The sequence below is a fragment of the Lagenorhynchus albirostris genome, chromosome 1, assembly GCF_949774975.1.
Source record: "Lagenorhynchus albirostris chromosome 1, mLagAlb1.1, whole genome shotgun sequence".
In the NCBI taxonomy this organism is placed as follows: Eukaryota; Metazoa; Chordata; class Mammalia; order Artiodactyla; family Delphinidae; genus Lagenorhynchus; species Lagenorhynchus albirostris.
Genome location: NC_083095.1, coordinates 37,059,322 through 37,168,309, shown reverse-complemented (window position 1 = coordinate 37,168,309; position 108,988 = coordinate 37,059,322). Strand labels below are relative to the sequence as shown.

The following is a 108,988-nucleotide window of genomic DNA, read 5'->3' as shown; positions in this document are numbered from 1 at the left end:
TACAGATTGCAATGAAAAGTAATATCTAGGAAATTGCTAAAATGGTTTGTGGAGATTAGACTGCCTGGGAGAAGCAAGATGTATTTATTGAGCACTTGCCGTATGCCATAAGCTCTTTAATGTCCTCTGATGTCACAAAGCCTGGTTTCCTTTTAAAAGTTCAACACTGTGTATAGGTTAACATCGCATTCTGTTTTCAACAACTTTTTTTTTACAGTGCACTTTTATGTTGTATAAAATGGTGATAAGGTGAGCTATTTTTGTGAATGTGTGACTTATAGCTGTTATACTCCTAGGTAGTAGTCTTACCTCAAAAAAATACTGCAGGGCTTCCCTGGTAGCACAGTGGTTGAGGGTCCGCCTGCCGATGCAGGGGACGCGGGTTCGTGCCCCGGTCCGGGAGGGTCCCACGTGCCGCGGAGCACTGGGCCTTTGAGCCATGGCCGCTGAGCCTGCGCGTCCGGAGCCTGTGCTCCGCAACGGAAGAGGCCACAACAGTGAGAGGCCCGCATACCGCAAAAAAAAAAAAAAAAAAAAAAAAACCTGCAAACCAAAAAAATAATAGTTTGATTAAACATGAGTGGTTTTCTAGTCTTGCTCAAGTTCCTTACAAAAGCCATTCACAAATTACTTCAAACAGGCAAATAATTACCAAGTGCAAAGGTGTGGAAACAGGGAGTGCATTTTCCATCTCCATCTTTCTTCTGCCACAAGCAGACCTGTATAAAAATCCACTTGCGCACGCGGGCTTCCCTGGTGGCGCAGTGGTTGAGAGTCCGCCTGCCGATGCAGGGGACACGGGTTCATGCCCCGGTCTGGGAAGATCCCACATGCTGCGGAGTGGCTGGGCCCGTGAGCCATGGCCGCTGAGCCTGCGCGTCCGGAGCCTGTGCTCCGCAACGGGAGAGGCCACAACAGTGAGAGGCCCGCGTACTGCCAAAAAAAAAAAAAAAAAAAAATCCACTTGCGCATGGGATCATCTGCTGAAAAGCTAAAAACAAAAAACAGGGTTTCCCTGGTGGCGCAGTGGTTAAGAATCCGCCTGCCAATGCAGGGGACACGGGTTTGAACTCTGGTCCAGGGAAGATCCCACATGCCGCAGAGCAACTAAGCCAGTGCACAACTGCTGAGCCTGTGCTCTAGAGCTCGTGAGCCACAACTACTGAGCCTGCGTGCCACAACTACTGAAGCCTATGCAGCTAGAGCCTGTGTTCCGCAACAAGAGAAGCCACCTCAATGAGAAGCCCGTGCACCGCAACAAAGAGTAGCACTCGCTCACTGCAACTAGAGAAAGCCCACACGCAGCAACAAAGACCCAACTCAGCCAAAAAATAAATAATTTTTTTAAATTAAAACAACAAAAAGTGGATTATTTTCCATCCAGGAGAAGACAAACTTCCCAAGTAACAAATTACCACATATAACACACGATTCGTCTTGCAAGATTAAATCTCTGGAGACTGTCTTCATCAGTCTCTCCTCAAAGAGGGGAGAGTGGACTCAAAGCAAACCTGGCAGTAAAAGTCATAGGAAATCATAATAATTTAGTGAAAATATTCATGCTTGGCTAAGAATGAGCCAAATACATCTTTCATTGTGCCTATGTGTTGAGAGACACCAGTAAAAATTTTACACGGATATTGAAAATAAACTTTTTCATCAGTAATTTTAGTCCAACTAGTCCCTTACAAAAAAAAAAATGAACTTAATATAACAATGAGAAGGGCTTGTTTGCATTTTATTCAGTTATTTAAATCATCGATCTCAATGATTGTCATATTTTTTGAAAAAATAAGTAATTGTTTCAACCTTTCCTTGTGTGAAATGACCCTAATACTGCAACCCACTTCCGTACCTCACAGGTCAGGGTTCCTATTGTACAGTCCTCCACTGTCTAAACTGAGTGACAGTGTCACTCTGAAAGTAGATGAAGTAATGAAGAGCTTTTGCTTGAGTTGTAAGGTATTTGTACATTCTTGGAGAAAAGAATGTACATTAGATGATTTCAAATGATCTGGTGACTTCCTGCATTATTTATGGATTGCATACAGAAAGTATGTGCTAATTTGTCCCATAGAATCTTTGTTTCTTCCTGTAAGTACATATTGAGACCTCTGGCAGAAGAACCTAATCTGACTTTGGAACTGAACCAGATAATGGATATTATTAGCAAGATTCTTTGCTGAAGTGTAAATGTATTCCCCGTATTCCCCCAGATTTTCCTACCTTCATGCTTATAACCTTGGGGGGTGGGGTGGGAGGAAGAGGGAAGCTACCAAAATCCTTCAGTTTCACAAGATGAAAAGTGGATCTTTCAAAACATGACCCAAGAAATCAATTTCATTTAATTGTATAATTTTTAAACATTTTTAAAAAAAAGACTGCTAAGTCATCCTCCCTAAAAACTTTTTAATTCACTATATGTGGTGCTAATGGACTTGGACAGCTACCAGCAACTACATATTTAAAAGTGAGCAATTTAAAAAGACTGATTAAAGTTGGTGCATTTAACAGTGTTTCGAAGAATCCTGCCTTCATTTACTGCAAGGATGGCTCAAGCCATATACTTTCATTGTAAATTTTTAGTAATTTCTCATGAATAAGCAAAAAGTATAGCATTTACCAGTTATTGAAAATATTTTGAAATGTGCAGGTATATTTATTTGGGAGTTTTAAAAACGTGAGGTAAATATGTGTAATGAAATTCTTCTAAGAAAGTAACATTTTATCTAAGTAGTCCTAGGTTTCTATTTTTTTTCCACTGTGGTGTGGTACATATTTGGTTAGAATGTATTATAATTGATAGTTTTTGTGATGAAATGTGTACTCTATTTGCATTCATTCTTAAGTGGTTTCTCCTCAGTCTTTTCTATTGAGAATATCTGGTGAATTAAATAAGTAGGATCCAGTTTGAAAAAGGATTCCAGAAATTAATTGGTCTCAATCTGATTATATCTGCTACATGGCCAAATCCCACTACTATGAATTGTAAGGTGATCTAAATTGTTTTGTTGTTATAGAAATAATTAGGAATCAGATGACTTAGAAGTTTCTCATAAAATATTTTTTTTATTTTAATGGTATTTATTTTAAGCAATTTGACCTTATATGCAAGACATTAAATGAATATAAATAGGTTCTTATTCAATTCACATCCATTTGACAATATTAAAATATCACTTAAAAGGCAATTTAATAACACCACATTAATTTTCCTTTAAATTTGCTGTGGTATAAATGCTGCTTTTAGTGAACATTTATTAAGTAGCTGGGATTCAGTTTCTCTTTGAACGCGATTTTACAAGGCTGGTTGGTTGATCAGGTAACTTCTTCAGCACATTATCTTCCCCCTTTTAAGATTGAAGTATTATTCAGTTTGCTTTACAACAAGCGAATACAAAAATCCTCCTCTATTTTGTGTAGCACTATTCACTTAACATTTTCTCAAAGTACTTTATAGGATATAAAAATAGTCCCTGGTCACATTTAAGTAAAGGTAGCAGAAAACAGAAGAACATTCAAAGAGGAATCATGTTCCCTGCCACCTCCTCCACCTCAAGGAACAATAAGCATTTGGTACAAATGGAGTTCTTCAGAAAAGCTGTCAGCATAATTTTCTTTGAAGATAATCCATTTGACAGCACGAAGTTTGTGATCTTAATTGGTCTACTATTTAATGAAGTCTTAAAAACTCTGATTTATTTCTGAGCGATTACGTTATTTCACCAATATGTGTGAATAGCCTTCCAGCTAAAGGCTTTTAGAAATAATGGATCATGAGAGGGCACCAGTCGAATCTGGCTTCTGCAAAAAATCCAGAGTTAACTTCATCCATAAGTTTCTAACTTCAAGTTGCCTTATTTTTTATAGTTAATAATTAATTTGGGGGGATTTACAGCAGAATTAACATAATTATTAAGCTTTAGAATCCATTGTTTGAAAATACCCCTTTAATGTCAACTTTATTCAAATGTGTGAAGTCTGCTTTCTAATTTCACCTGATACTCAATACATTAGGGGTGGACTTTTCTGCCTGCCCTTTCTGCATTTTTAAACATCCTCATTTAAGGTTTAGCGTTTCTTAGTTTCAAATTCCTATGATGTTTTATTGCTTCACAAACATGAAGTTTCTCATTATACAGAATTCAAAATTTCAATATGTAGTACATTTTATGGCACATTTTTGAAGTTTTTTTGTAATCCTTACTTAGTTACAAAAATTTAACAGAAAGAAACTACTTAAATTTAGATTAAATTCAATTTATTCAACATGTGTTGGGTATGACACATGCCAAACACTGATAAAGGGGACAGTCTCCCTGCCCTCGAAGAGCTCAACCTAGGGAGCCGCAGCAGCTGAAACTTGGACAGGGGTTAAGGCAAAGAACCACAGTAATGCAGCATCGTGAGTGCATGGAGACTAAAGAGAAAGAGATTCATTTTGTCTGGTATGAGGAGATGGTCATATAAATACAGGGGCAGTTTGATAGCATTCGGTTGCTAAATAGCTTAAAAGTATATTCCTTCTGATTTGTGAACAGGTGCAGAAAAAAGCCTGCATAATGTTACATATTTATAGTAGTTCTTTGTAAAAATGTTAAGTGGATGAGCTATTATGAAAGCAGAAGTTCCAATTTGTATTTCTCATTAAAATTAGTACTATATTATTGTGGATCAGATGCGAATATTAAAGAAATCATACTCTGTAGAAAAAAGGTTTCAAACCTGAATTAATATATGTACTGTTAATACAAAATAAATGTTATATTGGCTCATGTTTATTTATCCAAATCTTTTAAGAGAAACGTGGTATAGTACATTAATTTCCTAAAACCATAAAGATCACACTGAAACTACTGAGTTCGTACCACCAAAAGTTCTATTCTCCTGAGTGTTGGCCAAACTTTACAAGACATGCCTAAAAGAGCCCACCTCCAGCAAAGAGAAACACAAACACCTCGAACTTGAATTCAATTTCACTGAAATAATTCCATCTAAAGGGCAATTCTGACTTTGATGCCATCTATGAAGTTGACAGAAGTGTACTTGTTTTCATTGTCTCTTGCTATTGTCACTAGTTGTCTTTTCTGTATTAACCTATAAATTGGTAATAATCTGTATGGTTTTCCAAATTACTAAGCGATCTTTATGTGGAAATGCTTATTCAGATGGTGCCTGCTAAAGCTGGGTGTTTCAAAAGTTCTGTGTTTATTAAGACACTGATTTTCTTCCCTTAACATCAGCAACCCTGTTTTTTTCTTAAGCACAGCCCATTGACAGTAAATAGGCACTATGAAAGAATGTGCTTTCCAAATCTTGGGACCAATTTAAACTTGATAGCGTCTTAAAAGTCCTAAAACTAAACTTTGTTCCAAAATAAAATGTCTTGTTAAGGTACACTGTACATAGGGTATTTAATATTTCACACTTTGCAGAATTTAAAAAATTTTATTAAATCACATCTTTCTAATTTAAGAGAAAAGTACATAACCTTTTGCAACACTTGTCCTCTCAGGCAATTCTGCCCTTAACGCTGAATTCTGGAGTTCCCAATCCCTTGGAGAAGTACATACCTTTCTTTTTTTCCCTGAAGCTTGAGATCACTGGAGGCTAAGTTCCTGAACTTAGGGAAAAAAGCAAGTATATGTATATATGTACATGAGCACACTATACATTCACAGAAAATCCTCAGCAAAGCTGGGCACAGACACTACGAACAATTAAGGAAAACCTACGTGAGGGGAGGATGGTGGCTCCTAGGTTGGGAAACTCCCAAACTTAAAACTGTCTCTGTAAAAAAAAAAAAAAAAAACTGTCTCTGTAAATTCCAAACTATCATAATAGCAATGGTAGTGGTGTCCAGCAGTTTCTGCATGTTAGCAAGACGAGACGCACTTTCCTCACAATTTGTTTCGTGGCTAGACTCAAATAGGACTTTTGGCCTTATCTTGATATTTATGACAGTGCAATTATAGAGCAGAGATTAAGCCTTTCCTACACTTTTCACAGCTATACTTGTTGCCATAAAAAACAGGCCTTCCAATTCCATATTCCTGGGAGATAGGGAGCACAGGGTGACACAAAAGCAGATGCAGTCATTTGAACACTTGTACTCAAACCTTTTATTCCCAAATCCCTACTTTGACATCTGTACCTTCAGAACACAGGAAGGTCCAGTCAGTATAGCTACAAGTGGGTCTCTGGACCATATCTGTGATCAGTCACAGGTAAGAGTAATGCAGCTACAGGCATGCATGCTCAAACCAATCAAATATCCTCATATATAAATTACAATGCAGAGGTTCCGTGTGGAATAGCCATTTGTGGTATAAAAACTTAACTAGAGGACTTCCCTGGTGGCGCAGTGGTTAAGAATCTGCTTGCCAATGCAGGGGACACAGGTTCAATCCCTGGTCCGGGAAGATCCCACATGCCACAGAGTAACTAAGCCCGTGTGCCACAACTGCTAAGCCTGCGCTCTAGAACCCGCGAGCCACAACTACTGAGCCCTCGTGCCACAACTACTGAAGCCCGCACACCTAGCCGGTGCTCCACAACAAGAGAAGCCACCGCAATGAGAAGCACGCGCACTGCAACGAGTAGCCCTCGCTCGCTGCAACTAGAGAAAGCCCCCATGCAGCAACGAAGACCCAACACTGCCAAAAATAAATAAAATTAATTTATTTTAAAAAACCCAAAACTTAACTAGAGTATTTCTATCCCCCTGATCAAAATAACTGGTTAGAACTCTTCTTGTACTCTGTGAAGGCTAACATGCACGGAATGCCAAAATAATTGGTCGCTCACTATTCAATTCAGGTGAAAAAAAGTCAACCTTTCAGATGTGCCACAAACAGCCTTATCAGTAATTTGGCTTATTTCAGAGTGAATTTCAGAATTACCTTTTTAGTTTCATGGGTTTTCTTCTCTATACTCAATATCTGGCTGGTGTTTTTTTCTGACCTATGGAAGGATTAAAAGTGAATGATAATCATCATGGCTCATTAAGCTCCAAGACTTTCTATATTTATCTGGGTGGTCTTAACCTTTTTTCATTACGGTACAATTTACATACAGTAAAATACGCCCTTTTTAGTGCACAGTTCTACACATTTTGACAAACACATAGTTGTGTCACCTAGGGAGTATTCATTTTTTCTTATTCTGATTTCATTGTTCTTTATACCACCTGTGTATTTTAGTTTAATATAATTTCCTGGCTGCGTCAGTGAAAACTGCTACTTGCTGCAGAAATTCAAAATAAGGGCTTCTTAAACTCAACATTTAACCCAGGATAAGGAAAGGCACGGCTGCCTTGCACAGCTGTTCAAACTATACAGCCCAACTCCAGAAGCACGCATTTGGTGAGTGACGCCCCCTAGAGTTTATTGTGCATAATTTGCATGGCTCTATGTGGTGGGTCTGAACATAACCACCAGTTTGAGAGATCTGCAAAACTGGTGATGTTAACAGTGAAACAGGAAATGTTTTAAATTTTAAAAAGGAGCCTTCCATTTATATGCCTTTCCTCCCACACTTTAAAATGTTGTGATAGAAAGAGAGGACAGGTACCACCGAGCTCACAGCAAACTATGCACATATGTGAAAGAAGGGCAATGTTGGGAAATGAGAACTGGTCCAGTAAAAAAATCTTTTGAGACTCACTCCACTGGAATCTTTGGTCTGCATTTTAAAACCTTTTCCCTTATCTTTGCAAATGTATCCTTTTCCTATAGAACCACCATAGGTTCTTTAGATTTTCCTCCCTACAAGGCACTTAGTACAAATGCCAGAAACCAAAAAAAAAATTTTTTTTTCAATTAGGTACTTTCCTACATATGGTTTGGACTAAGTACCATATGGCTTCCACTACAGAAAAATGCGGCAGAGCTAAATTCACAAGATCTCATTCCTCAAAGGCCTGTTTGGTCCACAAAAATCTAACATGAACCTTCCTGAAATTCAGTAATAGCATAGATCAGACAATGGATAACAACTGCAGCTGATGAAGGCCTCCTTCCCAGGCCTCCTTCCTGCACAAGCCTCTCCCCCAGCTCCCAAGAGAGCAAGGACCAGTTCAGTTGTGCAGAGAAGCTCTCCCAGAGCACTGCTATTCCTTCAGATTTCTGACATAAAAGGACACCAAGGTTTTCTAACAGCTTAAGGGAAGATCCTTTATTTCCATTATTTTGATACAATATCACCAAGTTGTTTCAATGAAAAAAGTTTCAACATTATATAAATACTGGAAGAGAATTTATCTGGGAGGAAGCAGGTTCATTCTCCCAAGTTGCCCAAGCCCAAGTTGGCTAATCAGTTGTAAAATAAATTTAAGAGAAGCATTTGGTGATGAGGTACAAAGTCCTAGGATAATATTAATAGTAAATTGTAAGCAGAAATTATGGGGAGGAAAGGGTAGCCTGTATTCACTCAGTATTGGAAGGTACAAGAACTCTATTAGAGAATGTCTCAGCCGTCTCGGAGAATGAAACTGGTGGAAGGAAGTGAGGGAAGAAAAGGATAAAGAACAGCAGCTTAGAAAGCCAGTTGTTGAATCACAGTTGAAAGAGAAAGTAAATTTCAGAAAATAATATACAGGCCAAACTCCGAGGTTGTGGCTATGAAGAAAAGAAGCAAGAGGTAAGAAACTAGGGAGTATTTACTCAAATGTCCCTGGATTTATCTCTTGACCAGGTAGAACACCAAAAACTGAGTCTGATGTCTGATTAGAAGAACAAATGTGATTGAGACTAAAATTCTGAAGACTTAATGTTAAAGACTTACAAGAATCCTCAGAAATGCTTGATATAACAAGCACACTAAATGTGATATTTTAAAAAGTTATCTGCTGCTGTACAGGTAAATTGGAAGCATCTTGATCAAAGAGGGATGTCAGTATATTTCAGTACCTAATATATTACGGGATTCAAGGAAGATTCTCATTAGTCATGACTCTATAAAGTGAAGCAAGATTCAGGAATAGCTAAGTATTAAATATATGTGAATTAAGCAAACAGTGATGCCAAATTTGAGCATAATGTAAAATAGACTTTTAAAAGGTACACTGGTGCCACCTTTTGGCCAGATTAAATATTTACACAAATTACAAACTACGATCACATTTTAATTTCAGAGAGACCTTATTATAGACACAATTGTTTAGTTCAAAGGTTATATGAACAGACTTAAAACTGTCTCGTTGCTTAATACATCTATGATTTTTAATAATCACATTTTGTACCTTTGAAAAGATGGCATAAAAGTGAATACAGATAGAAATTTAATTCTGAACAAACACATCTCATACTCCATAAGAACTGTATTAACTTCAAAGATGACTGGGACAAAAATCGCTAAATTTAAGTTTTGTATCCTTTAGCTCTTAACAATCCTCATAAAACTTACTTTGCCCTTCTAGACCAGGAGTAGCCTATCTCGGCACTACTGACATTTTGGGCTGGAAAACTCTTCGTTGTGGGGCCTATACTCTACACTGTGAGATGTTTAGAGCACCCTCGGTCTCTCTACCCACTAGATGCCAACAGCAACCTTCCCCTACCCCCACCCAGCTGTGACAACCCAAAACACCTCCACATTGCCAAATTTCACCATGGTGCAAGGGGACCACCCCGTGTGATAGTTAAATTTATGTGTCTAACTTGACTGGGCCATGGGATACCCAGATAGTTGGTCGAACATTATTCTGGATGTGTCTGTGTTTCTGGATGAGATTAACATTTGAATCAGTAGACTGAGTAAAGTAGACTGCCCTCTCTAATGTGAGTGGCCCTTGTCCAACCAGTTGAAGTCCTGAATAGAAAAAGCTGACCCTCCTAAGAGTAAGGGTAACTTCTGCCTATTAAGTTGGGACATTGGTCTTTTCCTGCCTTTGTGATTCTCAAACTGCAAAGTTTGGACTGGAACTACACCATTGGCTTCCCTGGGTTTCCAGCTTACCAACTGTAGATCTTGGGACTTGGCCTCAATATCTGCATGAGCCAATTCTTTATAATCAATCAATCACTCAATCTTTCTCTCTCTCTCTCACACACACAGACACATACACACACACAGACACACACACACACACACACACACACACACAGACACACACACACACACACACACACACACACACAGTGTGGTTCTGTTTCTCTGGAGAACCTGACTAATACGTCCTGGCTAAGAACCACTGTTGCAGATTACGCTACTGGAGGAGATAGAGAGAAAATAGGGAAGAAAGGAAGGAGCAAAGCAAGAAACTTCTGGGAAATGACTACATAGTACCTTTCTTTCCAGAGATGGCAGTTGGAAAGCACTTGATTAGGACATCACTTTTCTATTAACACAGATTATGGCTGGTAAGAATTGGACTCACTGATGCATTTTTGCATCACACATCCAAAGTGTTACCTGGTACAGAGACCACTTACCTCAACACTAGGAAGACAACATTTGGCAGACACTGCTGTAAAATAAGAACACATTCTATAAGCTGAGTTAATAAAAGGTTTTGTTTATGATCAAGTCACATTAATTTATTTGTCATGATAAAATACATGAAATTCACAGTTTTCATTCCAAATGGAGAATACGAAACTTTCTGAAATAATGTTTCTGAAGCAAACTCACAATACATTAGGTGGAAGAGTTTAACCATACAATATATTATTGATTTCAGTCTCCTGTATTATGTGTTCCTATTACTAGTACTTTGAAGATTTCTTCAGGGGCCCTTTTTCATTGTACAAGTTTTTGCTTTTTTTCTTTTTCTTTTTTTGGCCGTGCTGTGCAGCTTGTGGGATCTTAATTCCCCGACCAGGGATCAAACCCAGGCCTTCGGCAGTGAAAGTGCAGACTCCTAACCACTGTACCACCAGGGAATTCCCTTTTGCCTTTTTTTTTTGGTACAGGTTTTTGAAATCCAAGTTTCTTTGAAAGTATTTTAAGTTGATATTTTATTTAATCTGATTAAATGACTTTATTTGGCACAAAATAGAAGAGTTGATGACAGTTAACATCAATTGCATTGGATCAATATCTACTAATTAATCAAGTGTGGCACAGATATACACTGAAGCACAAAGGATTCTTCCAGGTCTTGAAGACAAAAATCACAGTTTGTAATTCCTTATATTTAAGACAGCCAGGCATAGGATTGTATAATCTTACTTACTTTTCAAAAAAGTCCAACCATACAAACACAGAAGTACAGCAAAGAATAAAAATGTACAGATTTCATTCTTAGGAATTCAAAAATTAATTATAATAAAATACCATAGAGCTACATTTAGTTTAAAACATACAAAGATACAAGTTACATTATGAAAATTCTTCACATCGCCTATTTTTACCTCAATTACTACAAAAAAATGGATACTTCTCAAGGATCTGAGTTACAACATCAAGAATTTGCCTGTGCAAATAAACATCAGTGGAATTATACATTTTCCAGACTATCTTCTTCCATGATTAATATGTATTTCCTTCTGTTTTAAGTGAAGCCTTACTATTTTGACAAAACATAATGAATTACTCGGTTATTTGCCCTGCTCCATTTCTGGTCTCCATCTACTTTTTAGATGACCTACATCAGAGAAATGAAAATAGTATTTTCTCCATTGCTTTTGTTCCGTTTCCTATATGTAAATAATACGTTTGGGGGAACTTTAAATAAAGTTGCACTTGGCAAGGTTTCATTCCCAATAACACCAAAGAATTAATATCCTCCTTGTTAAAGGCTGAAGAGAAATACTGATGGTTAAACTATGGTAGGTAGAATAGGAATTCTAGCAACACTGCTGTTTCTAGAGTATTTGTAAAAAAAAAAAAATAATAAGAATTCTGCCAAAAAAATAAGAATTCTGCCAATTAATTATTGAGTATTAAGTAGTACATGACTGCTTTTAAGACATTCTAGAATTTATGAGTTGGAATACTAAAGTTAATAGGTTTAGCTGCAGAAAACATGTAGAATGTAGTTTTCTTTATATGGTTGGTTTTTACCAGTAATACTGATAGAACTTAACACAGTTTTAATACAAATCCTCACAACACCCCTGTGAGGTAGGGATTGCTTACAGACACTTTACAGATGGGAAGTCAGAAAATCAGAGAAAGAGATAATAATCTCAGGAGATAAATCAAGAAATTTTGGTTTTCTTATAAGGCAGACTGCACTTATCAGATACTGAGTTCTGACAATAGGCTAATAAGGACAAATACTGAAACAGTCTGTTTTCCTCCAGAGAACAACTATATGTGGGATCTAGAAAGAAGGGAAAATTCTAAGCTGATCCAAAGGGAAAATGTCTGTCTAGTACTTGCCCAATACATTAAGGTGTACACAGCATTTCCAGTTTTAAGAGTTTGATAATCATCATGCAAACCATACTATATGGCTAAGATAATAGCTCCATTTTACAAATGATGTAGTCAAAACTAAAGGGTTTTGCTGGGAGGACTTTTTTATACAAAGTAGATTTTTCTTAGTGAGGAATCATGTCTTAAAAAAATACACTCAGGGCACAGTGTTAGTCATAAAATAGCTATTTTTAAAATATTCCTGTTGAATGAATGAAAAAGATAAAACTGGGGTCATTTCCCACAGTGAATAGTGATTCACTGGCTCTCTGGAACCCAGGTTTTGGGATATTTTCCTATAAAATGGAGTAATCATTTTCCCACTTCCTAATATAGACAGAATACTGTGAAGATGAAGGAAAAGAACATTTGTTTTGAATTCCTAATAATAAAGGTAACTTTATGAATAAGAATAAAAATACAGTTAAGCACTCTTTTCTTAACACCCAACAAAAGTAGATATATCTCTGCTTTAAGTTAATGTTGTCTGTCATGAACAGTCAGCCAAAAGCAAACTTTTGCCACATCCAGACTCTGCCCTGAACTGCTGCCCTACACCACAATTCATATGCACACTTACTCCCACCCTTTAGCTATACACACTTTTCTGTGTCAACGACTAATGACTGAGCAAGTAGGAAAGAAAACAGAAGAGAAAAATCAGGAAAATTTTTATCTAAATGAGAAAAATAAAACTTTACTTGAAGAAGGCTAGGGAATATATCTAGAATAGCCTAAGATACATGAAATCAATGTTAATATTTGTGTTCATCCTATGAGATGAAGTCTTTGAGGACAGTATGAGTTTGAATAATTACTTAAATGATTTACATATAAGATTAGATGCAGTTCTGACACTAAAGAGCAATACATTTGTTTTAACTACTCCCAATACAACTGACTCTGTATCAATAGCTACTTAGATTTTGCTCTTAACATATGTCAACCTGGGCCCCACAAGGCTTCCCATCCATGTCTACGACAGAAACTCAACCACCTTAGACAATGCCCATTGGTTTTCTTCATTCACTCCTTAAGAAAAACTTATCAGTTCATAATTCACCTAAACTCACTGATAACCCAGAGAAAACCTTTGTGCCCTCAGAATGAGCTGGATTTCTCTTTGAGCTACATCCTGACTGAACTCGGATACTGTTGAGGAACTCTGATGTCAGGAAATAACCGCAGAAGTGAGCAGTCAGGAAGGAGATCAAACAGTTTCTGTATGTAGTTTAATTCTAATCTTCACAAACCAAATTTATTAAATTTACTAAGATACCTGTGAGGTTTAGAATTTAGCAGGGCAGCATACAAAAAAAGATAAGGCTGTTCTGAAGCCTCTCTCTTTTGTTATCCTTGACTCTCTAGTATTTTAAATTTAAACATCTCAGAAACAATTTACATCTATACTCTGTGGTGAAGTTTAACCAGCTATTTCCCAGCTACACACAGCAGGAGAATCTATCATTCAGTCCACCAATTTTAATTTTTCTGGAATTTTAGCTTTGTAAGTTTCACCAATATAAAAGGGAGTTAAGTTGATTCATAGAGGGAAGGCTGTCATGGATTTTAAACATAGTTCTAGGACACTGACTATATCTACTCTACTGGTTTTATGGACCAGAAAAAAGTTTAAATTGTGCCACTGAAAAATTACCTTTTCAGGTGATTATTAGAAAATTAATGTCAACCCAGGTAGCCTATAAAATCTTCTGATACTGTGGGCAGAAAGATAATTTGTATTTTATCATTTACCTCATAAGCTCATGTAAACCTCTGGTCATAAAAATCTCAAACTCCCTTACGGTCTTTTTTTTTTTGCAGTACGCGGGCCTCTCACTGTTGTGGCCTCTCCCGTAGCAGAGCACAGGCTCCGCGACCATGGCTCACGGGCCCAGCCGCTCCGCGGCATGTGGGATCTTCCCGGACTGGGGCACGAACCCGTGTCCCCTGCATCGGCAGGAGGACCCTCAACCACTGCGCCACCAGGGAAGCCCCTCCCTTAAGGTCTTTAAGAAAACACTCTAGATTAAGATAACATTAGGGTGTCAGTCAACACAGATCTATCTGAATTTCTGTCTCTAACACCAGGGGCTTCTATGCTTATCTATGTGTATGTATCTTACTGTTTAAGTTTTTGTGTGTGTTTCTGACTCTTCTCCCTTTCTCTCTCTTAAATATTTTTTATTGAAAATGAGGTATGCTCAGTGTTAAAAAAAAATAAAGCCACATAAGATGTTGCAGAGCTAGTAAGTAAAAAGTAAGTTAAAACTACTCATGATTTGGTATAGCTATGCCTTAAAACAAATGATTTATACATTATAACATATAGTTATGCACTAAAAACTATTAATTCCCTGTATGGCAGAAAATATTTTAAAATAATCCTCATAAGGGCTTAATTCATGTGGAACATTAACCAAAAGTGATAGTCTAGAATATTCTTTAAAAAAGATTTCACTTATTTCATATTCAATTTGATTTTACAGATTCTACAACCTGGAAAAACTTCCATACTTCTATATTGATTTCTGATTTCTAAATTGTGATTTAATTTATGAAAACTTCACAGCCCTAATTGAAGGTTACATTTTAGTAGCTATGTATCAATATATCTTACAATAAGAAGATCTAATACATACAACCTTAAAACTATGGATAAATGGTAAAGAAAAAGTCAATAGAACTTGAGGAGAAAAATAATTTATGAATTAAAAGAAGTATGTGAGTTTTCTTTTTCAGAACTGATACAAAAATCCTGAAGGAGAAACTGCTACTCAACCAGGATAGTATCCACATTTTCTTGTGTGAGTTCTGACTCTAAGGCACAAGATGAGTCTAACTGTTCTTGCGACAAGCGAGAACTTTTCAGGGGGATGTCAGACCAGCTGTCACAATATGGCTGAAATCTCTGGGCTAATGTATTACCAAACCTTTGGCATCGGTTATATCTGTAAGATTTACCTTTGTGTGTATACATGTGCTCCAGTAATTGGCTCTTTCGGAGAAATTTATGACCACAGATAGTACAGCTGATTTTTCTTTTCCTTGAAAAAGAAAAATTACAGTTTAATTCTACTGGCTCAGTGTCTTTGGAGATCAAAGACACTTGACTGATCTGCAAAGGCTCTGTGGCACCCCGGTGTGAGTGGTCAGGCTGCTGCTCATTATCCTTGACAATGAAGGAGCTAAGCCTGCGGCATTCGAGAGCCTCGCTACTTTCATTAAGTGGATGCACTTCACCAAGGTCGTTACTTTCCAGAATGGAAGCAGGGACACCAAATGGGAGGGATCCAGACACGTGGGTATGGAGATGCTGTCTTAGATTACTACGGGAATCAAAACGTTCCCCACAGTAATGGCATAGGTGTGTTTTGATACCGCTTTCAGTGCAAGAAGGGCCTGTCACCTCTGAAGAGGGTGAGGGATGGCTCTGGGAAATCACAGATTCTGGGTCACATCTCTCCTGCTTGATGGACACGGGGGGCTTCTGGTGCTCCTCCAAGGCCTGGGCAGCAGGATGGGCCCTCTGCTGGTCTGCAGTGCCATCATCCAGCCCAATAGCAAGAGAGAGCTGCAACTGGGGGTGGTCACCCTGGACAGCAGCTCTATTTCCATTGTTATTGGAAGGAGCTTCCTTGACCTCCAGCCCTTGTTTGACAGCTGTTTTCTGGGTCGTTGAGATCTGAATGCCATATAAATTTGAGGACTGCACAGTCTCTGGTGAGAACACTTGATTCATTTCAGTCGCAATGTGAGAAAGGTAGTCGGCGTGAAGAAATCGAATCCCTTCCTCCAAACGACTATGATCCACAATCTGTTTTGGCCCTTTCCCCGTGTACATAATGTGCAACAAATAGCTGAATATGTCAGGTTGGATGTCAGTTGGTTGTATTTTTATGCATTCACTGTTAAAAACAAAAAAACAGACCCACACAGAATGAAACAACCCGGTTGGCCTTTTAGTTAACAGTACACAGTCTTAGGCTAAAGCAGTTTCTTCCTAAGAAGTTCTAACTTAGCAATCTGCCTTGATGAAACTCAGCAACAAAAGCTTAAGTTTTCATTGTATACCAGTTTTATGGCGCAGCAACAAGTCTTCATGTATTCAATCTACTGCCTAAAGTTAAGAAACACAGATATTCTGATTAGTTCAACATTTAATTAGTGACTCCTAAGTGATATGCACTTAAACTGCATGCCAGGGGGTAGAAAAGTGATGAATAAAATAGGTACCCTGCTCTTAAGGAACTTAATAGTCTATTGGGTATATAACCAAAAGAACTGAAATCGGGAACTCAAATAGATACCTATAGACCAATGTTCATTACAGCATGATTCACATTAGCCAAAAGCTAGAAACAACCCAAGTGTCCATCAGCAGATGAATGGATAAACAAAATGCAGCATATACATACAATGGAATGTTATCCAGCCATAAAAAGGAATGAAGTTCTGATATACGTTACAAAATGGATGAACCCTGAAAACATGCTAAGTGAAATAAGCCAGATACAACGGGACAAATTTTATATGATGCCACTTATAAGAAACATCTAGATTAGGAAAATTCATAGAGACAGAAAATAGATTAGAGGTTACCAGGAGCTTGGGGGTAGAGAGAATGGGGAGTTATTATTTAATGGTTACAGTTTCTTTCTGGGGTGATAAAAAGTTTTAGAAATAGATACTGGTGATGGTTGCACAACACTGTGAATGTGATTAATGCCCCTGAATTGTACAAATAGAAATGGTTAAAATGGCAAATTTTATGTTTACATATATCGTACCATAATAAAAAATAATTAAAAATTTTAAAAGGGTCTATTGGAATTGGTACTATTTAGAATTTTAAATCACACTAATCTTATTTTGGCTTCCAAACTGTATTAATATATCTACTCTTTAAATTGCAAACAAATACAAGTGTAACTTTGAAAAGGTTTAAATTAATCTCAAGCCCAATTTTCACATATGAATCTAGAATTCAGAAAATAGATGGAAATAACTGTGTAACAAGAAAATCAGGAAACACCCTGCAAAATTAGGATAAAAACAACCTGAGGGAAATGCTGGATGACAAGGAACAGTGGAATCAGTTGATGCACTCACCTTCCCTGAAGCAAAAGTTTGTGTCGATACATCAGAAAGCAAGTGTCAGTACACCGGCAATCCATTTCTTTAGTCCTGACATTTTAGGATTCCCTCTTGGGTTTCACTCTTACCTGTGACTCTTACCTCACTGCCATGGTCTGTGGCAGGGTTTTTTTTATATCAGCACAGAGCTCTTTTAACTGAGGATTTTTAGTTGCTCAACAGAGATACCACAAAGTAGGCCTGCTACCTTTGTATCGCCTGGATTTAGTTTAGCATGGTGCCTGGTACACAACAGGGGCTTTAAGAGCTGAACCAACTCACTGCTCTCAGATGAGGCTTATGTGAAGGTAGTGTTTCTAATCTAGTTTCTACACTGACCCTTAAGTCGGAGAGGAAACTCTTTTGCGTAGCAGAAAAGACTACCCATGACCTGTCCCCGACTCTAACCTCCTCTCCCCTTTGTGTCATATATTCCAATCATTCTGATCTACTCCATTTTCTGAATGTGCTAGCCTGGTTCATATCTGCATATGTTTTCATGCATTTTCCCCCTTTGCCTGCAACTGTAACTTTTTGCGTTCCTCTACAACATCTGAAAAACTCCTCCTGATCCTGCAACATTCAGAGCCTCTGTAAAACCTGTGCCAACCTTCTCAAAATAAGGCTGCTGACACTCCACTCTACCTTGTGCAGCACTTCTATTATAGACATCACAGTAACTATTAATAGCAGCAGCTAACAGTGCAAAGCTCTGTTCTAAGCATTTTAATATTATTAATCCATTTAATCTTCTCAATACCATGGGGTGGGTATATTATTCTAGTGTTTTACAGAGAAGGAAACTGAGGCACAAAGAGACCAATTACACTGCAATTATTTTCTTTACACGCATTACCTCTCTCTTAGACTATAAACTTTTTTTTTTGGCTGCACCACCTGGCATGTGATCTTAGTTTCCGACCAGGGATTGAACCCACGGCCCCTGCACTGGAAGCAAAGAGTCTTTTTTTTTTTTTTTTTTTTTTAAGCAAAGAGTCTTGACCACTGGACCGCCAGAGAAGTCCCACCATGTAAGGTCTTTTAAAAAAAATCATACAGGGCTTCCCTGGTGGCGCAGTGGTTGAGAGTCCGCCTGCCGTTGCAGGGGACACGGGTTCGTGCCCTGGTCCGGGAGGATCCCGCATGCCGTGGAGCAGCTGGGCCTGTGGTCCATGGCCGCGGGGCCTGCGCGTCCGGAGCCTGTGCTCCGCAACGGGAGAGGCCACAACAGTGAGAGGCCCGCGTACCATATACAAAAAAAAAAAAAAAAAAAAAAATCATACAGTGTTGCATCACTTTTAACCTAGGAGGTATTAAAGCTATTTTTTTCCAAGAGCTCAGAATCTGGATACCACTTTATAGCCCCCTCCTTAATACCCCACGCTGGGGCAATCTAGATTTTAAAAAATTTTTTTGAAAAAACATTTGAAACAAACGACATTTGAACTGTAATACGGAATATAAAGTGGGCAGAGTTATGACATTGAAACCTTGCTATGAAAGTGTTATGGAATAGAAATCAATGACTTAGTGATTAAGAGCACTGATTTGCATTTGAGTTTAATATATTAGCTGTATAATCCTAGATGGACAAGTTACTTAACAACTCAGTTACAGTTTCTTTTTCTCTAAAAAAGTATGGATAACAGAATTTACATTAGATAAATGCTTAGTGCTTGTTTATGGTATAAGCCTTCAATAGATTTTAGCCATTATTGTTTTCATTCTATCTTCTACCATGAACCCTACACAGAGTTTAATGACAGATGTGTAAAAAAATTATAAATTTTTATTATTTCCTAAGGTGATCCCGTAACAAAGAATCCCCAAAATGAGATTATAATAAGGCTTAGCTATATCACAGTATCAAAAATACTTCTGATTTACAAAAGCACATCCTTACCTTGTTTGGTGAATAAATATCATCTTGAAATAGTTAGAAAAAGCAGCAAGGACTGCTCTGTGGGCTTTGAAGTAGACATCTCCAATAGCAACTGTGCAATCACACAGAAAACCAAATTCTCGCTGCATGTTCAGCTGCTGCAGAAGGACAAGGCTATGGCTAGCTGTGTCCATTGTGGCTCTGAGAAAAAGGATAATATAGATTTTTTTTTTTTACAAGGTTGGCTATAGATCACTCAAACCTACAGAATACAAGGAGACCTAAATTTAAATGAAATTATTCAACAGTTTTCAATACTGTTAATTTTACCCCAAACTTAGCTAACATTAAATACCCCATTATGACAACTGATTTCAACCCTGCTGAAATGATAAAATGTGGCCTTTTTAAAATCTGGTAAGAAGGTGGCTTGGTGTGGTGACAAAGACGTGAAAGGAAGTCTGTCCTTTTTTATCCATGCAACCACAGTTTCTAGTCCTCAGTTTCCTCACTGGCAAAAATGGGAATGAGGTACTGATCCTTGCCTCAGGGCCAAATGAGATAAGTTATGTGAAAAGCACCTTGTAATGGAAACTACTATTCAAATGTTGACCATAAATGTTAATAACATTACAGTGTGTCCAGCCTGGGCTAGAGCTGTCACTGCTCCTTAGGGATCCTCTGTTATGCTCAGGGGACACTGGCCTCCTATCATATAATGTTTGGGTAACTTATCAGTCACAGGAGCCCTTAAAATAGATGTCAAGCCACATCCCCAGATTCACATGGGGCCTGGAGCCCAATGGAAAAGAACCTAAGCGCTGACCTTAACTGGACTCAGACACATACAAGCATGGAGGTTCCCGATGAAGTAGAATAAAGGATGGGACCACTGGTGTCAGGGGAAAAAAATCACGCATGCGTTAGAACGTGCAAAATAATTCTGGCGGAGAAGTCTGATGTGAGTAGAGCAGCAAGAACATTCGTGAGGGCCCTGGGAGGTGGGAGGCTGTGCCACCTTCTCCTTCCTCTACCTTCTCCACCTCAACTGTGCAGAGAGAAGGCAGCTGGGGTATAAAGGGCATCCCTGGGGTGCTGGGAGAACCTCCTCTAAAAAAGCAGGTCCTAAAAAAAGAAATGAAGTTTTCCTACTAACCAGAGAGACCAAAGTCTTAAGGAGGTCAGTGATGAGAGTGTGGGTTTAGCTGTCTGAAGACTCGCAATAGCTTGGGCAGTAAAATGCTGAGTGGTGGATAATATAATAAAAACAGTCAACGGTTTATACTGTTTCCTGTATGTCAGGCATTTTTCACTCATTTAATTTTCAGTTCAACTCTATGAGAAAGGAAATACTCAATGCACCTTACAGATGAAGAAACAATCAGCACAGAGAGTTAACTGACCCAAGATCACATTGCTTGTAAGGGGATTCAAACCCAGGCACTGGACTCCAGAGCGCCAATGTCCTCCCTCTCCACCTCCCAGAAAAAAACACGACTCATCAACTGAAGGAGCCTAGGGAACAGTCTACACATCAAGCACCCTGGGAAGCCTGCAAAGAAGAATCAGGGAGAAACCCAGATTTCCTACTGCTTAAGCAAATGTGACACAGCAAAACAAACATTTATACTTATTAGTGGATAAAGTCTAGATTATAACTGGTAAAGATATAGGCAATTATTATTGATAAAAGGTTAAATCTATTTTTTATTAAAACTACATATATAATGTACTAATATGGAATAATCTCCAAGACATAGTAAGTAAAAAAAGCAAAATGTAAAACTGTGTAGAGAAGACTACTATTTATGTAAAAGTGGTAGTGGTTATTCTATTTTTAAAGGTGGGGGAATTTACACATAAATATATTCTTGTTTATATACACGTCTGGAAAGGTTCGAAGAAACCAATTTTGCTTCTGGGAGGGAAACTAGGGAGCAGAGAGTTAAGGGTGGGGGGAACTATACTGTTTGAAAATGTTGAAATATTTCAGACAGACAGTAGGTAAAGAGAACAAGGTAACAAGCACCCACCCCTGGGCACAAAAAGTAAACATTACAAACAGGGTAAAGACACCCTGGCATCTCTCCCACACTCTACCCCCCCACCCACCTTGCCTCCAAAGGTAACCACCATCTTGATTTTGGTGTTTATGACTCTCCTGTACATTATCACATTCTTACTGCATGTGTTCAGATTCCTTAAGAATGTTTGGTATTGTTTTGCATGTTTTAAAATTTTATACAAATAATATTATACTTTAGGAATCCTGCAACTTGCTTCTTTTAACTCTACATTCATACATTACGATACTGAGCAGGGCCCTGTGGGGCTCCTGGGCACAAAGCCTTTTCTGTGTCCCCCATTTCTTTGATTACAAGACATAGCTTTCATTCAGCCTCCATGACCTTCCCTGAATTCCAACAGGCAGATTAAAGCAGTTGTTAATTCGGGAAACGAGGGGATGCTAGACCAGAGAGAAATAAACACTCATAGAAACAATAGTGCAGCCTTTGTGCAAGGTCTTGGTTCCCCATCAAGGGATACACACAACAATATCTTTGAGCTGTTTGGGAGATACTGAAACCCCCTCCAGGTGGGAGAAGTTAAGATTAACAAATGGTATGCTGCCCACAAGCATGCAGACCCCAGACCAGCTGGAACCTGAAGGTTGATGTTGCTGACTCCTACTTACCTCACCAACCAACCCATCAGAAGAATGTCCATGAGCTGATCATGCCCTCTTGGAACCATTATTATAAAACTTCTCAGTATCCTCCAAGTTGGAACACATAGTTTTTAGAGGCAGGAGCCCACTGTGTCCCCCTTTGCCTGGCAAGGTAATAAAGCTATCCTTTTCTACTTCACCCAAAACTCTTGTCTCCAAGATTCGATTCTGCACCAGTGTACAGAGAAACTGAGCTTTCGGCACCATTACTTTCAAAAATCCTACTAATTCAAACATAGTAGTTTCCCTTACTCCTCCCCACGAGTAAAAATACAAAACAAAACAAAACTCTCCCATACCATCTCATTTTAAAAGCTTTTAAGCAGCAATGAAATAAAAAATAAGATAACAGAACCTACAAAGACCTGAGTCTATCTTCTAAGAATAGAAACGAAAACCCAGGTTGTGGGTATTGTTCCAAAAGGCCATTTAACTAAAAGTCAATATTTATTGTATTTACCACATTTTCCTGATTCTAAAATACCACCAATTTATAAGGAGATTAAAAAACCAAAATAAAACTCTATATTGGAGATTTCAATGTGAAAACATGTCTTAGATTCAATAAAATGGTTCAAATTGAAGTACCTTAAACCAGTCTTACAAACTGTCCCAAAAAACCCCCCTCAGATCATAAATGTTTTCAACAGTTCTATATATATATATATATATATATTTATACATATAGTACATTACTATAGTGAACTGTTGAACCATGTGGAAATGAAAATAGCACACTAAAAAGCCACATATACAAAAATCTGTGGTTAATGTTCTATGAGTAACAGTTAAATTCACTTATCAAACAAATATTTTGTGAAGAGAAATTTAATAAAGAGAAAATATTTGAAAGCATGCCTTGTACAAGGCACGGGGACAGAAAAAAATTACAATGATGCTGCAATCAAGATTATAGGCTAATAGGGGAGATAAAATATAAAACACAGTAACTATGACATGAAGTAAAAGTGGTAAGTGCCAATAACAGCAGTTGGAGAACACACTAGGAGCGGGAGATAAATGACAGGAAACCCAATGAAAAATAATCCATTTGAACTGGATTTCAATGAACAGGCAGAAGGTGAACATAGCATTCTAGGCAGAAAAAAACAGAATGAGTAGGGCTTCCGTGGTGGCGCAGTGGTTGAGAGTCCGCCTGCCGATGCAGGGGACACGGGTTCGTGCCCCGGTGCGGGAAGATCCCACATGCCGTGGAGCGGCTAGGCCCGTGAGCCATGGCCGATGAGCCTGCGCGTCCGGAGCCTGTGCTCCGCAATGGGAGAGGCCACAACAGTGAGAGGCCCGCGTACAGCAAAAAATATATATATATATATAGAATGAGTAAAATTACCATCATTAGGCTTGGGAATCAAAACTGCTCTAGTAGCAACACACATAAAAGATTAGCAAGGGAAAGGCATAGAGAAATAAAGACCAGCAAGTAGCCTTCTGCAATATCCAAACAACAGCAGTGGGAATGAAGAAAGGAATACAAGAAGATATACCAGATGGAGGCTGACATGACTTGGCAGAGGACTGGATGTGGTCAGCCACAAAGAAGATCAAGTCAAAAGTGAGTCTCAGAATTCCAGCTTGAGTAACTGGAAGAATTCATTCATTGCTTCCGGTCCTATTTGCAGAGTAACTGCCATGTGCTAGGTTGATACAAAGGTAGCATAGCAGAACGCCAGAGGAGAAGCACAGAAACTGGCTTCGTAAGAGAGAAGTTTCATTTTGGACACAGTGAGTTCTATGTGTCCACTCTAGGACATCTGAGTAGAAATGTTTAGTTACCTGTGGAGACAACAGGCAGCACTGGAAAGGAGATTCTCTGCAATAACAAGGCTTAAGTCACCAGGATTAGATGGGACTACTGAGTGAAATAAGAGGGGAAAAAAGCTAAGAATGAATCCTTTAAAGACAAGAATAGTACAACTAGACAGAAGAGAAATAAGAAAATATATTGTCATTGAGAGAGATACAGAAAAGGCAAGAACCTTGGTGTGAGGAGGTGGCAATGGTATAAAATGCTGCAGAGAAACACAGGATGAGGCCTATTACAAATACCCCCAAGTGTGCTGACCAAGAGGTTTCTGGTGACCTCTGACAACAGTCTGGGAAAGCAGCAAGAGCAAAATATCTGACTGCAGGGGAATGTCAGAAAGCAGAGGTCATAAAGGGTAGGTACAGACAGAACAGGACATTGAGGGAACTGCAGATCAAAGACTTTCAGGCTGAAGAGGGGTGTAATCTCTAGAAGCCGGAAAGAATGCAATCAAAAGTGTAAGTGTAGGGACTTCCCTGGTGGTGCAGTGGTTAAGAATCCGCCTGCCGATGCAGGGGATACAGGTTTGAGTCCTGGTCCAGGAAGATCCCACATGCCACAAAGCAACTAAGCCCGTGCGCCACAACTACTGAGCCTGAGCTCTAGAGCCCGCATGCCACAACTACTGAAGCCTGCATGCCTAGAGCCTGTGCTCCGCAACAAGAGAAGACACCACAATGAAAAGCCCACGCTCTGCAACAAAGAGTAGCCCCCACTCGCCACAACTAGAGAAAGCCCACACACAGCAACAAAGACCCAACACAGACAAAAATAAATTAATTAATTAATTTAAAAAGTACAGGTGTAGCAGGTAGCCATGGAGAAAAAAGAAATCTCTTTTTCTGATGGTGGAAAGCAGATGGTTGAGGTAAGGAGAGAGAATTTGAGTGTACTCTTAGATGGCATTGATTTTACAAACTATGAAGTCAGTCCATATGCAGAGGAAAGAGGTGAGTTTAGGCCTTGAAAGAAACCTATTAATCCCTGATGCTAATATAGAATGTTGAAGTTTATAGAGAACTTTCACACACAATAATTTATTTCTCTTTCTGCTTCAGATGAGATCATTTCTATTTACTTATCTTCAAGTTCACCGTCATTCCTAATCTAACCCATTCTTTATTTCAGATATGTTTCCAGGACTAAAATTTTCATCTCATTCTTTCTTAGTATCTACTTCTCTGCTGAGATTTCCAGTCTGTTCACACATTACAACCTTATTTTGCTTTACATCCTTGAGCATAGCTATAGTAGCTGCTTTAAATCTTCTCAGCTAAATCCAACCTCTGGGTCATCTTGGGGTCAATCTCCACTAATTAGGGTTACAGTTTCCTGTTTCTTCATATGTCTAGTCATTGTGGAAAATATCTTAGACACTGTGATAACTAAAGACTCTAGGTACTGTAATATTCTTCTAAAGCGTACTGATGTTTTTGTTTTTTGCAAATTAACTAGGCTGAACTTAAACTCCAAGTTCTGCCTCCCCATGGTTTAGTTTGTTTGTTTTTTGTTTTTAACATCTTTATTGGAGTATAATTGCTTTACAATGGTGTGTTACTTTCTGCTTTATAACAAAGTAAATGTTATACATATGTTCCCATCTCTTCCCTCTTGCATCTCCCTCCCTCCCACCCTCCCTATCCCACCCCTCCAGGTGGTCACAAACCACCGAGCTGATCTCCCTGTGCTATGCGGCTGCTTCCCACTAGCTATCTATTTTACGTTTGGTAGTGTATATATGTCCATGCCACTCCCTCACTTTGTCACAGCTTACCCTTCCCCCTCCCCATATCCTCAAATCCATTCTCTAGTAGATCTGTGTCTTTATTCCCGTCTTACCCCTAGGTTCTTCATGACTTTTTCTTTTTTTTTTCCTTAGATTCATTATATATGTGTTAGCATACGGTATTTGTTTTTCTCTTTCTGACTTACTTCACTCTGTATGACAGACTCTAGATCCATCCACCTCACTACAAATAACTCAATTTCATTTTTTTTTATGGCTGAGTAACATTCCATTGTATATATGTGCCACATCTTCTTTATCCATTCATCTGATGATGGACACTTAGGTTGCTTCCATCTCCTGGCTATTGTAAATAGAGCTGCAATGAACATTTTGGTACCTGACTCTTTTTGAATTATGGTTTTCTCAGGGTATATGCCCAGTAGTGGGATTGCTGGGTCGTATAGTAGTTCTATTTGTAGTTTTCTAAGGAATCTCCATACTGTTCTCCATAGTGGCTGTATCAATTTACATTCCCACCAGCAGTGCAAGAGTGTTCCCTTTTCTCCACACCCTCTCCAGCATTTATTGTTTCTAGATATTTTGATGATGGCCATTCTGCCCGGTGTGAGATGATATCTCATTGTAGTTTTGATTTGCATTTCTCTAATGATTAATGACATTGAGCATTCTTTCATGTGTTTGTTGGCAATCTGTATATCTTCTTTGGAAAAATGTCTATTTAGGTCTTCTGCCCATTTTTGGATTGGGTTGTTTGTTTTTTTGTTATTGAGCTGCATGAGCTGCTTGTAAATTTTGGAGATTAATCCTTTGTCAGTTGCTTCATTTGCAAATATTTTCTCCCATTCTGAGGGTTGTCTTTTGGTCTTGTTTATGGTTTCCTTTGCTGTGCAAAAGCTTTTTAAGTTTCATTAGGTCCCATTTGTTTTTGTTTTTATTTCCATTTCTCTAGGAGGTGTTTTTTTTTAGTGCTAGGTGTGCTGTTTGGAGGCTGCTCAACACTAGTATACGTTTAGGGGCTGGCAAGAGATCCAAGCTGAGTTTAGATACAGGATTTGGGGTCTCCCCCCCAACATCCTTTCTAGGATTTTCCTCCTTACTTTCTACCTGTGTGGTCACTCTGAACTCTGTCCTCTTTTCTTCAAGCAAGTAAGACTACGGGTTATTATCACAGTTTTAGCCATCCCCTCATGTCCCCAACTGGGGCCTTCTCTCAGGCTAAAAGCCATAAAAATGGAAAATTATTCACAGCTGTTCCATTCTTCCAATCATAGACCTCATTCCAGTTTCTGCTTGCTTTTTGTCACTCTCGAATGCCATCTGGTCGTTTTTAAAACTTTTTTTCAAGTTTATAATTTTTATTTGCAGAATTGTCCTGATAGGAACTCAGCCATCACCCTTTATCAGCAGTTCTAAAAAGTTTTGGTCTCAAGATCCATTTACACTCTTAAGAAAAGTATTAAGGGCTGTTAAGAACTGCTGTTTATGTGGATTATATTTATCAATATTTACCATATGCAGAAGTAAGTGAAATTTTTCCAATTTTAATATATTTGAAATAACAATAAACCCATTACATATTAATATAAATAACACATTTATTCTAAAAAAAATTTTTTTTAAGTGAGAAGGGTGGCATTGCTTTACATTTTGCAATCCTCTTTAATACCTGGCTTTAAAAAATACAGCTGGGTTCTTTTCTCTGCTTCTACAATCACTCTGTTGCCACATGTTGTTTTGGTTCAAATGTATTAAGACAATTTGGCCTTGGCAAAAGGGAGATACTTGTAAACCTACTGAAAGGGTTTCAGGAACCTTCAAGGGGTCCTTGGACCACACTTTGAGAACCTCTGCCCTACTCTATCTTTTTTTGATCCTATGAGGTAGTGAAGCAGGTACTGTATTACTTCCATTTTCTGCTTAAGAAACCACAGGCTCAGAGAAGGCAGGAAAGGTACCCAAAGTCAGACAACTAGCTGTTAAATGGTGCTGGTAGAACTTCAGTTCAAGTCTGACTTTAAACTCAGTGCCCTTTCTTCAAAATTCCCATCTAGAACTTTCAACATATATACTGATGGCAGATGTTGCAAATATATTGAATCAAATAAGGGGGTAAATGTTCCAAGTTTATAACATGAAACAAACTCAAATCTGTTAAAAAAAAGAAGTCATATATATATACACACACACACACACACACACACATATATAAATTCATCCAAATTTGTTTGCATAATAGACCTTTCATGTGTTAAGGCAGCACACCAGATTTTACCTAATGTTAACAGAGCCAATACATCACAAAGTTATTCAGAACATTTTTCTAATGTAACTTACTTTGCAGATTATTAGCTAGGCTTTTTATACAGCCTTTGCTCATCATTTTTTGACCACTCATTTTATTTTCTTTAGGATGTGGAATAGCCAAAGTTTCCTATGTATACAGAAACATCTTAGAAGTCATATGTGAGAATTTTTGGTGGAAATTCAAAATGTGAGAGAGGTTGCAAAAAAATAACCTATCATCATATTTACAAATACTATAGCCAAATGTAACGGTTCTACATCTTAAAATGCTTTATCTGTTATCAAAGTGGTATTTATAATAATAGCACTGATATTTAAGAGACTACAAAAACCTTGTTTACTTACTAGATTGCAATAACTCTGGGTTAGCTCAAACTAAGTAAGCCAGAACAGCTTAATACTAGTATCTATGTTAGCTGAATTCAAAGTTACCTTGATACCCAACATCTTTGATTTTATTTTTAAAAATCTATTAAAATAGTTAGACTGGACTCTCAGATCTATGGTAGCCAGAATGATGTCCTACAATACACAGCTTTTCATTCTTGCAAGCTGTAAGAATCTTTAATAAAAGAAGAAACAAAAGGAGTAAGACTTCTGTTTCTTTGGAAAACAAAGTCTTAGATATTTTCTTTGTGGTTCTCACCACTATGACTTTATTAATTATTGTTAAGACATGGAGACAGGAAAGTTGGCCCAGGAATGTGCACAGCCTTTTTGAGATACTTACTCATGGCTATAAATACAAAGGTAAAAGGAGAAATATCCAAAGTGCTACATAATAAGACTTTATACAAGGATTTTAACTTTTTAATGTACTTTCACATGATTGTGGTGGTGTAACGTTTTATAACCAAGAGAATGTTTGCAGAAATCATTTTACCCCAGAATAGAGGCTCTAACTGCTGACTGCATTGTAAAACCTTCCATGTAGAGTTGTACTGATGCCTGAGTCTTACTCCAGATGAACCCAAACAGAACTGCTGAGGGTAAGGCACAGATCCTTTTTTAAGCTCCTTAGGTGATTCTAATATAATGCCTCAATGAAGAACCACTGCATTAAAAGAACAAGGGATAAAGGAAACCCTAGAGACTATTTCACAAACTAAAGTTACAGAGAAAAAGACACAATTTCACAAGAAGTGCTCAAAATGTGGGAATTATACCAGTTACATTAAATGAACAAAAATCAACTACTGTAATTCTAATTTTAACTTTAAACTAAAATATTAGCCAGATTAAGAAACAAAAATATTCCCAAACTAGTAGGATGGGTATTGGGGGCGGACGAGGAACACAACATTTTCAAACTTTTTAAAAAGTACTTAGGAAAAAGAGGTGTATTTAACTCTCTCATACACTATTACACCTACTTTCATAATATCTGAAAATGACATGGAAATTCCAAATCTGAAAATTATTGTGTGAGGTAAAACCTGCAGTAATTCTAGGCATTTGCTTATGAAAATCACTGAGAGTATAAGAGAAGAGGGTAAGAAGCAGACATGGTAAATGACACAGGAAGAGCAGTCATGCTCTAGAAACCTTTAACGGAACGGGGAAACGTTAGTTTGGGGCCTCCTGCCTGTTGGCAGACACAGCCAGCCTACTACATCTCAACCCCCATCTAACCAACATGTGGGATGCCTGATAAAGCCGCAACACCAGGCAAACAAGAATGCTAACACCAGTGAGGGCAAATTTCTACTGGACTTTAAAAATATCAGAACCCCGTAAAGGAAAGGAAAAGATTCTTCTTAGTCTGCTAAAAAAATAAAGTCTGCATTTCTGAAAGAAGAATAAGCTACTCACAGGACAGGAGAAAGCTGGAAAACAACAATGCTAGTACACACCTAGAATACGGTATAAACAAGAATGATTATAACTTCTGAATATAGGTGAACCACTACTTCCTTTGCCATGGAATGTTCCACAAACACGTTATCCACATGGGGTAATGAAACCCTTTGCTTAAAGTGCCTAGGGTTTTTCAGGGGGAACAAAAAGTCACTGTGTGACTGATTTGTAACCAGGGAAGAAATGAATTAGAAAATTTTCAAAAATAACTAACTTAACACTATAAACACTTTTTCTCCAGGTAAGGTTAAAAAAAAAAGAAAGAAAGAAAGAAAAAAAATTCCTACTAGCAAAGGGAAAATAGAAGTGTTAATAAATTCAACCAATAATCCTGAAACTGATGTTTGTTACTTTCTTTCCTCTTCCTCCACTTTCCCTAAGCAAGTTCAAGTAGCAATATCTCTTCTATCCTAGAGGAAATACTGTTTAGTTACTATCAATAGCTATTATTATACAGAATAAATAGTATGTGCAAGGCCTTGTGCTAAATGCTCTATGCACATTATCTCTTTTAACCCTCACCATGACTATATGTATTATTTTTATTTCCATTTTACAGATGAGGAAAAAACCTAGGCTTAGGACACACAACTAGCAAATAGCATAAAGTGGGGATCAAAAGCTACGTCTGACTCCATAGCCTGTGCTGGTAACTATAAACTGGAACAGTATTTTTCTTAGCATTCTTCTCTCAAAAGACTGAAGTTCACATGCAATTTGGAATAAATAAGCAGAAAGGGGGCACAGGAAGTGGTACAGAAATACTTTATAATTTATCAAGATAAGAGCACCTGTGCTGCTTTTTAAGACAAGGGGGAAAAAACCCTCAACGCTTTTCTGGCCCTGTTATTACTAAAATGGAGAAGTTTTTCTTTAACAAGATGGTCAAGCACCATCTATGGACCATAGTAAATAAATCACTTCGGTTCAGTGGTGGGGAGGGCATTATGCAACACTTCCCAGCACAGCCCTGGCCAGGGTAATTTATGGCCAAGGCACTCGGGCCCCTCCTCCCCAGCTAGACAGCCTGGCTCCTTCGCATTCCCCTCAGGAGATAGGGTGGAAGCACACAGCTCCACTTTCTAAGGCATAGAGGGCAGCTGAAAGTCCTGCTCAGCCTCTCTGGGCAACCACAGGCGCCAATAAATCAGCCACAGGCGATTCTCTCATCCCCTTCCTGGCTAGAAGTGGTAGCAAGATCTAATGCAAAAGAGCACTGACCAGACTTGGGAGATAAAGTGATTTAGGCTTGAACTCTACTGCAAATGACTGCATCATCGAAGCCAGGTAAATCTCTGAGACTCCTTCCTCACTTGTAAGATGGAGACAATACTACCTCCTTTTTGCTAAGTATTCAAAATTCATCTATGAAAGCAGCTAGCCACTGCAGGTACTCAATAAACACTGACCACACCTGAGCAGAATCCCTCTACTACCTCCAAGACATTCAGAGCAGGGCTGGGCAAAAAGGTGTAGCAAGTCATGTAAGGTCCCCTCCTCTTTTCTTGCTGACCATCCCTGTGATGCTCCACTGCTTCCTGATAACCTCCCAGCCATCAGAACTCATCTATTCTGCTTCCTATACCATCGGTGTTTTGTTCCTTATTAAGGAGCTGATGTCTGATAATGGATTAATAATTTACACTTAATTAAAGCACATGCAGATTGCTAAAGAGGTCTTTGATGCCTTTACCCAAGGAAGCAACCAATGCTGTAAATCTTGGTTATTCTTGCAGAGAATAGGGCTGAATTTGGGGGCGGGGGGGGACGATGACGACAAGCTTTGAGCCCAAAGTACATTAATAGGCAGCTTATTCCACCTAGAAATAGTCAACCGCATTCCTTAGGATACCAGAGCCATCACACTAGCCAAGTCCGATTTCTCAATAACCGGAATCAAGTCAAGCATAATCACCTCTGGCAGATAGTCTCTACGGTGCGTGGGTTAAACTGGCACCGCACTCCGGCTGTGGCGAGGAGCGTAACGACCAAGGCATCTAGAGCCTTGGAGTCCAGTTAGTGAAGAGGTATGGGACTTCGATCAAGCTACACCGTCTTGGGACTTCGATCAAGCTACACCGTCTTTCGGCCTAGTGTCCTCATCTGTAAAATGAGAGGGATGAACTGCATTTTCTATAAGGCCCCTTTCAGCTTTAAAATTTGTGATTACAGGGCTTCCCTGGTGGCGCAGTGGTTGAGAGTCCGCCTGCCGATGCAGGGGACACGGGTTCATGCCCCGGACCGGCAGGATCCCACATGCCGCGGAGCGGCTGGGCCCGTGAGCCATGGCCGCTGTGCCTGCACGTCCAGAGCCTGTGCTCCGCACGAGAAGGGCCACAACCGTGAGAGGCCCGCGTACCACAAAAAAAAAAAAAAAAAAATTTGTGATTACAAAGTGTACTTTACACACTTCACAACATCCTTTGAGAATCAACAGCTCTGCCAAAAAGACTTTAGTCTCAAGAGAATACATGCCATTGGGGCGTTAATTTATGAAACATGTTAGCTGCTGTCAATTTCCAGGTACAGCTTAGAGCAGCTTGACAACAGCTTGCTTGCTTTCTCCAAATAATGAGTGCTAGAGAAGGCAGTGATAGATGGAGCAAGCTTTAAAAAGAAAAACTGACTTTGCTTAGAATGAGATTAATATAATCTGAAAAAAGAAAACTTAATTATGGGGATGGTGGGGACTTCCTGCCCTAGAGACGGGGTAATCACAAACGGGGGTGGGGAAGGGAGGACAGTGGCTGCAGCGTCCCGCAGGTGGCACCTGGAGACCCGCCCATTGGCGAGAGGGGTCGGGGGTGCGGCTGCATGGGGAATGCCTCAGGCCCGTCGGGGCTTCCCGCGCCGGTCGCACCCGGACTGGTAGCCGGAAGGACTCCGTGCCTTTAATGCGCCCCCGCGCCCTCTCCGGGCCTGCGTCAGGCCCCGGCAGCCGCCTGGTGCGGGCAGCGAAGGGCAGCTCTGGACCTCCTCAGCCCAGTTCTCACTCGCGGTTGCCATTTTCCTCCACTGCCCTGACTGACATCTCATACAGACCAAAAGCACCCCCCTCCCCAGCTACTTGCATCTGTCCCGCGACCGACGCAGCTGCAGGCCGCCGCCCCATGCGGCTCGCGACGGGAGGGACTGAGCCCGGGGCAGCCCACAGGGGCCGGGCCTCATCACTTACCCAGAGGCCGCCGCGGCGGGCGGCCGCCTGACTCCTCCGTGCGGGAGGGGCGGCTCACGCGCCGCGTACGTCACGCGGCGGCGGCGGCGGCGGCGGCGCCGGCTCACGCACCCCGCGGCCCGCTCTCGCGCGGCTTCCCGCGCCAGCCGTCCAGGGATGGGCCCACGTGACCGCGCGCCTCGTAGCTGGCGCACCAGAGGGGCGGGGAGGGGGCCGGTGTGCGTGCGTGCGTGCGTAGGTGCGTAGGTGCGCGCTCGCGCGCCCGCCCGCCCGCTCAAGTGGCCGGGCGGGGGGTCGGTCCGCGCTCCGGGTGGCTTCGCCACGGTCGCTAGTCGCGACTCTGTAGGCGGAAGCGTGGAGACGAGCCTGAGCGTCAGGCTCCCCACACACAACCGCGTGACCCGGGGACTTTCCCCAGGGTGTGCAAAAGCACAAGCACCCCCTCAGTTAGGAGATGGGGGCGGGGAAGGATGCTCCCGCGTGTTCGCGGAAAGAGGGGTGAGGGCGCGGGGCCAGGGAAGCTGAGCCACGGGAGCCTGGGAGGGGAGGCCGGCTGGGCGGGGTGGGGCATGGCGGGGGAAGTGACTCAAGGCCAGAGGCGGACAGGCCCACGGAAGGCAAGGGTGGGGGAGGCGCGGGGAATGGGCGATCCTGAATCGACTGGCCGCGCACGGCTCAGGGCAAGGGTGCCGGCGCCCCCAGAACGCCAGGGACGTACTGTGAGGGAAGGCCTAGCTGCTGAGCCCTTTGGGACCGGGGTCTGACATCTGGACGGAGTGGGAAAGCAGCATCCTGCCCTTGGGGAGTCGGGAGGAGCCCAGTCCCATCCAGCTGTGCAAACAGGAGGAGGAGGAGGAGGTCCCAAGCCTACCCTTGGGAAAGGGGCGAGAGGGGTGGTCAGGCCGCCGCCGCGCCGGCCCCCGCGGTGCGGGTTGCGCCAGCCTCCTCGGAGCCCGACGCAGAAACTTGTTGCAACAAACAGGCGACCGCGGGTGCCCCTAGCAGCCAGCGGCGGAGTGGGTGGGCGGTCGAGAGGGAGGGGAAGGCTGGCGGACGCCGCAGCGAACTGGTGGGCAGACCCGGAGTCGCCGCGTAAGCGGGGCCGGCTCAGTGCGGTGCGGCAGGCGCGGCTGTGCGGCAGCGGAAGTCCTTTGTTGCAGCACAGTCCCTGGCAGAGCCAGAGCCTCTCCGCGCAACCCAGCCCGAGCGCCGCGCGCCGCCGCCACTGCAGCTCTTGGCCCTTCTGCCTCCGCCCGCCTTTCCCGTGGCCGATTTGCCTTAAACTCCCTAAAATCTCCGCAGCCCCGGTTCCTGCTGCGGCCGGTGAGTATTTGCCAGTTGTGGGGCTATTTGCGCAACTTTGGCCCGGGCCGGAAGGCGGCGGGCAGCGGGCTTGGCGGCGTGCGGGGCCGGAGCGGCGCCGACCAGTGCGGGGAGCCGGAGCGCGGCGGGCGCGCGGCGAGGACCCGGCCACGGGTGGCTGCTGGGCCGCCTGCTTGATCCCGCCGCCCGCCGGCACGCCTGGTCGGGGACGTGTGGCCTCCCTGGGTCGGAGGCGAAGCCCCCACGGAGACTAGTTCCAAAATTAGTTACCTTCTTTTTCCTTTCTTTCTCTGCCTTTATTTTTTTGAGGGGGGAGGGGAGGTGTAGACGGGAGGCGGGAGGACCCGGTTGATTGACGTGCCCAGAGCCCGCTTCTCTCAACTTACAGCCGCAGCTCCTTGGCGGGTGGGAGGGGAAGTGTCCCGGAGCCCGAGGCCGCAGACTTGGGCGCGCTCCGAGGGAGGAGGCGTAAGAGCCGTGCAAATTCTTGCCACGGTTTTTCCCACTCCCTCCCGGCACACAAGCTTTTTGTTCAGTAAAAAGTGGTAGGTCTCGGGTTTGGGGATTTTCGGTGGAAAGATCTGTTTCTTGGGAAGAGAGTGCTTTCGCTTCCAGTGGTGGGCGCTTGCTAGAAGTTCTGTTAGTGTTCGGTAAATGTGTTGGATGTAGATCAGGAGTTGTTACCAATAAAATATGTAGGTTTGGGTCTGAGCTCAGCCACCCTCCCAGTCTCCCTTCCTACCTAAGCAGCGCGTCTGCGTGATCTGAAAGGTTGACATGACATTTTCCAAATTGGGAGCGTCAGGGAGATGTTGATGAAAGTCCTTGATGTTTTCTGGGGACAGTATGGAATTTGTGTGTAATAATATTCCTAAATCAAGCTTCAACGTGGTAGGTACACGCAGTTTATTTATTGGCCTAAGTATATTTCCATGCAGTATGTATCACGGCAGGAAAACTATGCCAGGAACAATTTTCCCTTTGACACTCAATCCCAAGAAGTGGTCCCAGGCTTTCTGAGACTTAGAATCAGTCTCTTGAGCTGAAGTTCAAGGCACTCTGGAGCAGATTTGGTGAAGGATGCAGTTCTCATGATAACTCCAAAGCAATCACCACCCGCTCCTTTGAAATTATGAAATTTTGTCATTGCAAATGGATATGATGAGGACACTTGGAATACAAAACGATGAAGCTTGAATGATGGCTGGCCATCAGAACCTCAAAACGCCTTTTGAATCACTTGCTGGATATCTAATAAAGTCTCAATAATAACTGAACGTATTTGGAAGCTAGATGGGGCTTCCTCATCTTAAACAGAGAAAATTGAAGCATAGTGGAGGTGCAGTGCTTTCCCAAAGATTGATAAAATAATGACAGTCTGCAAGTAGAGCTTTCAATCAGCATCTTACATTCATTTTAAAAGCAGATTTCTCCATTACGACCAAATTTTCATGGTATAGAGAAATAACTCACGTTGAGCAATCTTACCTGAAGCCTTTCTATTCTTCCTACCCCAACACGGCCTAAATTGGAGGCAGTGGGGAGCCCTGGTTGCATCATTGTCGGAGAAAAGAGAAACCGTATTTAACCAGGACCTTAGCAGGGCAGAGCACAGTCTCAGCCACTTGCTGTTGACCTTGTGTTTGATTTCGCTTTAACACAGCTAAATTTTTGTACTGTTTCCGCATTCTCCTCTTTTGCCAGGCTCCGGGAAAGGTATAGTCCATGGAGCTTTTTAAGGGTATTTCTGTGTTCCTTGCAGGACAGCCATTCTAATGTGCAAGAGAAAAGAAGTGCCTGCTTTCAGGCCTCTCTTCCATCCAGGAAAAGTGCTAAGCCTTTGCTATTAAGCTTCTGGCCCTAAAGGGGAGGAAACAATTTGGGATAAAAATGCAGAAAATTTTCCGTAGATTTTTACTTTTAAGCCACAATCTGTTGTCTTCCAAAAAAGAATTGAGATATATTTGAAAAAAATTGAGATATATTTGCTTGAGAGGTCATTTTGGTGTCTATAGGATTTTTTTTCTCCTGATTTTTTCTTCTTGTGCTGGTATCTCTTACCATAAAATATTGACATTATTCTTATACTCTTATGGGAACCAAATTAAAAGGGGTGAGTGTCTCTTTTTTTCTCAGAATGGAAATGCTTTTATATAAAATTCAAGCTCTTTGTAAAAATTCAACCTATACCGAAGTAGATAAAAAACAAAAATGAAAGTCATTTCTGACTCCCACTCCCCAGAGGTAATCTCTGTTAACAGTCAATTTCTTGTTTAAAATGAGAGAAAGCAACATTTGGTCATACTGTGCTGCTGTGTGTGCCTCACCCTGGCTAGGGATGGCCGTGATGATTCATGGGCTCATGTTCTCTATTCACTGCTCAGGTTGGTGAGAATTGTCCAGGTAGAGGAAAGGGAATGTTTTGCATTGGACTTATTTAAAATTCTATGATTAAGTAGCAGACGTGAGAGCTTAAATACAACAGGGCTGCTATTGTAGGTTTGTCCTTACGAAGTACTTACTGTAGCTTGGTGGGCTAGTTCTCACACTTATAATGTTAATGTTGGTGTCAAGCATTTGATGGGTTGATTTATACTTGCCAAACTCATTACAAAACCCTCACATTTGTAAAGAGTTTCATAATCTATAGTTGGGAAGGAGTGGGTATACTTGCCATTAAGGCCACTGCCAAGATAATCCCTGTGCTGTTACGGGATGAGAGGTCCCTCTTGATCTATATCCAGAGGTAGCATACCAAACATCAAGGAAAGGAAATTAGAGGAAAGAAGGGGATTAATGACTGGTTTTCAGATGTGGCCTAGAAGGAGACGGTACATATTTAAGATAGATTTCTAAGTATACTTATATTGTGCCATGTATAGTTATCTGTATAAGAAGTCTTAGAGTACAGAATCACTTATTCCTTAGCCTGGTATATTCAAGAAGAGTAAGCTGTGAAGTAATTGATGTTCTGAAAACAAATCCCCAAAATAGTACATAGAAGTTAAATCACAGCATTTGTTATTTGAGAGTGTTGGGAACAAATCATTTGCAAAATAAAATTGGCAAATTAAAGAAAGAATTAAATTGCCAACCAGATTTTCTGTTTGTTGTCTGTGTGAGATGCATGCGATCCTTTTTAGAGATAACTGAAGAGCTCCATCCTCACTTTAAATCTTTTGTATTAGGGGAGGGCTTCCTCTGATGGGCCGTGGGAGTCAGAAGATGGAAGCGGAGATGGGGAGCGCAGGGCATTCTGCCTGCAATATGGGGCTTTATGAGAATGGGGTGACTCTGGGAGGCTTAGAATGTCCAAGGGGACATGTTAGTTAATAGTCATTGCCAGAAAGAGTGTTTTCTGGTTTACAAAAACAGAAACTTAGGGCTCTGAATGAAAAGGGTCAGAGTTTGAGTCCCATCTTACAAGATGAGCGCTTGAGTACCAACCACTGAACCTGTTTCCTCATTCACAAAATGAGGATAATAAGGATACCTACCCCGGGGTTGTTATAAGGATCAGTTGTGTAATGTATGGGAAATCACTTTGTAGATTTTTGACTACTATATAAACTTTGCCATAATTGAAATAATGCAAAAAATTGATAAGCAATATAAAACTTGCTTTCTTCAACACTTATTCATTCAAAAACTGATCAAATATCAACTAAATGTCAGGCAACTGTTAGAGGCCCAGGGGATACAGCAATGACTAAGACAGTGCCATGATCTCAAGCAGCTTACAGCAAAGCAGGGGAACCATATCATTATAATCCCTGCTGTAAGTGTGATGATAGACATAGCATCCCAGTGTGGATGATACATTATTTTTCACCCTATAGTTGTAGGTATAGACTGTTTGGGAAGCACAGAAGAGGCATCTACCTTACCCTGGAATCAGAAAGAATGTCCTGAAGAGAGTGAGCTGGACGTTGAAAAGGCTCTAAGCAAAGGGAATAGCATGTATGAAAGCATGAAGGCTTTTGCTGTGTTAGTTGCTTTGGGATGAGGGGAAATCTTAAATGTTAAATAGATTTAAGACTTAAAAATGGAGTTAAACTTCTTGGCATGAACATACTTTTTATGATACTCTTTTTATTGGTTTCATTGACTTAATTACATAAGGGTGAAATTTTCAGGATTTTGGTTAGAGTTAAAAATGTAGCACTTGGAGCTACACAATTGGAAACAGTACAGTTAAAAAATATTATGTGTGGACTTGCTGAAAGAAGGAAACTGGGTAGTCCCTCCCATCATCTTAGAGCTGCCTCACCAGTTTTCTTTTTTTTTTTTTTTTTTTTTGCGTTACGAGGGCCTCTCACTGTCGTGGCCTCTCCCATTGCGGAGCACAGGCTCCGGACGCACAGGCTCAGCGGCCATGGCTCACGGGCCCAGCCGCTCCGCGGCATGTGGGATCTTCCAGGACCGGGGCACGAACCCGTGCCCCCTGCGTCAGCAGGCGGACTCTCAACCACTGCGCCACCAGGGAAGCCCCAGTTTTCTTTTTTATATATATATCTTTATTGGAGTATAATTGCTTTATAATGTTGTGTTAGTTTCTGCTATACAACAAAGTGAATCAGCTCTATGTATACATATATCCCCATATCCCCGTGCCTCACCAGTTTTCATGCAGCAACATTTACTGAGTACACATACTGTGTTGCAGAGAATCGAACAAGCCAAAATATTGGCCTTCAAGTTGCTCATAGTCTAGTAGGGAGACCAACATACACATAATTGTGGTAGCTGATTCTTATTTAGCGCTTGCTCCGTGACACACTGTCTTACAGTAACTAAACCCTAGGAAGGATTACAATCCCCATTCTCAGATGAGAGAACTGAGGCACAGATTGGATGCAACCTGCTCAAGTTCACACACCTAATAAGTGACAGAGCCAGAATTTGAACCCAGACAGTCTGGTTAGTCTGTGCTTTAACATCTACTTTATGTTGCTGTTCTGATGATTTAAAAAATAGCATAATAAGTGCAAAATAAGGAGATAATACACAGAGTAATATCAAAACCTAAAACAGTGGGAGAGAGAGGTCTTGCAGAAGGCTTTCTGGAGGAGGTGATAAACTGATTCTTAAAAGATATGTGGCCGGTTCAGACAGAAGAACCAATCAGCATGAGTAAAAATGGAGGTAGGAAATACATGAAGTATATGGGCTCGGAGGATGGGGTGGTGGCCAGCAGTTTTATGCCGCTTGAACAGAAGTTTGAAGCAGGAAGTAGCCACATAGGAGACTAGATGGGGGGGCACGGAGGGCTTTTGTATCCCTTGGGAAGGAGTTTGCTCTTCAGTCTGAGGGTATGTGAAAGGACCCACAGAAGCAGAATAACAGGGTCTGATTTTTGTTCTTTATGAATCATCTGAGGGTGAAGGATGGATTTGAGGGACCAGTTAAGGAGCCTATTGTAATAATTCAGGAGTAATGATAGAGGCCTCAGAGGACAGGGAAGGTAAAGATGGAATCGAGGGGCAAATTTGAGAAATAGTGAGAAAACTGGCAAGACTTAATAGTTAATTATGAGGAAGAAGTCCCAGGTGACTCCCAAGAATCCCGGGTGATTGGTGCATGCTGGAGAAGGGGGAGGAGCAGTTTTAGGTGGGTCCCAGACAGAGTCACAGCGTGAGTATGCTGGAATAGATAGGAGTTCCACAAGATGAACCCTAAGAATACGAATGCCACGTGCAAAAAGGGACTTCCTGGTGAAGCTGCTTTTTGCTGAGAGAAGCCTGCTCTTCACCCCAGTGCCCTCTGGTGGTCAGAAGATGCCATGTTGTCTCTTTAGGATAAACAGATCAACATTTAGACTGCCTGAATTAAATGCTTTTCCTCTTCCACTCCTGGAGGAAGAGAGGAAAATTTCAGGAGCCCCTATGTTCCCTTTGCTTTCTGTGTGGATGAATTCATTTCCCAGACCTAGCAGCTTAACTACAGTAACACCTCAGTTATTCAGAGTTATTTGGTTGACAACGCCAGCTATCCAGTGGCCTGACCTGAAGCGAAAGAGTAAGGCAATTTGTTGCCTGTCAACAATTAAGATAGATTAAACAAAGTGCATGAATTAAAACCTTATCTTATGCATAGAACACTGCCCTAGGTCCTCACAGAAAATTAAATTATTTATGTAGATTCAGTTTCAATGAGTTTTTGTCTAATTTCATAACTCATAACATTGAAATGGTGGGCAGCAGGAGATCAGCACACCTTTTACAAGTGACAGCTGTTGGCCTGACAAGTAGGGAGACAGAAAAATACCATCCAACAAACTACAGTCTCCAAGAGCATAACAGCCTCGGGCCATTTTGTGCAGGTGCAAACAACCCTTGCAAATTTGAACAGCTCCTATTTTTCAGGAAGACATAATTGATGCAGAGAAGCAAGCAGACAGCTAGGTGTTGCTATATATGGGGGCAGCTGTTAGAATAGAAGGAAGAGCCCTAGACCAGGATTGAGGAGACCAAGGTCCCATCCTGTCAGCCACGAAAACAAGACATGACTTTGAGTACGTGACTTAACCTCTCAGGGCCTCCATTTGTTTTCTTATCTATGACGTAGCGGGTTGAACTTGATCATCACTTGGTAAAATTCTGTGAACTTTGTTCACAATGATGACATTAATGTTTAAGAAAAATCCTATTCCTCTTGGATTGAAAAGACAAACATTTGTCATCTCTAGTTTATACAAGAGTTCTGTTTAGAAGTATGATTATCTCTATTTAATACATGAGGAAAGCAGGCTTAGAGAGGTGAAGAAAATTCATAGCTGAATAAGTAGGAGAGCTGGTATTCAAATCTATCGGTGTCTGCTCCCTGGGCTCTTTTTTAACACTTTCATTTAACAAGCATGCATTAAGTGCCAACTACATGGGCAGTGTGCTAGGCACGGGGAACACAAAGGCCATTTAGCCTCGTCCCCATCCTGGAGAGTTGAGTGTAGTAGGCATTGCTGTACAGTCCCTCTGTTAGTCCTAAAGATGCAAGTACTACTACAGCACCGTTAGGACGAATGAACACACAGCTCCATTTGGGTTTTTAAAGATCCAAATGGGTGTGAGCACAGAATGGAGCCACCATTTATAGCTTTGTTTCTATGGGAATATGTGTTTCAAGTTCCAAATAACTAACTTAAAAATAAAGTTTTGGAACATAACCCAGTTACAATTTCAGAACTTCCTGTACTAAGGACTGAATTTGCAGTCTAATAATCAGCCAGGATGCTTGTTCTAAAAAGTGAATAAGATTTTCTAAACTTGATCATGTCTGTCCAATTTCAATGCCTGGAATTAAAACCTTTTATCTTTGGGAGCCTGTACAGCCAGTTCTTACTGGAAATCTCAAGGAGAAAACCTAAAGAATTAAGTTTAAATTTAGAGATTGGAACACTGTATACCCTAGAAAATGGAATTCTAGGAAAGAATTTTGCCAAGGTGACCTTATTTTTATAGGTGGCAAAGTCGTTAAGGCTATGATCTCAGGCTCAAGAGTCATATTGCTTGTGTTCTAATCTCACCCAGTCCTCTGTGGCCTTAGGAAGGTTATATAACATTGTGTTCTGTTTTCTTATCTGGAAATGGGTCTTAAAACAGTACGTACTTTGTAGAGTTTGTTATGAGGATTAAATGATAACATGATACACATATTTACATGCATACATACACGTTTTATATATAATACACTATATATATACATATATATGTCTATATATATGTATATATATCTTACTATTGATGCGCCAGGCTCTAATCTAAGCAGATATCACACACACACACACACACACACACACACACACACACACACACACACACACACACACACACACACACCTGCTTAGACTAGGTCCTGGCACATTGGTACTAAGGCCAGTAAAACAAATTTACCTTCCCTCCCATTACATTTCCAAGCTTTTGTTTATGCTGCTGTGTACCCTCCCCAATTTTTTACGTACACACCAATACAGATACCTGAAATGCCTTCCCCACACCACTTTCTCTTTTTCTTTCTTCTACTCATTCATCAAGACTTCACTCAAATCCTTCCTAAAGCCCACTACTGTTCTAGTACAATTCATGCCTTTTCTAAATGCATACTGAACTTTATTCAATATAATTCAGTACTTAATTTTTCTCAAATCGTTTCTTGGTATAAAATGTAATCCCTCATATGTAATTAGCTCTACTGTATACCATCCTTCTCCACCTCAATGCTTTATGCCATGTTGGGAACATTGTAGGTGTTCAATACATTCTGATACTCTGATTTATAAACAGGGGAGAATCCTTTCACTACCTTTCAAGCTTCTTAAGAAGCTAGTCTATAGCCCACAGGTTAAATCCATATATATATATACATTCAGTCATATAAGACATAGAAATAGGTACGAGGAAATGAATGTAGGTACTTAAATGTCCCTTGAGACCTGGAGGTAATTGTTAGTAGTTCAGAGATTGGGACGCTGAACTGTAGACTCACTGAGGCTATGCAAATAGTTCTCGGGAATGTCCTTGATAATGCAAGTCTGGGACGCAGAGGGTGGTTGTTTACCTTATGGAAGGAGTCACTCAAAAATTCCTTTAAGTTGCTTCTTCATTCACTTTATATGCTTATTTATAGACCCTTAAATTATCATTTCACTAAGGCTAAGGCAAAAGAAACGTCCAGCAAAACTTTTTTTCCATTTAAGAGACTTAGCAAAGAAGGAAAAGTATTTCTGAAACCTTACTGTGTCAGTGAGAAATTTACTGAAACAGCTTACAGAGTATAATTTAGGGAACATGTCTACTGAGTGAGACTAGATGTGCATATACAGGTATAACCACATTACAGATAGAGTTCAGAGGGCGTAGTTTCTTGTGCAAGGGCCTTAACAAACGCTATGGTAAGGACTCATGCCCAGTCCTTCCTGACTGTTCTTTACATATGGGGGTACACTGCATGATACCAAGGAGCATGTAGTAACCACAGTTCAGTGGTTAGTACCCAGCTGGGTGGGCAGGAATCCTAGTACCTATAATACTTTACCACAGTTAACCCTTGATACATTGTTTAACAGCACAACATCTTTGTCCTTCTATGAAATAAGCATGTTGGACTAGATTAGATCTCTAAGCTCTAAAAGCCTATGAATATCTAAATTACTGAATATTCTTAATGTGTTTGGTAGCTGTTTTTGAATTTGAGATGAGCTGGTTAAACTTTTTCAAACTAAAATTTTTTAAATTCAGTGTAAACTTTTTTGCATCACCTACCTCCTTATTCCTCTGGAGAACTGCATCCACACTGGGTATCCTAGCCTTAGGAGAACCCCTGGCTTTGGATCACGTTTGAAGTTTCTGCTCTCAACCCCAGCCCTTGAAGAACTTCTAGCTGTACAAACTTGTTCTACCAGTGATGTAGCTAGTAACACAAACAAAAGCAATCACACAATGCCATTATAAAAACAAGAATTGAAATATAAGCAATTATTAAAAACAGGTAACAAGCTTTACTATAACAAAGTTCACTAAGTATTTTGGGTAGCATTATTAAGGATATTTTAAAAATTGAAGAGAGCAAACCTCTTTTGGAATTTGAATGAAATTATTATTTAATTAATAAAAGTGAGTGAAATATAAACATTTTAATGCAAAAATTATTCTCAAGACATAACAAGCTAAAAGTCTCACAGGAATTTAGATCCTTCACCCATGATTCCACCTCCCGCCTTTTTGTTTATTTGTTTTTGTTTTGCTGTTATTAAGCCTTCTTAAAACTTTTCTGAATGAGGTGTAACAAGAACAGAGTTGTTGGTACAATGTGTGAATGATTGCTATTAAAAGTTACTCTCCCTAAAATCCACTTTACTCAGAACTTGGGCATTTGCATAATAACATTGGAGAAACTACAGTTTTAGGTCAGCCTAGGAGCTGTAGTGTTAGCATTAATTTTTGACAAAAAGGTACTTGTTCAGCTTCCAGCCATATGAGGCGAAGATAGAAATACAGAGGGATGTGGAGGCAGTGGGATTCATACTCGGGTGTGTCTGACCCGGAGCCCTGTTCTCTCCACCACAGCACAGTGCCTTCACGTACAGAGTAGGCACTCTACTGAGTACACGTTCAATGAAGTCACTCGTCTAGAACAAGTTAAAATTCCCCTCAGTGAGGTATCCTTGAGATTATAGAATACCTATGCTATTGCTGATTCTCAGTACTTTATACAGTGCCTGGTACACTAAAATACTCAACAAATGTTTGTTGAATTAATAAATGTGTGTTAAAATGCTGTTGATGCTCTTATATGCTTTAGTGTCTTGTTTATGTTAATACAGAATGTATGTTCACTAATCTAATTGAATTATGACTATAGCTACAGATGTGTCTATCATATCGGTCTTCTATGTAGCTGCATTAATTTTGGTTGCTGACCATAAAACTGCTTTTCCTTTAGATTAGAAGGGTCCTTGGAACTTTTAAGCTCTTCTTGTCATTATTTCAACCACAGGGCATTTAAAACCTGAAAGTTTTAACAGATAAACTATTGGCTTTCATACTGCTGGACTCTTATATGGAAGGAAACCGTAAGATTATCTTGTCAAACTGACCTCCTACGCTTAAGGAAGCGTCACCACTGTCACAATTGCCAGTGTTACTTCCATTAATTATCGTGCCAGTTTACGCATTGCTCCTGTGAACCTTAATGTCTGATATGCTTTCTGAGGTATTATTATTTAACATCTTTAGTGGAGTATAATTGCTTTACAATGGTGTGTTAGTTTCTGCTGTATAACAAAGTGAATCAGCTATACATATACACATATCCCCATATCCCCTCCCTCTTGTGTCTCCCTCTCACCCTCCCTATCCCACCCCTGTAGGTGGTCACAAAGCACCGAGCTGATCACCGTACAGCTGTGCTATGCGGCTGCTTCCCACTAGCTCTCTTACATTTGGTGGTGTATATATGTCCATGCCACTTTTTTGAGGTATTATTATCCCCACTTTGACAGTTCAGGAAACTTGGAGTCAATGAGGACAAACAAGTTACCTAAGGTGGCAAAGCTAGGTTGGAACTCAGGCCTGTCTGATCCAAAGCCTGTGCGCTTTTCACTGTACCATACTGTCCGCAACAATATTTCATCCCTGCTTCTACACGGGGCACTCATTATCCTCTAGATGAGTTCGTTTCATTTTTGAACAACTCTTATTACTAGGGAAAAAAAATTGAGATAATATCTATCCCTCTACCTCTTTTTTCATTAAAGGTCTCTCTGAATCCTGTAAAATGTCTATAGACCTAGAAATCTCATCCTGCATAAAATGGGCTTGGGGTCAGTATTTTTCTGTGTGTGTGTGTGTGTGTGTGTGTGTGTGTGTGTGTGTGTGTGTGTGTGTGTTTTAACCCTTTGAATAAGGTTTTGTTGTTTGGATTTGTTTTATGTAATTGTAATCGTTACATAATTTCATAGCCTGTGTTTATTTACTTGACTTTCCATCCTGAAAACTTTTCTTATTTTCTTCTACAGCCTTCATTCATAAATATAATTTTCATAAAGGCCACATGATGGTGAATTTTAAGAAGTAGATTTACCTTGGTTTACTTACAACTACCTTATTGTGAGGCATTACAAGTTATAAATAACACATTGATAAAGATCTGCACATACATTGCATTTTGTATATGGGTACATACTGAGCATGACTCTTCAATTCTAGTACAGATATCTGAGTTACACAAGGTTGAAATATTGTACCTTCTTGAAATACTTGATTTGGCTTACAGAAAAGGCCTAGAGGTTGCAAGTTTAGGAAGGCAGCAGGTCTCATTAAAAGCCACCTTCATTTCACCAGGTGCCCATGCCTACTGTGTTACCCTGTCTTCAGGCAGGAAGAAGGAGGCAGAGTGGCCTTAGGTAGTCGGGGAAAGGGGTATGTCATCCACATGTGATCTGGAACAAACAGTTTATAAAAAACAAGTGGAAGTTAGTAAAGTTAGATAATCTTTTAATTTCTACTGTAGGGAATGAAGGGTTTGTGGACTGAAGAGTGAACGTTTTATTTCTCTGAACAGCTTGTTAAATGTTCTTCTTATGCTCAGTCAAATTGTGTAAGAACTTGTTTTTGAGTAGATGATAGATTCTGAAGTATTATGTGTACAGATTAAAAATTAAGGCTAAAATTTGATCTTATTTTCACTTTGTAATGTAATAGGACTTACAGTGCTTTTAATATTCTCCTCTCCTCTCTTTATTCATTGTCAGCTCCATACATTAAAAATATTTATATGTTGATAAGTGAAGAAAACTGGTTGCAGAAAGGTGTATACAGTACAATACCATTTAGGTAAAAAACAAAAACAACAACAAAAGCAAAACTATGTGCCTGGCACGTAGTAGGTACTCAATAGCTGTTGACTCTGTAGGTATAGCATAAACATTTGAAGATATACAATTGGAATTGGAGAGGTTACCTCTGGAAAGAGGTGTGCAACCTAAGGTGTGTTTTTATTCTATGTACTTTTATGTTTCAATTTTTTTCAATGAACGTGTGTTACTTTTGTATTCTTTTTTTAATGATTGAAAAGTGAAGAAAAATTTACAATCTAAGGATAGATATCTCCTTCCCAAATAGATCCACTGTCCTTTATACTGTAAAGTGCAAGCCAAGCAATATAAGACAGATACTCTGACTCTATAGAATTATTGCCTCTCCAGTAATCAAGAAAAGAGAGGAGCATTGATCAAACCTATTTGCTTGGTGCCATTTCCATGTAATCTAATAAGCTTTTGTAAATAGAATTTTTCTAAGGAAATTTTCAACCATGCAAAAATAGAACTATATCTGCCTCCCAGCGTCAATAGTTCTCAACACATGGCCTGTTTTGTATCATCTATAGCCCCCACACCCACCCCACTGGATTATTTGCAAGCATATTTTAGATATTTCATCAATAAATACAGCAGTCTGTGTATCTAAAAGATAAGGATGCTTTTAACACAACCAGAATACCCATATCACCCTTAAGGATGAGCAATCATTCCTTTATATCTATCATCTAAGAAGTTTTTAATACTCTGAGACTGAATTACTAACTTTCAGTTTAAATTGCTATTTTATTTAACTTTCATTGTTTGTATCCTTCAAGTACTTTTAAACTAGTGTCTTTTTTCCTTTCAAATTTCGTATACATTTTTTCCCTAAAGGCGTAATGAAACCAAAACTGTATGGTTTTTGCTTTTGATACCTTTGCTTGTATTTCTTAAAATAAAAACGAGATGCTTGAATAAATGGCTGGGTATCTTCACCTTCAAGTTTTAAAAATGATTCAGGTATATGTTATTGCTCTTTACTACATTAGACTGGAAAGCTAGCCATACCTTGATTGTAATAGTAAATTCACACAAGTCACAGGTCATGATCAAAATTATTCTTTTTTTTAAGTGCTTTTCTGATATCCTGTCTGACTTTAATATTTTTGTTTTACATAGGTCTCTAATTAATAGAAGATGGCAAAGCCCAGCCACAGCAGCTACGTCCTTCAGCAGCTAAACAACCAAAGGGAATGGGGTTTCCTCTGTGACTGTTGTATTGCAATTGATGACATTTACTTTCAAGCACACAAAGCAGTTCTAGCTGCCTGTAGCTCCTATTTTAGAATGTTTTTCATGAATCATCAGCATAGTACTGCACAGCTGAATCTCAGCAACATGAAAATTAGTGCCGAGTGTTTTGATCTTATTTTGCAGTTTATGTATTTAGGAAAAATTATGACAGCTCCTTCCAGTTTTGAGCAGTTTAAAGTGGCAATGAACTACCTACAGCTGTACAATGTTCCTGACTGTTTAGAAGACATACAGGATGCAGATTGTTCTAGTTCAAAATGTTCATCTTCTGCTTCTAGCAACCAGAACAGCAAAATGATATTTGGGGTAAGAATGTATGAAGACACTGTGGCTAGAAATGGCAGTGAAGCCAATAGATGGTGTGCAGAGCCAAGTTCAACAGTAAATACACCACATAATAGAGAGCCTGATGAAGAGTCTTTGCAATTAGGTAATTTTCCTGAACCATTATTTGATGTATGTAAGAAGAGTTCTGTGTCCAAATTATCTACTCCAAAAGAACGTGTCTCACGACGCTTTGGACGGAGTTTTACCTGTGATAGTTGTGGATTTGGCTTTAGCTGTGAGAAGTTACTAGATGAGCATGTGCTAACCTGTACTAACAGACATTCATACCAAAATACAAGATCCTATCACAGAATAGTGGATATTAGAGATGGAAAAGACAGTAATATCAAAGCTGAATTTGTTGAAAAGGATTCTTCTAAAACATTTTCTGCACAGACGGACAAATACAGAGGAGACACAAGCCAGGCTGCTGATGACTCAACTTCAACCACTGGAAGCAGAAAAAGTAGCACAGTGGAGTCTGAACTAGCCAGTGAAGAAAAAAGCAGAGCTGCTGAGAGGAAAAGAATCATTATCAAGATGGAACCAGAGGATATCCCTACAGATGAACTGAAAGACTTTAACATTATTAAAGTGACTGATAAAGACTGTAATGAGTCCACTGACAATGATGAATTAGAAGATGAACCTGAAGAGCCATTTTATAGATACTATGTTGAAGAAGATGTCAGTATTAAAAAAAGTGGGAGGAAAGCTCTGAAACCTCGGATGTCAATAAACACTGATGAAAGAGGTGGTTTAGAAAATATGAGGCCCCCTAACAACAGCAGTCCAGTACAAGAGGATACTGAAAACGCATCCTGTGAGTTGTGTGGGCTCACAATAACTGAGGAGGACCTGTCATCTCATTACTTAGCCAAACACATCGAAAATATCTGTGCATGTGGCAAATGTGGACAAATACTTGTGAAGGGTAGACAGCTTCAGGAACATGCCCAGAGATGTGGAGAGCCCCAAGACCTGACAATGAACGGGTTAGGAAGTACTGAGGAGAAGATGGACATGGAAGAGAATCCTGACGAACAGTCTGAAATCAGGGATATGTTTGTTGAAATGTTGGATGATTTTAGGGACAATCATTTCCAGATAAACAATATCCAAAAAAAGCAGTTATTTAAACATTCTGCCTGTCCTTTTCGATGTCCTAATTGTGGCCAGCGTTTTGAAACTGAAAATCTAGTGGTTGAACATATGTCTAGCTGCCTAGACCAAGACATGTTCAAGAGTGCCATCATGGAAGAGAATGAAAGGGATCACAGACGAAAGCATTTTTGTAATCTGTGTGGGAAAGGATTTTATCAGCGGTGTCACTTAAGAGAACACTATACTGTTCACACCAAGGAAAAGCAGTTTGTTTGTCAGACATGTGGAAAGCAGTTTTTAAGGGAACGTCAGTTGCGACTCCACAATGATATGCACAAAGGCATGGCCAGGTATGTCTGTTCCATTTGTGATCAAGGCAACTTCAGAAAACATGACCATGTACGGCATATGATTTCTCATTTATCTGCTGGTGAGACTATATGCCAGGTCTGCTTTCAGATATTCCCAAATAATGAACAGTTGGAACAGCACATGGATGTTCACCTGTATACATGTGGAATATGTGGAGCAAAGTTTAATTTGAGGAAAGATATGAGATCACATTATAATGCCAAGCATTTGAAAAGAACATAAGTGATTTTCTACTGTATAATGTTTAGCTGATAGGAGACAAAACACCAAAGCAAAGGATATGAGCTATTTAGAAAATGAATTTATAAGATGAATTGTTGAAAAAAATTTTAAGGCCCTTTACCTTTAATATTTTTTGTTTAGGATCTTAAGTATCTACATTTTAGGTGTTATTAAATGTTTATCATTTTTGTTATTTTTAATAGAATTCTTTGTTTTTAGTTTGTTTTAGCTATGATTAAAATTACTTTTAAATGTAGACTACAAGTGGTTGTTACCCCTTCAGTGACTATTAAAGTTTAGTTTTTTTATCAATAAGGTGATGACTTCACTATTTTTATGTGTTTTTTTTTTTCTAAAGTTACCCTGTGAAATTTTAAACCCAACATCATTGGCCGTTCCTGTTTAAATTTTTTTAAAAAATTGTTTGTTTTAAATAATTAGTTATTTGAAACTATCCCATTCACTGTAGCTTTTTTTTTTTTTTTTGGAAGTTGAACAGTGATTTAGCCACTGTTTATTCCCTGTCTTATCAATGAAATTCGTATTCTTAAATTGACAACTTAATAGGCAGGTTAGGTGCACTGAATCTAACCTTGAAGGTTGACATGGGCTCAAACTTGGCCTAAAAAGATTGATGAACCTAAGGAAATTCCTATAAATGAATATTTCCTATAATTGATAAAATATTATCATTTAATAATCACATTTAAAACTTATATTAAGTGTAAAACCCAATGACTTTACCCCACTTGAGAAATTAGTGGGGACAAGTCATTTTGTTTTGTGATATTAAATTTAACTATGATAGTTAATTAAAAAGGCATATCTTGTATTCATTTAAAATAATTTAAAATATTCTGATTTCTAAAGTGTGTTAGTTTATGAATTATTTTTGTTTATAAATAGACTTTAATAGCTTTCTAGGAATATGACATCTAAAGGAAAATGATTTTTCACCTTTAAAATGACATACTTTTGGAACTTTGAGATTTGAGAAAGCTGCCATGTATATTGACAAATCTAATAAAATAAAGAAATCAATTACAAATCTGGTTGTTCTATCAAAGTAGAGTGTGCAAAAATCATGTCTTGTGTTTTATACTAAGATTTGGAGAGAATGTGTTATGGCAAATTGCAGTTTATCAACATGCTTTATTTTTTTTTCTGTAAAGGACTAAAATTTGAGAACCGTAAAATAATCACAGAACATATAAGTGGAAATAGTTTATCATTTTTAAGATAAAGTAGTATTACTGTTAGTTGTTGCTGACACAGGGTCTACACGAATTACATGTGAATTAAAATACTGGCAAAACTGGCCCACCAATCAACATATCTGTTGAATAGAATGCCTTTTAATGTGAATTACTTGCATTATAATGCCCTTCTCATAATGAAAGGGATTTTAAATAACTCCTATATTTGCATTATAATGCCCTTCTCATAATGAAAGGGATTTTAAATAACTCCTGTATTTAAAAGTATAATTTTGTGATTATGAACAGTAATTTAACGGTATTGTTCTTTTTGTTTACATCACATTTTTAAGATATGCAAGTCATATTTTTGTATACAATTTGCATAAAAGAACAAGTTGCCAAGAGAATTGAGAGACATATTGACTAGCATAGGTTTAGTTGAAAGAGTGTGAGCTCAGAGATTTGTGGGGAAATGTTGAGGTGTTAAGAATTGAAACAGTACAGGAGCCATGCAGTATTAGAACAAGTAGAGATGGGGGAAATACACAAAAAGATAAATGAGAAATCAGGAATTTTTTAAAAGCCATATTGTAGAAAAAGCAAGAAAATTGATTCATCTTAGTCTTGGATACAATAGTTTATCAAGTAATTAGATCTGAAATACAACTTTAAATGAAATATGGTATATATATTACTGATAGGAACCTAATAAGAGTTCTGTAACTAACCCAGAGACCATCAGAGAGTAAAGAGAGAATATCGACTCAAAACAAATTTCCAAACTATATACCATCTTAGCGGACATCATTTTCTTTGGGACCGCTTTTTTCCATGACCCTCTTCAAAACCTCTATTGCAATGGCTTTCCCACCATTAAAGAACAGGGGTCTTTCTAAATACTACCACTCTGTAAAAAGGATTGTTTAATCCATTAGGAAAGGGGGTTTAGTTTTAGACACATACTAACAGCCAAGAATTAGCAAGCAAATATATAAACATTAAACATAATCTCTAATTTTACATAACTGAGGTGTTTATAGTTTCAGAAAGCCATACCTCACGATGTGTTTTCTCCCAGTTTCATGTTACAGGACACACACACCTTTTGTTTTGTTTTGCAACTAGCTACAGCAGCACAAGCTTCTTTGAGTATAATGTACAATTTTCCTTATTAAGGCAAAGAGTTCATTTAAAGACTACTTGCCTTTTAAAACTAGGGGGAATTAAAACTATCCAACACCTCTCTCCAGCCCTGTTTCCTCTCACTTCTTTCCTCTCTCTCCCGCGGTGGAGCTACAGAGCTGTACCTACTTACTATTGCTTCTTGCCGTCCAGTGCTGTGAAGGCAATGAATCAAGGTTGTGGAAGTTGCCTCCTCCTCCTGCCTTTATAATTTGTGTGATTAGCCTCCAAATCTGAAAATGAAGGGGAAATCTAGATAGATGTATGTGGAATCTTGTTTCTCTTTTTGTCTCACATACAGTCTTGCTTAAAGGGCCTTTTCTACTCCAACAGAAATCCTGGAGGAATGGAGTCAGTGCTTAACAAGCTCGGCACCAATTACAGTGCAGCTCAGATGTTTATAACTTTTTAGTAAACAAAACTAAGAATCTGAGAGATTAATAAAGCACAACTAAAGCAGTAGTGGATTACAACTCAGAAATTTGTCTTAATCTCTCCCATATTTTTAAAGTAAAAATATTCAGAGAAATGACTCACGTGAGTAAAATGGTACATGGCTAATTTTTAATGCATGAAGTTTGAGTATGAACAAAAATTAGAAAAAAGAACATAAGGATTCCAGGGGCTAGATATAAAAATTAAAGAATTAAAATAAGGACAGGGCTTCCCTGGTGGCGCAGTGGTTGAGAGTCCGCCTGCCGTTGCAGGGGACACGGGTTCGTGCCCCGGTCCGGGAAGATCCCACATGCCATGGAGCGGCTGGGCCCGTGAGCCATGGCCGCTGAGCCTGCGCGTCCGGAGCCTGTGCTCCGCAACGGGAGAGGCCACAACAGTGAGAGGCCCGTGTACCGCAAAAAAATAAAATAAGGACAGAGCTTTCTAGAGTAGTCAGCACCAATTAAAAGGAAAAATAATAGACTAAGTAAAAATCGTACTTAAGTACTGTAAGTACTGAGAACAAAAATATCAACAAGGTATAAAAATTGAATAAAAAAATAAACATTTGAAGTTTTCTAGGTGAGGTGAGTAGAATGGAAGTTATTTGATAGGTTCAAACAATTTGACTAAACTAATTCAATTAGAGCTACAGAATGCCTAATGAAACAAATTTTATGAACATGCCAAGGATATGCATAAATATGTGAGATAATATACCAAAGTTTATATTCTAAAACAAGTGGGAAGAGAGGCTCATGGTGGTTGGCAACTTTCTCATTGATTAAACAATACCTGTTCCTCTATATCACTAGTTAAGGAACTTCTGTATTTAATAGATCTCTGGAAAATTCCCCAAAGAACTAGTCTAACAGTTAAGTTAAACATAAAACTTGTCATTGTTGTTAACAAAACACTAAATTAGTACCAACCAGAAGAGAAAACCTGAGTGTGTATGTGCACGCATAGTTGAGAATAAAGCAATTTGGTATATTAATTCTAAATGGGTTTTATGAGTTACACATTTCTTTTTTTTGCCATTAATCTACTTTGATCAGTTCCTCACCACCACCACCTCCTTTGTAACATGCTTCTCAGCGATACAAGCCTGTGCTCTAAAGGCACCCTAGCATTGATAATGCCTAAGATCCCAGGGTACCAAAAGGCACTGTGGGAACATATCCTTGTGGAATGTCTCCCATCTCCTGATACCTGAGGTGCAGTAAATGGGGTGACAGGGTGAATGCCAGGGAACTGAAGCAAGTAGAGTTAGAGTTGGTGTTAAGAACTTGAAGCTGTGGCCCGGATTTGGAAACCTATGAACCATCCATCCCAGGGCTCTCAGTAATCCCATCATCCATTTCATTAGCACTCTTTGTACTCTGCTAAACGCTTTACAGATTAATTTTAATTAATCCTCACAGCCTCATGAGGTAAGTATTCTAATTTTCCAGATGGGAGACTGAGGTTCAGAGACACTGAGTATTTTTCCTAAGATCACACAGAAACTAAATACTAGAGCTGGAATTTGAAACTAGGCCTATTTGATTCTACATTCCTACTTAACCACTAAGCTACATATTCCACCTAACAAAAAGTACAAAGAAAGGCCTTTTCAGCTCAGTAACACATGTGACAAAGCTTCTATGAGACTCTGTGCTCCTTGTTCATCATCTGTCATCTACTGCGCTTAGTAAGATAGCTGGTAATAGTGGGTACCTAATGAACATGTTGAATAATGTGAAAATACACCAGTCAGAAACAAAACATTTGTATTTGAGCGGATCATTCAGAATGATCTTTAGAAATAATTACTAAATACTCTTATGTTTTAATTTTCCTTTATTTAAACTTAAAACATTAAGTGGTATATCAGCCATTTTTCTGGGCCCATGATAGGTGCTCAACTAAAAACTAATTTGAGTTCAACTTCTATATTTCTACCTCTGTGACTTTTTGCCCCTCTGTTTTCCCTATTCCCGATCTTTATGTTTTAATCTCTCCCACCAGTCACCATTTCCTTTTATCAGTTATGAGACTGATAAGTAGACTAACTCAAATCATTTGAAAATCTTCCCGCAAAAAATCAGGACCCCAGAGTAATCAGTTTTCCTCTTTTTGCCTTAACAGATGATGTGGATAAGAAATTTTTCATTTGTTTGGCTAAAAAACAAAACAAAATACTTAATTACCATATTGTAATTGATTAAAGTTTATAGAGCAATCTAAGTTTGTCTAAAAATAAAAGTTGGTTATTCTAGCCATTTATAATTCAATTTACCAAAAATACCTATGTATTTCTAGTGTAAACTTAACAATGTTACTTGTAAAAGAAATGAAATTTCAGGAAACAACAGTTGAATATCCACCCTAACCTAGCAGCAAACCTTTAAGCAATGAATAGCCTAATGGTTTAAGTGAAACAACGCCCCTCCCAATCTAATCTGATTTTAATTTCATGCATCTATTGCCTGATTTCTAAAACATATACAATAGGTTTTACTATTACTATGTTAAGTCTACTACTTTAATGATCTCTCTACCAACTGCCAAATGTTATTTTTTTTGAAGTGAAAATAGAAGAATAAATGGTGAAGATTCCATAGATAATATTTATATAATCACTTAGGTGGCCCACTTTCATTGCCTTCTATCAAACTCAAGGACCTATTCCTTGGTAACATATGGGCAGAGTCTCATAATAAGACCAGGTGAAATTTAGCCACTTATAAATTTATATGCGGGTAAGAGGCAAAAGTGCAAGGGTTTAGAATGTTTGTGTCTATAAATATTGGTAAATATAAATATTAACTAAATGACAATAGCGGCTTATAAATTCATGCTAATTTTGAACCAATTTAATACCACTTACATCCATGTGCTTAGTTGACTTTAGCATTAAGAAGTTAAATCCATATAAGTTGCTCTCTTACTATTTTTAGGAGAACCAAATCATTGAGGTCCATTATTAGTGGCAGAATTGTTCATCCTTTCTATCAGAATCCAACACAGATCACTAGTGGGCAGGAAGCCATTTATAATTTTACTCATCATCTTACTCATTTGCTGATAAAAAGGATGGTGTGAAGATTACAATTCAGTATTTGGCTCTGAATTAAATGTATCAGTGTACTAATCACCACTGTAATAAGTAAAGATTACAGGAAACTCTAGGGCCAAAGGATGACACAAATGTAAAAGACATGATTTCATGAGTCAGGAATATTAATAATTTTATCTGAGAAAATTTGCATAACTCTGTACTTACCTATTTGAGAAAGGAATAGTTAGGTAGACAGCTTATGAAATCCCAGTTAAGCTTTATTTTAAAAGTTACTATGTTGTTTTTATTCTACTTCAACCAGTTGCTTATACCAATCAGAATCAGCAGAACTCATTTTTAGATGACAGAAATATAAACATCCAGATTATGAAAGTCATCATTTCTTTCAAATGCTTATGTGTTCCCTGATGTGGAGAAAAATATTTAAGAGACAATTTCCTTTTTACAAAATAAGGGCAAATCATTGCTGTGAAAAATATAATTCTACCCAGAATCACTGGGGCAGCTTAGGAATTTGAAGGAAAGTTCTTCCTCGTGTATGTGTGTGTGTGTGTGTGTGTGTGTGTGTATGTGTGTACTTTATTTTCATTTGCAGAGTGTAAAACACTTTACATTGAAAAAGAACAATGTTAGCTTGATGGCTGAAGGCACTCAGTAAAAAGAATACGAACTTGTTAGATCTATGTTTCATTCAGAGATTTGCTATTAACAAGTTCATTGTAAAATTATTTTAGTTGAAAGAAAACACTTCTTTTTTTTTTTTAAGTAAACAATTTTTAACTGCTTCCTTCCTCCCTACTTTCCTCCACCTGGCTGCCCTCCTATCTTTCTGTTACATCTTTATGAGCCCTACCTGTTCTAGCTCACGTAAGAAAAAAAAAAAAAAAGGTGCCCCAATAGCTGAAAAATTATATTGGTAAAAAGAACACCTTATATTTAAAGGGTCCAGTGAGTTACATTGGGGAATAAATTAAATAGATCTAAGTTCTAGGATCTGTGCTTTTGCTCCCATTCTTTATTCTAGTAACAGTGTGCTGGCCTGGTGCCAAAAGTCATGAAATTCTGACCTAAGAATTATGTTGTATCTTGTAGAGCAGTCAACTTGTAATATTATTTTTCTTGAGTTTTGTCTTTTTCTGTGTGGCAGTGGTCAAATAGGGCCTTCTAAACCTCTGGAGAAGTGAGATCTGAATTTGGAGAGGACATGGGCAAGAATCAATCTTCAGCAGATAATCTTTAAGTCCAGACCCAGGAATATCAGATCTGAAGTGACAGCATCTTTTCTGTCTTCTGACAAACCTCATCAACCCCAAAAGTTCCAGTTGCAAGGATCCAAGAAAACTCAGTAAAGATTACTTTGGGATCACTTTGTTGTGACAAAATCGATTCATGGTGACTCTCCTGTTACTTGTGAAAAATCAGCTAAAGAAAAGTAACTAGAATATTCATACAACATCAGTGGTTAAAGCTACACTAAAATAAAACTCTATATACTAATTTTCTTCAAGAATCCCTCCTAAAAGAAAAGGGCTTGCTAGGCTACTATAAATACATTATAAAGTGAGGTAATCACATATCTGTGTAAACGCATATAACTCTAAACTTAAATGGAATTACAGTTTACATATCATGAAATGTAGTTTCAAAAATTTCACCCCAAAATCTGTAGCTTAGAGTATAAATAAAAAGATGTGGGGACTTCCCTGGCGGTCCAGTGGTTGGACATTACTCTCCAATGCAGGGGGGTGCAGGTTCGATCCCTGGTTGGGGAGCTAGTATCCCACATGCCTCGCGGCCAAAAACCCAAGACATAAAAACGGAAGCAATATTGTTACAAAATTCAATAAAGACTTCCAAAAAAAATGGCCCACATCAAAAATAATCTTAAAAAAAAAAAGATGGGCTTCCCTGGTGGCACAGTGGTTGAGAGTCTGCCTGCCGTTGCAGGGGACACGGGTTCGTGCCCCGGTCCGGGAAGATCACACATGCCGCGGAGCGGCTGCGCCCGTGAGCCATGGCCGCTGAGCCTGCGCGTCCAGAGCCTGTTGCTCTTCAACGGGAGAGGCCACAACAGTGAGAGGCCCGCGTACGGCAAAAAAAAAAAAAAGATGTGGGTACAGAGAAAAAATCATGTAAGACCAATATTTTACCAAGAAAAGATAATCTAGTTATTGCTTACTGTAATGTAACATTTGCCTTTCTTCTTTTTTCACTGTATATACCAGTCACAAACTTGATTATTAATATTAACGAGGCTCCCTTTTAAGTCTGTTACTTGAAGGAAAAACAGAAGTGGTATTATTTCAACAGTGGTATATTTTCACAAATCACAGACAACCAAGAAGAATATATCTTAAGACACATTATTTTCTTCTCAACTTAGCAATGTAACCTAAAAAGGCAGAATAAGCTTCTGTTAAACATTTTTCTTAGTATTGATATAAAATACCATGCTTCTCAGCTTTAAAATTTCAAGATAAAATTCAACTAAGTATTGAATGAAACAATGGTTAACATGTTTAAAAAACCTTTCATGGGAAAATGAAATGTTTGATGATATTTTAACCTGAAGATAGATAGATACACATTTCTCAACCATATGAATCTTATAGCCATATTATTTCCATATTGTGAGTATATTTGTAGTTTTGGTTAACTGCATACCCAACTCAATATCATCATCAATATTATTATTATTGTTTCTTCTGCAATATCAAGATGTTATATATTTTCAGAAATGTTTATTTTGTTTTTATGCCTATGTTTCAAATGTTATAATAAGGAGTTACACAAAGAGATCTATCTTAGAGTATATATAATAGCAGATGAAGAATTTAAGTCAATTAACATCTCTAGCTATAAAGTAGGAATAACACGACTATTCATTCTAATAATTAGACTAACAAAAAATCAGAAAGAGTTAATTAGAATGTGATAATGGGTACAGGGGTGAAAAGGGAGATGAGAAATCCACTAAAGACTTCAAATTCATATGAATTCACCTGCTTTAAGAGAAATATAACAAATAAGCTTAAAGTGTTAGAGTCTAAAACAAAAACAAAAACTATAGCTAGTCATCTAGAAACATGAAGAAGCATATAGAACTGCAGACTTCTAACAAATAAATAGGAAACAGTAAAGATGAATACTATCAATTATTAAAGGTGCCAGATCAATATAGTAGAAACTCAACAGTTACTTTTTGATTTGCTGGTGGAATTAGATTTACAAAAGAAATATGGCTTAAATTCTGACTGTACTAAACTACAAATGTAATGAATTACAGTAATTATAAGTGATATAAATGCATTCCATAATGTGATTATTTTCTGTATATTAGTATAAAATGGAGTTACTGGGTTACATAGAGAATTTTTGTTACATTTTTTAATCCATTGCTTTACCTAATAAAATTTCCTCCTCTATGTCCAGAAGTTAAAATGTCTGTATATTACTTTTATTTATACTGTACTTTTCCAACCTGGCTCTTTTAAAAAAATTATTTGATTGAAAAGTTATCAATCCTTTTCATTCTATAATACCAAAATAATAAAGTATTTGATATAGCTAATTATGGTATTTCTGAGCAGCTTATGAAGTGCACAAAGATTAACTAAAATTCTTATTTCCAAATCCTGGTTTCTTTCAATATAGAATGACTAGAAAAGTACTATCTCAGAGCAAACACAAACGGCAACAAATTAGGTTTCCTCATAATATAAAAATAGATAATTATTTATAAAAATCCACTGACATAGTATTTAGTTCTTTTAGAGGGTTAATCCATTTCTCAAAATAATTTATTCAGAGAAATAACTTCCTTACCGATATAATTCATTTTGTTCATTTTCAGTTTAAGACATTGTTTTTCTTTTTTCAAGTGATAAGCAATGAGTTTTCTCTTCATTTCAGGTAAGTCCTGAAAGATAATTGCCATAATTTCACAGAAGTTAATAAGCATTAGCAATAATGGCATGTTGAATCTTAGTCTCCACTTGTAAGACAACAGCTTCACTTCTTTCAGATTATTTCAGACTATTCCACAAGAGTCTGTCCTCGAGATTAGCACTCTACAAAACTGAAGAAGGTATAGTTTGTCTGCTTTTGCACAGATTCACTTCTTTTCTGGAAAAGCTTCTCTTCCAGGTTTGAGACGCTTAGCCTCCCATACAAACACTACCACGCTTAGCCATACAAGGCTAAGCATGGTAGTGTCCTACCCCAGGCTACTGTGTACCTACAATTCAATTAGAACTTTCAAAGACTGAGTTTCTTAAGACTCAAAGAAACAGATGGTGAAATTTTTCCTAGAGTGACAGGTGACTGGAGAAATGTTTGGGGACAAGGTACATCCAAAGAATTATAAAATTGTAGTATTTATAGAGATCTTAAATGTAATAGTTGAACTCCAGTTTGCTGATAGGCCCTCAAATTATAGGCTGCTACTGACTCCACCTTCTCTTCAGGCCAACATTACCTCTTCAAAACAATCCACAACCTTTATGAAGGTTGTGCCTGGGTAGGGATTGAGAGGGTTCCAGAAAATCTGTAAATTTTTTTCCTAGTAATTCTGGAGAAAAATGTATTCTTGCTCACTTAGTCTCCTTAGGGCAGGCCTGACTACCCAAGCACACAGTTTTAGACCTCATCTTATTCATCTTTGTATATCTAGGTACAAATATTTTCAGATGTAAATTTGTTTCAACTTTTGGTCTCTGCAGTATTATTTAGTTCAGAAATATAAGAGGTAGGCAGAGAACCTTCCTTTTATACAGGAAAAAACAAGTTATTATTTCCAGGGTTTTTTTTGTTAAATAATATGCCTCAGGTCACTTTTAATAAACATTGAGCTAGTAAATTACTACTGTTTTCCAGGTACTCTTCTGGGTTTGGGGAATTAATCAGAGAAAATTTGATACATATTAAAGCTCTTGCTTTTTCTAGACTGTATAAAATCTCAGTCCTTGGATTTTAAAAATATTTCGAAACACCCTAGTATTTATAATCTGTCAGATTACACCTGTTGAAAATCAGTAGTAATTTCTATGTAAATAGTAGGATTAGCAAACTTTCAGTTGAATGTTAATAGTCAAGCTTGAAAAATCAATTGTAAAAGTACAAGAAAATTTAGAAAAATTACTGATAATCCTACCCTCTAAAGATAACCATTTTTATGCAATTTTCATATATATGATTATCCTACATATCGGATAAGAATATACAAAAGCCTTGTATCTTATTTTTCCCCTTTATTATACCAAGAACATTTTCCCATATCATTAAAAATCTTGTAAACAATTTTTAGGGCTACATAATAATCCATGACTATAATTCAAAAAATCATTTTCTTGGGCTTCCCTGGTGGCGCAGCGGTTGAGAGTCCGCCTGCCAATGCAGGGGACACGGGTTCCTGCCCTGGTCCGGGAAGCTCCCACATGCCGCGGAGCGGCTGGGCCCGTCAGCCATGGCCGCTGAGCCTGCGCGTCCGGAGCCTGTGCTCCGCAATGGGAGAGGCCACAACGGTGAGAGGCCCGCGTACCGCAAAAAAAAAAAAAAAAAAAAATCATTTTCTTATCGTCAGATATTTAAGCCATTTCTCTTTTATCATTGTTATCATAAATAATATACCTGCATGTTCTATTATTTCCTTAGGATAAATCCCACAGAGTAATGCTAAATGAAGGGTATGATCATACTTAAGGTAAAGAAAAAATATTGTCACATTGCCCTCCAGAAAGATTGTACTATTTTACATTCCCACCAGTAGGGTTTACCTGTTTTGCCGCACCATTACTGGCATTGATGAATTTCACTGGATCATAAATTTGCTAATTTGACCATTTTTAATGGGCTACATGTTTAATGAATTATGAGCCACAATCATCAAATAGAAAAGAACATTTTTAAAAAATCAATACAAATAAGGAAAAATATAAAAACTCCAAGAATGGTCAGTATATGATAATGTTCTAGGATTGTAAAAGTTTATTTCATAGGAAATAAAAATGCAAATACTGTCTTTTTGAGAAAAGCTCAGGATGCTATTTAAAGTATGAAACTTATGAAATATCAATTTACTAGGTGGAAAGTTACAGCAGAAAAAATACATATACCTAATGAAAATACAGATAAAATTGCTACTCTGGTTTCAGAAAGCTGTGTTAAAGATGAATGTGGAACTTCCCTGGTGGCACAGTGGTTAAGAATCCGCCTGCCAATGCAGGAGACACGGGTTCAAGCCCTGGTCCAGGAAGATCCCACATGCCACGGAGCAACTAAGCCCGTGTGTCACAGCTACTGGACACAGACCCTGTGCTCTAGAGCCTGAGAGCCACAACTACTGAGCCCACGTGCCACAACTACTGAAGCCCACGCACCTAGAGCCCGTGCTCCGCAACAAGACAAGCCACTGCAATGAGAAGCCCGTGCACCGCAACGAAGACCCGATGCAACCAAAAATAAATAAATTTAAAAAAAGATGAATGTGGTAGATTGCAAGATTTGTTTGCAATAACTGTGCATACAGGACATAGTTACTATACAAAAGAACCTCTCCCTTCTGAAGCTGTAATTTTAGTGTTTGCGTTAAGAACTGGCATGTCTGCTTTTTTGCAATCTTGCTTTGCTTGAGGTAAGTGTGTGAGGACTGTCTGAACACAAGAGATCTGAAGAGATTGTGTTTCTCACAATTCTCTTCTGCTTTCAGTTGTAGTTGGGACCCTGTCCCTAAATTACATCATTATCATTAGTTCTACAAAGAATTTGTATTGCTCTCCAGCCCACTAATTCCCTCCACTCCCTTTTTTAACTACACAAAAGACAAGAATTTCTAAGAATAAAATCAAGAAATCTGTACTCAAAATTTAAGGCAACTTCAGTAGAAACTTTTTGGTTTGGTCTTTGTTTTCCTAATTAAAAAAAAAAAAAGTTTTCCTGGTTCAAATTTTTTCCTTAACTGCTTTCGTGGAAAAAGAGATGTGAATTGTGAAATGAGATTTACAAATTAATACATGTTTTTAAAAATTGGAAATTACATACACAACTGGATAAAAGAAACTTAAATGTCCATTGATTGACTTAATTGGATTCTGTCAATATTACTTTTTGGTCACAGATAACTTTTGTGTCTCTCAGACAAAAACTTTTCTCGAGCACTGTCCCAAACAACTTTGATATTAACTATACATTAGCCTCCTTCAAAGGAGTTTCCCCTTCCCACAGCCTCAGGAAAAATATCACGGCACATAAAGCTTTTAAATGTATCTTGTCCTCCTGAAGAGACTGTTTCTGGTTCGTATCCCTCGCCATGTAGTGACACTAATCTTCCGCACTGAACTTGTAGTTGCCGCCAGCACACGCCGCTCTCATCTTTACCCATGCTACAACCCATGCAAAGAATGGCAAAGGTCAGCACCTGGCTCAGGCATGTCACCTCTTCCAGGAAGCCCTCAGGAACATACTTTACCCTGTCTGGATGTGCCCCCGCCTCTGTGTTCCCTATAGCACTTCTCTCGAATTTTTTTTTTTTTTTTTTTCAGTACGCGGGCCTCTCACTGCTGTGGCCTCTCCCGTTGCGGAGCACAGGCTCCGGACGCGCAGGCTCAGCAGCCATGGCTCACGGGCCAAGCCGCTCCGTGGCATGTGGGATCTTCCCGGACCGGGGAACGAACCCGCGTCCCCTGCATCGGCAGGCGGACTCCCAACCACTTGCGCCACCAGGGAAGCCCCTCGAATTATTTTTATCTATTTATTGGGCTTTCAACCTCATAAAGACAGATTATTTTTGCATTTCTCTTTTACCTCACATCCTGGGACTTCTTAAAGCTAATTGAATGACTGTCTCCAACTTCCCCACATAATGTGAAGGGTTATCGCTGTTTTGTTACTGTCCTCCTTCCAGAGTCCACTTATAGGAGACTGCTTCTACCACCTATCACTTGGTGCCAGACAATACCTCCAGACCTACTCCCATATATTACTTTTTTTTTTTTTGGAATTTTGCCTTTTTTTAAAAAAAATTTTATTTATTTATTTATTTATGGCTGTGTTGGCTCTTCGTTTCTGTGCGAGGGCTTTCTCTAGTTGCAGCAAGTGGGGGCCACTCCTCAACGTGGTGCGCGTGCCTCTCACTATCGCGGCCTCTCTTGTTGCAGAGCACAGGCTCCAGATGCGCAGGCTCAGTAACTGTGGCTCACAGGGCTAGTAGCTCCGCGGCATGTGGGATCCTCCCAGACCAGGGCTCGAACCCGTGTCCCCTGCATTGGCAGGCAGATTCTCAACCATTGCGCCACCAGGGAAGCCCCATATATTACTCTTAAACGTTATAGAATAAGTTGCGCTCCTTTTCATCTACCTTCTCTTAAGAGTTTACGCCTCTAGTGTAACTTCAGCATAGCTAAAGAAAATAAACTCACTCGGTTGAGCTCATTCATAAACGTAACTCAGTCATAAACATGATCGCGCGTGCTTAACCTGGGGTTGAGAGAATCGTGAGAGGTGTTGAGGCTGGGTTATTTTATGGTACTTCAAAGTGTGGGTTTTGACTATAGACTTCCTCGTGAAGAACTCAAAGCGGCGTTTAAAGCACTTGAAACGGAAAATAAAGAAAGCAGTGGAGAGAACAGGGAGGTGATACTAGGAAGCTTAAGTCGCAGGACAAGCTGGGAAAACGGAAAGCGAGGTCGAGAAAGTTTACACTTTGGGGAAGACGAGTTGCAACCTATCTCGTCTCCCACTCTGCAGGCCGCCTCGCGCGCGGCGCGGAAAAACGGTCGGCCTCTCCGGGCGCTCTCCCGGGCTCCTGCTGTCCCCGCCCGCCAGGCAGTTTTTATCCAGCGTTCACACCCACTGAGACGCTGCGAAGCACGCAAAATTAAATTCCAGGAGGCCGACGGCCCAGCCTAGGAACTTCCGCGTCATTTCTCTTTGTCTAACCCCCCTACGCCCGCTCCTCCCAGGGGTCAAGAGCGGCCCTCACGCCCAGGCCAAGCGAAGCCAACGCCCACGCGCCGGCGGAAGAAAAATGCCTGCTCTGGCCCTAGTTCCTACTGGCCACCAACTCGGAATGAATTACCCCGCCCCTACGAGCTAGGTTGGTGGACACACTAGGAACTGGACGGCATTTCAGGCCTTAGGAACTGAACGATGGGCCGAAGTAGCTCCCCTCTCGGCGCTCCCCTTCCGCGCCTCCTCCCGGCGCCACGCCCCAGCACTTCCTTCCCCACCCTACTTGGGAGTCCGCTCTGCTTATTGGCCGCGTGTCCTGCCAATCCAACGGACGTCGACGAATCCCGCCTTAGGAAAGGCGAAGATCGCGAAAACGCGTGGGGCGCGAGCCTAAAGCCCCCAAGCCGCCGGTTGCTAGTGAGCCTCGGAGGCAACTGGCCACCTGGGGCGCGTGGGCGGAGCCTCACTTGCATAACGTCCGCCCGTCGCATCCTCGCGCGGGCCGTAGTCCCGCCCCTCACCCATCTAGAAGTCTGTTGGGCCGCAGGCGGGTCACTCCGGCCCAGGCAAGCCTGTGGCGGGCGGTCCCGAGAGCGGATTGGCTCTGAAGGCGGCAGGGAGGTGACTATAAGAGTGGGGAGCCGAGCGAAGGGAGAGGGAGACGGTTGTTACGCTCACTGTGCTTGGTGCGAGGCGACCGTTACTTGAGGCCGCGGATTTTCTGCCCTAGGTGTCGTCGTCTAACGTCGCTTGCCTGTCTCAGTCAGAATGTCTGCCCGCGGCCCGGCTATCGGCATCGACCTGGGCACCACCTACTCGTGCGTGGGGGTCTTCCAACATGGCAAGGTGGAGATCATTGCCAACGACCAGGGCAACCGCACCACCCCTAGCTACGTGGCCTTCACCGACAGCGAGCGCCTTATCGGGGACGCCGCCAAGAACCAGGTGGCCATGAACCCCACCAACACCATCTTCGATGCCAAGAGGCTGATCGGTCGGAAGTTCGAGGACGCCACAGTGCAGTCGGACATGAAGCACTGGCCATTCCGGGTGGTGAGCGAGGGAGGGAAGCCCAAAGTGCAGGTTGAGTACAAGGGAGAGATCAAGACCTTCTTCCCGGAGGAGATCTCCTCCATGGTCCTCACTAAGATGAAGGAGATCGCCGAAGCCTACCTGGGGGGCAAGGTGAAGAACGCGGTCATCACCGTCCCGGCCTATTTCAATGACTCGCAGCGCCAGGCCACCAAGGACGCGGGCACCATTACGGGCCTCAACGTGCTGCGCATCATCAACGAGCCCACGGCGGCGGCCATCGCCTACGGCCTGGACAAGAAGGGCTCCGCGGGCGGCGAGAAGAACGTGCTCATCTTCGACCTGGGCGGAGGCACCTTCGACGTGTCCATCCTGACCATCGAGGACGGCATCTTCGAGGTGAAGTCCACGGCTGGCGACACGCACCTGGGCGGTGAGGACTTCGATAACCGCATGGTGAGCCACCTGGCGGAGGAGTTCAAGCGCAAGTACAAGAAGGACATTGCACCCAACAAGCGCGCCGTGCGGCGACTCCGCACCGCCTGCGAGCGAGCCAAGCGCACCCTGAGCTCGTCCACTCAGGCGAGCATCGAGATCGACTCGCTCTACGAAGGCGTGGATTTCTACACGTCCATCACCCGTGCCCGCTTCGAGGAGCTCAACGCCGACCTGTTCCGCGGGACCCTCGAGCCGGTGGAGAAGGCGCTGCGCGACGCCAAGCTGGACAAGGGCCAGATCCAGGAGATCGTGCTGGTGGGCGGCTCCACTCGCATCCCCAAGATCCAGAAGCTGCTGCAGGATTTCTTCAATGGCAAGGAGCTGAACAAGAGCATCAACCCTGACGAGGCGGTGGCCTACGGAGCCGCGGTGCAGGCGGCCATTCTCATCGGGGACAAGTCAGAGAACGTGCAGGACCTGCTGCTACTCGACGTGACCCCGTTGTCGCTGGGCATTGAGACGGCTGGCGGCGTCATGACTCCACTCATCAAAAGGAACACCACGATCCCCACCAAGCAGACGCAGACCTTCACCACCTACTCAGACAACCAGAGCAGCGTGCTGGTGCAGGTGTACGAGGGCGAACGGGCCATGACGAAGGACAATAACCTGCTAGGCAAGTTCGACCTGACCGGGATTCCCCCGGCGCCCCGCGGGGTCCCCCAGATCGAGGTCACCTTCGACATTGACGCCAATGGCATCCTCAACGTCACCGCCGCCGACAAGAGCACCGGTAAAGAAAACAAAATCACCATTACCAACGACAAGGGTCGTCTGAGCAAGGACGACATTGACCGGATGGTGCAGGAGGCGGAGCGGTACAAGTCGGAAGATGAGGCCAATCGCGACCGAGTGGCCGCCAAAAACGCCGTGGAGTCCTATACCTACAACATCAAGCAGACGGTGGAAGACGAGAAACTGAGGGGCAAGATTAGCGAACAGGACAGAAGCAAGGTCCTCGACAAGTGTCAGGAGGTGATCAACTGGCTTGACCGAAACCAGATGGCGGAAAAAGATGAGTATGAACACAAGCAGAAAGAGCTCGAAAGAGTTTGCAACCCCATCATCAGCAAACTTTACCAAGGCGGCCCTGGCGGCGGCGGCAGCGGTGTCTCAGGAGCCTCCGGGGGACCGACCATCGAGGAAGTGGACTAAACTTGGACTCGAGTCAGCGTAAACCTCTTTTCCTTTCTTTTTCCTTTTGTTTTTGTTTTTTCTTTGAAATGTCCTTGTGCCAAGTATGAGATCTATTGTTGGAAGTGTTTAGCCCGGTGTATGCATATGAAAGGAAAGGTGCAACAACTTAGTTTAATTATAAAAGGTTAGTTCTAAAGTTTGGCTTTTAAAAACATTATTTGAGGTTTCTCTTTAATGCATTTTGCATATTTGCTGACTTGAGCGTTTTTGGTTAGCTTAGTTTGTACATGGAGTTTTGAGATGGGAAACCTGAAGTTTGCACACATGTTCTGTGGAAGCTTGGTAACAATAAAATATACAGAAGCTTGAATTGTTTATTTTTATGTACTACTTTAAGAGGAAAGTGAACATTGCAGTAATGTTAAGGACAGGCATACTTTTTATAAACAAATGCATAAGTACAAATTTAAAAGTAAAGCTGAAATTGATCTAAAAATTATTGTGTTGGAGTTTTCAATTTTCCCTTCTTACTGTTTTACCCATGTTAGTCTTTAAGACATTAGTAGAAGATGAAATTTATCTAACTCAGTGTTGCCTAATTTTCTGATGAGGTTCCTGCTTTGAATTACCAGCAACTTAAGGGGAAAAGATCTGGGTAAACGTTTTCCCCCCTTTTAGTACAGAAACCAGACTGGGGTCTGACAGTATACCCAAACTCCTAAGGCTTTGCTTAAGTATTCAAGTGAAAATCCACCTGAATATTCCAACAGAATAAAAGGTATGTTCCAGGGTTAAGTACAGAAAGATTCTTTCTCTAAACGAAAGCTGGGGCAGGTGTTGTCTTCTGATAATAGCCCAACATAGTATGAAACAAGTTGCTTTCTGCAATATACAGGTGCCTGAAACAAGATCCAGCAGGCAAACGTTAAAGCCACTTAATACTGACTCCAAATTTAGTCAAATTTGTTAACTTTAATTTTCTAGTAAAACAGCTCAACTTCTGGGCTTATGGCAAATTCAAGAAGAATATGTTTTCAGCAGTTAAATTACTTGCAGGTTAGAGGAAGATAATATAGTTTTTTCTTCTGATTTGAGAATCATAATGCCTTTTCAATACCTGCCTTAAATGACTAGAATATATTTCTTTTTTAAAAGACAAACTGCAAGATAGTCCTGTATTTCGTCAATATACAACTTGTCCATTTTCCAGTATTTCCGATTTGAGATTGTCACAGATAGGAATATTACAACCCTTTGAGATCCACTATCCTGGGCTTAAGCTTTAAAATCCATATCCTTGGTGGGGGGGGGTTCATATTTTAGTGGAATGACACATCTGCTTTGTTCTGATTGATTCTCTTTAAGGAGAATGTGGAAGAAATTCAGTAAAAGCTGATTGGAAAATGCATAGTTAACCTAGTGTTTTCACCATACAGACATTTTAATATCTTCTTCCAAGTGATGTAGATTTGCTTCATGTTGCTCATAACAGTGACTTATAGAAGCTAATTTTTAATTTAGTAGTGGACACTTCCATATCATGCAGAGATTAATTTTTGAAATAATATAAAAACGAGAGAACAAAGCAGCCTAAAAATATTGAGCTTTAGTAATGATCCTCTCACAGAAGAGCTGACTCTTTTTACGTATACTTTTTTCCTTTTTTAGCAGGTCTCATTTGGGTGGGGTGGGGAGATAAAAAGGCAGTTGGAAATTGCTTCAAAATAAACTTTTTTTTTTTTTTTTTTTGGCGGTACGCGGGCCTCTCACTGTTGTGGCCTCTGCCGTTGCGGAGCAAAATAAACATTTTTAAAAAGGTAGTTGCTCTTTACACTCTGAAAGCTGGACATAACTTGGGTTTTTCAGTGCTCATGCCAGGGTGGAAAGTTTTCAGCAAGGAGGAGTTAAGGGTGTTTCATTGACTGCAGATAGCATCGTATAAATATTTGACAAACTACCTTGGTACTAACAGAATCAGGTGATTAGTAGCCTTAGAGTGACGTTTAACATGAGTTTTTACCAAGATAACACTCATTCTTAACCTTTTATTAGTCCTTTATTGAAAGTGTTTATCCCTTGCTCTAACTTCAAAGTATATAAAGTATAATGGAGTCTTTCTGTAAGTGCAATTTGGTATTAGTATGACTCATTTTAGACCTCAGTTTGGGAGAGATTAGTTTTTAAAGTATCAGAAAAATGACCAATGGTATTCTCTTTGGCCTGGTCTCTGGTAACCTGCTGTAACACTAACATCAATCTATGTAGATACTTCATTTTCCATTATTTTGAAAAGTAATTTGTAAAAGTCCTAGCCTTGAGTGTTTTTAATTCTGTCTTCTCAAATTTACCTAGATCTGAATATTGCTAAGATAAAGCCACTGAAGTAGCCGTTCAGTGTTTCCAGGGGTTAGTTGAAACTGGTAACTCGATAACTCCTGGGAACTCCTTAGCAGATTTTAGATCAGCTGTCGTCAAATGATAATGGAAAAAGTACTTGATCTTAGGATGAGGCTACATTACAGTTTAAGGAATAATTAGCATCCCTTGAACTTGAAAGCAATGTTATGCTAGGGCCTAGTGGTCATGACTAAAGCTAATGCAATACATATAGAATGCTAAGGGATTGAAAAAGTACATTTATCAGAATGGGGACTTAATTTTTTCTTATCTGAATGTCTGATTAACAAAATGGCTGTTTTGAGGCAATGAATCTATATACCTGTCAAAATAAGACATAGCAGGTTGTTTACAGTATTTCAGATGTATGAAATTTCAAAAGAAGCTTACCCTAAATTTTTTATCATATTAATTTGATATGTGTAATGGAAATTCATGCACATGACTTGTGTATTAGGAGATATTAGTGCTCTTTACATCTTTAAATTTAGCATGCATAATAGGATATTTAATGTATCACCTATTCAATATGTCAAGGAGAGCTAAGAATTTCTTTATCCTATGTACAATTTTAAACATGAATATAACCTGGCTATCTAGATGAAATCAAAAGATTTCTTTTTATGAAGCTCAAATACTGGGCCCATGATAAGGTATTCATCTACTTTAAGTTGAATGTAGTTTATAAAAGTTGTATTGTGGGGTATATTTCCCTTGCTTTTGAACACTGGAATTGAAATTTTAAAGAATCTCAGATCCATATGTCACAAGACAATTGCTAAGGGAATACATATATTTAGGTTAAGGAACAACAGGAATATTCAATTGCTTCTGTATAATGTGTAAGTAGATATGAGAAAACTGTTGTGAAGAACTATCCTTAAGCATTAAAATTAGATACAGAATTTAAATCCTTGAAGAAAAATTATGGATCTTTAAAGAAAGATACACATTTTTACTCTTGATATAGCTCTTGGGATGGAAACATTTTAGGGTATATGTATTTCTAAAATTTAATAGAGTAATACTTAATGTTGAAATGTCTTTCCCTTAGAACAAATGAAGTCATAGACTCTTTTCCTCCACCCCTTTAAGTATAGATAGGGATGTTTGTGAATTGAAGATTGGGGAAATAAGCAATCAAAAATGGAGTTGCTAATTTAAATACTGGCACTGCTGTTTTCTTACATGTTCGTTTTAAAAGTAGAATTATAACACTTTGAAAATACGTCCATTATGACTTTTTCATAGTATAAGCATGCATTATATCCAGTTAATATCTTGGGCCTAAAATTTGAGACCAGCAACTTAGTTCTATGTCATATGCTCTGAGTTCTTTGACCTTGAGGAATTTATCTTAACTAGGCAAAAAAAAAAAAAAAAAAAAAAAAAAAACAACTTTCCCTCACAGGACACTTGAAATTATTAAATATTTAGATGGCACCTTTATCCCTACTTTATAGCATCATGAATTGTTTGTTTTTTTTTTTAAAGAAAATCATATTTCCATTTTAGGTTGTGAGTTTCTCATGCCATTTAACAAAAAACCTAACTGGTGAAAAATCTAACCTAAGAAATGAGTGGGTCACTTTTAAAATAAATAATGATTTAAAGCCATAAAAACAATTTTTTTATTCCCTCTTTTGTTAGGGCCTAGTGATACAGAAATCTAAGATGGTTCCTTAAGAGTTATCGAGGCTTTCCTTTAAATATTATGTCCCTCTACCACATGTGACGTAACTTGTCATGTAACTTCTCTGTAGGTCATTGTTCTGAGTTCTCAACGCTTTTATTTTTACCTTAGTTTTGTATTTTAGACAGCCTAAAGTTAAACATGGTAAGGTATAAAAGATCTTTGGTTTTCTATTAGCATTTCTTCACTCACTGAGATAACTGAAGAAGTTGCCTGGAAGTGTGGGGAATGGGTACCATCCAGAGTCCTTGGTCTCTCTCAGTTCTTTTTGGAGCTTCAACTCATCATTTCTCCTCTTCCCACCCAAAGTTAAATACCCTGCTTGGAGAAAAGCTTTTGGTGATTGGGATATTTTGCTAAATTCTTTTTAAGTGAGTCATCTTGTAATAAGCCAGCCTCTAAGGCTACAGCCTGAAAGCAGCACTGCCAGCGTACAGGTGGGTTTCCTTATATCTGAGCCAACCAGAACAGCTACCAGCAGTGGACTCAAGTGAGTGGAACATGAATCTAGGTGATTACAATTTTATACCAGTGTGACCAGTGATTGTGTGTTACCAAGTAGTGAGACTGGGAGGATGGAGGGAAGGGGAAGCAGTGGGCTATCTATTGCTATGTTTTTAAAGTTTATGTGAGTATACAATCACTATTTACTAATCTCTTTAACGCTAATTAAGCTGTGGGGATAAAACAAAAGCAGAATATATTAGGCATTCCCAGTCATGTAGTGTCATCTAGCATTGCTTACATCAGTGATGGAAGGAAAAAAATACCAAACAATCTGCATATCAACTCAGTTGCAAGAAGAAATTACAAGACACATGATTTGAAAAGTGTAAATACAGAAATATCAGTTGAAAATCCGTTGATACAAAGCAAGTTTCTCTGCTTTGAGAGACACTAATTTTGAGTACTTACTCAGGGTGATGCGTTACACACATTACTCCTTAAAGAGCCTCGTAAACCCCTCATCTGGATATCTTCAAATGGGTTCCACAGCTAGCTATGCAGCAGAACCCAGTTTTGAAAACCTTATTTCCTCCCTTGCTCCCCTCCTGCCACGCCACGCCCTAAATTAACCTAGTCCCAACCTGTATGTTTTATATTTTATTTTATTTGTTTTTATTTTTCTAACCTGGATTTGAACTTCATTTAGTGCTATTAAACTTTGGAACAAAGGGGAAGCTTCCCTAAGGAACTGAAGACCTTTTGGCTAAGATCAAGTGTAGTATCTGTTCTTATTAGTTTAATATCTGATACATCTTCTATCTGAGGATAACATACTAAGTGGATTTTTGGAGCAGGGAGTTGGAATAGGAGCTTGCTCTGTCCACTCCAAAAAAAAAAGTTATTCTAATTAAAAACAAAAATACAGTGATGCAGTTGACTTCTCGGTGGGAAGGCACGAAGAACTGACCTCTAAAGAAGGAACCCCGGTGCAGCTTTGCTGTGAGACGCTAGGGAGCCACAGCAGCCAAAGGTGTCAGCATGGGCAGCAGTGACGCCCACCCGCCACCGCCGCGGAGGGAGCAGGGTCCCGCCCCCGCCCAACGTCGGCGGGGTTTCTCAGCGCTCACGGGCGGTTAGTTGCCTCCGCGACGGTCGGTCTAAAGCGGCCAGCGGAAGGCCACGTATCGTGTGCCCGAGTTTTATTTGAGGAGGTGGCGGTTGGACTCGCAGGCCGACTTGCCGGATGTAAGTGCACCTGGGCCGCCCCCAGCCCGCGGCGGGTGGAAAGCCGACCCCCTCCCGCCCGCGGCGCCCGACGGGGGCTCGGTGGCGGTGCAGCGACGCCCTCCATTCCCTCGGCCAAGGCCCTGCTCTCCGCCCTCCCCAGGCAGGGGCGCCGCCTTAGCCTGGGGCGAACCTCACTCGAGGAGACCTGGGCTTAGTTGTCTACAAAAACCAGACGATGGAGGTGCGTTCGGCAAACGGTCAGAATTGAATACCGGCTCCCCCCACAGATATCTAGGTATAGGAAAGTTCCACCGCACCACCTCTAATTGGTTGGCTGAAAAATAAATAGCCGGCCTGCGGAGGAAGCGGTCCTGCCCTGGGTGGGATCCCCAGAGGAGAGGCTGGAGGCCGGTCGCTACCATGGCTTGGAAAGGATAACTTGGTACTTCGCCCACTTCCTCCGAAGGGTGGGGTCAGAATTAGAGTTGCTGTCTAACTCCTCTGAAAGATTGGGGCTGCCTTGGGCACCAGTTTATTGTGGTCTGAGTCCCAGTTAATCAGTAAATTACTATGGTGAGATGACACAGGCTCCTAGCCTTCCTCTCTTCTTTCCCTTCCTTCCTTTCTCCCCTACTTTCCTCCCTTCCTTCCTTTCTAGTGAAACTACACCCCAAAACAATCAAAAAAGATAAAATCCTGGCTTCAAGTTAAAAAAAAAAACAGTTTAAGACTCTACACCTTTATTGAATAGAGTTAAATAGCAACTAGTGAGAATTATTGTTAAAAGTTCATTGTGACATGTGGATTGTAAACTGAACCTTTATCTTTGCTGCAATCATTTCATTTTACAGCAGTTGGGATTACGATTAGGGATGTGGTACTGGAAAGATGAAACCAGAACTCTTGAATTCAGAAGGTAAATTTTAACAGAACTTTATTATAGATTTTATGAAAATTACGTGTGTTTGGGATAAAAAAATTCAAGCAGCACAGAAGAGTATAAAGAATAAAATAAATATCTGCTGCAATCGCAGCATCTAGAGATAACCATTTTGGCAGCCTTCCTGATATCCCCTTCGTATGACATTTATCAGCTGCTCCTCTATATCAGACACCGTGCTAATCAGTTTACCAACCCTTTGAAACAGCTGCGTGTTAATCCACTTTTACAGATGAAGAAACTGATGTCAAAGGGTTAAGAAGTTTGAAGGAAACTAAGTGACTTGGCCAAATCACACAGCTCAGAGGTGATTAAGATGTTTTAAATCTAGGTCTACTTGGTTAACAGTCCATATTCTTAACTACTTTATAAAATTGCTTTTTTGAGTTATAGAAATAGAGTTTTACATTAATGGGACCATATATTATACCTGCTGCAGTAGACCGTAAATTTTACAAGGTAAAATTATTAGGTTAGAAAAACTAATTTTAATTCTCCATTGAGAAAATACTGACTCTATTAAAAGTGTATCACTAAACTAACAAAACTAGCCACTATCTGCTGTGCACCTGTTATATTGCAGACATTTGCTTATTTTTCTGAGTCTTAAAACAGCCATGGAAAGTGAGCACTAATATCTCCAATTCATAGATGAAGAAACAAGGCTCAGGGAGATTAAGCCACTGAACCAAAGTCATCCAGCCAGTAAGTAGCAGAACTGACATTTTGAACCAAGATTTATCCAAGTCCTTTCCACTTTATACACTGTCTCCCTCTGATAGACCGCAAGACCTCAATGGCTGGAACTGTCTTAGTCATCTTCATGTTCCTGGAGCCATCTGCAGAACTTCACAGAGTAGGCACTCACCAAATGTTTATTGAACAAGTACAATCAACCAAACAGATTCAAGCAGAGGAAGACTAGAGGCACAGGGCCAATTAGAAGGCTAATTGTAGGAGGCTTATAAATAGTTATCCAGGTAAGAAACAGAGTCAGAGAGAAAAGGGTGCAGGACTAAGAAATATGCAAGAGATGAAATTGGCAGGATGTTTGGATAGAATTGATTGATACCATATAGTGCCTGAAAGTGAAGGGAGAGGGAGAAGTAGGTGCTTAGGTTGGCTCCCAGGTGTCTGGCTTGGGTGATTTGTTGGCTGGGATTGCCCTTCCCCCATATACAGAATAAAAGAGGCAAAACTGGTGATGTGTTTGAGGTTGCTATGACGTGGACACATCTCTTAGGCTGTTGGTCAAATGGGGCTGAAGGTCAGAAAAGGAGTTGGCTGTGCAGATGTAATTTATAGTTACATTATAAATATAATTAAATATTTAATAGCACTTAAACATGAATAATTTAAAGGCTAACCATTATATTAAAGTCAAAATCAAAAGTTTACATTTCATGGAATATTTATTTCAGTGTTTGAGTAATCTGTCATTTCCACAGCAGTGAGTTCAATTTTTCTTCTCAGATATGTCACAGAAGATTCAGTCGAGTAACTCCTAAAACATCATACTTAGTGAATGTGAGATAGTGACAAAGACAGCAAGATAGCTCTGAGATTAGACAGGATAATCACAGGAGTCAAAATATACACGGTAAAGCACAAGAAAATGTGGGTGCAAATTTTCAGTGCCAATATTTTCTTTTCTCAGTCTTCATATATATATAAAGACCATCTCAATCCTCTCTTCTTATGATAAAAATTGCACCATACTTTTTACGTACTGATCTTTATAAATGAAGTTATTTTGTAGTATTTTTCAAACTAATTTTTCAGTGCTAATCTAATAATAACCCACCCCAAGTGGCACTTTTTCCTGTATGATCCTACTAACGAATTTACAGATATCAGTTTCACACTGACTTTATTATTTATAAAACATTCATATTCATAAACTAAAGTTTCTTTTGGTTCGTTACCAAATTATTCTTTAAAATGGCTTGATTGATTTCCCATGTATATTCCCCACTTGATTTTGGAGAATATACATGGGATGGTATGATTTAAAAGGTAGATTGTGTGACATAATGTTGAATGAAAAAGGCCAGACACAAAAATGTAAATATTGTATGATTTTATTTATATAAAAGTTTACAGTAACAGACAAAAGAAAAGAACTGTATTGATAGAGGTCAGAATAGTGGTTACTTTTTGCGGGGTTACTGGCAGGGGAAAGTACAAGAGAACCTTCTGAGGTGCTGGAAATGGACTATATATTGATTTGGGTGGTGGTTACATGGGTATATACATAGTAGAAAATTCATCAAGGGGAGGGGGAAGGGTAAGCTGTGACAAAGTGAGAGAGTGGCATGGACATATACACACTACCAAACGTAAAATAGATAGCTAGTGGGAAGCAGCCGCATAGCACAGGGAGATCAGCTAGGTGGTTTGTGACCACCTAGAGGGGTGGGGTAGGGAGGGTGGGAGGGAGGGAGATGCAAGAGGGAAGAGATATGGGAACATGTATATGTATAACTGATTCACTTTGTTATAAAGCAGAAACTAACACACCATTGTAAAGCAATTATACTCCAATAAAGATGTTAAAAAAAAAATTCATCAAGCTGTCCACTTAAGATTTATGTGCTTTACTGCATAAATGGAAGCTATACCTCAATTTAAACAGTGTAAAAATAAAACCCCCCAAACACCAGACTGTATCAAGTACACAAATTGGGTGTAGTTAAAGATGGGGAGAGGACTACCATGAAGAATAGATGGGGGCAACCTTTTCATAGTGGAGCTGCTTTGTGTTTAAGCAACTGTGTGGCAAACCCGAGTATTAGGATTACCTTGGGAGTCCAGCTGCTAGGGGTGATGCTAAGGAAAAGGAAAGCAGACTTTTGTATGTTTTAGGCCAAAGTTAATGTTTGGCTTTGTTGGAAATGTAGATACTGATTCCCTTTTAAAGTCTAAGCATGTCCCATCACACATTAAAATGTAGGTCTGAAGTCAGAGAGGACTCATGAGCTGGAACATGCTCTTTTTTTTCAGAGACAGTGCTGCAGACACTATGTCACCCCAATTCGTGGTGATGAGACAGGGCTGAGGCAGAGAAGGTGGAGAGGAGACAGTGGTAAGAATGGAAGCTGCAGAGGCAGAGGCTTGTTCAGTCACTGTTCTCACACCAGTTCTGTTTGGTGTCACTCCACAAACCTTTATGAGCATGTGTCATGGGATTGCATCTGTGCTCTAGAAAGCGCTCTCCCATAGTAACGTGGAGGGGCAAGATTAGAGCTCGGGAGACAAGACAATTATGCATTATTCTAAGGGGGAGACGGAGACTTGCAGGAGGACAGAGTCAAAGAGTCATGCTAGAGGCAACTCAGATAAATCCAGCCTTGTGTGCAGGGGGAAGTAGCTGGTAAGATTGGCTGTGAGACAAAGGGAGGAAGGAGGCAAGAACGTCTGGGTCACTGAGTGGGTGACAGCATTGTCTATTGAGACAAGGAAGGTGGCAGATCCGGTATGTTTATGGAGGGGTGAAAGGTAACAAGGTTACTTTTTCAGTGTGCAGAATTTGAGATATAGTCGGCCCTTGGTATCTGCAGCGGATTGGTTCTAAGACACCCCCGCCCCCTGCGGGTCCCAAAATGTGCAGATGCTCAAGTCCCTTATATAAAATGACATAGTACAGTCGACCCTCTGTATCTGCGCGTTCCACAGGCTGACTGGACCTGCCTGTGAGATGTCCAGGTCAAGAATTCAGTAAGCAGGGGTTTGGTTTTCCTGAGAGGGACCGGTGCAGAATTACAGTGGAAAGTGAACTGACTGAGGCCAGAAGCCTAGGAAATACCTACTTCTAAAAATTATGAAATAAGTTTTAAAATATCATATTATTTTTAAAAACCAGAAAATACCATTAAGCGAAAAGAACCAAAATAACTTTACAATCCCACATAAAGAGTATAACTGTTAACATGGTAACAGTTATTGTATAGCTTTCCAAATCTTCTTTTATGTATGTATACACACACATACATTTTTAACTTACTCTCCATTTCCGTATCTTTTTTCCTCATTACAAAGTTGCACATACTTGTTGAAAAACAAGTATATAAATGTACAAAGTAGAAAGTGGGGAGTTCTGCCACAGTTCTGCCCCCAAAGACCACCGGTGCACCAGTGTTAAGGCTTACCACCTTATTTTAATTTTTTTGTGTTCAACATACTGATTATATTTATTTTACATTCTGTGACTGATAATTCCAGTACCCGAAATCATTGTACGTCTGACTTTGTTGCCAGCTTTTTTTTCTCTTATAGTGTTATTTTAAAATTTTTAACTAAGTATAAATATTTAAAACTTTTTATATTGGAAGATTTCAAACATAAACAGAAGTAGGGAGAATGGGATAATGAACCCTCACATACCCATAGCATAGCATCAACAGTCACCAAATTAAGGTCAACTTTGTATCATCTATACCCTCATCTTCTCCACCCCTTGATTATTTTGAAGTAAATTCCAGATATCATATCATTTCATCTATAAGTATTTCAGTACATATCTCAAAAAAAATAGGCACTCTATTAAAAAATATAACTAAATTACTATTTACTAGCCTAAAAATACAAAAGGTAATTTCTTAACATTGTCACATATGCAGTTTGTATCCAGATGTCTCCTATTGTCTAATATTTTAAAAGTTTGTTCCAGTCAGGATCCACACAATTTCCATACATTACAGTTGGTTTGATATGTCTCTTAATCGGTGTGCATGTCTTAAGGTTTTGAAAGGTATCTTCACGTGGCCCTCAGAAATAGCAGACAGGCAAAGAAAGAGGAGCTAACTGAAGAAAAAGCATGATTAGAAGGGTCAGGAGGAAAGCCCTGAGACACACAAAGGCCTTCAAAGGCAAAATAAGAAAGGGAATTTGAGTGGGGAGTGGTCAGCAATGTCAGATGCTAAAGAGAGCTCAGGATGGGGCAAAAAGAAGCCTTTGGATTTAGGAGTCGCTGGGGACTTAGGTGAGAAGCCATTTCAGGAAGGCAGTGGAGTAGAAATCAGATTACAGTAGCTAGAGGAGAAGAATCTGAGTTAAAGAGTACTCTATTTTTGCTAGTTTCTCATCAGTAAGTTTACCAGTGAAAAAGGAAAGCGACAGTACCCTTTAGGGGATCCAGTACTAAGGGAAGGGACTTTTGTTATAAAGATAGGAAAATTTTGAGTTTGTTTGGGTAGAAAGAAGAGATGGAAGAGAAGAGAAGGAAAGTGGGAATGGGATCAAGAGCGCAGATTAGCTTGGAAAAGGTAGAAGCAGAGTTTCCGCTGAGTATGGTGGGAAGGAAGTAATAGAGACAGGAAAGCTTGGGAATTTGAAGGTGCAGGAAGATATATCTATGCCGCTCTCCTTACTGAAAGTAAACCAGACCCTCCCAGGCTACTACTGGGAGGAGAATCTTTTGGTAGCAGTGCTACCGACCCTGACTCATTCCCCTGAGATTGCTGCTCCCTTTCCAGCTCCCTCCTCAGTAACTGCCACCACTGCCACACTGGGCTGGGCCGGGGCTCCGGAAACCTGCATTCACACAAATGCCCTGACCCAGTACCTAAACAGGGGCATTTCCTGAAGCCAGTGGACAGGAGAGACAGGGAGGGCTTCCCAGGGGAGGCGCTGTCTAAGACCTGAGGAGGAGACGGTGTTGGCAAGGCAAAGGGAACTCTGGTTGTGGAGTAGGAGAGTGCGTTCTAGGCAGAAGGAACAGCACGTGCAGAGCCCCAGACACATTTGGGACTGCAAGTGGTCAGTACGCTGGGTGTAGAGCTCCAGGCGAGTGTTAAGAGAGGAAGTAGAAGTTTTAAACCAGGGCAAGATCGTGAAAGGTCTTACAGACCATGCTGACGAATTTAAACTTTATTCAGAGGCCACGTGGGGTCGGGGGTGGGGGGGGGATTGAAAGGTTTTAAATGGGGAAGTAATGGGCCAGCCAACAAGGCATGCTTCTCTCTGACACAGTGTCTGTAGTCCTAGCCATTCATGTTGCAAGTGCCCCCTACTCCCAGCTGGGAGAGAACCAGCCGCCTGTCTGAGTGTTTGCCAAGGTCGTGGACTCCCCTGAGGACATACAGCCAAGGAAACTATACCTCCAGAAACCTCGAACTTCTCTTGTTTTTCAACACAGCCTAACCAAAGACTGTAGTAACCACTGAAGAGCTCTAACTGGTGTGGAAGCCAGGAGTGGTCCAGCCCTCCGCATTTTAGTGATGGGTTCTAGGAGAAAATATGACTACTTTTTCTCATTTATTTCAGGGCAAAGGGAAATGATGTGACTGTGCTGTGATATTAGGAAATCACATCAACACAGTGTGGTCTGTGATTCTAAATGTGTTGCCAGATTGAGAGGGAGACTACGGAGACCGGAGGAGGTACAGATCTAGGTCAGACTGTGGTTTGGGAGCCAATCAGAGGTGCAGTTCAAAGGACAATTTTTAATTATTACTAGCGATGCTTCTTAGTGATTCCAAATGCACTGTGAGCATAGGCTGCTTTTAGAGCTATGGCAGGACACTCACAAAGAGACATCCATCTCACCATCTGATCCGGAGAATGACTTCAGTCAAGTGAAAAGCCACTCAGGCAAGTGTGGGAAGACGTGTCCAGAGGTCAGAGAATAAGGACTAGAGGTTTCGCAGTAAATGCCAGACTACTGCCTAAGAGCAGGCACTACCTGCCACAAGTTTCAAATACTGAGACATGGTCAGCCTCTCTGAGCCTTAGTTCTCCATCAGTAAAATGATAGCCATGTACCAGATGATCTTTTAGATGTCTTCTAACCCCCAAATTCTATGATCTTATGATTTTATAATTCTAAGTTCATTTGACTTAGTTCATAGACCTGATCCAAATGTATCCTTTCCTTACCTTAAGGCTCTCTTGTCTCAAATCAACTCAGGCAAACTAACTAATAGGGCAAAAAATGTTGAATTATAGGGATGGGACTGAGGCAAGGTTAGGAGGGAAGCAATTTCATTTGACACTAACTGAAATTGGGTGTTTCTATCTATATTCTCTCATCTTCTAGAGAAGAGAAACCCTGGGAAGGGCTGGTGACCTGAGTTTTCTTTAGCCTGTTAGGAAAGTTAAGAGCCAATGGCTTGTAAGTGGCCAGAATGTTGTGACGGTCCAAGAGAAAACTGAAAACAACTTTGTGTTCTTGTTTAGGGTGGTTCTATTAATGCCACACATTAGATATCCAGCAAGTAGAATGGACTTCAAAGAGCTCTTAGAAAATGTCTGAATGTTTGGGGGAATTGAGGATTTTGTCAAAGGCTATCTAAATGGCCTGTCAATAGAATGTATCAACAATGTACTGTTTCTTCCTCTATACCTCTATCAACTTTTTTTTTAGGAACGCAGATAATAAATCAATACATTCTTGTCATTAAAATAACCTGAAATAATACAGAAGTATACAGCTGTGGAAGATAGCTCTCTTCATCACTACGCCTCCTCTCTGCCCCATCTCTCTTTGGAGGTACCCACCATCACCATTTGGTATCCTTTCATTTCTTTTTTCCTGCCACCTACTCAGTATTTCAGCACACCTTCCCTCTAAATACCCAATCCTTGGAGACCAGTGATAAGAAGAGGACAAGAAAGAATGAAAAGTTTAGAAATTTCTACATCCACTAACCAACTTGGTGCCAGTGGTCTGAAAAGAAAGAAAAATACAAAAAATCATTCCCTTGAGGTGATACCGTGTACATGCTTTTAGATTCTAACCTAGTCTACAACCTGAATATTGCCAGGATGTTGGCAAAAACTCCTGGAAGAAGAAAGTACCAAACTGGTTAACTTTATCATTCCCATGGGAGGTATTTCTCTAAAATGATGACTTTGTGGGTAACAAATCCCAGAAAAATTTTAAAGGAAGTTGTTTCAAAACTGTTGTGTTGACAAAGAGATGATAAAGAGTATATATGCATGATTAGGGAATGACTAAAATCTGGGGAAAAGTGCGTCTACTTACTATATCTATGCTTAAACTTGACAGAGAGACATGTAACTGTGGGCAGAGATTAAGCTTCTGGGTGGTGTTATCAACATGGCATTGTTTCAGGCAGAAAAATAAACGTCATAATCCACAATGGTCACCAAACCAATGTATTTGGTAGACACCACAGTTCTAGAAAATGAACTCTCTATGAGGCAGGAACCACATCCTGCTAGTCTTCAAAACGCTTTTCTCTGTTTTCCTATTAAGCATTTGCTGATAATCCTGAGAGTCTGTGCATTGACTGTAATCAGACACCACTTATTTTCAATGTTATAGCAATGCCTGACACAGAGTATGGCCTCAGTACACATTTATTTGTTGCTTAATTGTGGTCCATTGTTAGTTAGGCCCATTACTGCTTGGTAATTCTTGTACAAAAACTATAGAGTCAAAGCAACCCTGAATTAAGTAAAGGGTCCTGAAACCTTCTTCGAGATCCTCAAGCTTCTAGAAGAGTCCACAGCAGTGATAACGAGGTGGCTGCTCGGGGGGCAGGACTGCCTGGCGGGTACACACATGGCTCTGTGGCTAGAGAACCTGTGCCCGGTCCTGGCTTCGGCACTTGTTAAGTGATCTTGGCCCAGTTACTTAATATCTTTCTAAGGTTCAATCTTTCTCATGTGTAAAAATTGTAATAATAGTAACATTTTCCTAATAGAGTTGCTGTGAAGATTGAATGAGGTCATGCTTAGAAGCACATAACAAGTACTCAGTAAATCAAAAAATCCTTCCAAACTGATCACGAGCTTTCTGTTTCTTCTGAAGTTACTGCAGCATTTTCAGATGGAAGTGTTTTGTGTATGGTGGTATTCAGGGGGCTAGTGATACGTCAAGGCTGAATATAAAGTCTGATCTTTTTGTCTTTTTCTAGATGATTGTACCACATGTAAATAAATGAATTAAGTACAGCTGTGCCTCAGATTCTCTCCAGGACACTCACAATTATATGCTGGTCCTCAGGTTCCATGAGCTATGGTCATGCTCTGATTAGTTTCCCCCGGGAAAAGGTTAAGTTCCTAATTTTCTCATTTCTATTACAGTTTTACACCTGCAGTAGAACTCAGAGAAAGAGGAAAGAAAGGCAAAGCAGTTCACTTTGCTGAAATTGATGGTCCAGCTTCAGACAGGTAGCTTAACTTAGCACCATGGCAGTGTTGCTGATAGCACCTCTCAGCAGAATGGCTTAAGCCTCTGCAGACTCTAAGAAAATATCATTCCCGTCATCCTAGGTTGAAATGCAAATAGCCATCAAGGAAGGAACATGCACTATTTCACAGTTATGGTGGGAGTTACAATCATCCCAATGATGTATCCCTGTGATAATTCGGCTATTAGCAAATTTTCAGCTTCTTTAAAAAAAAATCTGAAAATGATAGCTATGCCAAAAATAGATGATTTAAATGATCTATTTTGGATCAAATTGGTATTTACCTTTTATGTAAGGCAGTGTGCATTCCTCCTACCCCTAGCATAGTAAATATAATGTTTAATAAAATGTATTCCAAAATGATCCTACATTAAATGAAACCCACACATGACACTCAGTGTCTCCTTACTTTATAGTAAACACCCCATGTGCCTCAGGGTAGATAAAATACAACTAAAACCTTTCAAAGCACTACTATAGACTGTTATATCCCCAAAACAGGTTGACAGATAAAAGATTTGCTTTAAGAGACGACAAGTCACCCAAAGGCTTAGAGAAACGAAGTCAGCAGGGCAATGTTACACTCCTCGATGCTAAATGTGAGTAACTGCTTCATCATCCTTACATGTATTACCTGGTGTCAACCTCTAAGGCAGCTCTTTGTCCCTCTTTCAATTGTCCATCTTCTCTCCTTTCAGATGTTGCTTTGCTTTTGCTACAAGATACTGAGATGCAGCATATCTGTTCTTTTACAACATTTCTGAGGTAGGTAATGCTTGTGAGACATTTTAGATCTTTTATCCTTTATTTTGAAATCATCCCGTCTGATAAGGGATGACAAATCTGATCTTTGGAGAAAGGGCTGGCTCTATGCAAGCCATTCTCTCAGGATTCAGTTTCCAAGACTGAGACCAAAGAGAGGAAGCCAGAAGTTACAGGAGCCCCCAATAAAGTCCAGGGCAAGGAGTATGGTGAGCACGTCATCAGAGTCCCATTGAGACTGCGCTATGTATGTGTTGGTTCAAGGGTACACTCGTTTACTGAAGATCAGTTTTCTCCACTAGTTAGGTTTGGTTAGTTTTCTCCACTAGTTAGGTTTGGTTAGTTTTCTCCACTAGTTAGGTTTGGTTAGTTTTCTCCACTAGTTAGCCCCAACAAGTACTAGGTGTGTGACTCTGGGGCAGCTTTGGGATCTTCCCGAGCCTCAGTTTCCTTGGATACAAAATTGGAAGAAATGGTGTATCCACGTGGCTGTACGTGGAAGGTTCTTCTCCTGGCAGCTGCACTTGTAAGTGCTCAGTGGGAGTTGGGTATCCTATGCTGTGGGCAGCGCTCACAGACTCCCTCAGCATTCAGTAAAGGCCGCATCTGGCAAACACCTGAGATTCTCTGCCTGAAGCTTTATTCTATGGCAGGAGCACACTCAGCCTGCCTGCAGGGCTACAGGACAAGCTTGGGGCACTAGGAAGTCAGTGTCCGAGAAGCAGCCTCCAATCAGTGATATGCTGGAGGGAGAGTTGGTAGATAAATATCCCAGCTTCCATCTGTCAGGATAACTCTAAGTTTTCTACACTGTCTCCTAGAGTCCCTCATGGTACTGAACTACATTGGTCCACGGTGATAACGAACTTGTTAACACCCCCTTTCCATCTCACCTCCCCACTCCCCTACTGATGTTTCTTGTGATCACTTCCTAGTAAACTACTTACTCGCAAATCTGTCTCATGGTGTGTTTCTGGGAGAACCCAACCTAGGACAGGTAGTTATCAATACTGTGAAAAAAAAGTCTGCAATGCTCATCTTCATCCTGCTCTCAAGGTATGGTTAAGGAATGCATGCCAGAGTAAGAATTTCCATTTGGGGTTAGAAAGGAAGCAGCAAAAATCTTGTAAGAATATTTAGAAAGAAAACAAAGCCTTCTAGTTTTAAAACAAATGAGATAGGATTGTAAATCAATGCAGTCTTTTTGGAGAGCAAAACTTATGAAACTTTAATGTGCAGATATTCTATGTCCTAGCAATTTCACTTCTAGGAAGTTACTCAGAGATGTGGCTATAAGAATAATTACTGCAGCAATGTCTATAATATTTTTTAAAAACCCAAATATCCATCAGTAGAGGATTAGTTAAATAAATTATGAGCTATAGCATACTTTATCCACCTGTTTAAAAAAGTGAGGAAAATCTATACATGGTATCATGGAAAGAGGTCCATGTTACACAGGTAAGTGACAGAAGCAAGTTGCAAAGACTTGTATATACCGCATTATCCCATTTGTTACCAAAAAAAAAAAAGTAAGGCATATATTCATGCATATGTATGTGTGCTGGTGGGGGAGGACCTTATATGTGATTGCCTATGCTCTAGAAGGTTTAGGACGGATTCATGCCAAACTCTTAACAGTGGCTACCACTAAGGAGTAGGATAGTGACAAAGGAGTGAGGGGAGAGTCTTTTTACTTGTTACATTTGTGTACTTTTTTTTTTTTTTTTTTGCGGTACGTGGGCCTCTCACTGTTGTGGCCTCTCCCGTTGAGGAGCACAGGCTCTGGACGCGCAGGCTCAGCGGCCATGGCTCACGGGCTCAGCCGCTCCGCGGCATGTGGGATCTTCCCGGACCGGGGCACGAACCCGTGTCCCTTGCATCGGCAGGCGGACTCTCAACCACTGTGCCACCAGGAAAGCCCACATTTGTGTACATTTTTTAAACAACAACAAAAAATTACCTGTATTATAAAAACACTTTAAAAATGAAAACTAATTGGTAAGCAAAACTATAATTCAGTTGTGACCTCTCAAAAAATTTTGTTTATGAAAATCAGGTTTCTTATATCTTCAACAGTTATAGTAGATAGAATTTTAAATGGTAAATTAGTTGTGTGATGGGTATGGTAACATGTGTTTCTACTTATTCTTGTGTGCCCATATATTTTTTTATGACAAGCTTTATGTTTGAAATATGTTTTCATTATTTTCTTTTAATCTCCCCATAGGAATAAGAATCTTGACGATTTCCTCATGGCATTGTTGTACTATTTATATTATTACTTGGAAAAAATCTCACAGGAAAAGAAACCCAAAAGCTGTGTGGTGTAAGTAGAATTTTGTAGTGTACTTTATTTTTATTGATTGATTTATTTATTTTTGGCCACGCCACGCAGCTTCCGGGATGTTAGTTCCCCGACCTGGGATCGAACCCGGAGCCCTGGCAGTGAAAGCACCGAGTCCTAACCACTGGACTGCCAGGGAATTCCCTGTAGTGCACTTTAAAGCTTTATCACTGCCAGTATTAAAACTAACTTTTGTCTAGGGTAAAGAGATGATGGAAATTTAAAAATCTTGGAGTATGCTAAAACATTTTACAGGGAGGGGTTCACCAGTTCTAAGGCTCACTGAATAATTCAGATGGGTATTCTGTTAACTAAATATTGCAAATAATATAGACCAGCACTGCCCAATAGAGGAGTATGCCCAATATGTGAGAGCCATATATGTAATTTAAACTTTTCTGATGCCATATTTTTAAAATGTAAAGATACATGTGAAATTAATTTTAACAAGATATCTTATTTAACCCAATGACTCAAAAATATTATCATTGCAACCTGTAGTCAATACTAGGAAGTTATTGATGAAATACTTTACATTTTTGTAATAAGTGTTTGAAATGGTGTCTATTTTACAAATACAATATACCTCAACTTAGACTAGCCACAGTCAGTGCTCAGTAGCTACATGTGGCTCACAGCTACCATATTGGACAGTGCAGATAGAGATATTGTTTCTGTGTTTGTCTTGCTTACAAAGTTCTTGCTAAAGGCTTTGTAAGCATCTAATGAAAAAAACTAAGAATTTAAAAAATTAACAGATATGACCAAAATGATATTACATATCATAGAAGAAAACGACTTCTTAGGCTACATGTGAAGAATTTAATCACTTTAGGTGGAGGTGGCTCGGAGCTATACAGGGCAAGAATCTGGGAACTCAGAGTCCAGAGCAGAACAATGCCTCTCAGGCTTGGTGACCTTTGCAAGCCATGGAACTTTCCCAGTGCCCAGGCTGCCCTCCCCAGTATATGTGGAACCGACCCAGTGATTTTGCTGTTAGGAATGCTGGATAGAGTCATCAATTTGTTGTTGTAGAATGTTTTCAAAATGCAAAATCCTTGCATATAAACAAGCAGTTTGAAAAATTTTGTGGATAGATAAATGTCTTGGGATAGCACTTTTGTAAAGAACCAAATAAATAATTCAAACACTACTACTACAGTAAAGCCATTATAATATGCAACATCTAGCAGAGCAGCCAGAGAACATGAAGTGTTTCTGTGGTAGCAAGCCAATGGGCTCAAGCCAGCTGTGGGCTCAGAAGGTTTGAGGAGTCTTAACTATTTCCAAAGAAGAAATTTATTAGATTTTGATAGCATATTAGCTTATATTTTGTATGTTTTTTTCTAATTCTGTGGATTGTTGCTAATCAAGCAGAGACGTTGGGGGGGGGCGGGATGAATTGGGAGATTGGAATTGACATACATACACTCTTGATACTATGTATAAAATAGATAACTAATGAGAACCTACTGTATAGCTCAGGGAACTCTACTCAGTGTTCTGTGGTGACATAAATGGGAAGGAAATCCGAAAAAGAGGGGATATGAGTATATGTATAGCTGATTCACTTTGCTGAACAGTAGAAACTAACACAATATTGTAAGGCAACTATACTCCAATAAAATTTTTTTAAAAAAGCAAAGACATTGTTTAATTTCTTAATTTATAGAAATAGATAACAGAAGAAAGGTTTCTTAGTTATTTTTAAAATATACTAAAGGGCTTCCCTGGTGGCACAGTGGTTAAGAATCTGCCTGCCAATGCAGGGGACATGAGTTTGAGCCCTGGTCTGGGAAGATCCCACACGCTGCGGGGCAGCTAAGCCCGCGTGCCACAACTACTGAAGCCCACGCACCTAGAGCCCATGCTCCGCAACAAAAGAAGCCACCGCAATGAGAAGCCTGTGCACCGCAACGAAGAGTAGCCCCTGCTCGCCACAACTAGAGAAAGCCCGCACACAGCAACGAAGACACAATGCAGCCATACATAAATTTAAAAAATTATTAAAAAATAATAAAATAAAATATACTAAAAATTATTAGAACCCAGTGATATATGGTAGACTTTCATGGAAGGAATCAGTTACAGAATGACAAAGAAAAATCCAAGCCTTAAAATTAATGGTTCTGTGGTGTGATTCTAAAAAAAGCATAACAACTTTTCATTTTCAAGCTTCTAGTAGTCAGTTGGTTTATTTATTATAATAGAAACAAATATAAATTACATTGAGATATCTGGATATAAATAACTTTAAGAAAAAAATTAATTTCCATCAAAATAGTGGGGTATAACATAGGGATAATAGTAGCATTCACTTTACAGTTATTGTCCAGATTATATGAGTTAATGCATATTATCTTAGCCTAGTGGTTGGCCCTTGGAAGGAAAGCCTATAACCTGTGAGAGGAGAGCAGGAAGAGTTACAGAAGGATATTAAAGATACACTTTGATGGTCTTAGATGACTAAATGCCCTAATTCCAGAAGAAAAACCTTATCCCCATTTAACGGATGATGAAACTAAGGCTCAGAGAGGTTAAATGGCTGTTGTACATGCCAAGTTAGTGATGGAGCTGAGGCTAGAATCCAGGTCTCTAACTCCAAAGTCTCTGCCTATACCACTGTGTGGTGTCCCCACATCCCTTACCAATGAACTCGGCTCTCTGTCCCTGAGTTTATCCATTTGTAATTAGGACTTACAGCTTCTGAACAAAGGTACAATTATGTATGCAGTTTTAAACATCATAAGTATTTTCAAGTTATTACAATCGTTGTAATCATAATTTTTAATGGTGGCATAACTTTCCATCAAGCTACTGCATGTTAATAACTTATTGACCTACCTATTAAGAAGCAATGTAGTATAGTGGTTAAGGGTACAGACTTTGGTGCCTGGCTTCAGTCCCACAGGGGCACTCATATGTTAGGTTAATGTCAAATCCTTAAATAGTACTTGGCTCTATTACTACAGCCTGTATTACTACTCCTAGTATCCCTCTATTTTATATATTTTGGGAGTCTCCAGTTTTTCTGATAGTCAAATAGATAAATAATAATGGCATTGAATATCTTCATGCATTAGATTTCTCCCCTAACTTTGGATGATCTTTTACAAAGAATAAATTTCCAGGAGAGATTATTGGATCAAAGTTTATGACCAATTGTATGGCACTTGAAATTATTACTAAAAATTTTTCCAAAGGGTTATACCTGGGTTTATTTTTTATTTATTTATTTATTTTTTCTTCTTTGCGGTACGCGGGCCTCTCACTGTTGTGGCCTCTCCCGTTGCGGAGCACAGGCTCCGGACGCGCAGGCTCAGCGGCCATGGCTCACGGGCCCAGCCACTCCGCGGCATGTGGGATCTTCCCGGACCGGGGCACGAACCCGTGTCCCCTGCATCGGCAGGCGGACTCTCAACCACTGCACCACCAGGGAAGACCCCTGTGTTTATTTTAAATGCCAGGCTCTACCCTGACCTACTGAACCAAAATCTGGAAGAGGGGTTGCCCTTGGGAATTTGCACTTTTAGCAAATACCCCAGGCAATTCTTACATATATTAAAACTTGAGAACCATTGGCGGAAACGTTTCAAAGCATTTCTTCGTTGTTGTTTGGTTTGCTTTGTTTTCAACAGCAAAAGAAGAGATTAACTATAGGCAGGTCTGGCAAAGCAGGGGTGAGGATGAGGGAAGGCAACAGGGAGGCAGGCACAGTGACGGTCACCGGGGTGCTCGTGGGTGTGTGTGTTGGGTTTATATGATATTTGGGCATTTAAAGTTGGAACCCACCTTATCTATTCCAGAAACTCATTTTATTCCAATTACTCACAGGCCTTCTCACCACAGTGATAATGTTTTGTGCTTTGAAACATCCGTATTATCCTTAAACCCACCACCTTTCCCCACAGCTTATCCTCATGCAGTCAGTCTAGTGGTTAACATCAGAAGGGGCAGGTTGTCTTTCTTGTTTAGAGTGCATTTCGTTTGGCTTTTATCTTTCTGAAAATAAAAAGGCAGGGACAAAGTTAGTGACACTTCATTTTTCAATAGCAATCATTGGAATGTATTGTCGGCAATGTTTCCTACTGTACTGTACAGCAAAAATGTCTAAAATTAGGCTTCAGACATGCTGTAACCTAAAAACAGGTTGCCTTTTAGAAAGTACATTTGCAATTCAATTGGAACTGGGGCTGTGTTTTCACAGGGAAGCAAGGTGATTGTAACTGATGCCAGAGTTCCCAGAGTGGTATTCCACAGATGCCACCTTAGCAAACACAGAACTGAGGGTGGACAAACATCGAGTAGTTCAAACATGGAGCCCCCGAACTTAGTAATAACATCAGAAACCCAGGGGAAGCTAAGGTGGGAAAGAGTCTCCATGGCTGTTTTAGCAAAACAGCAGGAAAATTGGCTGCTAACTGCCACAGAAACTAGTATAGGGAATTTGTTAGTTGAGCTGTTCTATATAAATTAGGACTTCCTGTGTATAAAATTGAGGATACATATACAATTTATAAAGAATCTATTAAAAAAGTGAATATTCAGCATAAACTTGAGATGCTGATTACAATGATAAATATCAAAGGGCTTTGAGGAACTTTCTCTGCCACAGCTCAAATAAAATAAATGCAATGATAAGTGAGGTGTGTTGACTCAGGTTTCTTTCAAAATAGTTTATACTTCTGACTTTTTACTAATTAATATAGACATTTGCCAACATTAATCCAGATTATTGTTTTTCTTTTCAGGGGCCTTGTAGAGAAAAAAGAGATGGAATTGATTATCAGTAAGTTAGAAGCAGCACAGAAATACTTGGCACAGAAGTACTGTGTCCTCGTCCTGGGCTTGGGAATGCCTGATAAGCATCACATGTGCTGCGGAAAGTAAGTCCCCACTTAGGATTTTGTTAGATCTTCACTTGTGTGTAGATCCACATCCTTACAACCCTCAGCTTTGACTTTTGGTGCCCCTGAGAAAGGTTCCTTTTTTGTTGTACAGAATCACTGGCCTCAGCTGAGACTCTGTCCCAAACACATGTGACATCTTGTTTGAGAGAGCCAAATGAGTATAGGGAGAATCCCAGAACCTTGGCTGATATATTTTTTTCTTTTTTCAAATTAAAGTTGATTTACAATATCGTGTTAGTTTCAGGTGTGGCAGATGTTTTAACAACCTTCTACTATTTGGGTATAAATTTCTCTCAGGTTATATCAGTTCAATGAAATCTTGCTTTCTGCCAGGAAGGCTTCTTGCTGTCCGACAAGGGCCACTTGGCTGCCTTGGGCAGGAGGCCAAGTGATGGGCCAGTGTTGAAGCGGGTATTGGGTGTGTCCCCTTCCCTTCTGCTGCTTGTTTTGTAGCAACAGTTGTGGGTATAATTGTGTAAGGTGGGAGTTGTAAGATGACCCTGTTTGTGGGAAGGCAATTTTTACCTTAGGATAACAGTTCATACACTACTGTAACTAAAATTTTAAAGTGTCTTATCACAGGAAAGTTCGGGGTCACAGGAGAGAAAACTCCAATCCTTAAGCCAAAATCTCCTTCTCTTAAGTAGTAGTTTCACAACAGGCTCAAGATCCATGCCATGGTCATGGCCAGACCTTTTACATTTTTTAAAAACTTTATTGGAAAAGAACCCAATACATGATTTCTCTCTCTCCACATTCCCCCACATTTTCAAAATACAAATATTTGTATTGTACATACTTTTTTGTGTTCCACATTTTTTCTGTGTACCTTTTTCTATTATTCTGCTTATATAATCTCACCTACCACTTTGAATAACAACTGTAGTCATTCTGTTGTATAATATACCAGTTTGCTTAACCATTCCTCTTGTGTACATCTGTGTGGTTTCAGTTTTTCTGCTTTCTAATGTTTTTGCATTGAATATCTTTATATAAATAACTTTGTTCATTTGGGCTGTTTACTTATGGCTTATTACCCAGAATGCACTTATCTGGAAGGCATGAACAATTTTATAGCTCTTGTTACATATTGCCAGATTGTCCTTTAAAAAGGTTAAAACATTCTTTATCACCATAAGCAATAAGCATACTTGTTTTTATTAGTTTAGTATTTTTAATAGCTTAAAGGTATATAAAAATCTTAAGGATATTTTATTTGACTGAATATTTTTCATGACTACAGAGTTTGTGTTCTTTTTTTGTGTACAATAATTTATTGCGTGTTCCTCCTCTAGTTTTAACCATCTATCAAATGGAAACTGGGAATTAGTATAATTTATATTTCATATAGCAAGAATTGGTTACTTGTTTTTTCTAGTTTGTTGCTTTCATTTTGATATTTACGTTTTTACACATTATGAAAATGTTTTAAGTTTTTATTTATTTGAACATTTCCACCTTGTTTCTGATGCTATTCAATAGTCATACAAGTTCTTGCATTCCTGGGTTCATTCTGTTCATTTCCAGGCTAAACTCCTCACCTTTCTTTCTTAGTTTTTAAAAATAGGGTTAAAGGGCTTCCCTGGTGGCACAGTGGTTGAGAGTCCGCCTGCCGATGCAGGGGACACGGGTTCGCGCCCCGGTCTGGGAAGATCCCACAAGCTGCGGAGTGGCTGGGCCCATGAGCCATGGCCACTGAGCCTGCGCGTCCGGAGCTTGGGCTCCACAGCAGGAGAGGCCACAACAGTGAGAGGCCCGCGTACCCAAAAAAAAAAAAAAAGGATTAAAAAAAAAAAGCTTTGATCCATTTGAAATTTGTTATATCTGATCAGATGAGCTATGAATCTAAGATATTTTTTCTTTACTAATAGCCAACTTTCCTGTAATATTTATTAGCGATTTTTTCCACTGTAACATTTCTTGTTTATTAGATGTTGAATTTTTCTAATATTTTAACCCATTTTAGGGAATTCCTATTGAATTTTTTTGATTAGTTTTTCTCTTTTAAACATCAGAACTATACAGCTTGTATTTTGCTTTGCTTTATTCAACAAACATTATTGCTCTGTGGTAATCGTGGTGCTAAGTGCCAGGGTACAAGGAAAATGGTCTCTCCTTTCAAGGAGCATACAGTCTATTGGAGGAGTCATCAGGTAAGGAGACCAGTGACTGTTGCAATAGAGGTATAGACAGAGATTGGGCACCCAAAGCAGGAAAGGCGAGGAGCAGTGGACCTCAGGGAGTGCAGGCAGTGAGCTGGGCTGGAAAGGAGGTGATTTAGCTGAAAACAAGTACTCACTCCTATTACCTCCAGAAACCTTATATTTGGTGATCTTGCCTATTTGAGATCAATTTCACTATTAATCAAGTTCTAAGCAATATCTACCAAGAACCTTTTATTGTTTATTGTATTAAGACTTATACTTTAGCTTAGGAAATAGTGTCATCTTTGCTATATTGAATCCTCTCAAAGAGCTGTAAGTTGTATTCTCCATTTATTCATATTGTTCTTTATTTTGTCCATTAAAGTTTTACATAGTAATAGTTAAAGAAATTTGTGTGGTCCTAAATTAGATTAGCACTTATGTATTCACGTAATCAATTTTTTAAATACCAATGTGAAGTTTGGGTTTATTTATTTGTTTTTAATTGTATAAGTACTTCATGAACATATCCTAAGGGTAAAAAATTTAAATAGTTATGTATATAGTTTATAGTTAGTATTGTAGAGTTAAAAGTTAAAGTCTCCTACTTCCTCCACCATCCTTCAATATCAATCTCTCCCCAGAAGTAAGTACTGTTACTTCTGGCCCGATGTATGTCCTCTTGGTTTTCTATCCAATTATACGTATGCACTTACATTGTTGTTAAATACATCAGATTAATGCTATGTTGTCATTTTGAAATGTGCTTTTTTCACTTATAAATCTTGGATATTTTTGAAGATTAGTACACATAGATCTACCATATTCTTTTTTAAAAGTTAAAGTCTCCTACTTCCTCCACCATCCTTCAATATCAATCTCTCCCCAGAAGAGAGATCCCCACATAGATCTACCATATTCTTTTTTAAAAATGGAATAGTTCTTAAACCATGGATATTACGGACTTATTATCATTAACTGATTATTTCCCTGTTGATGCATGTTTGGTAATATATTTTTGATGACAAAAATATATAAGAATGCATTTGCTTTTATCAGTTTATGTCATAACCAATGACACATATGTTAAACACATTTCCTGCCTATGTAAAATTTTAATTTATCTCCTAGGATTTTCTAGGTATATAATCATATCATCTGTAAAAGGTAGTTTTTAATTTCACTTTTTCCTAGAGTCATATTTAAAATTTTTAATTAGCTATAGTAGTAGCATTTCCTGTATCTAATACCATTAAAGAAGTGACTGAAGTCAACCTTATTTTTTTCTGTTATAAAAGAGAATAAGCTAGCACATGCTATTTACTTATTGTATTGACCCTTAGTTTAAGTGATGAATTATTTATCATGTCGAGAAAATAACTCCTTGTTTCCCTATATGTTCAAAAATAGTTTTGTTCTTTCTTTTTATAAAATTAATGCATAGTCGTGTACAATAATTAATCAATACATAAAAAGGAAAGGGTAAATCTGTTGTCAACATTTCATTTATTATCCTTTCAGACATCTCTATATGCACACCCAGACACACAATTTTACATAAATAAATAGAATTTATTATTCTATAACATTACACCTGTGAAATGTACCCAATAACATACTTACTTAATAGACCAGCTGTGAAAATTACATGATATAATACATAGAAAACACTGAGACCCATCCTTGGCACATACTATGTATTCAGTAAAGTTAGTTATTATTATTCCTTTTTTGTTGTTATTACTGTTATTGCTATTAATCTGTGGAATTTGGTAGTAAATATAACTCTACAACATCACCTTTAATGGCTTCCTGGTATTCCAAATATGTTTAACTTATTGATGAACAGTTGGAATATTTCCTTTTTAAATATTAGGAATAACACTGCAATGAACTTTCTTATACCTATATTTGATGTACTTGTCTAGTTTGTCCTAAAGATAAATTTTTTACAGTAGAATTCCCGGGTCAAAGAGAATGCATATTTAAATATGATGTATATGTTTAAATTTTGAAAGTCCTGTTCAAGAATAGATGTTACTATGGACAAGAAAATAAATGGAAAAACAGATAATTTGTTAGAGTAAAGGGACTATGGGCGATTTAAAAAGTGCCTTGCATTATGGAGGACTTCCCTCGTGGCACAGTGGTTAAGAATCCACCTGCCAATACAGGGGATACGGGTTCAATCCCTGGTCCAGGAAGATCCCACATGCCACGCAGCAGCTAAGCCTGTGCAGCACAACTATTGAGCCTGCACTCTAGAGCCCGTGTGCCACAACTACTGAAGCCCGTGCGCCTAGAGCCCGTGCTCTGCAACAAGAGAAGCCACCGCAATGAGAAGCCGGTGCACTGCAACAAAGAGTATCCCCCACTCGCTGAAACTAGAGAAAGCCCATGCGCAGCAACAAAGACCCAACACAGCCAAAAAAAAAAAAAAAAAGTGCCTTGCATTATCAAACAAGTTGTTGCATCTTTTGAGACCTAGACTATGATATTTACTGTTTTCCTGTTCTCTCTTAAGGTTGTATGATTTGTCCCCACTGCTTTGTTATAGTTTGAGAATCTAAAACGCTTAATGAAATTCTATATTATACTTTGCTGTTCTCACCTGGTTTTTCCAATTTATTTTACTTTATTTTTTATCATTACCATTAACCTTTACTAAACATTTTACTCCATCTGCATTTTAATGTCTTTCATGTGAGTGTGGATTTCTACCCTTTCCTGTAGTGAACTTTATAACAATTCCATGTGGTTCAATTTTTTCTTGTTTCAGTTTTTCTGAGTCTTGAACCTTTTCCTTCCACCTACAAAGAGAAACATCAGGTGGGACAGAGACTGTATTGGTTTAAGAACTTCATTGTTTAGTTGGAATAGGTTCTCTCCAGGCTTCTCCAGGGTCTAAGGGGCAAAAGCATATGTTCTCTCCACTCTTCTTGGCTATTTATAAGGACATACATTGGTCTATAAAGTTTAAAAACAAAAATGCATGTGAGATTTCTCTCAAATAGGGACTTGATATTTATTAATGTTTATATCAATGTATTTTCAGTTCAGGCTCATTGTCTTTGTTTTTTGGTTCTATTTTGGCATTGTTGGCCATTTCTCTTCTCTTGCACCCCTCTTGTCCACAGTGGTAGCTATACTCAGTCTGCTTCCCATGTCTACCATCTCTGTGATTCACTTTGTGTGGTTTACCGTGATTTGGGAATGCCCTCTTAATACATCTCAGCAACATTCATTCTTTATTCTACTACATCACTTCTGCTCTTGAGAGTTTTCACGGCTATGTTCAGTTCTTTTATGGAGTTGACAGGTTTAGTGCTGTCTTCCAGTGCGGCAGCCATGAAAACGTGCCACTCAGATCTGCTACAGTGCAGGGTGTAATTGAGCAGCGGCCCCTGCTGCTGCACTCTGAATCCACCACCAGGTTTGTGCTGAGGCCACTCTTCCCATGGACTGTCTCCAGCCAATGTTTGAGGGCAGCGGGGACACTGAAGCAGGCTCATTCCTGCCAGACATGGGACTCCTCGGGTGGGTGACTGGCTTGAGGGCTTCCCTTTGGCCTGGTCAGAACTTTCTTGTGAGGTGTAGTAGTAGAAGGAATAGAGAGAGATTTAAAATTGGGGATTGAGAGTTAAGCATCAAAAAACACTCCTGTGGCCCAAATACAGAAGGCCTTTCCAGGTCCCTAGAGCTGCTGGTAGAGATTCAGCTTGCCACAGACTCCCTTAATTAGGAAGAAGTGGTGTTTTCTCTTCTTGACAGAACTTTTAAGAAAGGTATTATAGTAAAATAATAGCTTTATAAATTTTCCTATTTAATCACTTGTAAAAATCACCTGTTCTCAACATTAATTTCTTCTCTCTTTAAAGCGTCACTTCTAATTAAGAAAACTAGAATTTAAGTTTTGTATCAGTCAGCTCAGGCTACCATAACAAATTGTCACAGATTGGATGTCTTAAATGATAGAAATTGGAAGTCTGAGGCCAGGATGCCAGCATTGTCAGGTTCTGGTGAGGGTCCTCTTCCTGGCTTGCAGATAGCTGCCTTCTTACTGTGTCCCCCATGGTGGAGAGAGAGAACCTTAGTCTCGCTTCCTCTTCTTAAAAGGACAAAAATCCCATTATGGGGCCCCACCTTCATGACCTCATCTAAACCCAATTATCTCCCAAAGTCCCTGCCTATAAGCACCACCACATTGGGGGGTTTAAGGGCTTCAACATATGCATTAGGGTGGTAGGGGGAGACACAACCATTCAGTCCATAACAAGGTTAAAAAAATACCTACTCTAAAAAAATTTTTTAATTTATTGCCCATATTGTTCAATTTTTAAAAGAACATAGGCATTGCAAACTAATTTGGGGATGAAAAACAAACTGTAAATGTATCGTAATTAGAGATTTTTAAAAAATAAATTTATTTACTTTTGGCCGTGTTGGGTCTTCGTTGCTGAGCGTGGGCTTTCTCTAGTTGTGGCGAGCGGGGGCTACTCTTTGTTGTGGTGTGCGGGCTTCTCATTGCTGTGGCTTCTCGTTGCGGAGCACGGGATCTAGGCACACGGGCTTCAGTAGTTGCAGCACGCAGGCGCAGTAGTTGTGGCTCACGGACTCTAGAGCTCAGGCTCAGTAGTTGTGGTGCACGGGCTTAGTTGCTTCACGGCATGTGGGATCTTCCCGGACCAGGGCTCGAACCCGTGTCCCCTGCATTGGTAGGCGGATTCTCAACCACTGTGCCACCAGGGAAGCCCCATAATTAGAGATTTTATCATATCTTTTAGTTTCCTAGATATAGAACCTCCACTTAAGTTGTACTTTTAACAGTGCCTTTTTATTACAATATATTTTTTATACAAACTTTTAAAGGAACTCATGTTTGCAAGTGATTGCCTCAGTTTAGTACTAGCTCATTTCCAGGAGATGTTGGTCTTTTTGCCATTGTAGGCAATGTCACCTACTTTCCTCCTGCTTGTTGGATAGCAGTTTGGAGAAGAATCAGTTTAGAGCTCACCAGCCACCATTCACATAACAAATTTTATACAGGTCAAATTGCTGAACAAAGGATATTGAGGAAAACAGATTATAGCATGTCCTTACCAGTAAAAGTTGTTAATTGGCCGTGGGTGTTGATTGTGTCCTTGAATGAAGTTTATATTGCTCTTTTGGTTGTTTTTATCTAGGAGAAGATAAGGATAATGTTTTTGCCAGTTGTGAGTGATTACCTGACTTTAACATATCATTATTTAACTTCTTCCCAATGTGAACAAGCTGATATTCGCATGAGAACATTTTCATGTGTATTTTCTGATTTTTCTCTCTAATGTATGCATACTTAATATTGGACTCCTTATCCCTGGAGATAAATTAACGATTTCAGTAGAATCAGCAATTTGGGGGCTGTCAATTTAGTGCTTTCATGTTTCTTGAGAAGTAGGAGGACATGACTTTCTATTCTAAATGCATCTGTGAAATCCTGATATTACAGAAGCTTTGGCAAAATTTTGACGCACATGTTCAGTAAAAGCTCTCTGTGTGGGGCTTCCCTGGTGGCGCAGTGGTTGAGAGTCCGCCTGCCGATGCAGGGGTCATGGGTTCGTGCCCCGGTCCGGGAGGATCCCACATGCCACGGGGCGGCTGGGCCCGTGAGCCATGGCCGCTGAGCCTGCGCGTCCGGAGCCTGTGCTCCGCAGCGGGAGAGGCCACAGCAGTGAGAGGCCCGCGTACTGCAAAAAAAAAAAAAAAAAAAAAAAAAGCTCTCTGTGTTTTCCATGGTAGATAAGAAAACCTCCTCATGGCACAAGCCATAGAATTAGATCTGATCTTTGGTTATGGCCAATTCTGGCTCCAACCCCACCTCTACCTAGGAGGTATACCCTCCTCCTCTGCGGTCAGTGCAGCTGTCACCTGACCGGTGACCAGAGAGGCTGGCTGTGGGGACAGGATGGGGAGAAAGGCGTTTCTTTGAAGCTCAGGTGTTTAAATCATCTTTAAGCCCTCCCCCTGCCACCTCCAGTCACTTGCACCAAGGCCTCTTTTCCCTCTCCCAAACACATTCCTTTGAAATTTCTATTCCCTTGTACAGAGCAGGCCTTGACCATCATTTAAACCTGACTTCACCTAAGGCAGCAGGGGGCAAGTGGGAGCACGGTTTTTTTCTCTCTCCAGCCCAGAACCCCATGGGTCTGGCCCTAGGCTTTGCACCCCTTCAGGAGTGACTAAAAATATAAGCTCTCCTCATTTTGGTTTAGAGCTAAGAGTCTAATACAGCAAGAAGGAATAAGAAAGCACATAACCGGCCACTGACAATCTCTGGGTTTACCAACAGCTTGGCTTTTCCCTCTTTCCTTTGGCTTCCGCCTTCACGGGTAAATGTACAGCGTCTTTGTTGACCAGCACGGCAGCCAGTTGCCACGTGTGGCTATTGAGCACTTGGAATGTGGCTGGTCCACGTTGAAATGTGCTGTAAGTGTAAAATATATGCTATACAAAAAGTTTAAAAATGAATAAAATATTAATGATTTAAAATATTGATTACATATTGAAATGATAATATTTGGGGGGTTGGGGTACAATATATTATTAAAATTAATATCACCTGTTTCTTTTTACTGTGGCTCCTAGAAAGTTTTAAGTTACATTTGTGGCTTGCATTATATTTCTATTGGATTGTGCTGTTATCAACCCTGTTTCAATTTGTAGAGGATTTGGGGGGCCTAAGTTTGTTATTTATACTCAGTACATTTCTAAATTTATAACCAATTTATAATTATTATGTACTTATTAAAATTATAGAATATATAGTTATTTTATATGTATAAAATTAAAATATAAAAATAATTTTTAAAAAAAGGAAAACGACTCAGGATTCACCAGCAAGAGGTGAACGGGAAGATTTAAATGTGCTCATTCCCAAATGTACTCATTCTCTGTCTCCATTTCCTGAACTCATTTCAGTTTTACATGCAGAGCTAAATCAGAATGGTCAAAAGAAATTAAAAAAAAAAAAAGAATGGTCAGAAGAAACCCACTACATTCCGTTCTTAATTTCTGCACTGTGAACTATATCAGTTTGCTCTGGACTTTAAGAGAGAAAGAAGTCCCAGTTTTGTGACAACTTGAGGGAAAGGAGAGGAGGTTCATGGTACCTTCTCTTCTAATGTTTGAAAAAAGAAAAATGAAAGAAAAGGAGAGAAAGTGTGTGTTTCCTGGTCAATCACTCTGTCATTTCAAAACCTTGCTAGGATGGTGCTGGTTTGGGTTGTGCCAGCATAAATACTGCTCTAAACCTTCTCTCAAGGACACAGGCCAACTCAGTATCCCAAAACCAGAGTTTGGTTGGTTTCCGCTTGACAGGTGTGCAGGGTCTCTGGTTTCAGCTGGCAGAGGCAGTGGAAGGGCGGGAATACCACAGAAGCACTCTTGTTGGGTAAAGGCTTTAGGTGACACAGAAGGAGGCTTGTCCTAAAAAGTTTCTGCTGGGCTCTGTTGTTTAATGGTTTCATCTCTAAAACATCTTAAAGAAAAAGCTTATTTTCCTAGCATTCTGGGTTACAAGGACAAATGTGGAGACCTGACAGGCCTGATTTTTAGTTCAGACTCTGTCCCTAATTAAATATGTCTTTGGACTTCAGTCTCAACATCAGTCTCCCCACGTGTACAGTGGGAATAATCATGCAATCTTGTGAGAATTAAATGTGATCATAAATGTAAAGGGCTTAGCATAGTATTTGGCACATAGTCCACATTTAGTAAATGTTCACTGTAGTTACTGTTGCCTTAATTCTTTGTTGAAGACTTGCACGTGAGGAAATGAAGCATCTGCCAGAGGGGAGGGACCCACCCCAGGAAAAGCTGAACCACCTCTTCAGTGGTTCCTCCAAATGGAGGGCTAGTTTGGGCCCATACAGACCATGAAGTCTCTGTGAAAAAGCTGGAGGTCCTGAGGAGTTTGGGTCAACTTCCCCAGACCATGGGAGTCGGGACAGTTCTGGAGAACCTGATACCAGGGCCAATCCTAGGAGTCAGTTACTCCAAGGAAACCCAAAGCAAAAGCAGAAGCAGACCCAGGATCAACCTTGGAGTGCCCTGGGTCTGGCCTTGGCCCCCAAGACTGATCAAGTGACTGCAGGTGCATAGCCCCGTCATTCAACTCTCAAGTCCTCCCCTGGCCATGCCTGCTTTCCCAAGGCTGGCAATCAGAATTAGAATGGCCTGTGTTCTGAATGGAGAGGGAGGCCAAGTTGACGAAGTGTGCCCGTGCCAGTACCCTTAACACTGAATTTGTGTTGCAAGGACTCTTGGGCATTTGCCTACCTTTAAGAGACAAGGCTCGGTCTACATACTTCATTCAGAAGGAAGAGCGCACTTTTCTTCCCAGCCAGTTGATTGTATGGCATAGATAGACCTGTGTCTGTTTTGTTTCTGATTCTTTCTGTACCCAATAGCCATAACCATTGTTTAAGATTTTTTTTTCTTTTCCTTTATTTTAGACTTAGCCTCTAGTTCTTTACTTCCATACCTACTAACACCTTGTGTTACCTCTTCACCACCTTTCCACTCTCCTCATCTCCCTAACACTTACATTACTAGAAACATTTGGAAGACTATAGCGAGGGCTGGCTTGTTTATCCTGAATTTATATTGATTAGCTTTTTTATGAACCCCACTTTAGTGGGGTTTTTTTTTAGTTTTTTTAATAGTTGATTTATTTCTGCTGTATAGCAAATTGATTCAGTTATACATATATATACATTCTTTTTCATGTTCTTTTCCATTATGGTTTATCACAGGATATGTTGATTAACTTTTGACCAAACACTAGAGGTTTTGATCTGGGTAACCTAAGAAGCTGAAGAAAAAGACATTGGCATTCATTATCAATGCCTTTTTTTTTTTTTTTTTATCCCGGTACGCGGGCCTCTCACTGTTGTGGCCTCTCCCGTTGCGGAGCACAGGCTCCGGACGCGCAGGCTCAGCGGCCATGGCTCACGGGCCCAGCCGCTCCGCGGCATGTGGGATCTTCCCGGACCGGGGCACAAACCCGTGTCCCCCGCATCGGCAGGCGGACTCTCAACCACTGCGCCACCAGGGAAGCCCTATCAATGCCTTTTGATAGCATTTATGTGACTAAATAGATATGGGACCACAGGTAATGATCTGCAAAAGGCCTTTTGAAGATAAGGGGTTGCCTAGGTCACTGAAATATTGAACTTCCCTTTCCAACCTATAGTTGTGATTTGTTATATTTCAGGGGGAAAATATCAAATACACAAAAAGACTGGAAATTCTTTGAGGTGAGTCACTTACGTTTAGGGGCTCTGCTCTTTGATATGAAACATGAAGTATAGCAACAAGCGATAGACATTTGTCAGGCACCTGTTTTTAATGAATATCCTTTCTACAAAGGATACTAATAAGCTGTGTGCCACTCCTTAAATCTTTGGTCTGATTTGCCTTCTGCAAACGTGAGTACATGTATAATTTTCCGCAGCCCTTCAGGCATGTGGAGAGAGCAGGGCACCTGGGTTTGCGTCTGCTCAGTAGTGTTCTATAGACAGGTGGGAGCTTTTCATGTCGTAACTGTGGGTTCCGATTCTCGTCTGTTTCTGTCGTAGTCCTTTTATACTTTCTGTACGTATGTAGCCTGGATTGTCTTCCGACGTCAACACTTCACAGAGATTGAGGAAGAAATAGGGAGGCTCTTTCGTTCCGACATGTTCAACATTCCTCGAAGGAAGCGTGAGGATGAAGAGTCAGGAGGGGAAAAGAAACGCATGACTTTTGTACAATTCAGGTATGACCTTTTGACTCTCCTAAGCTCAAGGACATTTCTAGAAAACAAGATGATGTGACCTAAATGTCACCCCCACCCCCAGGAGAATGATGGCAAAGCGCCCAGCGATGAAAAAAGCCATTAACATGCGCTCTCCAGTCATGTCTACTCTGCTGCCCTCTCTCAGAGAAAAAGCTCAGAATATCTCTGACAAAAAGTACCGCCAAGCAGGCATGAAATTCCCAGTCTGGATGCAAGAGCACAAGGAAAATCTGGACTCTGTGCACATGCCAATGTAAGTGGCCCAAGGAGAGAGGAAGGAGAGAAGGCTGAGTGTTGCTTCCTAGGTGGGACCCAGGAGGGGCAAGGGCTCAGACATGGTGCCTCTGCCAGAAAGCTGAACAAAGCTGGAAGCATCGTCTTCCTACCATCCCCTGCTCCTCTCAACATGTTTTCTTTCCAGATCAGCTCTTGGTATACCCATCTAGACTAGAAAAAACTACAAAGTTATGCTAGACTTCAAATAGTTCTAATTTGGTGAAGTGAGTAGCAGACTTTGTAAGACTGAAGTTTTCCTGTTAGAAGAGTCATCTTTGGGAAATAAGGGAAGGACCAGTACAAAATCTTGCTATGGGTCGAGTTTTTGAACCCATATTTAAGAAATAGATGTGTGTGTGTGTGTGTGTGTGTGTGTGTGTGTGTGTGTGTGTATCAGTCTTAGTTTTATACACGTGCACAAGTCAGCCATATACTGGGTTGGCCAAAAACTTTGTTTGGGTTTTTCCATAAGATGTTACAGACAAACCCAGACAAACTTTTTGGCCAACCCAATACCTTAGTCTTTGGCCTCAGCAAATATTCAGCTATACCAATAATTCTTTCCACAGAGTTGGCATCCTGGGGGAGCCTCGATGTCAGTTCAACCCCCATACCCTTATCCCCCTCGATACAGAGGAAAGCATGAAGTCTGGGGGACAGTCTTCCATGATAGAAAGAAATAACATGAGGATTCAGGATACACTGGACTCAGTCATGAGAACGCTGTCCTCTCAAACAACATTCCCTAAATAGTCTGTACATTCCATCTCTGTAATTAATTCCTGTATTTGAAGTAAACTACTTTGACTTAATCACTTTATACAGGACTAGTGTTTATTATTAAACTTTAAAAATTGTTCAAATTATTTTGTTAAAAGTTCAACAATAGACTAAAGAATTCCAGAAAGCTTTTGAAAACCTCCTTTTCCTATATTTAATAGTTTGCTTTGTTATTTATTTACTTCCTTGGCTTTTACATGACCATTTAGAGTAATGTATTAGGACATTTAGTCAGTGTTCTAGTGGACTAGTGAAGAAACATTCTGTTTATTCATTTCTAAATTCCTTTTTGTTTCATGAGAGAGTGTAATTGGTACATTTGAAAACAAAATTTCATAAAAAGGCAAATTAAATATTTTTAACATTAAATCTCTTTCTGGGGCTTCCCTGGTGGCACAGTGGTTGAGAGTCTGCCTGCCGATGCAGGGGACACGGATTCGTTCCCCCGTCCGGGAAGATCCCACATGCCGCAGGGCAGCTGGGCCCATGAGCCATGGCCGCTGAGACTGCGCTTCCAGAGCCTGGGCTCCGCAACGGGAGAGGCCACAACAGTGAGAGGCCCGCGTATCGAAAAAAAAACAAAAAACAAAAAAAAACACGACTCTTTCTATGGCTATATTATTATTGGCATTGGGATATAAAGAACATCTGATTCATTTAAAAGCCTTTTAGCATATATGTTTCATTCATTTTTTTCATTTAACAACACATATGTTTCAAGCCCCTGCTCCATTCAAAGCCTTGTGCTGGAAAATGTAAGGAAAAAAGGTCATCAAGACAGAGACCATATCCTCTGGTCTGAGTAGTAGAGAGGATCAGTAAAACACATGCCTCCTAACGATACAACATTGAATGTGTTAGAGGCCATTACAGAGGTAAATCCAAGTGCCCTTTGAGACAGATCAGTAGAGCCCTCACTTCTGGGGGAATCGGGAGCATTGAGATTTGAATCTGGTATTGCAGGGACTGGGTGGCACTAAAGGGGGACGGCCAGGCAGAGGAAGACCATGTGCAAAGGCACAGAGATGAAAAGGTATGCCCTGTGACCGAGGAAGGCGAGAGCCATGGGTGTGCGAGGGGGGAGGTGTGTGAGGGGGAGCAGAAGAAAAGAGGGCTACAAAGGTCAGCTGAGCCTCCACATGCCCCACCAGGGAGTGAGTTGGATATTATTTGGTAGGCAGTGAAGCTTAGGGCCCGCTGATGAAACCCTTTCATTGGCTGCTGATTGTATAGTATCATCATTTAAAAAGTCCTATAGGAGTTTCGCCAACTAAAATAACTGGTCTGAATTTACCTTTCTGTGGCCACGGGTTTATCCCCAAACTTCAAAAATCCTCCTTTCTGCATTTAGCTAAAAGTTCGTTTAATGGAAAAAACTGGATGCTTTTTTCCAGATTTAATATCAAGAGCAGAGGAACAGCAGCTCCAGCCTGTCGATCATGTGGGGCAGCTTCTGTTCAACAGGCACTCTGTCTTCACTCTCATCCTTTATGTTCCAGGTCAATTCCTGTTATTCCTGTTAAAACTGCCAAGTTTTTAAAAATCAAAATCCTGAGGTGGGGAGAAAAGAAAAAGAAAAGGAAAAAAAAAAAAAAAAGAGGGGGAGAGAAAAAGAAAGGGGGGAAGAAAAGAAAAACACATCCTGGACTATGAACGAACCCTTCTTGGACTTTTTATTTACATAGAGCATTTGGTTGCACACTGTCATAACAAATTTTTATCTAGAACATGTTGACATGGTTTGATTTTTGGGTTTTTTTTTTTTGATATTTAAAAAAATAAACCCTGGGAATTGTGGGACTTTTGTAACTGTCTTTACTAGGGCACCAGGCTTTTTTTTCCTGCCTCCTTTCTGACCTATGAGGCTTCAGTGTACTTCATTTATTAATTCCTTCAACTGTTGATTCATTTTTTCATTCTACAATTGCTATATTTCCACTCTGTGTTAGGCACCCTGTTTGGTCCTGGAAATTCAGTATGGAAAAAATATAGCCAGCTCTGACTTGGAACTGACAGTCTTGGGGAAGACAGATAGGAAATGAATACTCAGATAATGAACTAATTGCAATGATGATGAATATTGCAAAAGAGAGGCCTCATCTGCTTCCAGTATGACTCAGGTGGTTATTGGCAGGGCTGAGTTCCTCACAGGCTGTTGGACTGAGGCCTCAGCTCCTCGTAAGCTATTGGCCCAAGGCCTTTCTTAGTTCTTTGCCACACGAGTCTCTCCAAAAGGAGTTTGCAACATGTCGGTTGGCTTCATTAGCGTGAACAAGTGAGAGAGGAAGAGAGAATGTGCAGGCAAGACAGAAGTTAGTCACTTACAACCTAATGTTGGAAGTGATATTCCATCACTTTTGCTCTACTTTATTCACAGCAAGTCACAAGGTCTGGCCCACTCACAAGGGAAGGGGACCACCAAGGCCATGGACACCAGGAGGTAAGGCTCACTGGGGGTCATCTGAAAAGTCAGCCCGCCACACTGGCAGAAGAAACATATGAAAGTCTTGAGGCTGGAAGCAAAGCTCCTTCAAGTTGCTGAGATAAGGCTTTTGAGGCTGTAGAGAGGAAGGGTAGAAGGATGAGATGTGGCTGGGGAATAAGCAAGAGCCCTATTATGGAGGGTTCTATAAGTCTATTATGGATACACTTAAGATCAATGTGGGTTGTTCCAGTGTGATTGTGCAGTTTTTGTCTTGCACAAAGGCACCAGCGAAGGAAGTGGATGGGGAATGAGATCCAAATGCATATCTTCACTTCATTCTGGAACTTTCCAGGTGGAGTCCCTTTTTGTAATTCACAAAGCAGCAGTCTTGAATGGGTACCCTTTAATGGTTTTTAAGCAGGTGCATTGTTAAAGCTTACCAAGAGGGTTTTTTTAATTCAAAATATTCAAGTAAGAGAACAAAAAGACAAGCTACAGGCTGGGGGAAAATATTTGCAAGGCATGTATCCGATAGAGGACTTGTATGCAAAATATACAAAGAACTCTTAAAAACAACAAGAAAACAAACACTCCGGTCAAAAAATGGGCAAAAGGTATGAACAGACACCTCATCAAAAAAAAAATATACTCAGGACAAACAAGCATATGAAGAGATGCTCTATGTTGTTTATCATTAGGGAATGAAAGTTAAAAAAGCAATGAGATACCACTACACACTTATTAGCATGGCTAAACTGACAATACCAAATGCTGATGAGGATTCAGAACAACAGGAACTCTTATTCATTGCAGAGTCAAAATGATGCAGCCACTTTAGAAGACAGTTTGAAGTTTCTTACTATAATTTTCTTACAGTTAATATGAAAATGTAATAGTCAGATAGCCAACACAGTCTTGGAGAGAAAAACAGTTGGAGGGCTAACGCATTCTGATTTCAGACTTACTACAGAGCTACAGAAATCAAGGCTGTTTAGTACTGGTGTAAGAATAGACATTTATATCAATGGAATAGAATTGAGTCCAGAAATAAACCCATACATTTATGGCCAACTGATTTTCGACAAGTGTGCCAGGACAATTCAATGGGGAAAGAATAGTCTTCTCAACGAACAGTGTTGGGACAACTGGATATTCCCATGTAAAAGAATGAAGTTGGATTCCTACCTTACACTGTATATAAGCTTTAACTCAAATGGGCCATAAACCTAAATGCAAGGACTAAAACTAGAAAACTCTAAAATATAGGTGTTAACCTTCATGATCTTGGGTTAGGCAATGGTTTCTTAAATATGAATGACCCCAAAAACATAAGCAACCAAAGAAAAAAATTGATAGATTGGACTTCATCAAAATTAGTAACTTTTGTGCTTCAAAGAAAACTATCAAGAAAATGGGGTGATGATTGTATAGCAACTCTGTGAATATACTAAAAAAAATGGAATTGTACATTTTAATAGTGAATTTATGGCATGTGAATTACATATCAATAAAGCTGTTATAAAGAAAAAAGTGAAAACACAATTCACAGAAGGGGAAGAAATATTTGCAAATCCTATATGTAATAAAGGTCATGTATTCAGAATACATAATGAATTCTTACAGTTTGACAATAAAAACTAAATAATCCAATTTAAGAATCGGCAAAAGCTTTGAATAGACATTACTCCAAAGAAGATATACAAACGGCTAATAAGCACATGAAAAAACACTCAACTTTATTAGTCATTAGGGAAATGCAAATCAAACCCACAGTGAAATCCCACTTCACACCCACTAGGATGGCTATGAGCAAAAAGTTAAAGAGCAAGTGTTGATGAGAATGTGGAGAAATCAGAACCTTCACAACATTCCTGATGAAAATGTAAAATGATGCAGCCACTTTAGAAAACTGCTTATCTGTTCTTCAAAAAGTTAAGCATATACCATATGACTTAGCAATTCCATTCTTAGATATATACCCAAGAGAACTGAAAACATATGTTTACACAAAAACTTGTACACAAATGTTCAAAGAAGCATCATTCATAATAGCCAAAAAAGTGGAACAAACCAAATGACCAACAATTGATGAATGAATAAACAAAATGTGGTATATCCATGCAATGGAATATTACACAACCATAAAAAGGAATGATGTACTAATTCATGCTACAAGGTGAATGAACCCTGAAAAC

The 108,988-nt window shown here is 39.9% G+C and overlaps 4 protein-coding genes, 1 non-coding gene and 1 pseudogene across 8 annotated transcripts; 4 read left to right on the top strand and 2 right to left on the bottom strand.

Moving 5' to 3' along the window:
• Nucleotides 1-14,973: 14,973 nt before the first annotated feature.
• On the bottom strand, nucleotides 14,974-33,338 carry ZBTB25 (zinc finger and BTB domain containing 25). The gene is made up of 3 exons (XM_060141343.1): nucleotides 33,021-33,338; nucleotides 19,403-19,582; nucleotides 14,974-16,271 (listed from the first exon to the last, which is right to left on the bottom strand). Exons 2-3 carry the CDS (start codon nucleotides 19,573-19,575, stop codon nucleotides 15,137-15,139), a joined length of 1,308 nt encoding a protein of 435 aa, XP_059997326.1. The 5' UTR covers nucleotides 19,576-19,582; nucleotides 33,021-33,338; the 3' UTR covers nucleotides 14,974-15,136.
• A 154-nt stretch (nucleotides 33,339-33,492) lies between these two features.
• Nucleotides 33,493-50,977, top strand: ZBTB1 (zinc finger and BTB domain containing 1). Of its 4 annotated transcripts, none has more exons than XM_060141300.1 (3): nucleotides 33,493-33,518; nucleotides 34,186-34,343; nucleotides 47,818-50,977. In XM_060141300.1, exon 3 carries the CDS (start codon nucleotides 47,836-47,838, stop codon nucleotides 49,975-49,977), a length of 2,142 nt encoding a protein of 713 aa, XP_059997283.1. In that variant the 5' UTR covers nucleotides 33,493-33,518; nucleotides 34,186-34,343; nucleotides 47,818-47,835; the 3' UTR covers nucleotides 49,978-50,977. The 4 variants fall into 4 exon arrangements, with proteins under 4 accessions (XP_059997283.1, XP_059997289.1, XP_059997274.1 ...); XM_060141306.1 differs by lacking the exon at nucleotides 33,493-33,518 and adding an exon at nucleotides 45,595-45,660 and having other exon boundaries at nucleotides 33,655-34,343; XM_060141291.1 differs by lacking the exon at nucleotides 33,493-33,518 and having other exon boundaries at nucleotides 33,655-34,343.
• An 8,758-nt stretch (nucleotides 50,978-59,735) lies between these two features.
• LOC132506399 (small nucleolar RNA SNORD2) lies at nucleotides 59,736-59,804 on the bottom strand. Its single transcript, XR_009535822.1, has one exon. It is a non-coding gene; the product is annotated as a small nucleolar RNA SNORD2 (small nucleolar RNA).
• Nucleotides 59,805-65,189: 5,385 nt separating this feature from the next.
• On the top strand, nucleotides 65,190-67,960 carry HSPA2 (heat shock protein family A (Hsp70) member 2). Its single transcript, XM_060141329.1, has one exon. The coding sequence runs from the start codon at nucleotides 65,572-65,574 to the stop codon at nucleotides 67,486-67,488; it is 1,917 nt and encodes a 638-aa protein (XP_059997312.1). The 5' UTR covers nucleotides 65,190-65,571; the 3' UTR covers nucleotides 67,489-67,960.
• Nucleotides 67,961-72,753: 4,793 nt separating this feature from the next.
• LOC132504730 (U2 spliceosomal RNA) lies at nucleotides 72,754-72,914 on the top strand (annotated as a pseudogene).
• Nucleotides 72,915-73,045: 131 nt separating this feature from the next.
• On the top strand, nucleotides 73,046-104,408 carry PPP1R36 (protein phosphatase 1 regulatory subunit 36). The gene is made up of 11 exons (XM_060163816.1): nucleotides 73,046-73,139; nucleotides 73,219-73,252; nucleotides 83,226-83,312; nucleotides 83,834-83,931; nucleotides 84,031-84,097; nucleotides 86,325-86,423; nucleotides 91,193-91,327; nucleotides 102,749-102,791; nucleotides 103,113-103,291; nucleotides 103,374-103,565; nucleotides 104,158-104,408. The coding sequence occupies exons 1-11, from the start codon at nucleotides 73,046-73,048 to the stop codon at nucleotides 104,339-104,341; spliced, it is 1,212 nt and encodes a 403-aa protein (XP_060019799.1). The 3' UTR covers nucleotides 104,342-104,408.
• The last annotated feature ends 4,580 nt before the right edge of the window (nucleotides 104,409-108,988 follow it).

Coding starts and splice junctions, on each gene's coding strand:
- ZBTB25 (XM_060141343.1), bottom strand. CDS start 19,575: ATGGACACAGCTAGCCATAGCCTTGTCCTTCTGCAGCAGCTGAACATG. Junction 16,272..19,402: donor ATATTTATTCACCAAACAAG/GTAAGGATGTGC, acceptor TGTTTTTAACAG/TGAATGCATAAAAATACAAC.
- ZBTB1 (XM_060141300.1), top strand. CDS start 47,836: ATGGCAAAGCCCAGCCACAGCAGCTACGTCCTTCAGCAGCTAAACAAC.
- HSPA2 (XM_060141329.1), top strand. CDS start 65,572: ATGTCTGCCCGCGGCCCGGCTATCGGCATCGACCTGGGCACCACCTAC.
- PPP1R36 (XM_060163816.1), top strand. CDS start 73,046: ATGGGCAGCAGTGACGCCCACCCGCCACCGCCGCGGAGGGAGCAGGGT. Junction 73,140..73,218: donor TTTCTCAGCGCTCACGGGCG/GTTAGTTGCCTC, acceptor TTATTTGAGGAG/GTGGCGGTTGGACTCGCAGG. Junction 86,424..91,192: donor AAACCCAAAAGCTGTGTGGT/GTAAGTAGAATT, acceptor TTTTCTTTTCAG/GGGCCTTGTAGAGAAAAAAG.